Source organism: Quercus robur, chromosome 6 (genome assembly GCF_932294415.1).
Source record: "Quercus robur chromosome 6, dhQueRobu3.1, whole genome shotgun sequence".
NCBI classification, from domain to species: domain Eukaryota; kingdom Viridiplantae; phylum Streptophyta; class Magnoliopsida; order Fagales; family Fagaceae; genus Quercus; species Quercus robur.
The window spans coordinates 27,262,783-27,406,961 of record NC_065539.1 but is presented as its reverse complement, the minus strand read 5'-3'; the positions used below and the strand labels follow the sequence as shown (position 1 = coordinate 27,406,961).

Sequence of the window (144,179 nt, the reverse complement as noted above, 5' to 3'; positions counted from 1 at the left end):
CAGTAACTGCACACAGAAGAGGCTCATCCGCTTTGATTTGTTGAAAGAAAGAAATACAAGAGAGACCAAGAGGGATGAGAGCATCCTTGAAATTGAGATTAAGCTTGTTAATCCATATAGAGACCTCCAAATAAGTGAATTCTACCATTGGGAATCTCGTAAACTGGTTCCTAAGCTTAAAACATGTTTTATGAAGGTTTGGAAACCTCTCATGGTTGTTTTATAATGGAAAAAGTTAGCTAGAGTTTTTTGCTTGGCGGCATGCATGTGCATGGTCCTAGATGCATACACATTGTCAAAGCCCACGCACGCATACACTTGTAGGCATACTCATGTTCACTGGGGTTTTAGATTCCCTTTCCTATTTGGAATGTGATTTCCACACCAAAGCTTCTCTCATGATTCCTATGGCTTAAGGGATTGCTCAAGACAAAATTCAAACTCAGAATTTCATTCAAAGCAAAGAAAAAAAGCAAGATAATATAAAATGCATACACATCCCATGAGTTGTAAATAAGTACATATCCTAAATTAAAAGCAGAAAAATGTAAAGATGTTCTTAAATACAACCCAATGTCTCAAATAAAATGTAAGTGCAGAAGATATGCTAAAAAGGAAAAGGAAAAGGAAAAAGAAAAGAAACTAGCTATATGTTTATGTTTGTTTGTTTGTCTGTGTCTACTATAGGGATCACTGCTAGTAATGCCTCTTCCTTGGCCGAGAACTCGGGGTCGCCTCTTGATCATCATCATCAACTTGGGCATACCCACCAGGCCCGTAGATCTGCTTGGAATACTTAGTCACCTCCAGCTTGAGGTTCATAGCAAGCCAAACCAACTCCTCATGCTCCACTATAGTGGGCTGAATTTGAAAATGGACAGTGTTAATACTTAAAAAAACTAAATTAAAGAACACTCTTGACCCTTGAAATTTGAGATTGTTTCATTTTAAACTTTTATTTTTCATTCCATTTCATATATGGCAATTCCAATAGAGACATCTTGGATTCAAATCCTCAATTCTCTATTGTAACTATTTCATTTTTTTATTAAAAGAATTGAAACATGAAAAATATAAATATAAAATTTGAACATGAAAAAAATCAAAAGAAGTTAGGGGTATGTTTGGTAGACTGTAATAGGCATTGTAATTTAATAGTTATTCCTATGGTTTAATTATTTTTTAATTTGGTTATATTTTTATTACATAGAATAGTCATTCCTGATGAATAGTTATTCTTCAAAATGAGGAATTACTATTACTCTGTAAAAAATGTGTAATAGTTATGCCTTTGTAGGTGCAATAATTTATAAAATTAATATATTTCCAAATAAATAAACTTTTCATTCACACATAACAATTATAAAAATAAAAAAGTATAAAAAATAACCCATCTCTTTTGAATTTAAAAAATATTATTTTTAAGGAAAAATAATTATATTAGTAAGATATTTCTAAAAATAAATATTTAAGTTTTATTACCTAATATTACAACTCAAAACCAAACTTATGAGTTATGCATAGGTTTATTTATTTTATTATAACATATTTTATTCCCAATAATAAAGATTAAAATTCTTATATAGTGTACCAACGTAATATATACCCTTAGAGTATATATTAATTATTTATTTTAAGAAACTTTTTATAAAAAGTTTAAAAAAAAAATTACCAAATTTTTTTACAACTTTTTAAATTTTTCAGAAAAAGTTTCCATTAGTTATAAAGTAATCAAGGAAATCCCAAACCCTGGGACAGCGAGTGCGGTGCACTCCCGGAGGAGTTAGTTTAGGACAATCTCAAATAAAATCTCTTTATCGTCCGACAGACAGAGACTCTCGGTTAAACTTGCTGCCTTGAGTTTACTTGCTTGACTTTACTTTACTTTACTATTCCAACTAATCTTACTACTCTAAGCACCCACCTTATTCATCCAAAAAAAACAACAAACAATCATACATAGTTCACATACGTACATCATCGTGTAATCAAAGTTTTCCAATCTCTTTCTCTCCCAAGTCCCTATTTTGCCAACAGCTTCCAAATCCAAATCACTAAAGCTATAGGGCTTTCAAGGTAAGCACTTTTCTTCAATTTTTGCTAAGACCACTTTTTTTTCTTTTGGTTCCCGAACTATATAGTCTTCTTCTTCTTCTTCTACAATTGTAGTTGTTAAAAAATGGGAGTCAATATTGAATTTCAATTGGGTATTATATGCTGATAAATTGAATAATAGTAGTAAATAATGAAATGATGTGTCCAAATCCTAATCCTAATCCTCCGAGAAGAAAGAAATGGAGTGAGCCAGAAGAGAAAACCCTAATGGTAAAGTATGGAGAGATGGTGTGCGATGGGAGCCTGGGCAAGATGAAAACCCGTGAGAAGAAATTCAGACCCATTGCTTGTTATGTCAATTCGGTCCACCATGCCCGCGACCCTATTGCCTTCCCTTGGTTTTGGACTTGGAAGGATGTGTCCACCAAGGTCCAGAACATGAGGCACCAGTACTTGCTTGTTAAGCAAAAGATCAAGAAGCCCGACTCTGAAGATGATTTTGATTGGCTTGAGGGCCTTACCCATTGGTCCAATTTTTTGAGGTATAAGGAGGTTTTTGGGGATGTTCCCATTGCCAACGCCAATGGTAATGGTAATGGTACTACTAGTACTAGTAATGATTTGGTGACTGAGCCTGAGCTTGAGCCTGAGCCTGAGACTGGTTTCATTGGGAGGCGGATGAATATGATGGAGTTTGGCCAAATGGGTAATGAGGGGGATGGGGATTTTGCAGTCGCTGTGGCTGTGGCTGAGATTAATGGCGTTGATGAGAATGGGGTGATGGGTTTGGGCTTTGACTATGAGGGGGAGGAAGCCGAGGAGAATTACAATGGAAATGATCGGATGAGGAAGGGGAGGGATGATGGTTTTGTGTATGAAGAAGTGGAAATGAATGGGTCTAACTCTAAGAGGAAGAAGAAAACAAACAAGAAGAAGAAGCAGCAGCAGAAGAAGAAGAAGAGGAAATTGTTGATGGGGTTGGAGAATAACGCTTGGGGATTTCTTGGGAACCAATTGGGGAAGTTGAGGGAATTGGAGGCTCACTTTGAGCAGCGTGAGGTGGAGAGACAGTGTGAGAGACAGAGGAGGGAGAGTGCTCGTGTGGAGATCGAAAAAGAATGGGAACAGAAATGGGAAGAGAGGGAGACAGAGAGGGAAGAGCATGAGAAGGCTAGAGAGAAGTTGAGAAAGCAGATAGTTCGAGACTGGGAAGTTATGGGAAATGATATTGAGGAGAGGGAAAGAAGAAGAAGAGAAGAAGAGTTATTTCACGTGAGGGAACAGCAAGAGAGGATAAATAGGAGAAGATCAGAGTGGAAGACGAGGATTGATGAGATGCTGAGTCAGCATCGGGCAGAAATGGATCAGATTCAGACCCGAATTCTCCATGAGCAACAAAACCTTACTAGCCAGGTTCTTGGGATTGTCTCTCAATGGACTACTCATCCAACTGGGCTTTCTGATCATACTAGTGCTAGCAACCACTATCTTTCACAAATGATGCAGAATTTGCACCATGTGAATGGTATGGTTCATGGAGATGCTAGGGTTGAGGGAGACAATCAGGATGACCAATTCATTGTTGATGGGTAAGTTGTTTGAAAGAATATTTTCTGCTTGCTTTGCTGAAGTGAGAGTTTAAGAATGATAATGGAAATGGAAAAAAGTGTAAAGGTCAGAGCATTTTTGAATACATTCTAATGTGTACTTTCTTCAAATAGGTATTGTTATATACTGATCTGTGTAGTATGGATTCTAGTCAATAAGGTATAAATTTATCTGTTTAAATTTTTTTATGCAGTCATCTCTTCTATAAATAAAGAAATCCTTTTGATATATTCTCTGGCTAAAAAAGGATACAGGTATGATGAATGTTAAATAAACTATGTTTTTAACTGATTTTCAGTGTTTCTTTTACAGTCAATGAGTCAAAGCTATAACTCTCTTTTCAACTAAGCCTCGAAGCTTCAACTCTCAACTCAACTAAACTTTAATCTCAATTAAATTAATAAGGCTCATAATTGACCTAATCATTTATTTATATTTTTTCTCTTTTGCTGGGTGTATTTGACCTGAGAAGATGAAAAAATACTGAAAAGAAGGGCTGAGCTATGACCATTATTCCAGTTTGTCTACGCACAAGTAAAGCTATCCTAAGATGTGTTGCGGGGTTACTTCAACAGAGATCACTGTCAATTTAATATGTAGATACACTGTGGGACTGAATTAGCGGAAATTGAAAGGTAGTGGCGTATTTACTGTCATCTCTTGTTGTTATGAGGCTGTTCTCCATAGTGCATCGACTAACTCTTTCCCCTTGCGGAGTATTTGGGGTACTAAGGCCACTAAGGGGGTTTCGTTCTTTGTTTGGACAGCAGCCTGGGGAAAGATTCTAATTTTTGATTTATCAAGTGTGGATTTACCCTAGTTGGATGGTGTTGTATGTGTCGATTTAGTGGGGAGACAATAGACCATTTGTTGATCGATTGTGATGTTGCTTATGGCTTATGGATCTTGGTTTTTAGAATGTTTGGAATCCTGATACAGGAGCATCAAAGTAGTTGTTTCCATTAGCAGCCTTGAAACAAGGCATCCAATCCTTGATTTAGCAGTCAGTGCAAGTTACATCAGTTCAGTAGCTGAGTTCAGCCGTGCAGTAGCCTACCTTATTGTGATCTAACACTTCCAGCAGCGAACCAGGTTTAAGATTTGATGGTTAACTAAGTTCCTAAGGCAATTCCAAGTCAGTTGTAATTGGAGGGAGCATGGTAGGCTGGAGTTCTCTGCTGTGACAGTTGGAGAAGTCTAAGCAGTTAGACCTGTAACCAAACAGCTAGCAGTTATTGTATCAGCAGCCAGTTAGATCCACTTGTACTTAGTTAATAAATGTGTTAGCTGACTGGATAAGCTTTAACCAATCAGATTTAGTCTTGATTAGAACCAATCCAATGGCTTTTAGCATGGTGTAGATTGTATAAATAGCATATCAGGAGAATTTGTAATCTATTTTTGAGTTAGTGAATGAGATACGCTCTGAGAGCTTTCTTGGAACTGTGTTCTTGCAGAAGTGCTAATCCACCTATAGGATACTCTAATCAACTCAAATCCCAAGCCTTTTCATCAAACCTAAACAGGAGCTCATCTCATTTCCCTGCACCAAATCTATTGGGTGCTACCAAGGAGGGTGATTGACCTTTAATCTGGGTGATGGAATTGATTTGGGAAGCAATCTTCAGAGATTTGGAATTTTGCACCATTATGTATTGTGGAGGGAGAGAAATAATCTTCTTTTTTGATCAGAGGGAGAGATAATTTTACTTTTAAGGATACAGACAAATCAAGGAATCAGTTAGAAGCTTCAATAGATTTAATCCATTTTTGTGCATAAGTTCTATAATTCGTTGAGTTTACTGAGTGCTCATCATCATGAGCTTGCCTAACCTATTTTATTAATAAATCTCTTTACTTAAAAAAAATTATGGAATATGTTTTGCATCGTATGTGTGTGTGTATGTATGTGTGTGTGTGTGTGAGTGATATTGGATGACGCGACATCTCCAACTTATTTGATGAATGAGATGAAAGGTATGGACTAACCTCGTGAACTTCAAATTACTCTTACCAGGTTGTCTTTGTTTTTTCTTTCATGATTAGGCCTCAAGCCTTGGTACATCCATTAAGAATTCCTCACCTTTTTTTTTTAATTGATTAAAATTTGAAGGTCTGAGCCCATGATGTTTGGTCCATAATGTTTGCAAAGTGTTACCAGGCAAATAGAAAAACCAGTTATTACAGTGTGGACCTAGAGAAAAAGTAGCTGTGGAAGAATTTCATCGTTTGTAAGCATTCAACATCATTAATTCCAACTGGAAAACCTAAATGGAATGAGAAACATACACTTGTGTGCACATATAAAAGGAGTTTAATATATTTTAAGGGTGTGTTTGGATACCGTTTATTTGCTAAAAACTAAAATCTTATTACTGAAAACACTATAGTAAAATAATTTTTAAATGTATGAATAGTACTGTGGGACCCAAATTTATATTGAAATTTGTGTTTGGATGACTTTTGTGGGTCCGTGAACAGTGTCCTAAGATCCACATTTTTTCAACAAAACGCACAAACGCAGACACGGAACGCTTCCCAAATACACACTTAGGCTCTGGAAGCAAATATTTGAACAAGGAATAATTTCTAATTTTATATTTAAATCTACTGCAATATGTATATGCCTTTTGCAAATCTTTCTCGATTTGAGTGAAACTGTTTTATGTAGTTGTGGTTGTGGATTTTCGGGTTTTTTAAAAAATTAACCATAAAACACATACTATATCATAAGTTAGACCACGTTTGAAACATATTGCATTTCTAACAATTCGAGCTCAGTAGACTCGATTTACCCAGGAAGCTGACGTGGAGAAACTAGAAAATCGAGTTTATTGAACTCGATTTCTATACATAGAAATCGAGTTTAGTAAACTCAATTTCTGTGTACAGAAACCAAGTTTAACAAACTCGGTTTCTGTACATAGAAACCGAGTTTATCAAAATCGATTTCTATGTATAGAAAATCCAGGGAACGCTCATCTTCTGCTCAAAAAATCCAGAGAACGAAGAAGAAAGAAGCAACGGAGAGTTCAAAATGAAGAAGAAAGAAGCAACGAATGAAAACCCAGGCGCTGATTCTGACCAAACCCAGGCGCCGATTCTGACCAAACCCAGGCGCCTGAAGCTTCATCGTTCGCGGCGGCGATTCTGACCAAACCCAGGCGCCGATCTGACCAAACCCAGGCGCCTGAAGCTTCAGGCGATGCAAAACGCAGAGATCGGACGTGTTCTTGGCCGCGGCCGCGAGACACGTCCGATCTCTGCGTTTTGCACCGCCTGAAGCTTCAGGCGCCTGGGTTTGGTCAGATCGGCGCCTGGGTTTGGTCAGAATCGCCGCCGCGAACGATGAAGCTTCAGGCGCCTGGGTTTGGTCAGAATCGGCGCCTGGGTTTCATCGCCTGAAGCTTTCGTTCTCTGGATTTTTTGAGCAGAAGATGAGCGTTCCCTGGATTTTCTATACATAGAAATCGATTTTGATAAACTCGGTTTCTATGTACAGAAACCGAGTTTGTTAAACTTGGTTTCTGTACACAGAAATTGAGTTTACTAAACTCGATTTCTATGTATAGAAATCGAGTTCAATAAACTCGATTTTCTAGTTTCTCCACGTCAGCTTCCTGGGTAAATCGAGTCTACTGAGCTCGAATTGTTAGAAATGCAATATGTTTCAAACGTGGTCTAACTTATGATATAGTATGTGTTTCATGGTTAATTTTTTTAAAAACCCTGGATTTTCGCGTGTGCATTTGCGTGTAAATTTGTATTAGTTGATCAGAGCATTCCTATCCGGAAATGCCATCCTATATTATTTTACTGTCCCAATACACTATTTTATCAATTATATAATATCATTTTACAATATACCCAACATCAAACTTTTATTTTTACTTACAATATATTAAAATAATATAAATTACAGAATAAAATAATACAAAAAAAAAACTCTCTCTCTTCTCTCTTCTCTCTTCATTTTCACGGATGCATTTTGAATGTGGTTTGTTAGGTAAGCTACTTCAGTCACCCGATTAAATTTGAATTCTAGCCTATGTTTGTGAACATATTTCTTGCTTCCATACACCTGTTAAGCTATTCTCTTTTCTTTTTTGATTTGTTCTTTCAGTTTTTATTTATTTTGTTGTCCCGGGGAGTCGGACACAGCTGCAATTAAAAATATCGATTTTTAACTCATTCTGATCTTGAAGTTCGAGTATTGTAGCTGATCGAGATGAATTTTACATTTTGTAAACTCCACATATAATGAAGACATATAAGTCAGCTTGACGAGATTCCACACACGAATACTGATGTTTATTAACTTCTGGTACTAAGTATAGCAGTAGCTGTAGAAGAATCACTCATGGCCAGCAACCTTGTTCAACAAAGACGAAAGACAAATTTATGCTGGTTACATTTCCATGTTCAAATATGGGGGCATAGAAGTAGATGTAGAAGCACTTTCAATCTATTTAAAAAAGAAAATAAAATAAAAAAGGAAGCACGTTCAATCTTTACTAGCTACATATTCAACCAAGACAGAAACGGATGTGCGCACACTATATTATTACAGGGAGGAATCCCTTAGAGGTGGTCTCAAGATTAGTTACTCTACTTTTGGTTCTCAGTGAAAATAAATTGAATTGTTGCTTTGTTTGTTTCGATGTAAAATATTTTCAAATGTAAATATTTTCAAGTAAAAATTTTCAAGTTTTTGGTGTGATCTCAACACTTGAAAATGCACCACAAACACGCCACCACCAACCACCACAAACCCAACCACCAAAGTCACCACTAAGTTGGCACAAATTCGACCATCCACCAATCACCCACACTCAAACTTCTCAGCAAATTCTAAGAAAAAACACAACCATTAATCAATCCAAGCTCAAATTAGTTAATAAAAAAAAAAATACACAAAAAAAAAAACCAAACACAAACAAAACCTAAACCTAGATCATCAAATTAGCTTTGTTGAAAATGACATACAAAGAATAGCTATACCATGGAAGTTTAAGCCCACAACATTTTCTTTCCAACCATAGAGTATGAAAACCAAAGGAAAACAGGTAGTAGAAAAAGATTAGAAAATCACTCTTGAAGTATGTACATGCAAGTTAGATTTGTGAACTTATATGAAAAGTGGATGAGCTATCTAACAATACATTTTAATGAAAAAGCTCGAAAGTGATAAAAATGAAAGCTTTAACATCAAAAAGTTGAGATAAAAAGAAACATTGTAAGGAAAGTAAAGAAAGCAAAGAACGTACATGGAAAACCCTTAGGAAGGGATGAAAAACCATGGGTGAGCAAGGGGGAATGTCCCTTACTCTTAAGCTCTCTATCATGTGAAAAATGGAAGTTTTTCCTTGTATAATGATGGTGTTCTTCCCAAAAGAGAGGTATTTTCTCTACCTTACTTCCTTACAAACTTTCTAATGTTTTCTCTTGGTTATTGCCCTAATGGTCCAGCAACATGTTCCTTTTGTTAGGACATATGTGATTTAATGTTGGAACATATGTCAAATTAGAATTGGTTAATCCTTTGACAAAACGCATTTTACTTGTAATTGGGTAGATTTAGGATGTGTTTAATGCTTCAAGGAACAATGTTTCAAATTCATGTGTTAAAGCCATGCAAATTTGTCCAAGAAACAAATGAATAAGTGCTGGATTTTAAAACTCAATAGCTAGTATCTATCGAGGTTTAAAAGCTGCTGAGGCCTGATGCTTGACAGCTAGCTCGACATATATGTTATCTATTGAGGTTTATGAAAAACAGATTTTTAGCTCTGATTTTCATCCAATCCGTGTGTCTATGTTTGGGCTTTATTTTCTCACTACCCTAAACATATATAAGGATTATTTTCAGGGTCGTCAAAGGTTGCGCGAGTATGAAGCAAAGTTGTGTTCGTGTAAATTGTGACTAGAGACAGAATTTGCCCTAATTCATCTTTCTCTAGAAGAAGCTGCTGTGTTTATACACTATAGGGTTTTGTGACCAAGGAGCTTTGTGATCTTCATCGTGTGATGAACTGAAGAACTTTGCAGCCAACATTTTTCTCAAGTTGGTGAGTAAGCTGCGTACTGGGATCCACGCATCGAATTGGTTAGTCACATACTAGGAGCCGTGCATTAAAAATGAGAGATTGTCACTATAGAACAAGTCCAATTGGGTATTGGGGTAAGAGTTCAACTGTAAGTTGGTATAAGGTACTAGGATTTTTTTACTTGTAACCACTTGTTATGATAATAGTGAATTCTCGGGAGTGGTGACCTTAAAATCATTCGGTGGGGTTTTTGCTGTGTAGGTTTTCCATATTCGTAAACAAATTATCGTATCAATTTAATTTCTGCTGCATTTAGTTAATTGATGATTTTTTTGTGCTACCATGCGTATTGCATGCTAATTCAATTAATTAATTAACTTGGCTAATTAATTTGTTAATTCATCACAAGGGGTCAATACATTCTTGGCCTATCACCTTTTATAGTCCGAGGAATGTTGCTAGGTACAAAAGACAGGCGTCAAACCATGATTCCTCCATTTGAATCCTAATACAGCTACTATACTATGTAATGGCTGAAAGAGAGAGAGTGAGCACGCTAAAGTTAGGTAGTGGCATGGAGAGTGACCTTGCTACTACGTGGGAGCAATCCTTGGACAAGGAAAGGGACATCAGGGGCACTAAGAGTGATGCACATGTCTTTAATAGTGGTCCAACACAAGCCTATCTAATAAAGGGTATTTCATAACCTATGACCATAAGGGGTCGCTATCTCCCTTTTGTGAGTGCTAGGTATCCATGTCAAGTGCAAATCTCACTCTTCCCTAAAATGGTCACGTTGTTGGCATGGACCAAATATCCTTTACTTCAGCCAACGTTTCCTCTCCTTTGCTCACAGCCGTTCCACGTGTAGGGTCCAGATCCAACCATGTCAGTTCCCTCACATGCCTTGGATGCCTTGGCTGGTGTATAGTACATTAGCTCTCTGACTATCAATAGTGTTTGGTGGCTAAAGTCTTTGACAGTCACATTGTATCAGACTTCAATGCTCAAGCAATTATACCTTGTGATGTTTGAAACTGGACACGTGGTTTCTGCGGGTGGTTCTAGTTGTTTTAGCGTCGCTTTATTTTCCACACTTGGTAGACAGACATTACTTTTCCTAAATGTCATGTCTCTTCACTTGACTCTGGTTAGTGATAAAAAAGTGGAAGATCTTCCTTTATTCTTCATTCCTTTTGCATCTTCACATCTTCTTCTTCTCAAAGAGAAAATCCCTCATTGTCAACGAAATGGCCAGCCTTTCTTCTGCAGGTTCCAACTCTCCTAGGGGTAGTTCAAGTTCCTTTAGTGAGGACTCGAGTTCTTCAAGTATTAGCAATGCACCACTATCCAGCCCTGAATCCATTCCCCTTCCTCCTTCCCTCCCCTCCCTTTTCCAATCTTTCCCCTTCCCCCTCTAGTCTTCCTTTCTTAAGAAGTTCAACCATGGAAATGGAGTGAAAAAGAAGAGGAGGAGGACTCATAAGAGCTTCGGTTAAAGGCTGAAGAAGATGTTAAGGAGGAAGCCTACAACGCCTTCATGGGGGCTACTTCAAGATGCAGGAGAAGGTGAAGAGCTTTTCAAGCAGACTCTGACTCAAGCACAATAGCCTCCAGCAATTTTGATTTTGACTCAGAGGAGTCAGATTCCTTTGATGACTCTGACTTTAGAGATGATGAAGGTAAGGAGGAGGATGAAAAGGAGGAGGACAAGGGGAAGGAAGAGGGGGAGGACATGGCTCCGGACTACCCCCAAGAAGATTTTGATTCGGGGAGAGACTCGAATACCTACAAGCTTCGCTCCCCTTAAGCTGCTCGCCTTCAACCAGCAATCTTCTTCTTCTTTTATTTTTTATTTATAGGTAGGCCATATTATTGGCCTTAGGTTGCAAGGTTTTTTTTTTTTTTTTTGTAGTTGTAATTTTTTTTTGGTTAATATATAGAAAACAAATGATAGGCCAAAAGGGCCATACAATGTAAATCTCCTTTTCTTTTTGGAACATATTTATATTTAATATAAACAATATAGTTTGCTCTAAACATTTTTGTGTATTATATGTTTATTTTTATGTTCCTACTATATCCCTGTACAAAGGCATAACATGCAAACATGTCAGTTAAACAAAATGTGAGACAAAGTAGGATTAAACCTATTGATGGAGGGTTATGCCTTTTCACCCCTTTTGCAAAGGCAGTTTCCCTTGTTTTTCTTCTTTTTGCCATCTGCTTTTGTCAGAGAGTCTGGCTCTCCCCTCTGTTGACACATGTCAATCATTTTAAAAAGATGTCTCACTTTTGAACAACCCTTTTTAAAGGGAAAAGAGTAATTGCCTAGAGTATAAAAGGAAAAGGAATTGTCTCCTTCCCCCATTTTTCTCATTTTTCCTTATCTTCTTCTCTTTGAACCCAAAAATTAGAATTCTCTACAAGCACGAAAACCATGCATGTTAAATTACCTATTTGATAAAAGTTTCGATTGAGACTCTGTTCCCTACTTTTCGAATCCCCCCTACACAGCATGTGGAGAGCCTGATGATCTCCTGATTGTGGATCTGGATTTGAAGCACATTCCTCGGCTTGGCACTTGTAGAGGAGATTTTGCTTCCACCGCTAATGTGGTCTTCAAATCTCATACCTCTATTTCCAAAGGCTAGAGAAGTTAGCGTCGAAGGGTGTTGACACATCCTCCCTTCATGGATATCCTGCAAAAAGTACATCTTGTGCACACTGTGCTAGTGTTTTTTGGCCTGGATATCAGCAAGGATAATGAAAGCCTACTTTCTCTCTTATATCAGTGGAATTCCACTACTTACCTTCTTTATAGGGTGTCAAGAAGTTTCTCCCTCCCTTAAGGATGTTTATGAGATATTGAGACTTTCCCTATTTGGAGATGGTGAGGTGGCTAGCATTTCCTTATCTCTTGATGAAGCCAAAACTATGAAGTTCCTTGAAGATGCAGTAAAGAAAACCTTGAAGAAGTCAGTCTTAAAGGCAACAAGGAAATGAAAAACCCCCAGTGAAGAAGTGCTAGAAGACACTAGTATTGGCAATGACAAAGGTTTTAGGGCCAACTTTTGGGGATGGATTAGATATTTTTGGAAAGAGTATGCTGATGGCGTGGATTGAGAAGCCAATTCAGATTCTTTAAAGGAAGGCACAGACTTCGTTGTAGGAGAAGGTAACTCCAGCCCTTATGAACTTGAAGCATTTATTGCTCTCTTGCTATCTCGCCATTTATTTGAAGGATGTCAAGTTAGCCAAAGAATTCTTCTCCCTTGCCCTTTATTTCTTAGGAACTTTATATTCTCATTTAGATCGTTTCACCCTTGACCTACAACGTTATGGGGTATATTTCAAGTAGAGACATTCGTATCTGTGGCATTTTTACAAACCTGGCTGTGTGAGCACTTTAGGAACTATGCTCCTGTCCCCAAAGCTTTAAGTTCCTTTAAAACTGGTCTACCATCACCCCAACGATTACCACTATCATGGCATTGGAATAAGGCTATGGTATCTTTTGACAGCTTCCTTTGTAAGGTGCTGGATGATCCTAGTGACTGGACAACCAGACCTTATTCCCCTTTGGAGGGTGGACTCCCTCCTTTATTCTAGTCTTTGACAAATGAAACTGTTTCAAGCTATAGAGATGTTCCTTGGTCTAAGGAGGAACTTTATTTTATTGCTTACGCCTTTACTTCCCATCTTCAGTCTCACTTTCAAGATGATTTTGACACCTAAACTTATAATTCTTAGAGATTTGACAACGAATTTGGTTTTGACTAAGGTTTTCTGGGACATCTCCCTACCCCAGCCCTTCATGCTATAGTAGTGTCATTGGCTTTTAAGAGTGGCAATCTCATTAAGGTGTTGGTGTCTGGTTTCGAAATTCCTTTTGCCTCTCCCTCCAAAACTGGATTACCTTCACCCAGGTTTAAAGCATGGTAGTTTGGCATTAGGGAATGTGTTATGAACTTTGGGGAGAGTGGGTCTCAACGCGTGGATATCTCACCCATCTTCCAAGGTGATTTGACTTTGAAACTCTCTGCCAAAGTCAAAGCTTCAGCCATCAAGAGAAAAGGGAAGAATGTCAAGGTTTTTGCGATGAAGAAACCAAGAGTATGTACCTTTTTCTTTTACTTTGTTTCTTTTGTAATGTTTTCCTTGATCAATGGCGTATGTGGCTTTCCTTTCTCCTTTCTCTCTTTTGACCTTTGACAAGTTAAAGAAGCTGTTCCTCAAACTCAAACCCAAACCAAAGTGAAAGCCACTCTAATGGCACAAGATGCCTCTATACAAGAAGTGGTTTATGGGGAGGAAATAGAATCTGATGCTGAAAGGGGGGGATTTGAATCGGGTGTATATCAACAATCCCTAAGAGCAAGAAGATTTCACAAAAGTCACTTCCAAAGATCAAGAAAGTGAAAGCACTCAGGCAGACTCCAATCCACTAATCTCATTGCTTTCTCCCCCTTTGAAAGCAGTGTGTTCTAAGCTACTTTCAAAGTATCCTGAGATAGTAGGGGATACTAACAAGTGGACACTATCTCTTAGGAGCTTTATGTTGGGGCAAATTAGGTTTGTCGTATCCCAACTACAATCTAAAGGTAAAAAGGACAATTTGACTCTTTCCTTTGATGAACTCCTTTCCACACTAGGTGATGCTGAGGGCATAGGTTTCAATGTCAAGTGGCTGAAGAGCTGTGTCATCGCATTAGGAGACCTAATGAAGGCATGGCCCTCTATTCGTGCCTCTTTGTCCTCGCTTCACCAGTTAAGACCTAACAGAATCTCTTGTATCAGCAAAGCAAAGGAGACAAGGTCAGCCATAGGGGCGCACAACACTTCAATAACCCAGCTCTAGGAGTCCATTGTCAAGCTTCAAAAGGAATTGTCATCCAAGCTGGAAGCTAATTCTGCCCTTCAGACTTGGCTAGAAGGTGTTTCAGCAGAATAGAGTTCTTTGGACAAAGAAATTGAGAAATTGGAAGGCGAGCTAGGCGATTTGAGCCATCCATATTTTTTTCTTGATAATATCAATACTTTTACAGACATTATTTAATTTCAAGTTTGTAATACTTTTATGGTCATGGGAGACCCAATTATTGTATTATAAACTCTGTTATGTTCTTATTCAGTTAGGATATTGAACTTTGCATGCATATCATGACCAGTAAAATAGAAGCAAGCAAACATACACATGCATAGGAATCTTTTATGGTACTCGATGCACCCTAACATGATCCATACAACCGTCCTCATTTCCACGGTGCAGGAACTTTTTCCACACTTCCATGGTGTAGGAACTGCTCCATGCTTCCACGGTGTAGGAATCTTTTATGATACTTGATGCACCCTAACATGCTCAGTACAACCCTCCTCACTTCCACGCTGTAGGACATTTTCCACACTTCCACGGTGTAGGAACCTCTTTCTCAAAATATCAATGTTTCAAAATATCTCTTTCAGGATTCAATTCGACAGTGATCGATTAGTCCTGATTTTTTTTTTTTTAATCTCAAAATGTCAAATGTTTCAAAATATTTCTCTCAAGATTCAATTCGACAGCGATCGTTTAGTCCTGATTTTTATCTCAAATGTCATGTCTCAAAATGTCAAGTTTTTTCAAATTATCTCTCCTGGGATTCAATTTGATAGCGCTTGTTTAGTCCAACATTTTCAAAACTACTCTCCTTCTTTAAGGTTTCCCCTTCAAATCAAAGTTGCATCATCACCATGTTTTAAATCTCCCAAGATCTTCTATTTTATCATGCCCAGTTTCTCATGTCTACCTAGCATTTCTCCTAGTTTTTTGTTGTTTTTCTATTGTTTTAAGCATCCAGCATCTGCATGTTTGTCTTTGTTGCCCAAAAAAAAAAAAAAGATATATAAATGCTACAAATAATAATAAGATCTAGCATTATTTCCTAGTTGCATTGCCACTAACATATTTGCAAGAAGTAAAAAAAAAGGAGGAGAGTTTTCTCAGTGCCAAAGAATGTCAAATTAAGAAGAAAGGACCCAGAGATGATCAGATCCTCTTTAGAGGCTCAACCTTATCAGGGTAAGAAGGGGCAGCTGTAGATACTATATTTTGTTCAATAAAGAAGAGGTAGTGCCAGGCATCGAAAATTCCAAAAATATTAACTTTTCTCCATGGGGCCATGGAAACATCTAGATTGACGTGGCACAACCCGTTCGGGCATCGAAGCACTTAAAGCGCCATTTCAGGTCAAAATGACCAAAACACCCCTGGTCAACCCTAATTTGACCAAAAGTCAAAGTTGGTCAAAATCATTCGAAGACAACATTTTTCATGTTTCTATATCAAATCTGAGCCACTTGGACATATTTGTCAACTTTGACTAAGTTTGACTAAGTTTTACTTAAGATTGACTCCCAAGGGCCCCGAAAACCCTAATTTTGATCCGACCATCGGAACGGTTTGAGACTAGCGTTATTGCGAAGATTATTGAATTCCATCTCCATCTACTATTCATGGGTTGAAATCGGAGTTAAAACGGTTAAGATATCTTGAAAACCATGTGGAGCGCGTCATCACGCTTCCTGGGGCCATAACTTTTGATTCGGTCATTGAAATTTCAATTTATTTAGTGTTCTGGAAAGTAGACACCTAGACCTTTCCAGGAACACCGAGATCATCTCAATCCAAATTCCAGAAGGCCTTCAAATATGCAATCGAAGTTAGGTGGGAAAAAGACAAAATTGTTGATGTTAGCATACCCGACTCGGTGCACAAAAAGTGGCCGCCGAGCCTTAGGAAGCATGCTGAAAGTCTATTTAACCCATAGTTTTAAAAACCGGACCGGACCGGCCGGTCCGACCGGTTCAACCGGGAACCGGATTTCAATCCGGTCCGGTTATGGTAAAAAAACCGGAAATGAGTTTAAAACCGGTAAATAGTAAAAACCGGCCGATTCAACCGTAAAACCGGAAACCGGCGTGGTCGAACCGGTTTTGCAAAATACAGAGAAAATGACTTTGTTTTTCTTGATTTCTTCCCCATTCGGCCTCTCTCATTGGTGCAGCAGTTACTTTGTTGCTGTAAATGATGGGAATGAAACAATTTTTCTTCCTCATTTTGAGAATCTTAGATCTTGGCAGAAAGGGAGAGATAGATTAGAAAGAGAGAGACGAATGAGAGGTTATGGACTTTCAAATCTCATATTTGTTTAAGGAGTTGTGAGAAAATGATTAGGAAATACCTCAAATCTGTTTGGTTTGGGCAAGGAGTGAGGATGAACTGCCGAGCTTGAAGGAGAGAGCAATTTAAATTTTCCACTGGTACTTCTTTGGAGAGAGAGAGAGCTCTAAGTAATTTTCTAACTTCTTCTAGATCTACTTTTTAAAGAGAGGCAGAGGAGAAGACTTTATGTTTTTTTTAAAAGTTTAGCATCAACGTGGTTGGATGTTGATTGGCCACGTTGATGACTGATGGTTAGGTGGGAGACCACTTTGTGACTCCCATATTCTTATTTACACTTCGTATATAACAAAACAGTGGCTTGTTGCATTTTGCAAGACAAGCCTAAAATATTTACATAATAAATACTAATATTTTTGGGAGAAATATTTAGGTGTGAATTATGTTAACATTGGTAAATATTTTTCTAAATAAATAATGGTTTTGTTAAAACTTAGAAGTAAATAAAATTATATATGAATATAAAACCTTAAACCCGTTTTCATAAAACTTGAAAACCATAACCTTTTTTATTTGATAGTTTGTTTAGGTTAATTTCTTTTAATTTGAGTTAAATTTGACATAAAAATACTTCTAAAATGTTATATATATATATATATATATATATTTTAGTAAATATTGACAGCTATAAAATTATTATATATTTAAAATTATTTTTTATAATTATATATTTATTAATTAAATTATTTATTGTGTCACCGGTTCGACCATCGGTCCGACCCCGGTCGGACCTAAAAACCGGTAATCAGTCTCTTTTACGGTTCTTTAACCGGTTCGGTTTTTAAAACCATGATTTAACCCCCTAGACCCCCAAATTTCGAAAAAATGGATTTTGGGCATTTTGGAGCCCTTTTCTAGGTAGATCCTCTCTCTCTTTTCCTCTCCAATTTCTCTACCAAACACATCCAAAAACCTTTGATTTCTCTCTTTTCTTAACAATCAAGAGGTAGTGTTCTTGCACTTTTTTTACTCTTTTTTGTCTTAGGAACTTTAATTTGAGGTTTTAAGGGTGTAGATGTAGCTTTTTAGCCATTATCTACACCCTTCGCTTTATCTTGCTTTATAACAAGCTTTATTGCTTTACATAGTATATCTCTTGCTTTATCTTGCTTCCTAGCATGTTTTGTAGCTTTTCTAGCATGTCTTCTTGCTTTCTAACATGTTTTATTGCTTTGATGATGTTGGCCTAGCCTTCTTAGGTTAGGATATGTCTAAATACCTTGTTTGTGCTTAAATCTACATGTTTATATGCTCCTTGCCATGTTTATGCTTAAATCTACTTGTTTATGTGCTCCTTGCCATGTTTATGCTTAAATCTATATCTTGATGTGCTCCATGCCATGTTCATGTGTCTAGATCTACATGTTGGATACTATACCATGTGCTTCTATAGCCTTTATGTCTCTTGATATATCTCTTTCTTACGTTTTGACCCTTTAGGTAGGGTGTAGATCTAGATCTTGTGGTCTAGGCCTATATGCATACACCTAGGCCTATATCAAAGGGTTTGGATGATTTCCTTTATGCATGTGTATGCTTGCTTGCTTCTGTACTTTATATCTATGTTTGCCTGCCTAGATCTAGGTTTTTGCTATGCTTTGTTCCCCTTACAGGCTTGTGCTTATCGGTCTTTGGGGCCACTTGCTTATGTGGTTGCATTCGTCCCTCTTGTGGCTTGTTCGGATGTAATTGCTTGTGAGACACATCTCCGTGATGTTGGTGTGCTTGATACACACCCCTCTTTGCTCTCTGTGATATTATTATCCTTGCCTTGCTTGCTTGGTGCCATTCGTTTGACTTTCTTTGCTTCTTCGTATCTTTGCACGTTTGCCTACTTGTTCATGCACAAGTCCTTGCTTGCTTGTGTCATTAAGCCTAATTTCTACCATCTCGTGCAGGTTCACACCCATCTTTGATACACAAGACCCCGAGTCTCTTTTAGAAACTTTTCTTGATGGCATGTGTGTCGTCCATACTCCAATCCAATGGAACTATGGACACCCGATCCAAACCTACATTTGTCCTCCTAGGAAATCCCCATTTATTTGATAAGATGTTTATTTGCCCCTTCGTGTGCTTAACATGTTTGTTTTCCCCCATTTGGCTCTCTTTGCTAGTGTGTCTCTTTGCATGCTCTCTTTACTTATCTGTTATCTCCTTTGCTTGTCTGTTGGATGCTTTCTTTGTTTGTTGCATGTACACGCTTGGAGTTAGGGCACGACTTCCTAGGTGCAAGCAAAAAGGGCAAGGATGCAAGTAAGAAGTCGCAAGCCCAAAAATGGAAATGTTCAGTAGATTAGAAGGCCTAGCCTCCTCGAGAGGTTTTCTCTCACCTTCTCTTTTAGCGTTTTCCCTAGAATCATGTATTAGGGTTCCCTCTCTATGTATCCTTTATATTTCCTGCACTTTGCTTGGGCTGCGTTCCTTGGGTATGGCATATGTCTGTTTTACATTTCTTGTACCTTGCTGGACTATACCCTTGGAACGTTGGCAATGTCTGCTTTACTTTCCCGCTCAGTGCGATAGTTTTGTGCATGATGTATGTATATCTATATATGCTTGTATGTGGTTAATCATGCACTTTGTATGATGGACTCTTATGGCTACGTGAGCAATCCTCTCTAGTCATGAGTGCTCTTGACCTTGTAGTGTAAGTATGCGCTCAAGACACTTTTTGTAATTGCATATTCACACTATATTTTGTACATGATCATTGCAGTACGATTGTCTTGATCCATTTCACATAAGTGACATTGGTTTCCCCATATATGCGACACACATCAACGTGCTTGATGCTTTGAGGGGCTTCGGCTCGTCTTAGTACGAGCATGTTAGCACGCATCGTATACACAGGTGTGAAACTATGCCGATGCGCCATAGCACACCAAACGCGAAACTCTATTAGATTTTTGTTGTGAAAATAGGGCACCTTCATTGCCATATTCTCACAGCGAAAGCTTGGTGAGAATAGTGTTTTGTGTGATATGACGCACTTGAGGCGAAGCGTTGTCGGATTTTCGCTATGAAAATAAGGCAAAATGTTGCTAGATTTTCATCGTGGAAATTTGGCAACGATTCCAAACACACTAGGGAAGCATTGATCAAGACCACACCCTTTTTGAAACCAAACCTTAAATCCCAATTCTATTAAAGCCCTGAAAGCTAATGCCAATAGCTTGTTTTTATCGCCAATGTTCGAAAATTAAGATTTTACCAAAACAAAGGACTACCTTCACCATAGAATGTGGAATTTATTTTCACACCGTGATGCCATTTGGGATCAAGAATGTGGGTGCAACTTACTAAAGAATAGCTACAGCTTTGTTACATGACATGATGCACGACGAAGTAGAGGTGTATGTTGATGACATGATCATGAAGTCACAAGATAGAGAAGGTCACATAGCCAATTTGAGGAAATTCTTCGAGAGGATCAGGGAGTATAGATTGAGATTGAATCCACAGAAATGTACCTTTGGAGTAACTACTAGAAAATTGTTAGGCTTTTTGGTAAGTGATAGAGGGATAAAAGTTAACCCATCAAAGATCAAAGCCATATTGGATATGCCTCCACCCAAGAGTGAAAATGAGGTAAGTGAGAATGAGGTAAGGGGATTCTTAGGCCAATTACAATACATCAGCCGATTCATTGCCAAGCTCACCTCCACTTGTGAGCCCATTCTTTGATATAATTTGTGCTTTACTTTGGTTCTTCTTCTTTCTCTATAACTCTGCTTTCTTCTTTGTTTTTCTTTTTCTTTCTCCTTTGTTTCTCTAGATACGGAACTCAAGTCTTAGAGAGACTCGAGTTCCATGTGTATCAAAATCAAGTGTTTGAAACTCTAGATGCTACATAACTATAATGTTTGTTTTTCCTGCTACATAACGAAATTGTTAGCAAAATCATGCTCATTTGAAAAAAAGAAACCTAAAAATAGGAGTTCAAATAAGAGAAACCCTTTAAATAGTATTATAGATAGAAAAGAGAAAAAGAGTGATTAGTAAGGAATAGTACACATTTTACAATATAAGTTATAAATATTTAAGGGGTAGTGAGGTTTGTAAAAATGACATTCCACTCTAAACCTAAAGGGAAAAAACACTCTTTCTCCTTAAGATTTGAATAAATTAACAATCCCCCCTTTTTATTAATATTAATAATGAAATATTTTAAATTTTTATAAGAACCTCTTTATAAAAAATTAACCATTGTTACTAAAAAAAATAACTAATAAATTCAAAATAAAAATGAAAAATTTATCAAACACTAAAACACTTGCAACAAAAAATCTCTTTATAACCCATTGAAAAAAAGAAAAAGAAGAAGCAAATTTACACTTAATATTTTAAAATACACTTTAATTAAAAATTAAAAACAATGAATTTTAATTATGAAATAAGATAATTTTGGAAACTTGCCCTTAAGCAAAAGGCAAGTTAATACACAACATTTTTAATATTAATATAACAAAGTTTGGTCAATCGGATATAAGGGGAAAGTGTTTTTTCCTAAGTTTGGGGTAGGAATGTCAATTTTTATCTATATCCATAAACCCACCCATAACCCACCTAATTTGGATAATTCTTAACCCAACCCAATTAAACATTTGTGTTAAATGGGTAAAGACCCATTTGGGTAGTTTAGTTAATGAGTCTTAATGGTAAACCCATTAGTTACCTAATGGATAAACCCAACACAACCGTCACCTTTCCTCTCCAAAGAAAAAATTTAAACCCTAACTCGAAAATTTCTTATTGATTTTCTTGAGTTTTTTTCTCATTCTCAAAGTTACCAAACATCTACAAAGATTATCTAGTTCCTCTAATAATCTCTCTCTTAGAACAAGTGTCTTTGTTATGCTCTAAAATTCTAGAGCTCAACACCTGGCGTGATCAAAGAAGTCGCCAGAGTCCCTCTCTATCGCCACACTCAAGTGGCTTGTCTCTTGAGATCAAACCCACACTCACCGTAAAACCATCAGTCCAAATAGTGACTTCTCTTTTGAGATCAATTCCCCTAAATTAAACCGCATTGACGATCTAAAATTCAGTGAAGTAAGAATTTTGAGTTCGAATTGAAATTGAGAGATCAAAGAGGTTTGATTTTGTATCGCTTTGTTTGGTTAATTCGGTGAGGCTAGATTCTCCTTATGGCCTGTTTGGTTGTTGAGAAAATCTAGCAAATTATGTTTCCTCAAAAATTTAGAAAGTAAATGGCATTGATGAGAAATCTAGTAAACTCTCTCTCGATTGAGAAATCTAATAATGATTAACTAGATTTGATTTACGAATTTTTCTTGGCAACCAAATGCAAGATATGTGAAATGTATTGGATTTTTTTTTTTTTTTTTTTTAAATTTCCTTTTCAATCTTTTTGCTAATTCTTTAAGGCTAGATTTTCGTTTTGTCTTTGATCAGTACAATGGGTATTTCGAAATTCAATTTTCAAATTTTCTTGGCAACCAAAACACAAAATATGTGAATTTTATTGGATATTTTTTAATTTCCTTTTTAGTCCTCTTATTAATTCTTTGAGGCTATATTTTAATTTGATGCATTTGATCCATAGAGTTGGTATTTAAGTAAATTTCTTTTGAGTGTGGTAATTTTTTTTTTTTTTTGCTGAATGAGTTTGGTAATCTATATTATATATAAGAGGATTCTCCATTTTCAACTAGATTTTTATATGGTTCAAAAATACCCTTATTAATGAAGGTAGATTCATTTAAAAATAGAGTAAAAAATATCAAATAACAAATTTCATTTTAAATTAAAAAAAAAAGAGAATAACTAAAATTTATGATTTTTTTTCCTTCATGTTTAAAAAATAAATTATAATTACTATTTGTGGGGCCCGAAATCTGAGGTCCCAGCCCACTTTGTATTCAGGGCCCAAAGCCCAGGCCGAGGAGCCCTACTGCCGAGGACGTATGATGAAAGCCCCTCAAAGGCCCAAGGATGTGGTCGAGGACGATCTCACGCTTAACACTTCACAAAAAGCCTGAAGAAAAGGACAAACTCAGTACAAGAGCAGTACAAAGGAGAAAGCTGCCAACACCGTAATGTGGAGCCCTGCGTCTGACAAGCCCATACTCCAGACCATGTTATTTAACTTTTCCCAACCACCCCCAACCACTCTGACGTATGGATTGATAGGACGAGTCATTACCCCAAAAAGGAAAAACTGACACGTAGACGAAAAACGGGAAGTAAACACTGGTATAAAAGGGGAAGAGAGCCAGGGGGGGGGGGGGGGGAGGAAAAAAGATCCCACAAAAAGAAGAAGGGGAAGAATGTGATGCTCCTCGGATTAAGTCCGAGGACTCAAACCCTCTGAGCTACACCGATGTGAAGCCTAGCTATTCTAGCCAAGCCTACCTTCGTATGAGCTTCCATGAAAGTCACGACTAAACCGCCGTCCAACGACCAAGGTCTAGCATTTCTAGCCCACTCTCTATGAATTATATTGTTCGGGCCTTTTACATACGAGCCCAATGTCATTCTTGGGTCGTTAAAAATCGTGTCCCTACAATTGGCGCCGTCTGTGGGAAGGCTTGCGCGTTGGCACAAGTGGCAGTGGAGTCAAGCCTCTATCAAGCAGAGGTCTGCGAAGGTTCCTCCATTTCCAGCGATATGCAGTTGTTGCTCCGACATAAACTTCCGCTAGGGGCTACGCCTCGTAGTGCCGATGGCACGGGCAGCTCTAGGGGCTTCCAACCTCAAGCTAACTCTCCCCACCTTGGTCGAGGGGCTAACCTTTGAAAAATAAATAAATAAATACAAAGAAAAACTACAAGTTTTGGACAGAACCAAGACCTTGTATGGTCCTCGGACTCAAGCCTATGGGGAAACCAACTGCTTAAAAGAAAAATATAAGTTTTGGAGAGAACCAAGGCCTTGTATGGTCCTCAGACTCAAGCCTATGGGGAAACCAACTGCTTAAAAGAAAAATATAAGTTTTGGACAGAACTAAGGCCTTGTATGGTCCTCGGACTCAAGCCTATGGGGAAACCAACTACTACAAAGAAAAAATACAAGTTTTGGACAGAACCAAGGTCTTGTATGGTCCTCGAACTCAAGCCTATGGGGAAACCAACTACTACAAATAAAAAATATAAGTTTTGGACAGAACCAAGGCCTTGTATGGTCCTCGAACTCAAGCCTATGGGGAAACCAACTACTTAAAAGAAAAAATACAAGTTTTGGACAGAACCAAGGCCTTGTATGGTCCTCGGACTCAAGCCTATGGGGAAACCAACTGCTTAAGTAAAAAAAAAAATATAAATAATACAAGTTCTGGGCACAACCCGGTACAATCAAACCTCGGTCCTCGGATTAGAGGCCAGGTATTATCGAAAACACGGCCAAAGTTACACACTACTCGGCAACCCTCTCGGATGGATTATTTTGGGCTCCTCATTCTCAGGCACCTACCTTACGTGCGTTACGGTACACTCAACTGTTATCTCGGTTAGTCTCATAAGTTTAATTTGCTATTGATTGGTGTTATTATACTTGATAGTTTCAATAGGTTCAAATTGGTAGTTTTTTGTCACAAGGTTTCCTGTCCTAAGTATCATTAAAGGAAAATACACATATAGCATACCCATTCACAAAGTAATTGCCGCAGAAAAGAAAAGTATTTAGAGGGAAACAAATTCATCTTTTATTAGCACAAAGAAACAGTACAACGTACAATGAAAAAGCTTGAATAAGCTTATACTAAAAGCTAACTACATAAGCGGAAAGAAAAGATACAAGAGAGTGAAGAAAAAGCCGAAGAAGAGGTGCAGAGAAGAGGGATGCTGCCGTTCCAAAATGTTGTCTAAGGAGACCATTTCTCAATACTTTTACATGCCTATGACTCAAGCAGCAAAAGAACCCAACTTGGGGCTAGCATCGTTGAAGAAAAGGTGCAGGGAGCCCAACTTGAGGCTGGCACCGTTGAAGAAGAGGTGCAGGGAGCCGGAAGTTGATGAGCCTCCATGTTAGCCACGCCTGCGATAAAGCAGACAGCGCTGATGACGGAAAACCTTATTTCTGACGCACCAAGAACCTGATGCGACCAGTGCCTGCTTCGGATTTTGACTGAAAGAGGCAGAGATACCATCCCCACCTTATCAGAGCGAAAGATCATCTTGAGTCTATGTCTTTCCTCTCCAGACTGCAACACCTTAAGTCTTGGAAGGATTTGGTGCCTTTGAAGCGGATATAGATCCTTCATCCCCACCCATGCCTCAAACATATTGCTCTGAGGGTGGATGGCATTGGAGATGGAGATTATGAGTATGGCGGAAGAATTATGAATTGGGAGGGAGCCGAAGGGTTTATATGTAGGAGGAGTAACCCCCTATCCTACTTATATAGAGGGTAAACCGGTGGCATTTAATCTACGCATGTTCCCAAGAAATGCTACAGACGAGACAGTCTTTGCTTAGCTCCCAGCGTCGCTTGCAACCATAAAGTTTGGATAGCCTCGTGAAAGAGACATATTAATGGCACGCCTCGAACATTGAAACGTTAAAGGCGTCGCGTGAGAAAATCTAGAGGGATGTCTCACAATTTGGTGCGCCCCCCATGCAAAGGAAAAAACCCCGGCATTAAAGAAATGTTGAGCTGGGCCAGTCATGGTTTGGGCCTAACATTACCAAAACCCTCCTCCCCAACAATAAGGCCGGGCAGTAGGATTTTGAGGGGTTATTGTGGGGCCCGAAATCTGAGGTCCCAGCCCACTTTGTATTCAGGGCCCAAAGCCCAGGCCGAGGAGCCCTACTGCCGAGGACGTATGATGAAAGCCCATCAAAGGCCCAAGGATGTGGCCGAGGACGATCTCACGCTCAACACTTCACAAAACGCCTGAAGAAAAGGACAAACTCAGTACAAGAGCAATACAAAGGAGAAAGCTGCCAACACCGTAATGTGGAGCCCTGCATCTGACAAGCCCATACTCCAGACCATGCTATTTAACTTTTCCCAACCACCCCCAACCACTCTGACGTATGGATTGATAGGACGAGTCATTACCCCAAAAAGGAAAAACTGACACGTAGATGAAAAACGGGAAGTAAACATTGGTATAAAAGGGGAAGAGAGCCGGGGGGGGGGGGAGGAGGAAAAAAGATCCCACAAAAAGAAGAAGGGGAAGAATGTGATGCTCCTCGGACTTAGTCCGAGGACTCAAACCCTTCGAGCTACACCGATGTGAAGCCTAGCTATTCTGGCCAAACCTACCTTCGTATGAGCTTCCATGAAAATCACGACTAAACCGCTGTCCAACGACCAAGGTCTAGCCTTTCTAGCCCACTCTCTATGAATTATATTGTTTGGGCCTTTTACATACGAGCCCAATGTCATTCTTGGGTCGTTAAAAATCGTGTCCCTACACTATTTATCTCTAAAGTTTATCATTTTTTTTTGAAAAAAAAAATTCTAAATTATAATAAATGCATATTATTAATTTTTATAAAAAAATAGAAAAGCTTCTTGGCATACACTTGCACTCATAGGCTAGTTTTATGATAAGTTCTTGGTAATGGTATTTGTAATTATTAATATAAATCAAATAATAGGTTTAATTCGATAAAAAAAAAAGGGAATAATATTAATGAGCAGGTTGAGGTTGGGGTTGGGTGATTAAATGGGTTGGATAGGTAATGGTTTATTTAATATTTATTTAAATTGGGTTTAAAATTTTTTAATTGATAATGGCTAGTAATGTACCCAATCCAAAACCCGCCCAACTCGCCATTTTCCACCCGAGTTTGGGGTCTCAAACCTTACGGGAGGTGCACCAAAATTTAATTATGATATCCATTGAACCAATCTCATTCATGTTAGCAGTGTCTTTCTTCTAGTCGACGGTCTTGTGTGTGCTGCGAAAATGGGTGGGAGCAGGAGCAGGTGCAGAGGTTTGGTTGAGTGTGCATTAATATCTGTGTTGGTGATGGCGATTGAGATACCACAGACAAGCTCGGCCAACATGTTCAAGCCATTCAACGTGAGCTACGACCACAGGGCTATCATCATCGACGGCAAGCGCCGCATGCTCATCTCTGCCGGAATCCACTACCCCCGCGCCACTCCTCAGGTACACATATCCGATTTTGCATGAATATTGAGAATCAATGAATCATTACATTTACACCCCTAATCCCTACTTCTACTCTTAATTTCATCTCCAATTATTATTCCCTAAAATTGCCTTCTTTTCAATTCTAAATTCATTTGTTCCAATTTTATTTATTTGTAATCCAGGAATGTTTTATTCTGATTATAATGCTTCTATAACATGTGAGTTCCAATTTGCTCAACTAGTAAAGTATCTTGTCATAGAATAAGAAATTTGAGGTTCAAACCTAAAGAGTAATCATCAGGGAGAGGGCAACATAGGTTAAAATTCCATCTTTTAACTTGTATAAACTTTTTTTTTTCATTTATTTAAAAAAATGGGCAGCTTCTTAAGCCTTCCCTTATCATGGGTATCGTTGCTTGCTTGCTTTTCTTTCTAAGTGTCTTATGATATCTCTTTTCATGTGATGCCAGATGTGGCCTGATCTGATTGCAAAGAGCAAGGAAGGTGGAGCAGATGTGATCCAAACTTATGTGTTTTGGAATGGGCATGAGCCAGTCAGAGGACAGGTGCAATAAAATTTTTTTCACAGCTGCTCTGGGTTGGGTAGCTTTGTGATTTGATGTGTAGTTGTCCTAAACATGACACACACACACACACACACACACACACACATATATATTTGTTTGTCAAAATTTTAATTTTCTTATAGTTTGTTTGTTCAGTATAACTTCGCAGGGAGATATGATATTGTCAAGTTCGTGAAGCTGGTGGGATCCAGTGGACTATATCTCCATCTTCGCGTAGGACCTTATGTATGCGCCGAGTGGAATTTTGGGTCTAATCTTCTCTCCCCTTATATTTACTAGTTCCTTTTTCTACTTAATGAAAAAGTTGCCTTTCCACTTACAATTCAATTTAATGAAATAAAATTCCCTTCAATGCTGCATGATCCAGAAAGTTTTTATAAGTGGGCTGACTATCTATGTGCTCCTAATAAATGCATAATAATTCTTTCCAGCATCTTCTAGGTGCCTGTGTGGTGTTATTGGTGTATGTAATTAAAAGGCATGGTTGCATTTGGGCGTAGAACGCCATTTTGTCAATTGTCACCCCCTAATATATTTTTTTGATAAATAACGGAATTGTATTAATCAAAAGTCCAAGTACACCGGGGGTGTACATAGAAAGCAGTACATCAAATACATAAATTACAAAGATCAAGCATTTCTAAAAAATTAGAACAAGGGAAAAGATTAATGGAAGAACTCCACTCTAGCAAGGTGTGAAGAAGAAGAGATTTAAATTCTGAAATAGACCGTTCCTTCCCTTCGAAACATCTTGACTTCCGTTCTCACCAAATACACCAAAGGACACAATGTGGGACAGCCCTCCATAAATCAATGCTCCAATGCCCACCGAAGGAACCTTGCCAACTTGAAAATAAATCAGAGACACCATGTGGCATAACCCATTGAAGACTAAATAGAGCCCACACCATAGACCATAATTCATAAGCAATAGGACAATGAAGAAGAAGATGATTCACTGATTCCTCACTCGTTTTACACATATAGCACCAATCTACAATTGCGACACCCTTATACTATAAATTCTCAATAGTCAAAATCTTACCTAAAGTGGCAGTCCAAGAGACGAAAGCAACCCTAGGAGGGACCTTTGAATGCCACACAGGTTTCCAAGGGAAAGAAATGTTATGAGTAGAGGAAAGGAAGAGATAGTACTCACTCACTTTAAAATTCTTATTCCCTGCCAGTTTCCAACATAGTTTGTCTTAACCTTCACTATTAAGGGGCATAGAATTGATAAGATCCAGAAGAGTGTAAAAATGTTCTGTTTCCCAATCTTGGGGAGCTTTAGAAAAAAGAAGATCCCAGTGAAGCCTCTGGTTAGGAAAGTGCATAACATCTGCAATAGAAGACTCCTTATTACAACTAATGTTATAGTGTTCCGGAAAAGCCTCCCGGAGAGTACAGCTCCCACATCACACATGATGCCAAAATTTAATTCTGTCACCAACACCAACCTCAAACTGAATGGATTTTGAAAAGGCTGGCCAGCCTTGTCTTATGGTTCTCCAAAGACTAACACCATAAGGATTAGAGACTTCTTTTGTACACCAACCTCCCCAATCATTCCCATATTTAGTCTCAATAACCTGCCTTTAGAGATAGGTTGTCTCTCTTCCATATCTCCACAACCATTTCCCCAACAAATCTTGATCAAAGGTTCTCAAATTTCTAATACCCAAACCACCGGACTGCAAGGGAGAACAAACCTGGGCCCATTTTACTAGACGGAATTTGGGGGACTCATCCATCCCACCCCATAAAAAATACCTTTGAAGCCTCTCAATATGAATAACAATATCCACTAGACTAGGGAAGAGAGATAGGAAATAAGTTAGCAAACTTGAGAGAGTGCTTTTGATTAAGGTAATCTTACCACCTTTTGATAAATATAAATGCTTCCAACTTGTTAATCTTCGCTCCATTCTTTCTAGAATAGAGTTCCAAATCGCCCTATCCTTGAATTTAGCACCTAAAGGCAGTCCCAAGTAAGTCATTGGCAAAGATGACTGTCTACAACCCAGCAATGCCACAAGCTCCCCCATATTAGTCACCTCTCCAATTGGAACTAATTCTAACTTAGCCAGGTTAATGTGCAACCCTGACATTGCCTCAAAGAGGATAAAATCTCCCGCAAATATTCAATTTGACTTGTTGAAGCATCATAGAAAATTAAAGTGTCATCCACAAAGAGTAGATCAGCCACCATGAGGGGGTTATTAGACTTGGTACCAACAGTGAAACCCGGGATGCGTCCAGCCAGAACCGCATCATCCAACAAGCGGCTTAATGCCTCCATAACAATAGCAAATAAGAGCGGGGAGAGAGGATCTCCTTGGCACAGCCCCCTAGAGCTCCCAAAGAAATCCTTAGGGGAGCCATTTATCAAAATTGAAAATCTCACTGTGGAGATTCAAAACAAAATCCACCTTCTCCATTTCTTAGAGAATCCACAACGTTGCAACATATACATAAGAAAATCCCAACTGACATGATCAAAAGCTTTCTCCACATCTAACTTACGTAAACCCTCAAGTATCCCTGCCTTGATCCTACTATCCAAACACTCATTAGCAATTAAGGCAGAATCTAGGATTTGTCTATTTAGAACAAAAGCATTTTGAGACTCTGAGATAATCCCAGTAATCACCCTTCTTAGCCTATTAGCTAGCAACTTGGAAATGACTTTATAAATACTGCCCACTAGACTAATGGGTCTAAAGTCTCTCACATTAACATCATCTACTTTCTTTGGAATGAGAGCAATGAAAGTTGCATTAAGGCTTTTCTCAAAGACAACTTGTGAATGGAAGTTTGCAAGAACCTCCATAATTTCAAGTTTTAAAAAGTCCCAACAAGCCTTAAAGAAAGCCATTGATAAACCATCCAGTCCTGGAGATTTATCACCATTACAACCTTGGATGACACCATATTCCTCCTCTTCCTCAAATGGTCTATCTAACCAAGCAGCTTCCTCCTCAGAAATCATAGAGAATTCCACTTCATCTAGCACAGGTCTTTGGCCCTCATTTTTAGAGTAAAATTGTTTGTAGAAATGAGAGATGCAAGCTGATATTGAATTTGAATCCGATGTTAATTCACCTTCCACCAAAAGATTGTCTATAGTATTAAACCTTCAGTGGGAGTTTGCTGTTCTATGAAAGAACTTAGTGTTTCTATCCCCCTCTCGGATCCAAAGGGCCCTAGATTTCTGCCTCCAACATATTTCAACCATAAGAGTTACCTTTTCAAGATCAATGCGAAGCCGTTCTTTTTCCAAAGTCTCATCATATGATAGAGGACGACTATCTTCCAGCAAATCAAGTACTTCAAGGTTCTTCCATATCTTCTTCATCTTATCCTCCACATTGCCAAATTCTTCTACATTCCATTTCTTTAAATCTAGCTTCAAAGCTTTCAATTTGCTTGCAAACCGAAAGCTAGGGGAACCTTGAAAATGATAGGACTCCCACCAAGTTTTCACTTTCTCCACAAAACCCTCTACCTTTAACCACATATTCTCAAAGCGAAAAGGGCAGCTGCCTCTGTGAAAATTTCCCCCTTCTAAAAGAACTGGAAAGTGATCTGAAAGTAATCTATGCAATATTTTTTGACGAATGTTAGGAAAGTGCTCTTCCAAATCAGAAGAGAGAAGAAACCTGTCAAGCCTAGACCGCGAAGCCACTGCTCTAGAATTAGTCCAAGTGAAAGTACCACCTTCCAATGGTAAATCAATAAGATTGTGTTCAAAAATGAAATCTGAAAAATCAAGCATGGCTGATGAGAAAGAGTTTGCACCAAGTTGCTTTGAAGGAAATCGCACTACATTAAAATCACCACCAATGCACCAAGGCACATTCCACCAACTATGAATACTAGCCAGCTCTTCCCAAAGCAGTTGTCTGTCACGATCAGAGTTTGGTCCATATACACCAGTGAAAGCCCATACAAAATGATCTTCCACATTCTTAAATTTGCATGAGACAGAAAACCTTCTTATTGCTTCGTCAATTTTTTCCACCATCCTTCTATCCCACATCACCAAAACACCCCCCCGAAGCATCTATAGAGCCCAAATATAGCCAATCCAAATGTTGAGAACCCCACAAGCTCCGGATCTCTCTCCTTGTTATCAATTCCATTTTTGTTTCCTGAAGACAAATAATTTTTGCACCTCAACCTCTGATCATATTTCAAATTTGAAGTCTTTTTCCACAATCATTCAGCCCACTAACATTCCAGGAGATAATTTTCAAATTCATTGAGGCACCACAGAATTCCGTTCCCCACTAGCATTTCCTAACAAAACAGAATTATTCTCAAAATTCCAAGAATTTAGCAGACTTTTCAACTCCTGATGCCCTTTAGAACCTGTCTTAAGCTCTCTCTTCTGAGGGCATTCACCCTACATTTTAGCTTTCTTCTTAGCCTCCAAAGCTAAAAAAATCCCAGTAATTTCCGCTTCGAAGCCTTCCAAGGAAGTACCCACAGATTTTCTAAAAGCTTTAATTCGTTTCTCAACCCATGGTGATAATTGAGTGGAAGCATTTGCCACCTCTACAAGTGGAGCAACTGGGTTAGCCATGGCCAAAGGTTGCACAACCAGTGGTTCTTTAATCTTTTCCCAGTTTACAAGACCCCATCAGAGTCCCCTAACTCACAATCTGACCTTGATACAACAGAAACATTATCCAGAGCACCATTACATTCATCTGGCCAACTAACAATATGTCCTTCCTTGAAAGTGTTGTTACCCTATCCCACAGCTCCCTCGAGATCGGAAAAATCCGACATGCTCCTAGGTGAGTGGTATAGTGAGAGAGGAATAGCTATTTGCCTCCCTCCATGAAGCTCTAAGACCCATTTCTCTAAATTACCCCAGGTGTGCTCCAAATCTTCAACGAAATTCTTAATGGAGGGGTGAGGCTCAACATGACAAGCCTTAGTGGTAACTAGCACTGAAGCTACTAGCTAATCGGAGAGCGTAGCACTAGCCACTGCAGAAGTGCTCGATTGAGAAATGCCGTTGGTCAACGGTGGAGGATTGATGCCCGACATAGACCCAAATTCTAAAGAATCAGCCCGTGGTGGAGAAGAGCTGTTGCTGTTGGTGGTAGGGCTGTTCTTCACTGGTGGGGAGATATCGATGTCAGTCGTTAGTTGGGAAGTGGTGCCCTTAATGATGGTGGTTGTTAGTGGAGGAGTGGGACTGTTCTTCACTGGTGGGGAGATGACGATGTCGGACAACGGATGGGAAGTGTTGCCCTTGATGATGGTGGACGTTAGAGGCATATCAGTATTGTTACTAGTGGTGCTTCTCAGTGGTTTAAAAGTGCCGTTGATGGTGATGATAGTTGGAGGATGCATGGAGGGGGAGATGAGCTTCATCGGCATCGTATCAGTGATTTGATGAGAGTGGGTGACTTTTGGCTTAGATCTAATGGGTTGTTGAGAGATGGGTTGGGCTTTAGGCTTAGGTTTGGGGGCCTAGTTTTGGTTATACATGTTATGGCCCTTGAAAGTGTTGGGCCTCATTCCATGGCTAATTTGATTGGAGCCCACATCTTTAATAAAAGAAGAAACTACAGCCCACTGCCCCTCTTTTCCACGCTCCACACGTAAAAAGATGTCTAGAGTTAGCAAATCTCTTTTGGCAATCACGTTAATATTAGACAATATATTTGCCCCAAATTGTGCCGTATGCCCATATCTTTCCTAGAATAACTCCTGCCTTGATCACGGTATGAGTTATTGGGAATTGAAGATTTCAAATTTTGAAAGACCGGAACTTTCTCCTTGCCTTTATTTTTTGCACTGCTGTGATTATGAGGTTTGTCAACCACCACCGCCACCTCAGCCTTTGGTGCACTCTGTATTCTATGAAACGATCCCTGACTAGTAAGAGAAGTTGGTTTTAAAATTTTCCTCAGGTTTAGGCCAAAGCTGCGCTAGCCCCTCTCTAATCGTTCTTGCATAATGGCCACGTGATTGCTTTGAAATTATTTCCTCCAAGTGGAACAAAAATTGGTTTGCACTCTCCTTCTCCATAAAAACTGAGTGCATTGAGGTATGGCGCCTCAAAGATCCGTAATAAGAAATAAGAACCCCCTGCCTCAACGGAAAACTCAAACATTTTGGATTCTATGAAGAAAAATGTGGAACCACCTATTGGGAATTGAAATAAAGCAGCAGCTACCAGACTATGAAGAAAGCACGAAATCTAGAGCAGTAGCAACCAGACTATGAAGTAAGCACAAAATCTATGGCTAATTCAAGGTAGCCAGGCCTCATATGTGACTAATCCGAGGTAGCCAGGCCTCTCATTCTAAATTCCTCCTGGGAGTAAACATTATTTAACTAGGACAAAGTACTCTTGGTTCACCAAAACAAGTTTGGATCCTATCAAGTGATCCAGACACCCGTACAGAGAATGAGACACCCATACAACTTGTTTATGATTTTAGAGAATGAGACACCCATACAGAAATGAAACTAAAATGGATTGCTATCAAGGAACATTATCTAATTGAACTAGTCACAAATGGCATGTCAAATATACTACAATTGAAAACTGTCAACTTGGAAATAAATAAAAAAGAAAAGAAAGAAAACTTTAGACTACTCAATGAAGTTAGATTTTTGAAAAAAAAATCTTATTGGAACTATTAAAAGTTAAAACCCAAAACTTACTCCAGTTATATTGATGTGCCTTCAATTCTATCCTTAGTAAAATTAGTAGCATAAGGTTAGCATATAAGTGGAATTCTCATGCTAAAGCTATTCTAAATTAAAATTGAGTTAAATAGATAGTGGGATTGAGGATGAGGTAGAAGAAGCTCTTTCAATGAGTTGGTTTCTAGATGCACCTGGAAAAATTATATATTGATTTCTTGTTCTGTCATCAGCATCTTCAAAAAGTTTTTTTTTTGGTAGGTATATTAAAGAAAGAAAACTATACAAAAGTCTATTCTAAGCGCAATTATACATTAGTAGCTAGGTATTTTGAAAGTAGCTTGTAAATGCTTGAATTTCCATCATGACTGCACATTGCAGTGAGAAAAAGAAGCAATGTTTTCATGCGTAATGGTATATTCTTCCTAGAAGATTTTAGGCTAGTCGTGGAATATTAAGAAGAAATATTAGTATGTATTCTTTAGTTTTCTCAATCTAACTTATAGTTTGATCCTTTGATGCTCTTTTGATGAGACTATTATGGACATTCTTGTGAAATATTTTGTTTGTCAATTTTCATCTGATTTTTGCTGATAATCTTATAGGGGCTTTCCAGTGTGGCTGCGTGATGTCCCCGGCATAGAATTTCGTACAGAAAATGTACCTTTCAAGGTACAATGCACCTTTGAACCTCTATTCTTGCACATTTTTGTTGGTTGTTGATGCAGGTAGTGGGTCAATGCTAGTTTTATTTTGTTATATTTATTTTTAAGTGGTAATGGCAATTTTGTAATTTCATAATTTCTGGGATGGGCTGTGCTAATTGTCTATTGGGTCCTATTTTAGTTTTACTAGTCACTAACCTGTGTGATGCATTGGATAGTTAAATATCTTCACTACGTTCAATGCTACAATTAGTTAAAAATGAATGAAAATCAATATTTATAATACGAAACTAAGATATGCATATTTTGAAAAAATAACCATATTGTGTATTTTTTATAAGATGAAACAAAGATACACTATTAATGTTTCTACTATTTTTAAACTTTTATGAAATGTGGAACAACAAAATACAACATTCTATAGCACAAAATATTCATCCAACAAAACTAAGATGTCAAATATGAAAATTAAAAAATCAATACATTTTGGTGGCATCCATTACCTCTAGTTTTCTTTTAGCATTTACTCCATCTATAAAAACTCTGGATACAAACATGGTGTCTAGAAGTTTGGTTCTTAATAAAATATTACACAAACACAAGGGCAATGGAAGTAAAAATGCAAAAAAAGATATACAAACATAGAATATTAAAGGAAAAAAATATGAAAAACAAAAGTAGTTACAAAAGAGAAATTTATGTAAAAGATACCTTGAGGCTTGAGGACAAAAGGTTTGTAGAAACAAAAGAGCAAAAACGGCAAAGAGAGGGTAAACAACATGGAGGGTTTTGGTGTGGTGATGTTTTTTTTTTTTTTGATAAATAACATAATTGTATTTATCAAAAGTCCAACTACACCGGGGGTGTACATGGATAATAGTACATCAAACACATAAATCACAAAGATCAAGCATTTCTAAAAAATTAGAACAAGGAAAAAGATTAAAGGAAGAACTCCACTCCAGCAAGGTGTGAAGAAGAAGAGATTTAAATTCTGAAATAGACTGTTCCTTCCTTTCGAAACATCTTGAGTTTCGTTCTCGCCAAATACACTATAGGACAATGTGGGACAGCCCTCCATAAATCAATGCTCTGATGCCCACCGAAGGAACCTTGCCAACTCGAAAATAAATCAGAGACACCATGCAGTATAACCCATAGAAGACCAAATAGAGTCCACACTATAACCATAATTCATAAGCAATAGGACAATTAAGAAGAAGATGAATCACCAATTCCTCACTCTTTTTACACATATAGCACCAATCTACAACTGCGACACCCTTACACCATAAATTCTCAATTGTCAAAATCTTACCTAATGTGGCAGTCCAAGAGAAAGAAGCAACCCTAGGAGAGACCTTTGAACGCCACACAGGTTTCCAAGGGAAAGAAATGTCAGGAGTAGAGGAAAGGGAAAGATAGTATTCACTCACTTTAAAATTCTTATTCCCTGCTGGTTTCCAACATAGTTTGTCTTGACCTTCACTATTAAGGGGCATAGAATTGATAAGACCCAGAAAAATGTAAAAATGTTCCATTTCCCAATCTTGGGGAGCTCTAGAAAAAAGAAGATCCCAGTGAAGTTTCTGGTTAGGAAAGTGCATAACATCCGCAATAGAAGACTCCTTATTACAATTAATGTTATAGAGTTCTGGAAAAGTCTCGCGAAGAGTACAGCTCCGAGTGTGGTGATTTGTGTGTGTGTATATATATATAGTAGTATGTCGGTTTGGTTTAAAACTCTTCATGTTGTTGAGTAGTAGTTTGTTTAAAACTCTTCAGTTTGCTAAGTAGTAGTTGGTTTAAAACTCTCCTTTTAACATAATAAATAAGTAAATAAAAAAAAATGATGTGTAAAATTGTGGAACTACCAAAGCTTATGTGACAAAATATTAGAAGATCAATTAATAGCCAAATGTCTTCGGTTTGGTTTAAAACGCTGTTGTTGAGTAGTAGTTGGTCTAAAAATCTTCTGTTTGCTAAGTAATAGTTAGTTTAAAACTCTCCTCTTGACATAATAAATAAATAAGTGATGTGTAAAATTGTGAGACTTCCAAAACCTATTTGACAAAATATTAGAAGGTCAACTAACAGTCAAACGTGTTTGGCTATTATATATTACTAGTGTTTAACCCGCGCAATGCACGGGATCGTTTAACATATTAATGAACTTTATATTAATGAACTTTATTTAATAACGTAGTATATTTAAGCATATAGTGCCCAATACCTAAAACTATATACATTGGAGTACTTCTTCATGGGATATAACTTATACTAGCCGTTTCAATTAAGTGTCAGCCCAAGGAATCCCTTAAGTCCATCTTGTATTGCCCCGGAACTTCTCTCCAAAAGTAAAAGAAAGTATATATTATCATTCAAATAATTATTCATTAGTGACAAACAAATTGTGATAATAAGAACAATAATGGATAGTAACTTTGCTTTTTTCAAGTTTTAAAATATCTCTTTTTCTTGGCACATTATTTAATTGTACACCATAGTTGCTTATGCAAGAGACTTGTTAGGTAAGCAGGATTGTCATACTTTTATTGAGTTTGAGAATTTCTAGTTGGTTCATATGTGGAGGGGGAAGTGGGCTTACATTGTATATCTCCATTTTTTCTATACTTTGTTTAATAAGTATTATATTAGACACTTTCAAAATTAAGTGTGTCTAATATAAATTGCAGCTTCATGGTAAAGCAATAAACCAAACATAAGGATGATCAACACATACACATACACACATTTTTTCCAATTCTAATAATTGCAGTTAAATATTCAATTAGAATTGCTTACTATACCAGTCCCAATATCAATATTCACGTAAAAGAAAAAAGGAGTTCATAAGGCATGCCAAAACATTAGTATTTTACTGATCCAGTCAATTCTTCCACCAAAGGGAATATGGAATAGAATTCACCTAGGTTTATGATTTGCAGATTATGACGCCCGTGCTACATTGAAGCATAAATGCATTGCTCATTTTTCCCGCAACCAAACCATTAAAATTAGGAGAAATTTTTTTCCAATTATCGTTTGGTCACAACTTGAATTAAAACACATAAAAACAACACCCAGCCTATTAAAATTAGAATCTTGAAACTCATTCAGCCACAAAGTCTCCATAAAATTTTGGACTAATAATGGGAATTAGACAAACTTACCCCATGCTATGCAATATTGAAATAACACAAAACTTAATTAGTTTTGCTTATAAAAATCTAAGCTCTTTCTATGAGGAAAAAAAATGTTAGGAAAGTAAGATCAATGAGCCATATATGTGTTCTCTATGAACTGTTAATATAATAAAATGGATGCCCTCCCTCAAGCTCATTACTACCCAAATGCTACAATCCATTAAAAATCCAGCATTATTACATTCTAATTAAAATAAGAATAAAGATTTGTAAGTTCTTGGCACTAACTAACTAATAAAACATCTCCTTAATTTGCATGTGTCACACATTTGGCGCGTGTAACTCCAATATAAATTGCATGTCCATCTTAACAATTTTGCAAAGGCAGAAATTTTTGGACGGAGGTAGGGGAAATTTGGTTCAAGGATTTCTTCAAATACTATTAGAGGAATTGAGAAAGGAAAGAGAAAAACAGCCCAGCAAACCTCACTTTGTCACTGTTAGTAAAGAGTACTTTGGACACAACAATTGCATTGGCAGCTTCTGTATGGTCAAAGCAGACATTGAAACCAGTTTGGCTGCATGTGACATTGGAATTGTAATTGTACTGTAGCCCTCCATAGACACAACATTAAACCATTAATGAACATGAGAAAATGAAATTTGGAAGTCAAATGTATGGCATAATTAACTTAGCTATAACATTAGTGTTTGTGTGAAGTTGACTTGAACTTGCAAAAGTGAGTAAGACATTTTATCAAACACATAGTTTGCTTGTTCCAAATGGGAATGAGATGAATGTTTTGCAACATGAATCCACCCAAAAATTACACCCAAGACAAAATAAGCACAACTAAGTAAAAGCACCGTGGGATTGCAACCAACTACTTGAGTAGTTGAGCCTATTTAGAAAGGTATTATATAGAGCAAGTAATGAGCTTGCAGATGTACCAGCGCATGGAAATTTTTAAATGTAATGTGACATATGTTTTCATCGTTGTACCCGCATGATGCAAGACTAAGTTATAAATTATAGAAACGGTGTGAGTCAGTAAATATCTTAACCAATGAAGAAATCAAACCAAAACAAACAAACTACTCTGATTAGCAAAAAAACCATTACCAAACAACATAAAAAAATGAATAAACAAAGTTAGTTAGTACCTCTTTAGATAAAGAAGAAGGGTTTGGTAATGGTTTATAAAGCATATTTAATATTCAATTAAAAAAAAAAATTACCAGGGATGGTTCCAATAGAGTGGAAACTCTAGCTGGTAGTACCGCTTCTAATCAGACTTGCATTGCTTCCAAGGATTTGCCTTTCCACCTACAAACCTAGAAAAAGAAAAGTTTAAGAAAAACCCTTTAATTTTTTATTACATAGATTTGAAATTGAAATCAATCATTTACAAATGAAATCTACAATTGAATCCAAGAGAGAGTTAAATAAATCCAAAGCAACACATATACCCTACCCATAAACCAAATTTAATCTTATAACCTTGAACAAAACCAAATCTAACCCAAATGCCTAAATCGAAACACTCAAATATAAAATCATATTTATCATGTAATTTTAAAAAGAATAAAGAAAACCTTCACCGGTAACGGTTCCGATTGCATGACGGTGATGGCTGCCCTGAAATTTATCTCTTTGTCGATCTCTGTTCTTCATTTGTTTTTGATCTCTCTTTTGTAATGTTTTCGATCTCTCTTTCAATCTTTGTTCTTCTGCAGTTTACGAAATCTCTCTGTCTCTCTTTGTTCTTTTGTGTTTTTCCTCTTTCAGCAAACTGTCTCTGTAACTTTAAAACCTTTTCGGTGTGAGAAATGGATGGCTTTTGTTACGTTTGCTTTGGGCTGAACAGGTGTAACATGCGGGCCAATTAGTGGCTTTTATTATGATTGTTTCGGGTTGAACAGGTGTATAGGTGAGTCTTCCGGACGCAACGTGCGGTATTTTAAAGAAAAAATTGTAAACGTGGCAGCATTTAAATGGTCATTTTTCCTATTTGTCATTACCTCCTTAATTCTAGGAGCTCTCAGCTTCTGCTATTATATATATATAGATATATAGATTTGAGTGTCCAAGTCCAAATCTTATTAGGAGTTTAAATAAAGTGCTATTTCAACTAGGAATAGGTATTAGTCTTCTATTTTAAGAATAATAAAGTTTTCAGATTCTTAGAGAAGCTTTGAAGTTTTTTTAAGGTTTGTGTGATGCTAAGGAACCCTAGGTGTGATGCCTGGAAATTTATCTCTTTTTATTTTCTGTTCTTAAACCCCATCACTATTCACGGGTTACTGCTCACAGCCCTAGAACAGCAACCCAAATTTTGGGGTTTTCCCTTTGTTTCTTCCACAAATCCCACTATTCCTTCCCTCCATTGGAACCCTATAATCCTTATTATTTCCCAGAAACTTTATCCTAATTCCTAAAAACCTAAGTTGCCCACGTGCTACCAGATCTGCCCCAGGAGTTTTAAATCAGATTTTGCTTTGTTCCCTCTTGTCCTATATCAGTTTTTTCTCAAAATTCTAGAATATATTTATTTTCATTTTTGCCATATCTTAAATGGATTTTCATTAGATAACAATGTTCAAAGGCTAGAACCAAAGATCAAATTGTACCAATAAAATAGGAGTAACGGTGTAATGTCAACACACTTGAGACATCGCCTTATATGGCAATCAATTATGCAAACTTTTGCTATCTTTTTATTCTACAGCCCTCTTTTGTCAACTATTGTATCCTTTTCCTATATTTTTTTTATAACGAACAAGCTTTGGCTACAAACTAGGGTACAACCAACAATAGGAAGATAACGTGTCCTTGTCATGTGCAATGTGCATTGCACATGACTCACTTCAAATGATTGTATACAATCATTTAAGTTTGGTTTAGTACAAATGATTGTATACAATCACTTCAACTATTGCACATGTCATCTTCCTATTGTTGGTCAAGTTTATAGCCAAACTTTGTCATTTTATAACCCAGGTGTTGGCTCCCCTTGCACACCATTTTAAATGGCTGACACTGTTCTCACTCTATCTTCCTCTCTATCTCTCAAGCCTTGGCTTAAGGGGTATGAAAATGATTCCAAGGCAAAGAAATGAAATTTCATTATGTTTAGTTGGTATATTCTAGTCAAAATGGAAATCTTCTGGGACAAAAAGTTTGGAAATGCAATGATGAAAGTATTTATTTGGAGTTCATTGGGTTAGGTCGCAAAGAGTTTCGGATATGCTAGCTTCTTGGCAAGGTCTTAGCAGTTTGGAAACTTGTGCCTCATTGTTTAACGTGGTGCATTTGGGGGAGTGGAACGCTACAAGGTTTGAGGGTTGTGGACAAAATATTCTAGATCTTAAGTTATTTTTCCTTAAATCTTTATTTGATTGGTTGCTAACTTTGGGGTCCTTTTCCTTTACTTCTCTCTCAGATATGATTGACCATTGTACCTTAGGAGCTTGATTGTGTACCCATAGTATACTCCCTGTATATTTTTCCTTTACTTCTCTCTCAGATATGATTGACCATTGTACCTTAGGAGCTTGATTGTGTACCCATAGTATACTCCCTGTATATTTGGGTTACTATTTTCCATTAATAAAGTTATGTAATTTATCAAAAATATTTACCTCTTATTTGTGCAATATAATAAGCTACTAAATGATAATTGATTATGTTAGGAGGCATGTCATGTGCACACATATTAGCTTATTCGTTATAATTAACTTTGACTCACTTACTGTGTGACTTCTTTCCTAAGTTGAAAGTGACAGTACTTCCGTAATACCTCAATTTATTTATTAATTTTTTATTATTTACATGAAAGCATGGTAGTCTTGAAATATGTTAAAACACTTTTGTGCATCTTTGTTTTGACGGAGCTAATTGCATGGTGGAAGCCATAGATTTTATATTTACCATCAGATCTTTTTTTGAGTATGCAAAGAAAAAGAAAACGTGCAGGCTGTGTTTGAAGTGTTTTTACATCTTTGTAAAGTTCCATCTTTAGGGGTTCTCCCTTGGAACATTTATCATTTGTTCTTGGTTCTTTTAGCTAACAGGTATCTATGTGGACTAGAAGTGCAAAAGGAATATGCATTTGTATAAAATGCTAGCCAGCATATTTTGTTAAGCAGCAAATTCAGTTTCTTGGTTCACCTGTAGAAATATTTCCATTCCCATCCTGCCTAAGCTTGAAAGTAATTTTTATCATCAGTTTTGCATTTTTTCTCTTTGCTTTCTCTCCCAAGAAGTTATTCTTGTTTGATTGTTTCATTAGCTCCTCTGGAAGTGCTTTATATCAATGTGATTGCTGCTTGCTTCTTCCTTAGATGTTGGATGGGGTTCGTTTAGTACTATAATTAATTCATCTTAACGAGTGCCCCCACCTGGGGTGTCTCAGCGGTAAGGGAGTGTGTTGAGACTAACTGTAAATCCAGAAGTCTCTCCTTCTAGATGAGGTATTTTGTGATTACCTAATGCCTGCTTGGTGGAGGTGTGTAGGCATCCGGAGTTTGCCCCTCAGGGGTGGTCCCACTGGCCCATACCTTGATGGCGTTCCTCGTCATAAACAAAATAAAAATTTATTCATCTCAACAAAGGAACTTCTCATTATTGACTTAATCACTAGCTATAGATTTATGGTTTAATTTTATTGCAATATTTATTTGTTAACATCATAGTGACATTTCATCTTTTCCAGGAGGAGATGCAACGATTTGTTAAAAAAATTGTGGAATTGATGCGAGAGGAAATGCTATTTTCTTGGCAAGGTGGTCCAATCATTATGTTGCAGGTTGTTTTTGAAGTTTAATTTAATCGTAAGATAATTAGTGGTTAATTGACTTAAGTTATTTGGATTGTGAGAACTGAGAGTTGATATCAGGTATCACATAACCAATCTGCACAATTCCTGCAACAGGGACTCTTTTCCTTTTATTTATTATTTTTTAATTTTTGGTGGGTTACAATTGGGACTTTCTATTGAGAAAAGTAATCTCATTTTAGGAGGAATGATAACACAATTAGCTTGTTTTCATAATTAAAAAGTTTTTTATTGCAAAAAGAGTACTCTATGTACAATTGACATAAAGAATTCTAAAGAATTACTGAAAAATAATATTATGTATAGAGAGAAAACGACTCTATAAACTCTGGAATGGAAGAGTACTAGTAGTAAAGCCCCAAATGTGAGTCCAATCAAATAAAGAACTAGTAAACCTAGCTAACATTTAAGTCCCAGTGCTATACACATCCTCAAATGTAAGATGATTTCAGGTATCGATAATTAGCTTAATTATTTTATTTTATTTGGATTGTGAAAAATGGGAGTTGATTTCAGGTATCACATTAACAATCTGTGCAACTCCTGCAAAGGGGGTTACTTTTTTTTTTTTGTTGATATTCTGCAATTTGGACTTGCTATTCAGAAAAGTAATCTCATTTTAGGAAGACTGGGATTTCTCCATATTGTTGGTATTTCATTTCTCCTGTGTGTACTTTCATTCACTTTTCTGTTTGAATTACATATGAGTAAGAGATTTGGCCAAGCTCTCCAACCAGTTGGACTGTAGCAGTATCCAATAAATATCAGATTCTGGTGATTTTGTGGCAATCATTGTTGCAACCCCATGGAGGTCCATGCAAAACCAGCAAAACCACCCCATCTGGTTATCTATTTTGATTCCAAATTATGTTCCCTATTCCTCTACTGACATTCAAATGTGTTTTATGGTTTCATCTTCTTGGTGGTGTACAGGCAGATAGTATGTCTATATTAAATGAGCTTTACAGTGGTCACCTTTAATTTTGTTATTATGGGCTTACCATACTTTTATCTTTTCTCTAATGAGGCTTTCTTCCCTCTGTATTTTCTCACTGGATATGCCAAAACTGGAATGAATTTTTGTCAGATTGAGAATGAATATGGAGATGTAGAAAGCTCATATGGCCAGAGAGGGAAGGAATATGTTAAATGGGCTTCTCAGATGGCTCTTGATCTTGGCACTGGGGTTCCGTGGGTCATGTGCAAGCAACCAGATGCTCCAGATAATATTGTAAAGCTTTTAGCCTATGTGTTATGTGCTTAGCTTTCTTGGAACTAGTGTTTTTGTAAATTAGATTGGTGATTGGGTTTCATTATTAGAATGACTTGCATTTCATATAAAATGTTATGGTGCTCTGGAATTTATAATGGTTGATATTTATAGGTTCTTTTGTTCTGCTTCACAGATAAATGCCTGCAATGGATTCTATTGCGATGGTTTCAAGCCAAATTCCTATAACAAACCGGTACTTTGGACAGAGAACTGGGATGGATGGTATGGTGATGCCTTTTTGTTTCTTGGGGATTTTAGAGCCTAGAGAATTTTCTAGATCTTATTAGAAATTTAAATGATCTAAAATTTCAATAAGTGAGAATTTGCTACAAGAAGTCATATACATTCAAAACCATATAATTCAGATAAAATTGATCTTTGTAATTTAAGTGTTTGATTTATTGTTTTTCACGTACACCCTTGGCGTACCTAGTTTCTTTTTTAATACAATTCTGTTATTTATCAAAAAAAAAAAAAAAAAAAAGTGACTTGGACTTACCTCCCATACCTCCCCTAAAAAAATCCCATTGCATCTTCTCAATCTTGTTAGCCACGAGTAGGAATAGTGAAAGTGATAAATCTTGTTAGCCACATGAGTAGAAATAGTGAAAAGTGATAAATAATAAGTGGGAAGTCTCGATAAAGTACTCTTAAGCAATGTCAGTCTACCACTTTTTGACAAATAAAGCTTCTTCCACCTCTCCAATTTCTGCTCAATTTTTTCCAAAATAGGGTTCCAAAATGAGAAGCCCCCAAAGGCATGCCAAGGTAAGAAGTAGGCAAAGTCCCAACCCTACTCCCCAAAATATCTCCCAAAGCATGCGCATTTTCAACCTGCCTAATTGGAACCGTTCACTCTTACTTTCACTCTTACACGTTAACCTTCAAACCTGTTACAGCTTGAAAACAAAGTAGCAACATCCATATACGAAGGATTTGCTCCACATTTGCATCACAAAAAAGAATTGTATCGTTTGCAAACAAGAGATGTGAAACACATACTTGATGTAGGGAGCAACAAATTTATGATGTAGAACACAAATAGGAAAATAGGAAATAAAGTGGAGCAAAAAAAACAATAGAACAAATCCTAGGCTCCACCACCTAGAAATTGCTTGCAAACCCTAAGCTTCACTACCTAAGGGCGTTTGGCATCTCCACCAAAGAAAGAGAACAAAAGGAGGATACATTTTCTCGACTCATGATAATAAATAAGAATTATTATTAATAATTCTTATTCAAATTCAATTGTCATTTAACGATCACAAGACCACTATTTTAACAGGGTTTAGGGAGTACACCGATATGGAAATGCCTAATCAAATCCCTTCAAACCCTAAACATTAAAAACTAAATTTCAAAAATAATTTCAAATCTAGTAACAATATCTTAAATAAATTTGTTGCTCCCTGCATCAATGCCCCATCACCCCCGCCTACCATTAACCTTGAAACATCAAATTAAACCTACCCCCTCCACTCTCTTCAACATCCTACTAAAAACATCCATCATAAATAAATAAATAAAACATAGGATAAAGGATCTTGTTTCAATTCTCTCGAACTTCCAAAAAAATCAGCTAGAGATCTATTTACCAAAACTAAGAATTGAACTGTGGATATACAAGGACAAATCCATTTACACTTCCCCCCAAAGCCCATTCTCTTCAACAAATCTAGGAGTGCCTCCCAATTTACATGATTATGAGCTTTCTCAATATCTAGCTTGCATATAACCCCTGGAATCTTACTCTTGACCAGACTATCTACACCATATGATTTCAAAAAAGGCTGGTCTGATTGGTTCAAACGTGAACTAGTACCAGTCCGGTCTGGTAAAAATGCCCAAAATTGGCCAAAACCGGGAACCGGAGCAAAATCCGGTTTTGCCCTGGTCCGGTTTTTAAAACCATGATCTACACTTTCATTTGCAATAAGGACAGAATCAAGTATTTGTCTTCCACCCACAAATCCATTTTGAGACTTTGATATCAATCGATCAAAAACCCCTCTCAAACGGTTTGCCAATACCATAGCCAAGATTTTATACACACTCCTCACCAAACTAACCGGTTGAAAAAATCTCTAAGATTAGGGCATCATTTTTTTTAGGGATTAAGGCAATAAAAGTGGCATTAAGAGAATTTTCAAACTTACTATGTTGATGAAGCTCCTCGAAGACAGCTAAGAAATTTTTTCCACAACTCTCCAACAATGGTGAAAAAAGGCCATAGAGAAGCCATCCGGACCTGGAGCTCTATCTCTTTCAATATCTCATACAACTTGAGGGATCTCCTTCTCAAACTTCCTTTCAAGCCATACCCTTTCCATCCCCCCAATTTGATCAAACTCCAAACCTTCCATAAAAGGTCTCCACTCCTTTGTCTCTTGATATAAGTTTTTATAAAATTGTACTTCTTGGGCAGCCGTCTTTAACTCTTCCTTATAAAAATTTATATATTTGGGTTTGTCAATGAGCCCTGTTCAAATGGAATGGAGAGTGATATCTTGGGTTCAAAACCCATTTGGTGCTTGTGTAACTAAAAAAAAAAAAAAAAAAAAAAGGTCCTACCCAGTATACAAAACTTACTTTTGTGGGATTTGGGAGAGGTGAAGATAGGCAGCCTTTTGTTTTGTTTTGTTTGGTTTTGTTGTTTTTTTTTTGTTTTGTTTTGTTTTTGTTGTTGTGTGGAGAGGCCGATTCCTAGACTTGAACCCACAATTTATTACTTTTGGTGGAAGGCACTTTCCATCACACCATGGCTCGACTTCTCTTGTAAACTACCATGAACAAAAATTAGGATAACTTAAATTAACCTCTTTTGACGTTTCATGAAATGACACTCTATCCAAACTTTTCAAGAATTAACATTGCCCTATACGCTCTTATAAATGCTATAGATAAGCCCATGCCCTCTCACACCATTACTTCTTTAACAAAATATTCCATTTTTAAAAAAGCGAAAGAGAGAACAATAGGGTTATGTGGTTTGGCTTGATATCCTATGTATATTGAATAAAGCCCTTGACAACTACATCTTTGATATTAGCACTATTTTGGACAATGAACCCTAATAGGTTACATCTAGAAACTACATGTATTAGGGTTAGGTTTACATGGGCTTATTACATAATTGGGCCTCTTAGGCCTTTACACTTCATTAACTAAATAACCCAGGGGCCGTTTGGTAACGTTGTTTGTATTTTTTGGAAATACATGTGAGTGAAAAAGTGTATGAAAATACGTGTTATGTTGTTTAAAAACTGAAAACATGTATTTAAACACATGTACCAAATAGGCCCCCAATATCTTTAACACTCCATCTTAAACTCAATGTAGAGGTTTGATGAAACCTTAGTTTGGTTTGTGAAGATTTGGTCAACGGTTTGGGTAAGCAGTTCAAAAAATGACCTAGTTCGATTTGGGTTGAAGTGTCGGATTCGGGGTCGTGTTAACGGATCAAGTCAAGTTGAATTCAAGTCCAAAGAGATGTTGCAAATGTGGCAAAGGCTGTTAATGTGGCACCAGGTGCCATGCAAATGACATGGCATGATGATGTTATGTTGACATAAGAGGATACTGTGGTAGTGGCATGGATGATGTCACTGGAAATCGAGCAAGCACATGGACGCTTGAGAAGATCTTCAAATGACACTGGAAGAGTGTGAAGGGGTGATTTGGGCATTTTTTTTATATTATATTATATTATATTATATATATTTATATATAATATTGAAATCAAACAAAACTCAAAGTCTAGAGAATAGCCCACTTGGTGAAGTGCCCAGACCACCTGACGTGTCTTGAGATACCCTTAGACCTATTGTAGGCGTGAACTTATCTCATTAGTCGTGAGTGTTTTTACCTTTGTGCAATAAAGTGTTAACCTTCCATGTTGTCATCTCACATTAGAAACTAGAGGACCACATGTTAGCTCTAATGAAACGTGGGGCATTTCCTCCACATTTGCAAGATCTAGACAACTCATGAAGTGGTTGGTGTTGGTAGAGCCTTGTTTGAATCTGAGCTTGTGTGGGGTGTGGTGGTTTCGTCAAACAAGTGTAGGACCTTCACTTGTAGGTGGAGCAACATGCTTGGGCTTGAGGAAGATGGCTTTTCAGTGCTTGCTCAGTGCAAATCTAGTGGCTAAGGACACTGGGGAGGATTGAGATGGTTGTGGGACCATCGGTGACAGGTGTTGTTTGAGCTTGTTGATCACGCGGTTGCGGTGGAGGCAACTTGTATCGTTTGAGATTTGTAGTAGCACATCGCCATGCTCTTTGACAGGGCCACTTAGACGAGATGGAAGTGGCCTATTGTTGGTGGGACAAAAGGACAAAATTGTGAAAGAATAGAAGTAATTGAAGGTCACATGAAAGTGGCTTTAATACCATGTTAAAACTAATTGAAAACATTGTAGAGAAAGATGTAGAAGCGAAAGAAAAAGAACACAAGGGTTACAGGGTTTGGCTAGACAGTTGTTAATGGAATAAAGTGAGGGCTACATCTTTGACATTAGCACAATGTTGTACAACGAGCCTAACAGGGTTTATTTAGAGACTACATGTACTAGGTTTAGTTGTACATAGGCTTATTACATAATTGAATGCTTGGGCTATTACACATAATTAACTAAATAACCCAATATCTTTAACACTACTCATTTTTACAAATGGAATATTATCTAAGGGAAGTCATAATATAATAGGGCACAGACTTGTTTGTTACATTGTTATGATCGTACTGTCCCACACGGATTAAGTGTAAGTATAAGCTTAATCATATGTTTATAAGCTCTTGGGCACCCTCTCCTAGCAAGTCGGTTTTCAAGAGTAAGTTAACTCTCGTGGCCATTGAGGGGATTGTTAATTCTTGAAACGAGTGAAGTGTCATTTCATAAAAGTTCAAGGAAGTTTGGTTTAATTTTCCCAAAAATCTATATAGCAAGAGTTGTGAATGTTACGTCTATTCTATAATACGATCTCTTATGCGGGTGGACCCAACTTCAAAGGTTCTCGTGCTAGGTTGACACTAGCAGACCCTTAGTCTAACCTTTCTATGTTGAGATCTTGAAATTTGTGAGCTTGCTTAGCACTAAATGTGATGGTGTATTTTAACCTCAATAGTCTTGGTAGTATTATAGAAAAAATGTAGACTTTCTAGTTCGAAACGTTTATATTTGTCAATAGGTGGCAGACTTAATTCGTTAAAAACTACTCTTTTGAGCCTTCCTACCTTTTTTTATTTTTATTTTTTTTATCCTTGTTCACTATCCCTCAAGCTGTGGCGGCTAGACTAGAAAGGATTTAGAGGAATTTTCTTTGAGGGACCTGAGGAAGTTTTTAAATATCCTTTAGTCTCTTGGAATAAGGTTTGTTTGCTAGTGGAGGTAGGTGGTTTGGGGATTCAAAAGATTGAGTTGTTTAACCAAGCCTAGCTTGGAAAGTGGTTATGGTGCTTCGAGAAGAAAAGTGATAGGTTATGGCGTCAATTTATAACAACCATATATGGTGTGACTAGAGGGGGCTGGTGCACTAGAGGTGTAAGAGGGACTCATGGGTGTGGAATATGGAAGAGTATTAGGGTAGGTGCATAGAATTTCTTTGGATAGGTAGCATACTGCTGTGGGGGAGGTCACCGCATTCAGATCTTTTTCTAGATCTACTTGCTTGTTCTATGTCTAAAGAAGCTAGGATTTCTAACTTGGTTATTTCTGCATTAAAAGGGGGAATTGGGAGCTGAAATTTACAGTTCCATATAGCTTGTTATGATCGTACTGTCCCACACGGATTAAGTGTAAGTATAAGCTTAATCATATGTTTATAAGCTCTTGGGCACCCTCTCCTAGCAAGTCAGTTTTCAAGAGTAAGTTAACTCTCGTGGCCATTGAGGGGATTGTTAATTCTTGAAACGAGTGAAGTGTCATTTCATAAAAGTTCAAGGAAGTTTGGTTTAATTTTCCCAAAAATCTATATAGCAAGAGTTGTGAATGTTACATCTATTCTATAATACGATCTCTTATGCGGGTGGACCCAACTTCAAAGGTTCTCGTGCTAGGTTGACACTAGCAGACCCTTAGTCTAACCTTTCTATGTTGAGATCTTGAAATTTGTGAGCTTGCTTAGCACTAAATGTGATGGTGTATTTTAACCTCAATAGTCTTGGTAGTATTATAGAAAAAATGGAGACTTTCTAGTTCGAAACGTTTATATTTGTCAATAGGTGGCAGACTTAATTCGTTAAAAACTACTCTTTTGAGCCTTCCTACCTTTTTTTATTTTTATTTTTTTTATCCTTGTTCACTATCCCTCAAGCTGTGGCGGCTAGACTAGAAAGGATTTAGAGGAATTTTCTTTGAGGGACCTGAGGAAGTTTTTAAATATCCTTTAGTCTCTTGGAATAAGGTTTGTTTGCTAGTGGAGGTAGGTGGTTTGGGGATTCAAAAGATTGAGTTGTTTAACCAAGCCTAGCTTGGAAAGTGGTTATGGTGCTTCGAGAAGAAAAGTGATAGGTTATGGCGTCAATTTATAACAACCATAAATGGTGTGACTAGAGGGGGCTGGTGCACTAGAGGTGTAAGAGGGACTCATGGGTGTGGAATATGGAAGAGTATTAGGGTAGGTGCATAGAATTTCTTTGGATAGGTAGCATACTGCTGTGGGGGAGGTCACCGCATTCAGATCTTTTTCTAGATCTATTTGCTTGTTCTATGTCTAAAGAAGCTAGGATTTCTAACTTGGTTATTTCTGCATTAAAAGGGGGAATTGGGAGCTGAAATTTACAGTTCCATATAGCTTTTCATGGTAGGGAGTTGGAGGGTGTATGTTCTATTTTTGAACATCTTTATTCGAATATGGGGAGGGGTGAGGGGGATGATAACCTGACTTGAAAGTTGACTCGGACTAGTGTTGTTTGATGTGCACTCTTATTATAGTTTGTTGTCTGGTCCCCCTTTTACTGTTGTCTTTTTTGGAAGTTCTAGTGTGTAAAGGTGCCTAAAAGGGTGTCTTCCTTTTTATAGACAGCAGCTTGGGATAAGATACTTGCCATTGATAATGTTGTTAAGAGAGGACTGCCCTAGTTAATTGGTGTTGCATGTATCATTGCGATGGGAAATTGTGGACCATCTTTTGCTTCATTGTAAGTTTGCTCATACTTTATGGAGAGAAGTTTTTCTAGCTTTTGGGATTCAGTGGGTGATGTCTTCTATGCTGAGTTGCTTCTCTCTTTTTTCTTCTTTTTCTTTTTTTCTTGCATGGAGGAATTGGTTGGGGAAACACAAAACACCTGTCAAATATTTGGAATATGGTCCCAACATGCTTAATATGGTTAGTTTGGTACGCAATACCTATACCTTTAGATCTCTTAAAGACTTCTATTTGGTACTTTGTATCAGCGAGCCTGTATCTGGAGTTTTATGCAATGTATTGCTATTTCTGATTTTCTAAAATCTGTTAGATTTTCTTCTTGAGTTATTGTATTTGCTTCAACTTCAGAGTGGTCATCATCATGAACACAATGTACTTCTTTTCTAATAAATTTTCAATTACCTATATAAAAAAAAGTCTTGGTCCTCCTAGAACTAGAGTTGATGCAGTTGATAGATTATGGGCTGTCCCAAAAGCTCTTGCTGTTAGGAAATTATGAATATTATCATTTAGCCATAATTCTAACACTCCTTGTCGTGTGTGGAGCCTAAACTTAATATGGCCCAACACGTGGGACTTTTAAAATTTTTGAATGGGAGGTAGAGTGGAGATATAGATTGAACTCATGATCTCTTGCTTTAATACCATGTAAAAGTTTGTGATGTAAGGGAGAAAATGAAAGAGAGAAGACATGAGAGTTTACTTGGTTTGGCCGCGTGACCTACATACAAGAGCCCAAAGGGCTACATTTTCTCATACACTCTTCCTGATACTACATTTCAAAGGAATCCATATTTGTAACAGATATTACACCTAAAAGTCGATGATAATTTGAATTGGATATTCATTGCTTCAATCCCATAATTTTCTTTAGCAATCGATCCCTTGATTTGTTAACCAACCAATCTCGTGATTTTCTCTAGCAATCAATGTCTTCACTTGGTCTTTACATTTATGGAAAGTGAATTATACTTTCCAACACTCCTCCTCAAGTTGTGCACTTATCTTTGATGAAATGTACAACTTGCAGAAATTGAAACCATCCAAAGCTTGATATGTCTTCGAAAGTGTTGCTCTCTCTCTCTCTCTCTCTCTCTGTGTACAAGAAAATTAATCAACAAAAGTGAAATTTGGTATGACCAATATAGATGCTTTCATAGCACATGAAAATAACAACACCATTAACTTAGCAACTACCCCCTTGATGAAAAACTTGCAAGAACTCCTATAAAGATGTCACTATAGGAGTTCTTGCACACAAAAGCTCAAGGACTTTCTTCGGTAAAACCCACTACATCTCAAAGGATCTAAAAACGAACTCCACAACCCCAATGCCACACTATGGTGAATCAAAAGATAGTCTAGCATTTCCCCACTACAACGACACAAAAAACAACTCACAATGTAATATCCCCTTTTGATAAGATTCTCACAAGTGAGTATCTTCCCCCAAGCCACTGTCCAAACAGAAAAAGAGATCCATTGTGGAAAAGAATCTGAATATGAACCCCTTAGAACATTATAAAAAGATTGCACATCAAAATCCTCACTTCCTTTCAACTTCCATCTTAATTGATCTCCCCCCTCTTATAGGAATATGAGAGTCCATCAGGTGGAGAAATGAAGCCACTTCCTCTATTTCCCAATCATAAAAATCTGTCCGTTAGGACCTCACATCCCTACTCCTCCCCTCCCCCTACTCATGTCTCACTAACGACTCCACTGGAGCATCCCTATCATTGGCAATTTCAAACATGATAAGGAAAGTATCCTTAATGATTGATCCCCACACCTATAGTCATACCAAATTGGATCCGATTGTCAGAACCAACATCATAATGAGTGTACTTTAAAAAAGCATCCCCTCATTCTAATACCCTTCCACAGACCACAACCATGAGTGCCTAGTACAGATTTATGTACCATCCACCCCACTCCACCCCAGACTGCATAGCTACTACCCTCCTCCATAAATGAGTTACCTCAACCCCAAAATGCCACAACCACTTATTCAATTGAGGTTGATTGAAGGTAGTGAGTTTCCATATTAAATCGATTGATAATCTCAAAATCCGCTAAATCGGCTTGAGTCAGCTTACTAATTGGATGCCTTACTGTGTTACAAAATTTCGCTTTAGCCAATGATCCAATCAGAGGAATAATTGGAACTATTGTATTGAGTTTATTGGGCGCGTTATTTAGTAGAAATGAATAAAGTAACTCAAAAAATCAAGGGAATGCTTGGATAATTGGTTTATAAGGATACTTGCCACGTGAGACCACACATCAAAATGACATTGCCACCCTAATCCACCACTAGCAATAAGGGCACACACCTTGCCCCATCCAACTAAATGATATTTTAACTCATCCATCCCATCCCTAGGAAATTCCTCTGCAACCTCTCAATCTGATTAGCCACACTAGTAGGAATGGTAAATAAAGATAAATAATAAGTAGACAAACTTGATATCGTACTCTTCAATAACATTAATCTCCTCCCTTTTGACAAGTAAAGCCTCTTCCAACCAGCCAACCTATGATCTAATTTTTTTTTTTGATAAGTCATAATGATATATATTGAAGAACACTACCTTATGCAAAAACATAAGGCAGAGAGAAAATACAAGAAAGAACAAAGAAAAGAGAGATACTAGTGACACAGGAGAGAACTAAGAAAACTAGGAAGAGAATCACTAGAGGTGAGTCCCCAAGCCCTAGACCAGTCAAACAGAGAGCCACTAAAGGAAGCCAATAGTTGGTCATCTGAACTATCCAAATCCTCAAAAATCCTCTTGTTTCGCTCCCTCCAAAGACACCACATTAAGCATAAAGGAGCTAAATTCCAAATGCTAGACGAGTGTTTTCCAAGCCAATTCCACCAACCAAAAAGAGTACTTGCAACCAATCTAGGCAAGACCCAAGAAATCCCAAAAGATCTAAACACCAAACTCCACAACCGATTAGCCTTACCACAGTGAAGTAACAAATGATCCACCGTCTCCCCATGACACCGGCACATGATGCACCAGTCAATAAAATCTATCCTTCTACCCCTCAAATTGTCACTTGTAAGGATCCTATCCCATACAGCAGTCCACACAAAAAGGGAAACACGCCGAGGAACCTTAACTTTTCAAACGCCTTTCCAAGGAAAAATAATGGGCATTGGACTTCTCAACTTATTGTAAAAAGATTGGATATCAAAATCCCCATTCTTTGTCAACTTCCATCGCATACGATCTCCATTCACAGAGGGAGGAAGATTTGAGTCCAAGGTACGGAGAAAATCGTCCACCCCACCCATTTCCCAATCATTAGGTCTCCAAATAAAATGAACATCCCAACTTCTCCGATCCTCTATCCCCAATCGTTCAAGAGAAGAGGCCACCGATGCCTCTTTATTGGATGCAATCCCGTACACACTCGGGAAAGTTAATTGAAGTGGAGAATCCCCACATCAATGATCTGTCCAAAGCTTAACTCTATCTCCCACCCCCACCTCAAAGTGAATATTTTTGCTAAAGTCCTCCCAACCCATGCAAATACTTCTCCATAAGCCACATCCATGAACCCCTCTACCTAGCTTGGATGACCATCCCCCCCATTCCTCCCCAAACTTTAGAGCTACAACCCTTCTCCAAACCCTTGTCTCCTCAGTCCCAAACCGCCATAGCCACTTCCCTAATAAGGCTTTATTAAAGGTAGTTAATTTCCTTACTCCTAACCCACCATTTTCCAAAGGTGCACACACCTTGTCCCAACCCACCAAATGAGTCTTGGATTCCCCCCACAAGAAATCCCTTTGCACCCTCTCAATTTTATTGGCCACATGCGTAGGGATGGTAAAAAGAGATAAATAATAAGTGGGAAGACTAGATAGAGTGCTTTTAAGCAACGTTAGTCTTCCGCCTTTAGACAAATACATCTTCTTCCAACTGGCCAACTTACGCTCAAATTTCTCCAATATAGGATTCCAAATAGTGGGAGACTTATGGGATGCCCCCAAGGGCATACCAAGATAGATCATAGGCAAAGACCCAACCCGGCAACCCAATATCTCTGCTAAGGCAAAGACATTAGGGACCTCACCAATGGGAACCATCTCACTCTTCAGAGCATTAACCTTCAAACCTGTCATTGCCTGGAAACAAAGAAGAAGCATCTGAACATGGAGAATCTGCTCCTCATCTGCATCGCAAAACAGAATCGTATCATCCGCAAACAAAAGATGCGAGACCTCTACCCCTCCACCCTGTCTACCAGCAGCCCTGAACCCTCGAAGCAAACCAGCCCCTTCAGCTCTTTTCATCATCTTACTGAAAACCTCCATCATAACCAGAAACAACATGGGAGATAGTGGGTCCCCTTGTCTCAAGCCCCTCGAACTCCCAAAAAAATTAGCAGGAGACCCATTAAACAAGACAGAGAATTGTACTGTAGATATGCAAGTGTGGATCCACCTACACCACCTCACCCCAAAGCCCATTCTCTTCAACAAATCAAGGAGAGCCTCCCAGTTCACATGATCGTAGGCTTTCTCAATATCTAATTTACAAATAACCCCCGGATTCTTACTCTTCACCCTGCTGTCAACACACTCATTAGCAATAAGGACTGAATCAAGTATCTGTCTACCACCCACAAAACTGTTCTGAGACTCGGATATCAGTTGAGCCAAAACCTCTTTCAGGTGATTAGCCAACACCTTAGCCAGAATCTTGTAAACACTTCCCACCAAACTAATAGGTCTAAAATCTCGAATATTGGAGGCACCATTCTTCTTAGGGATTAAGGTTATGAAGGTTGCATTAAGGGATTTTTCAAACTTACTGTGTTGGTAAAACTCATCAAACACAGCTAAAACATCTCTTTCCACAACTCCCCAACAATGGTGATAGAAAGCCAAAGAGAAACCATCAGGACCTGGAGCTTTATCTCCTTCTGATTCCTTAAGCACTCGAAGAACCTCCTCCTGTTCAAATTAGGATTCCTAATTACCAATGATTTAAAGCTCTGAACTACATGCCAAGTTAATGTTATGTGATGATATCCTTTGCTATGATGCAAGGTACTAGGAGTAAGAAGTGCATAGGTAAAATGACCAATATGCATGAAGAAGCGACAATATCTCCTATGAAAATAGAAAGAAAAGGGGTGGATCATAAAAGATTATTTAGATGGTAAATATTGGAATACATCGACAAGAGATAAATCATATGAGCAAGGCCCAATCAACCTGCTGTGATACCATAATACATTACTAGTTGTCCCTAAAGTTTTAAGCTGTTGGGAAATGATGAATTTAATTATATAGTCATAATTATAATAATAGACATGGAAGATTGATTTGCTATTACTTTGAAAATTCACCTATTCAAGAATTATTTTATGGGGTTCACATGTGAAGTCCAATTGAAGTAAGTCGTGTGTTTTTAAAGGTCTAGGTATTAAAACAGTTTTTTATTTGAGATTTTATTTTATTAGTTATGGTCAATTTTATATTCAAGAGAAAATTTGTAATTTTTGCAATTCCTGTAAATTAAGGGTATGTTGTTAACTTAGTTGAGTTTAGAATCTTTTAGGAGATCCTAATTATCTTTGGTTTTATTTCCTTGGAGTTCAAGTTAGTCTTTTATTAGGTTTTTAGTTTCCTAGTCAAACTAGGAGTCCCAACACTACTAGGATAAAAAAGAGTCCTTTGATATATATATATATATATATAGAGAGAGAGAGAGAGAGAGAGAGAGAGAGAGAGAGAGAGAGAGAGAGAGAGAGAGAGAGAGAGAGAGAGAGAGAGAGAGAGAGAGAGAGAGAGTTGATTAGTAGTGTGGGGGGCTCGGGCCCAGATAGTCAATACCGGCCCACTTAACCAAGGCCCAAGATCGGCCTGAGTAGCCAAATCCATCCCATAAGATGGAGATACACCCAAACCCAGTTGAAGTGAGCCCAGCCTAATAACACATATGTTGAGACTAAGAAATTATCGTTTGGGAGAAGACCACAATGTTCGGTCCACTATCAACTGGTGAGGCGATGGGAAAGTGACGATGAAATAATTAGATTCGAGTCGGTTACTGAGAGTTGTTAGTGCCTTTGGGGAGTTCGTTGCTGAACACTATTTGATGTCTGGAACAAGTTTCAAGAGAATCCTCAGAAAGCATGATTGTTTCTTGGGATTCTAGGTAACAGTGAGATTGCATGGAAACTGGTGAAAAAGTAATGATTTAAACCCCACTAAGGAGAGAGACTATATAAAGGGAGTGAGGGCAGATGATTAGGGGCGGTTAAAAAAAAAAAATGCTTAGGAAAAGAAGGAAAGAGAGAAAACAGAGAGAGGGTGAGTAAGGGAGAAGAACAATCAAAGGGGAAGGGGGTGTTGTTCCAAAAACTCACAGAGATAACAGAAATAGGAATATCCAGCTTGTGTTTGAAGCCATTTTCTTGTAGGATTGTTAGGAAACCCGCCAATAAATAAATTGGGGGCCCAAATCCTGTGTCCAGGACTTCAGCTCTCACAGGTTTGGGGACTAGAAGTAGAATTATTGAGTGTTTTGAGCATAGAGGCATGTTGGCCTTTGTATGTTCTTTTTTCCCATTCTCTTCTATCTTTTCCTTTTCTTCTCTCTTTTGGTACCTGTTCATACAGCCCCTGAACATTATAAAAACCTCTTTTTTTCTTCTTCCTTACAATCCCAAATCAAGTGTTCTTTTACCTCTCAAAACCCTTAAACTCCACATATTATCTTCTATCAAATGCTCATCAAATAACTCATCAAAGCACTTTTTAATTCCTCACACAACCCCATAACATGTTCTTTAAAAATTCTAAACCCCTCACGACCACATGTAGAAAAAATCCCCCAATTTGTGCTATGTCATGTGTTTAATGAATGGTTAAAAATGGATTTGTTGAGCTAGCCGCAAGTAGTCAGACGACAAAGCTTGCTGAATTGCCCTAAAGTTTGAGATTTCTAAGAATAAGTGTCCCTGTTTAGTCTCTATAATGCAAAACAGCCTTGATATTTCACGAGGACTGCCTTGTGTGTCAATTTTTTTGCCTTTTTTTGGGTTTTGTGTGGGGGGGGGGGGGATTCTAGAGTGTCTGAGGTGGCAGGAAATGATTGACTAAGGTTATTGGGGCTGTTCTGATGTCTATCTCACTGACCATTGAAAACCACTGAAGGAAAAAGGAAAAGAGAAAGCAATAAAGAAAGACCCTGTTAAATCAGAATATAGAAATTGTTGCATACATAAAAGAAAGAAAAAGAAAAGAGGAAGAATCAGCCAACTAATTCTCTCTCATTGTTCCTATGACTCAATAGCTCTCATCTGAAAGATGTGAAATCAACAACCATCTGATTTTTCACAATCAATATGTTTTAAGTACCTTAGAAATGAATTAATCATATATGACTATCAAATATTTGACAATATGAAAAATGAAATGATTACAATAGTTATCTAGTGTCACATCTTTGACAGTTTCCTTGCTTTCTTAGAGAGTTTCTTCATATAATTCCTTAGGAAAGCTATGTATCAATGTTGTTGAATCTCATATATAAAAATTTGTTTCCACTTGTGAATATTTTGTAGTTTTAAGTTTGTGCGAATCATGATGCTTGACAAGTTCCATTTGTATTCTTTGATATATCATAATTTCACCAAAGAAGTTTTATTCTGTGTCTTGCAGCATGGGTATGCTTATGCCTTAAATTCTGATTACTAGAATAATGTTCTTTCCTTTTTGTTTTCTTTTTATTGTTAGGCTTACTACTAGAACACTTTTCACTTATCAAGAACGTGTGTTCAATTAATGAATGTTTTAGGTTTAATGATTAGTAGTATTAGGTGTCTTCACTTTAAAGGTTTGTTTATAATTTTTTATTTTCTAGTAAGTATTTGAATGTAAATGGCTACAAATTTCAGAGGAGTGGCTTTAGTTTTCTGAAGTTGATATTTTGAAGGTATACAACATGGGGTGGGAGATTGCCTCATAGACCTGCTGAAGACCTTGCTTTTGCTGTTGCACGCTTTTTTCAACGTGGAGGAAGCTTTCAAAATTATTATATGGTATGATGCATAATTTAAATGATGCTGGCTTTAATTAAAAAAGATGTGACAAAATTTACTTCTATTAAAAAGTGTTTCAGAGTTTTGAAATCTTAATTGGTTTTGTATGCTTCTTTTCTGGTGTCCAACAAAATGGTTCCAAATTCCTGCTGGCTTCCTTTGTTCCAATTGAAATGTTTCACTTCCTTTTTCGTTCACGTTTTAATCAAGTTTCAGTAAACCTTCTCATATTTCCTAGAGCTTTGGTGAAAGAAGTCTAAGTTTTTAGCTTCAATGGGCAACTATGTAGGAGGGCTAGTGCCATGGTTGAGTGATTATGAAAGATCTATAGGGATGGGATAGAGAATACTACAATTGGCCATTAAAGTAAAATCAAAACTGATGATCTCTCATGTTCTCTTTTATGTGGATAATATTTATGATGTATGTTATTTTCCACTTAGGTTATATCTGATTCAGTCATATTTAGATTCCGGATGATCAAATATATCTTGACAAGGTTGCTGCATGTTGCAGTATTTTGGTGGAACAAACTTCAACCGGACTTCTGGGGGCCCATTTGATATTACTAGCTATGATTATGATGCTCCAATTGATGAATATGGTAGGTGAGATGAATCTAATGAAGGAATATGTTACTCTGTTAAAAATTATTTTTGATTGAGGCACATGTAGCCCTAGGGGGAGTTCCAGGAATTTTGTAGATAAAAATCTCTGAAGCCATATCATCATGGTTTTTTATTTATTTATTTATTTTTTATTTTTATACTTCATTAGGTCTGCTAAGCGAGCCTAAATGGGGGCATCTGAAGGATCTGCATGCTGCTATAAAGCTTTGCGAACCTGCTTTAGTTGCTGCTGATTTACCTCAGTATATGAAGTTGGGACCAAAGCAGGAGGTTTGTTATAAGTCGCTACTGTAAAGTTATCCTGAGATTATTGCTCAAATATTGGTTAAATAGTTCCTTCAAAGGGTAGTTTTCCTGGATCCAATTTATTTAAAGAGATTTATTCATGTGAATGGATGGACCACTTTGGTATGCAACCTATGGTGTCTGTTGTAGCTTAAGGTTGAGTTCATTTTGACATGACCTGAGTATAGAAAGTTCTAGAAAGGAACTAAATTTGGGGTGGTTCACTATATCTTCACCTACCAAAATTTGGAAAGCAAATTTTCCTAAATTTATGCAACATGTAGCAACCATTCAGAATGTAATTCTCTTTTAAATATATTTTTTGACCTTTTACTTTGATTCTTCAGTCCCCATAAGTTATATCTGTAACATAGCAAAACCTTGTTTTTGAAACCAAAAAAAAAAAAAAAAAGGAGCAAAACCTTGTTAAAGCACTTTATCATCCTGCTGAATAAGTTATGAGGTGGACTCCAATTGTTTATCATTTATAATCACTTTGTTAATTTTCTTTCTTTTCTTTTGGGGGTGAGGAGTAGGAGCAAAATTTCTTATTTAGACTCATATAACTGAATTTTAAGAAAAGTACAATAATCTAAGTCTCCAATATGGATGTGATGGAATTTAAACGATTTAATGGTTTTAAGCTAGCAATAAAAAAAAAGGTTTGTCAAAATATGTAAAAAAAAGAAAAGAAAAAGAGAAGGGTTTGTAATGTAATCTGGGGATATTATCACATTCACCAAATAACATGGAAATCATTTGACTTTTTAAAATTACTGAAATGTAAGAAGCTATATCAAATACTATGTTAGATATAATCCATTCAGTCATTTTTTTTAATGAGATATCTTATAGTCCTTTAGTTTATTAACATTGTTAATGCTTGAAGTATGATAGATATAAATCAGTGTGACATTTGAAAGTTATCTCAATTGTTTGTTGCTCTAGACTCGGAGAGGTAACACAATTTTTTTGCATGTGATTATTGTCAGTAACACTATCTTCAACTCTAAATGAGTGTTTTTCTCCTGAACATTCTAGCATTTTGTTTTAGTTCTCTTATGAAGTTAACATTGCTTGTATAACTTTTTTCAGGCACATGTGTACCATGGAGATATTGACATTGAAGGCCTGAACTTAACTCAGTATAGAAGTGAAAGTAGGTGCTCTGCATTTCTTGCAAACATTGATGAACGTAAAGGAGCTGCTGTAACATTCCTTGGTCAAACATATTATTTACCTCCGTGGTCAGTCAGTATATTACCAGACTGCAGGAACACAGTGTTCAATACTGCCAAGGTTTGGATTTATTGTAGGACATTGTATCGAGCATTGGCTGAGGCATTAATACTTGTTGGCCTTACACTCATCTTCTTGTGACCTAAGAAGCACGGATGCTTCATTTGGGGTGTTGTTGTACCAGTGTCATAAAAACCGTATCATGTTATAATTTTTTTAAAATTGCTCATGTCACCATTTTGTACCCATGCCTATACTTGTGTCTGTGCTTCCTAACTTGTGACCCAACCCTTTAGACTCTCATAAACCATACATTTTTTCTCTCTTTCTTTTTTCCTCTTTGATCATGGAGTACGCTATGGAAGTAATCCTTTATTTGTTGTCTGATTATTTATGATCCATCTACAGATAATTAATTGTTTAAAATTATATGGTCAGTGTCTTTTGACTTCAGATGAGGATATAACCCTTCAAGGTTCTTCCATATGCTCTTGCATAATGCACTCATTATGAAACATGCTCTATAAAAGCAAAGTTGTTAACGTTCCATACAGCTGGTATTATTGTATTGGCTCTATGGTACAAACATCCTTTGAAATGTACCGGATAAAATGCTGCAATAGTGGGGTTTTTTCCAGGTGTTTAACCTAATATTGATATTTTGGCTGCTACAAGAAGATAAAAGGAAGGAAAGGAGAAACAATTAAAAGGGGTAGTAAAACATGTTATTTGGGCTTATAAAATATGTTGATTTTATGTTATATATATAGCGGTAACTCCAGAACGATAAACTAGTATTAATCAATACCAAATATTTAATTCCCCTAGCTAAAATGAAACAGTCTATGGTAGATTATTGACAACTTTGCATAAAACACATAAAGGATGACTTTATACAGCCTTTTTCTCTGTCTCCTCCTGGGAGCTGCAATGTCTGATAACTGTGGTAAAGTTGTTTATGCAGGACAAAGTGGTTGGGGAAATAGGAATAAGGGAAATGAAAAGAAAACAAGACAAATTCTAAGCTTCACCACCTAGAATTTGCCTGAAATACTAGGCTTCACCACCTAATGGTGTTTGGAATCACTGCCAATTTTAGAAAACCATCTCTAACCTGAAATTTTTTATTCAAATTGCAATACTTAAACAATTCCTGGAGCCTCTTTTTAATAGGCTTTAGGGATGCATTAAAACACACAATTACATCTGAAGGAATCCTCAATCATAAAAAAATTCAAATTCAAATTCAAAATTCAAAAATAAAATCTGATATATCAAAAAAGTTGGAAATACTTTTGGTTGTGCTCCTTGCATCAGTTCTTATTTTATTATAATGTATTATAATGGAATTGTGATACACTTAGTGGTACATATATGAGTCACGTTTTTTTACCATTACCTTTGCTAATTAGGTTGTAATAAATATATTAGTCTGCTTTTTTTAACATTGCCTTGCTTTCTGATGCTCTTTCTTCTGCTTGTTGGATATCATGAAAATGTATGAGATTTAGTCTTACAGTGGATGTCTAAGGTCAATTACATGTTCATGCAGGTAGGGGCACAAACTTCAGTTAAAACGGTAGATTTTGATTTGCCTCTTTTCGCACATTTTTCTGCACAAAAACAATCCATGATTCATAATGGAGTCTCCTATATCTCAAAATCCTGGATGACTGTAAAAGAGCCGATTGGTGTTTGGAGTGAGAACATTTTTACTGTCCAAGGTATATTGGAGCATTTGAATGTGACAAAGGACCATTCTGATTATCTATGGTATATAACCAGGTAATTACCTAGTCTTGAAGATGGCAATGGTGGGATCAGAAAGTGAGTAGGAGAGCTATTTATGTGGCATGACTATGTTTTAACTTGTACCCTGTATGCTATTATTTTGGCAAGATCCTTGTAGCTTTAATGCCATTGCTTGACCTTTTTTATGAAGAGAACCAATGTTTGAATACTCTACCCACTTTTTTTTATAATTGACTTATTAAAAATAATGACACAACCCAAGCCCAAAATTTGTATTTCAACCATGACCTACATGTTAATACCAAGCCTAAACCTGATATTAGCACGAATCAACTAACTCTATAGACAAAAAATTTCTATTTTACACTTGAAATTTAGAGATCTAACCCTTTTCTCCAAAGGAATAACAAATTCATCAAATTCTCCAATTACATAAAAGATTACAACGCTCGACAATAAATTCTTAAATACGATATCACTACAAAGTTAAATCGCAAAAAAGTATGAAAATTGAAAGCAACAACTAAAAATAAGTTCCTCAAAAACTGATGCAGGGGATGTGATGGGCTGTTTGTGTATGGTTTAGAAACAATGAAAGGGTTGAGTTACTTAGAACAAATTGATAGGTGGATGAGTATCTCTGCAAGAAAACTTAGTTTCAAATAGCACACAAAGGCTAACAATTTATTCATTTACGAAAAACTGATTTACAAAGGGCTTACATTCTCCTACTTATACTAGTTGTTTGGCATTGGCAGCCTCTAGATGGTTGACAATTGTCTAAATCCTATAGGCTAATGCTTTAGAAATCTTCTAACTAACTAACTAACTAATTAGTTACAAGTGGATTAGGATATAGGCATATAGTTGCTTGAAATGCCCTGCATTAGGACTCTCCCTCTTAAGAAGCACTTGACCTCAAGTGCTTTTGGTTGCCACAAGATTTGTATGAAGTTATAGGACGATACAGTTGCCTTGTATGATGAGTTTGCTGCTGTTGCAGCACACCAAAGGCTGCTGCTTTTGCACAGCCAAGTCCCACACAAATGAAACACCAATGTAGATGCATCTACATTAAGAGGACTCCCTTTCTTGAAAGCAAACTTGTCCTCAAGTTTGGTTGAATTTTCAATTGTAAAACATGTACACCAAATTGAACATTAAGTGTTTTGCCTCACTAATGATCAATCATGCATATTTTGACACTACTAGGCTTTATTCTTCACTGGTGAATCAACCTTCTTCACCTTGACCATTGGCTTGGGGCTTGCTTTCTCTTTCTTTGGTTGTAAGGAGTGTGGATGCACTAGCTTGTACATGTTGTGTGTGTTACACCTTCTACCCACGATAGCTTCATATGATTTTTCACATCTATGTAAAAGATGGAACCCATTCATGGCTACCTCCTCACAAAGAACATAACTTTTATGTTGTCTATCATCCTCCACTTCTTGTTTTAGAACTTGCATAACCTTTATTGCTAATGGAGAGTCATTTGCTTCCTTAACAACAGCATTTGCTCGTTCTTCCACATACTAACCATGCACAGATTCTACCATATTTATTATGCATTTAATCAATTCTTGTCCTCCCTCACTAATCTGTTCTTCAATGTAGCTATTAAAAACAAGATTTCCAATGTCTTGGTCTTCTAACTCTTTAACTAGAAAGTCTTGATCTTCTATCTCTTCAACAACCAAGGTTTCACCCTTTGACGAAACAGGTTGGTTCTTGGCTTGTACCTTAGAAGCCTTACTTGATTTAGAAACATTTGATCCATTTTCAACCTTCATGGTGAAGTTGGATGTTGCATCACCGCTTCGAGCACTGATTTTAGAACTGAAAGGAACTGATTGTGCCCCCTTGACTTGATGATTCTCAATCAGCACTGCCCTATTGGAGGAAACAGTCCAGCCATTTTGGAGGAAATGGACATCTTGGATTTGCACTTTGCTGTAAAGGGTGTGGCTGTAGTTGTAAGCCAAGAATTGCTCTCTAAGCTTCTGTTTCATCTTCTCCCAAGTATGAATCTTTGTTTTTCCTTTCCTCAATCTTTGAATCTTTAACTGCTCCCATCCAGATCTTGCCTTGCCTCTCAAATTAGTTGCTACCAATTTAACTTTCTTGGATTCTGGAATATCATAACAAGCAAAGATCTCTTCAACTTGACTAAGCCAATCCACAAACTCCTCATGATCCAAGCTGCTATTAAATTCAAGGAATTCAATCTCAAATCTTGATTCCCAATTCTGGTTTGGCATCTTTGGTTGAACCCTCACAGGATTGTGGCCATACCTCTCTTGTCTCCTCCTAGGAATATGAACAAAAGGTTGTTCATAATCCTCATATAAAGCTACACTTCTAGCAGTATCATGCTGGTAGTATTGCTTTTGTATCTTCCTATCTCTTCTCAATTGTTCAGTCAAGGCTTCTAGTTGCCTCCTCAATAATTCCACTTCAGCTTCTAAGCCATTTTGAACCCTTCTACACCTTGGTCCATTGGCTGCAATATCATCTTCCTCTACTGCAAGAACAGCTTGCTTCTTGCCTTTATCCTTCCTTGTCTTCTCAAAAACCATGGCTTCTTGCTACTCAAACTAATTGCTAGCACATATAAAGGCTTTGGTTTGGTAAGAGAGGTATTTTAGGCTAGGAAAAGCAATCAAGACTGAATCTTGATAGGTTCTTGGACAGAAAATTAAGAAACAAATTGCAAACGAACTTGAATCCTAAGGATCTCAAGCTCTGATATCAATTTGATGCAGGGGATGTGACGGGCTATTTGTGTATGGTTTAGAAACAATGAAAGGGTTGAGTTACTTAGAACAAATTGATAGGTGGATAAGTACCTCTGCAAGAACACTTAGTTCCAAATAGCACACAAAGGCTAACAATTTATTCAATTACGAAAAATTAATTTACAAAGAGCTTACATTCTCCTACTTATACTAGTTGTTTGGCATCGGCCTAGAGGTTGCCAAGTGTCTAAATCCTATAGGCTAATGCTTAAGAAATCTTCTAACTAACTAACTAATTAGTTACAAGTGGATTAGGATATAGGCATATAGTTGCTTGAAATGCCCTGCATCAAAAACTCATTAAGGTTCTCGCTTCCGCTGCTCTAGATGAAATAATCTATTGACATGAAGAAATAAGGGTGAGGTACATAGTAAAGTAAGGGTTAGGTTATACAAGAATTTAGTAAGAATGCATGTAAACCAAAACATTTCATCATATGAATATGTAGAAAGGAAAACATCTTTCATAAATAATCTTTATGCTGCTCTTAAATATAGCTCATGCAGTTTTCAGAAGGAAAATAAATCATTTTCTTTTCATGAAAGAACAACAAAACATTTCATTCTAAATTTCTTTCATGAGAATTTAATTGTTCCATTCAAAGTATAAATCCATATTTTAATGTAGCCATTTCTCTTATGGTCACAAAAACATAAATCTGATAAATTTGTCTCTTAAGTATAAAGTTCAAGGAGAGATCAATTTGGAATCCTATTCTTGAGAAGATGGAGAGGAGATTGGCATGCTGGAAGAGGATGTATTTGTCAACGGGAGGTAAACTTACTCTAATTAAGAGTACTCTCTCAAATTTGACAATATATTTTCTATCCCTCTTCCCTATCCCAGTGAAGGTGGCTAAACGCATTGAAAAGTTACAAAAATATTTTTTTAAAGGAGTGGTATTGGCGAGGAACACAAGCTTCATCTAGTGAAATGGTACAAGGTATGTCTCCCTTTGCAGCATGGGGGATTGTGGGTTAGAAATTTGAGAACCTTCAATCAAGCTTTACTAGGAAAATGGTTGTGGAGATATGGGAATGAGAGAGAGATGTATTGGAGGAGGATCATTGAGATTAAGTATGGAAGCAATTGGGGGGCTGGTGCTCAAAATCTGTCTCCTGCCCCTATGCTTTATGCCTGATTCACTCATTTTGAGGTGGGTGATGGCTATAAAGTAATTTGGTTGACTTGGGGTGTGGGGATTCCCCGCTAAAGGAGTTCCCAAAGTTATTTTTGATCAGTCGGGATAGAGATTCTTCCATTGCAAATATACTGCAATTCAACAATGGGGTGAAGCATTGGGATTTTTATTTTTCCAATACGGTACAAGACTGGGAGCTGGATTCCTTGGATAGGTTTATGGATTCATCTTCTATGTCTGGAAGGGAAGATGACAAGATGTGTTGGAAGCCTAATAGAAGTAGGGGTTTCGAGGTAGGAGGATATTACTGGCTTCTACGTCCCTCTAAATTAGTCCATTTTCCATGGAACTTTATTTGGAGATCTAAGATCCCTCCTAGGCTTGCATTCTTCTCTTGGAGTGCTGTGTTGGTGAGGATTTTGACCATGGATAATTTATGGAAGAGAGGTATCAGCGTGATCGATTAGTGCGTCATGTGTAAACAGAATGGGGAAAATGTGGATCATTTGCAAACATTGTCCTATAGCTTTTGAGATGAGGTCCTTGGTTGTTTGTTTGTTTGGGATCCATTGTGTTATGACACTGAGGGTTATGGATCTGCTATCCTCATGGCAAGGAAGTTTTGGTTGGCACCATAATGCTGCAATTTGGAAGATTGTGCCACATTGTCTAAATATGGTGCATTAGGCGGGAGAGGAATGCTAGAAGTTTTGATGGTTGTGAGCAGTCTATCATTGAGCTTAAATCTTTTTTCTTTTTACCTTTGCTGGATTGGGTTAAAGCTCTTCAAGCTCTCTCTTATAATTCTTTCTCAGATTTGTTAGAGCTATGTTTGTTGAGATGTTGATTTTGGTTTTTCTTTGTATACTCCCTGTATACCTGGAAGTTTTGCTGATTTTTTAAAAGAACACAAAAAGGTAAATCTTATAAATTTCCCTGATAAATTTGTCTCTTGGTGAATTGTTGAGCTAACTTTTTTTTTTTTTTTTTTTTTTTTTAGAAAACTGTTGTTGAGCTAACTGATTGTTAGTTAGGAAGTTACATTTGAGCAGCCTAGTTAAACAAGGCTAACTCTTGTTTCGCAAGAATACAAGTTATAAGAATTTTCTTAAGCTTCTAATTCCTTCTCGTCTCCTATCTCTTTCTCTCTCCTTCTACTTGGAGGATAGGTTCCCTCGAAGAAACCAGCTTACATTTCATTTCCAAATTTCTCTCCAACACCATTATTCTTCTATTACCGTTAAGGTCAAACAGGACCTTAACATTTCTCTTTACCGATTCCAGAAAAATAAAACTTAGTACATAGATCAGCATTTAGGACAAGAATACCATTAGTATGACCAAAATTAGAATGAAGAGCATAGATAAAATGATGCATGCCATAGTTAGTTATTAGAGTTAATAGGTATGAGATACCACTACCTATCCAAAAAAAAAAAAAAAAAGGTATGAGATACCACCAAAAAAAAAAAAGAAGAAAGTATTGATCCAATCTCTTTCAATTCAATCTGGTCAACGTTAAAAAAACCAAATTTATGATGAATAATTAAATGCCTCATGTCTTTCATCTTTTATATTATAAAAGAATTGTAAAATGAGAGTTTATGTTATAATATGCGTCTACCTGTGATCCAGTCACTGTTTGAAAGTGAAGAAGAGGATATATTAGTATCAAATTGTGGACTTTCATTATTTTATATATTTTTCTTCAATTTCAAGCATCCCAATGAATATTTCTTTGTTTAATTATTGAATGTACTTTTACCAATCAAATTACTTACTCTTTGCTGAGAAATTAGATATTTTGATTAGTTATTTTCTAATTTTTATTCATTCATTCTTAAATGTAGAATATACGTTTCTGATGATGACATTGCATTCTGGGAGGAAAAGGAAGTTAGACCAACACTGACAATTGATAGCATGCGTGATGTGTTGCGTGTTTTCATTAATGGCAAGCTTATAGGTAATTAGGCATTGTCTCACAATATTACTTCCTCTTATCTCAGTCTCCTTTTCTCTGTTGAATTCTTCCTCACCATTCATTTGCACATTGGATTATATTTTTGTGCTACTTTTTTGTAGATATCTCCGACTTAATTGAGTATTGAGAAATGATGAAATTAATATGTTTGTTGAATGTTGACAATGTCATAATTAGCCAAATGCAGAATTAGTACCCAAGAAGAAAAAAAGACTCAAACTGCTTAGGTTATATATCAAAACTACTCTCTCTCTCTCTCTCTTACTTGTCACCTATTTCTAATCTTCCACACTTTACAACTCAACTCCAACTTGGTATCAAAGACTTCCAATCCAACCCTAGAAGCCGTTAAAGAAACCTGGCAGTCATTTGAGTCGAGGTGTGTAGTAGGAGGGAGATAGACAAGAAAATAGGGTTGGGCTTAAGTTATTGAAAAATGCTAGCACCACAAAAACTTACACAACTTTTGCCTCAACTCACCATGTGGCGAGTTGTGAGTGGTGAGGAAAAAGTGGTGGGTCCTTGTGGGTCAACACCTCCATCACTCACAAATCGCCACATGGCGAGTTGTGACAGAAGTTGTTTAAGTTTTGTGGTCCTAGCATTGGTTTAACTCATTTCCAGTCTGAATAGAAATCTTATCAATTACTATTAACTGATTCTGGACTTTATATGTTTTGTATGTGTCACTTCAATAGGCTCTGCTAACTTATACAGTATTTGGTCTTTTGAAAGTGAAGGCAGTGTGATTGGTCATTGGGTCAAGGTGGTCCAGCCTGTTCAGTTTATCAAAGGATACAATGATTTGTTGTTGTTATCTCAGACAGTGGGTTTGCAGGTAAAATTTTAGTTTATTTCAAGCCAATGATTGGATAGACTTCTTATAACTTTTCATTTCCAGAGTTATACTTATCTGCCCTGCCTTCTAGATATAATGGTTAACAGAGGAAAAGGGAGGGGCCAAACAGGTGAGAGATATTCACCATGTGGGCTTCTGATTGAAAAAAAAAAAAAAAAAAAAAAAATCTTAAGATTCTATCATCTTTATATTTTATTATTTCTTGGGTCAGTTTGATTCTTTCTCTGTCTCTTTGGATTGTCCTGCCATTTTTATTTTTTGGTGTACACATTCCATTTTTATAAAATATTTTTGAAGGACTGGTTAGTTTTTGGCCTTCCTTGAACCCCTTTCATATAAACTTAAGAAGAAACTTGAATCTGTTAATACAGTTGTGTAGAGTTTCTAAAGCATAAGTGCATGACTGTTGTGATAATTAAGAGTTTTTTAATACACTGTATGACTGTAATATTCAGTTCAAGCAAAACGTACTTTGAGTCATCTATTTCTCTTCCTGCATTCTTTCTTTCAAATTGCATACATCTCTCAACCCTTCCAATCATTAAGATTCTGAAATCTTAATAATCTTATACTTAGTATTGTGACAGGAAGTCTACCATAGTGCTATTCTAGCCTTTTTTTTTAGTTTTTTTTTTTTTTTTTTTTTTTAAAAAGGCCTCTCATTGGGCCTGTTTTGTTTGTCTAGCTTGATATTGTTGTCTTGTTGACTACCCTTCCTTTATGATTACTGATTGTACATAGATGATATAAATTCTTCCTGCATTCTTTAATCTTTCTTCCAAATTTGATAGAACACATCTCTTGACACTTCTACAATTTATCTGTAAGATTCTGAAATAAATTTGAAATAATGATACAGAACTACGGCGCCTTCTTTGAGAAAGATGGGGCAGGGTTTAGAGGCCAAATAAAGCTTACTGGATTCAGGAATGGAGATATTGACCTCTCAAAGTCATCATGGACCTACCAGGTATCTATTAAAAAATTTCAGCTCTGCATTCTCAGCTGAAATTTGGTAGTAACTTAGATTTGAAATGCAGCTTCAGCAAAATATGGGTACCAAATTATTTGATACTTCAGAAAATGCATCTGCTGGCTAGAATTTGACACTACAATCAATTCTTTGTCGTGGCCTTTCATATCAGAATGAATTGAGACTTATACATATTACATGGTACACTTAACTAATATTACGTGGTAATGAAACCATCATTCTGAGTTTAACCCTCGGCTGTCATGACCTGAGTAAAGGTCTAGTCACATACGTGCTTATACCCCAAAAGGATTAGTCAACTTACAATTAGGGCTTCTCATAGTTTGCCCATTCAACCTAATAAAGACCCGATATGGGGCTCAACTCACACCCATACAACACACGCTTATCCAATCTAACCACATGATATGGGGCAATCTCCCCACTAAAATTTCTGACATCCTCATTAAGGGACGTGCTGCAGTGCCCCCAAGCCACATTACGGTTACCAGGTTGGTTTTGATACCATTTGTCATGACCCTAGGAAAGTGCTAGTAGCCACATCTATGAATAAACCCAAAAGGGCTAGTTAAGTTGCAATGGGGACTACTTATAATCACTTTTATTACCCATTCCAACTTGGTAAACACTTGATGTGAGACTTAACTCACACCCACACGATACACATTTATCGAATCCAATCCACATAATATGGTGTATCACATGGGCTCTTACTTGTTAGATTGATTCTTTCCTTTTAAAGTACTGATTTTATCAGATTTAACCCTTGTACTGACCTGTCCTAAAGGTAGAAAATTGCATGGTCGATAATGAATTGCTTTTATTTTGATTCTAGGTTGGGCTTAAGGGTGAATTCTTGAATATATACACCATGGAGGAAAATGAAAAGGCAGGATGGAGTGATCTGACACTTGATGCAATTCCGACCACATTTTCCTGGTACAAGGTAAATTTATTATTTGACTTATCAAAAACTAAAAAGATCAATTTTTTCTTTGAAGATAAAAATTTGTAGAGATCATTTTGTGGGTTTTGCATTGCTAATTAGATATATCTTTGAGCACAAGTATTATGTCATTACTAGTCGCGGACCCACGCGATACGTGGAAATATATGATTATTTTAAGATGTGGTCTAATATATAATTTACTCTTTAACTTAATTGTATATAATTTGTTCTTCCAAAATATTAAACAATTTCTAAAAATAATTTCTAGCTATCTCTCTATTTTTACAAATATATAAATTTATCATTTTTGGTGTTTTTGTTTGATATTATCCTTTTGATTGAAGTGGTCCATTTTCTTCTAAATATTTTTATTATGAATTATATATTTCTTAATTTCTTTTAGTAAAACTAAAATTTTTAAATTTGCAATTTTCATTCTCTCGAAGATATTATCATGATAATAAAAAATTATCACATAACTACAATTGATATTATTCAAATAATTGACAGGCACATTTAAATTCATGATAGTCATGTAGATTGTGTTTTGATATAAACTCAAATTCTCATTTCCAAACTAACTAAGGATTAACTCAAATAAATATCAACCCAAAACTATAAGAGGGAGTAAAAAGACTTGTGATGCGAACTCAAAAAACACAACACCAAAACATATCAAGAGTTGCAAGAAAGAATTATATATATATATATAGAGAGAGAGAGAGAGAGAGAGAGAGAGAGAGAGAGAGAGAGAATCACATTTTTTTGGGGAGAGAATAACAAATATAGAATAAAAGATAATAAGAAGAATATTCAAAATAAAAGATATAGTTGTAGACACCAAATTATCAAAACCATGCTATGTAATAGAATAACATAATATTATTATATAATATATTTATAATAAAATAGGACCACATCTAACAGTCAGAAAAAAAAAAGATAATAGCTTAAAAACACAACCAAATTAGATCAACTTAAAGTAGAGATGTAAGATTGAATTCAAAATACACCAAAAGAATATACACACACGCACATAGATACATAATAGAGAGAGAGAGAGAGAGAGAGAGAGTAAAATTCATTACCCTACAATGGAGACGCAAGAAAGAGACCCACCAAAAGGAAACAAAAAAAAACTATGAGAGAGAGAGAGAGTTATCATATTCTGGTGTGGGAAATATGGATTGAATGAGAGATAATAGTTTATTTATAGTAAAGAAGATGGGATAAGAAGAGTCAAAATAAGAGGAAAATGAATGGATAGAGAAAAAGTAACGGTAGGGTAGAGAGGAGTGGGAAGATTAACAGGTAAAATTAGAAGGAAATGTTGGAGAAAGTAAGAAATTAATAAAGGGAAGAAGAGTTAAAAATGAGAGAGTAAGAGCTAAAAATAGGTGGATGATGTGGCACAATAAGAGAGTAGTAACATTAAATTCTACATTTCAACTTTTAGATATATATAGATTAGTTGACTCAATATATTTTTAAAATCCAGATGCCTCTCTTAACACTTAATGATTTTTTTTTTTTATTGTTTTTTATTTGTCTTGTTTTCTTACTTCTAGGTTTTTATTTAGTTTTTATTTTTACTTATTTTTTTCCCTATAGAAATATATTGGATTTTATGGGAGCTAATACGCAGACCAAGTTTCCCTTGATAAAATTACCTTGTGTATATGGTCCTAAAACTGAAGAAATTCCGAATAATTGTTGATCATTACAACTAAAAATGTCAATAATTTTAATACAATAATTTTGAGTGGGGTGGTTAAAGTTGAAGTTCAGGATGGTAATACCACCAGTGCAAGTGCTACTTAGGACAGGGATTAGAAACTCAGTTCTACTTATTCTTGTAGATTTATAGTACATGATCTTTGAATTTTGTAGTGACGCCAATGCCTGCTCTCTTATCGCACTTAGCTAATTATATCATCTATTGTTCATTGCTTAGATTGATCTTTGATTCTATACTCACAAATACCTTTTCCTTAATTCAATCAGACTTACTTTAATTCCCCTGATGGCACGGAGCCTGTTGCTCTTGATTTGGGAAGCATGGGAAAGGGGCAAGCATGGGTCAATGGTCACCATATAGGAAGATATTGGACTCTGGTTGCCCCAAAAGATGGATGTCAAAGAATATGTGATTATCGTGGGCCATACAACTCGGATAAGTGTACAACAAACTGTGGGAAGCCTACCCAAAGCTGGTATACTTCTCTCTCGCAATATATGAAATTATAAAGACATGGCTAAAGTTAGTCTTTCCAAATTGCAAAAACTTCAGCACATCATAAATTTCTCTCAAATTTTAAGGCTCTTTCACATTAAACCCTAAATTTCTAGTTCCATTAATATCCATCTGTAGTTTCAAAAACATATAATGTGGTCCCTCAACAAGGCTCCATTAACTAAATGTAAGGAAACCTAAAGTGAAGTGCACTTGGAGACCTACATGTGAAAACTAAGTAGCATATTTGTACCCCCCCAAAAAAAAAACCCTACAAAACTGTAGCATTTTTTTGGGACATGTAATTATGTGTTAAGAAAGAAAAATATACTTAGGCACAAAGGCAATGTCCCATGGAACAAAAAATAACACCGGCAGAAGCTCTAAAGTTGTATGGGAGATTAAATGAAAGATTAGAGTCTTAGCACCAACTACAGGAAGAAGAAAAAATTCTAGGCAAGTGTTGAATATATTGGGTTTATGTTATTTTAGTGTAAAAGGGCCCAAGAGTCCGAAAGCCCATGTAGGGCTTACCCTAGCTCTTATATATACTCTACTAGGGTTCATTTTAATCAATACTTGAGAATAAAGTAAAAATGTAGCCGCTAGGGCTTTATCCGGTAAATGTAGGCCGTTTGTTGAACCACGTAATCGCTTGTATTCTTCTCTTTTTCTTGCTTCCGCTTCTCTATATTATTTTATTCTTGTCTTTAATAGCAAGATTAAAAATTATCCTGAGATTAATCTCTAAAGCCATCTATTTTCTTGGGATGGCTTGAAATCTTCAACGAACGGTTTCTTGCAATCTGTTACCAACCACAGAAGATGTGTTTATCACAAAGAGCCTTCCAAATCCTCTCGAGAAAGTGAAAATAAAGAAGAGATTGTCAAGATTTTCAATATCATCCCACATAAAGAAAACTTGTGATTAAAATAATGCAAATCCAAGTGTAGATTTTTCACAAGTAATAATATCTCGGTGAGTCCGAGGTCGATCCACAGGGAATGATTGACACTAATGTAAAAACCTCTATTATTAAGTAGTAATTAAAAAGAGTTGTTTGTTTGTTTTTCCACCCAATCATGGAGCAAGATAATATTGAAACTACAATTGAAAATAGAAAAATAAATCTAAGAGAAATTAATGGAGAGAAAACACTAGGGATTCAAGTATCCACCTAATATTTTATCATATGAATTTGGATTGTTTTTAACTCAATTAGGGTAGAGAGCCAACTCGTCTAATCGGAAGATAAAACAATAAAGTACTCAAACAAGGTATAAAGTAGATTGAATATGAGTGATTGAACAAATCATTCAATTGGCATGTTACAGGGGAGATTAAGCATTCAATATATTCTCAAATCATAACCTTGTTACATTGCTTCAAGTCATCTTTAAGAGACTTCAACTTACAAGCTAGAATATAACTAGGATTCCCCACATAGTGGTACCCATTCCACCATTGACGAACTCTATCCACAAAACCCTCCACTTTGAGCCACATATTTTCAAACTTAAAAGCACTTTTCCCCCTTAACATACCTCTAGCCTCCACAAGAAAAGGACGATGATCTGACACCACACAAGGAAGCAGCCTCTAGCTCTCATCCAAGAAATGGTCCTCCCAATCTGCCAATACCAGAACTCTTATCGTTTCTAGACATCGAAGGATTGTCAGAGTCATGAAACAACGTATTATTCCCCCCCCACCAAAGGAAGATCAACCAAATAGTTTTTCTCAATAAAATCCAAGAATTCAAACATGGTTGGACTAAAGGAAGTACATCCAAGCCTCTCTTTTGGATATTTGATAATATAGAAATCGCTAAACAAACACCAAGCCAAACTACATCACAATCACACATTATCAAGCTTCGCCCACATAGCATCCCTAAAACTATCATCTGTCGAACCATACTTCCCCAAAGAAAACCATTCTTTTTTTTTATTAATAAGTAAAAAAATATTTATTAAACAAGGCTACTTCATGCAAGGAGAATGAAGCAGCAAATGAAAACCATTCAAAACCATCTATCGCTCCCTTCAACAAAATAGAAATTGAAAATCTACCTACGTCACAATCAACTTTCTCAAACACCCTTCTATTCCATGCCAAAAATACTCCCCCAGCAGTGTGAATGGCATCAAAAACTAAGTCTACAAAACGGCTGCCCCACAAACTCTTCACAATGGTAGAGTCAGTATTATCCAGTTTGGTTTTTTGAAGACAAACAATATCACACTTACACTCCTTAAGTAAATTCTTCATATTATTCCTCTTATGAGGATTGTATAGTCCCCTCACATTCCAAGATAAAAGTTTTAAAGTCATGGGCAATGGTTTAAGCCCATCCCAATGGATCTCAAACTACCTCTGGTGCTTCTACTAGAATGCTCATCATAATTAACATTGGAAATCAAATTTCTTAACTCCCACATACCTTCTTGGCTTGAAATGCTTAGCTGACAAGCACTTACAACAGTAGCTTGTTCTACCCAAACTCTCAAGTTGTTGGAAAGAAGCAATGCGCTAACTCTCACAAGATGCAATAGGAAAACACACAAATTTAGCAAAATAACATCCTCAAATGCACCCTCCTTTGTAAAAAAAAGCTGGTCTCCATTAGGATCCCACTGTGCCAAAGGTACACAATCCAAAGATTAACAATGCTCCTCACCCTTACCAAACAAGTCAAAGTATCTTAATTCAACATTAGAACCTCATCTTCAGTCGGATTGGAAACCAGCTCAGAAAGAGGAGAAAAACAATAAGGGCCCAAAAGTTGATGTCTTCGAAGCATTTCAGAGAACTCAAACCTCGATATTGGTGTAGGAGAACCCATAATTGGAGGAACAACCTTTGTAATGGCATCGGAAAGCCAATCAGGTCTAGGAGTAGCAACGGTACTCGCTTCGCTACCGGTGCTCTGACTCTCCTTCAGAGGCTTCACCTTAGACGCTTGAGATCTCGACCCTTCCCACACCATCAATCCATTTTGCAAAAGGCTTTTGACTTTTGTAACTGAGCATTCGGGTTGGGCTTGTTTGGCTACAAGAAGCCCATCCTCATAGGTCACACCCAAGTTATTGCTTGGGCTAGTCACTTGCAACATGAAATTGGGTTGGGTTTTGTTTGCCCAACAAATTTTTCACTTGTCTTCACCATCTAATACAACCAAGGTTTTTAAGGAGAGATTGGGCCTGCCAAAATTTAAATGAGTAGGGAAATTTGACTTTTTGTTAAAATTAGGGAGTGATACTCATTGTTGGAGTCTTAAAGGAAATGGTAAGTTTGACAACCGGTCTTTCTACCATGAGATTCAGGATGCTTAGAATTCTTTGTTAAATTGGAAGGGTGTTTGGAAAACAAAGGTTCCTAAGCAAGTGGCTTTCTTTTTGTTTACAGCTGCTCACGGTTGGATTCTTACTTTGGATAATCTCATGCTTAGGGATCGCTCTTTGGCAAATCAGTGTTGTATGTGTCGTTGTGATGGGGAGTCGGTGGACCACTTACTTCTTTATTGTCCTGTTACACATACTTTATGGATTTTTATGCTTTAGGCTTTCAGCATTCATTGGGTCATGTCAGGCTCAGTGGCGGGATTGTTATTTTGCTAGCATCAATGGCTTGGGAATCATACTTTGAATATATGGAATTTGATTCCAGGTTGTTTGAAGTAGATTGTATGGTTGGAACGAAATCGCCCCTCCTTTGAGGACACTGAGAGGAAGTTGGAGGAGTTAATTGTTCTTTGCCAGTGCAGTCTTTTTGATTGGTCTCGTGCTGGGGTTTTACTGATTCTGAGTTTATGTTTTCTCTTAGATTAGCTTCTTGATTTCTTTCTTTTTGTTTGTTTTTTCCTTTTCCTGTTGTTCATCATCATGAACAACTTGTATTTTTTCCATACTATTTTCATTAATGATATTACTCTGATTATCTATCAAAAAAAAAAGTTGTAGAAATTTCTTCTTCAAATGTAAATCTCTCCTTGATTTCATGTGCCCATCAATAGATTGCCAAACTTGATTCCTCTGATTGTTGGTGGATTTTTCAAACCCACTACTACCCACCACCACCTCTTTCCCTGGCCTAGAAGCAATTTATCCCAAGAAAAACTCAAGTAATTTCACTTCAAGAAGAGCCCAACGACCCTTATTAACAACCTCTTGAGCACGTAGGAAACTACATCTTTCCCCATTGTGATACACAGAAATTTCCACAAACATACCACCCTTATTCAATCTACTGGTAAACTCCAAGATTTTAGAATTCTCATGAAGCCGTTTGAAAAAATGTTGCTTACTAAAATCCCACCAACCCGACCTTCCCACCTGAATAGACCCATGAAAATTACCCTGCCGTTCATTAAATGCCAAAGAGAATACCTTTGAATTAATACGACAAGAAACTGAGTTCCCCTCTATCACCCCTGATTTAGGAAGAAGCTTGAGTTGTGGAATAGAGGATAGGATAGTATTTTGCTCCTGAAGCTATGTAGAGGAGGGTTTAGGGCTCTTTTCAAAAGTGGTTAGGGAGGGTGGGGCTGGTGTAGGATGTGGTATGTACTGACCAAATTGGTTAATTCACTAAAAAGAAAATTGGTTAATCCGCTGTGCCTAATGTGGTGTATTTGGAGGGAGCGAAATTGGCGTACTTTTGAGGACAGGGACAAATCCGATGACCAGTTGCTTGCTTATTTTAGTGGCACTCTCTTTGATTGGTCTAGGGCTTGGGGACTTACCTCTAGTGATTCTCTCCATTTGTTTCTTTGTTCTCTCCTTTGTAATTAGCTCTTTGCTGGTTTCTGTTTGTTTTTGTATTTCGTTTCTTTTTTCTGTTTGTTTCTTCCTCTGTAATCTTTGCTCTGCCTTGTGTTTTCATGAGGTAGTTCTTGAATATACTTCTTTCTTATTTATCAAAAAAAAAAAAAAAAAAAAAAGAAAGTGGGAAAAGATAAGAAAAAACTGGGGAGGGGCTGGTGGAAAAACTTGTGGGTGTGATGCTGACAAACCACACCCCAAAAAAAAAAAAAAAAAAAAAAAAAAAAACTCTCAACACCGACCATGACTTTAAGACCAAATATTATCAATTTTAAAATTAATCAATATTGATGCAATTGAAACTTTGGGTTTAGTTTGAGAGTAATATCATACTTTGGAGTTTATTAACTACCCAAAAAACTAGCTCCTGATTAGAGGTTGATTACAGACAAGTTAACCTATGAAAAGTTTTTTTTTTTTTTTTTTTCATCTTACATAAACTACAAGACTCTAGGAGTGATATTGGGTCGGGTCAAGTCGAGTTCAATGTGACCCACAACCCGACCCGATAGAAATCAGGTTTGCCCAGCTGAAACCCGACCCAGCCTGAAAAGTTGGGTCTTTTATCAGGTCGGTTTATCGGGTCTCAGGTCGGACAAGTTTTTTTTAAATTTATATATTAAAAAAAAAAAAAAAACACAGCAGCTACATGCCCGGCTTGATCAGCTTCACTCTGAGGCAGCAAGTACCAGAGCCAAAGGTGTAATAATACATGTACCTATTTTGATAACAATTAACTTTTTTCCATTCTACGATCAATTTGACTCACATCAATACCTAGACTAGTACAATTTTATGACATCCAAGTCACCATGACCAATCTGTTGAGTACCAAAATAGCACACACTCAACATCCTTCAAACTTCAACAAATCTAAATCAAATAAATTAAACAGAACCATCATTCCCATCTTCAAAGAAAACCCAAATCATCCAATATTTTCAAAAAATCAATAATAAAACAACTTGAATTCATCAATTAGATAGGAAGAAATATATAGTACATAGCATCTCAAAAGAAAGAACACAATAATAAAACAACCTGAATTCATATTACTTAAATGAAAAATAGATGGTACTTAAATCATCTTAACATTCACCATAAGTGGGAATTTGTTAGTTCACATTGATCAAAGCCTGTTTAGACAGAACTCCTAGTTTGTCAATCTTGTTCCCTGGCACTAGCAATGGGATACCACTAAGAGAGGGTTTGCTCAGCAAATCATAATGCTCACTACTTGAGATCTTCATGTTGTTAGGATCAGCAACATCAACAACATAACTGCAGAAAGGATCAGGTCATTACAACTTCTCAAGTCATCCTAAAACTAAGAATTGAAGCTACTGAATTATTAATTAATAACAATACCATTTCCTAATGATCTTATGCTTCCTTCCACAAATTTGTCCATACAATTGACTACTTAAAGGGGTTTTTTCTTTTTTTCCTTTTTTTTAGAAACAAGACAGTGCATTTCATTAAACTAGGCTGTGAAAATCAGCCTATAATACAGAGATAACATTTGGTGGTATATCTTCCATCCAAACCTGATTATGTGAAATAGAACTTGCTCGTTTTGCTAAAGCATGAGCTACAGTGTTACAATGCTTACGGACATGGGAATAATGTATTTCTGAAAAACAAGAGGCAAGGTACTATATGTCTCTGACTATGTGGCCAAAATGAGATTGTGTAAGAATTGTTTTGGAGAGCTGTGATGAGGACCTACGAATCCCCTTCGAGAATCACCCGATCAAAACCTGTCTCCAAAGCCAAACTTAAAGCTCTCCTAGCTGTCATAGCTTCAACCTCAATGGCTGAAAAAGGGTGCATAGTTCTTTTGGTGAGAGAGACCATAACTTGTCCCTCATGGTTTCAAAGAACCACGCCCAATCCAGACACACTTTTCTAAGTCAAACAATGCGCCGTCAAAATTCACTTTATATAGAGGTCTGTTCGGAGGGTGCCAGCATGTGGGTGGACGTCCCACAGGTACGATGGTCGATGTATTGTGGAGAGCAAATTCACGCAACCGTTCCTTGGCTTGATGCAGCAACTGGTCAAGGGAGACAACAGTTTTCCCGAGCCTATGATTGATTCTTCGGTTCCATAACGCCCAAATAACCATGGAGAAATGAGCCAGATCCCTATTTTCTGCAAAAACACAACCAGTTAGATCAATAAAGGATGTTGCCTGTCGTAGGTTATCATGATTCCACAGGGTGACTTTTCTCCACAGCTCCGTTAGCTTCGGACAGTGGTAGAGAGCATGGCATACATCTTCCTGGTTTTATTGGCAGAGCTCACAAATGTTTCTGCCTTGCTGGTGATAATCTTCCTTTTGACCAAGTTCGTCTTTGTAGGTAGAGAATTTCTTGTTGCTCTCCAAACCAAATTTCTTACCTTACTCGGAACTGGTAAACTCCAAATTGCTTGCCACAGGTTTTAGTTGTTCAACGTTTGACCGTCCAGGTTGCGGGTTCTGGGCTTCTTGCTGCTAGAAACTTATATCTAGCTTTCATTGAATATTCGCCAGTGGGATTGAAAGGCCAAGTGAGTTGGTCAGGCTGGGCCATGTGACTGAGGGTGATTTTTTTAACCATATCAGCTTCGAAACTCAGCAGTGTGGAATCAATAACCTCTTCCTTCTAGCTTGTGTTCTTGATCAATAAATGAGTTGACCTTAGCATCGGCCAGGCCTGCTACACAAGGTGATAGAATTTTTGGGGAATGTTTTTTTGGAAGCCAATGCTCCCCCCCCAAATTGATGCAAATTTTCCATCTCCAATCCGCCAGATTGCTCCTCGCTTTATTACTTCTCTACCCTTTAGTACACTCTTCCAAGCATAAGACTTTGAACTCGGGTTTGTAGCCTCCATAACTGAACTATTTGGGAAATGCTTTGCTTTAAACACATGATAAAAGAGCAAATTTTATCATGCAGCAACCACCAAGTTTGTTTCGCCAACAGTGCATCATTGAATTTTGATAGGTCCTTGAACCCCATTCCACCTTGAGTCTTTGGCTTGCATAGTTCTTCCCACTTAACCCAATGTATCTTTCGGCCTTCCCCTCTTTGTCCCCAAAAGAATTTTCTGATTAGAGCTTCTATATCATGGCATAAACCAGTAGGTTGCTTGATACATGACATTGTATAGGTCGGTAAGGCTTGAGCCACTGCCTTAATTAGAAGCTCGCAGCTTGCTTGGGATAATAGTTTCCCCTCCCAGCCTTGGAATTTTTTCCACACCCTTTATTTGATGTTATCAAAGCTCTCATTTTTTCAACCAATGAAAGATGGTAGCCCTAAATATTTTTCATATTGTTGGACCACCTGCACCCCAAGAGCTACTTTAATGGAATTTTGCAAAGCTTGTGATGTGGACTTGCTAAAGAAGAGCGTGGTTTTTGCTCTATTGATTTGTTGGCCTGATGCTCGCTCATATTTGGCTAAGACCTCCAATATCTTTTGGCATTCATTTTCTTTTGGCCTGCAAAAAATAAGACTGTCATCTGCAAAGAGGAGATGTGTCAGTCGAGGTCCATTCTTGCAAATGAATACACCCCTTATGTCTCCCATGGTCTCGGCTCTCTTCAACAACCCATGAAAACCCTCTGTACACAAGGAATAAATATGGTGATAGAGGGTTGCCTTGGCGAAGACCCCTAGTAGGTGTAATATGCCCATGTGGTTCCCTATTGATCAACACCAACTATGTTGTTGTGGTAATACACTCCATCATTAATTTTGTCCAGGAATCCGCAAATCCCATTTTTTTCATCAATTTTTTCATGTATTCCCATTCCATCCTATCGTAAGTCTTGCTCATATCCAATTTCAATGCCATATAACCTGTGTTACCATCCAAGCCTGGTGATTTTAGGGGTGCCATTTGTTTTAGTGCATCTTCCACTTCCTGTGCCATAAATTTTTCTATCAACTCTTTGTTCATATCTTCTGTTTCTGTTGTGGGGATTTGTTCAAGGATTTCATCAAAGCTATTATGTTCTCCAAATCTTTCCTTTCAAATGAGCAACATTTCATCAACAAGAATTCTCCAACATAAAAAACTCATTGGTTCTGGCAGGGCTGGGAGCCAACCTCCACCAATATCAGTTGTTGTGCTTTGTCCACCTAAGAAACCAATCTTCTCAATTTTAGTAACTCAGGTTGACTCACCTCGTCTCTAGTAACTCTCTTGTCTCCCACCTCTTCCATAATTGTATCGGTTCCCATCTTAGTGCTATTTGATATGTCAGATAGAGGCAACAAAGGCCCACGGGTTGGTGACTTCGAATGAACAGCACGTGTGTAGACTTTTGCTTAAGGAGGTCTCTCATTAATTGTGACAGATTCCAAGATATTTTCTTTGTTGGTGGCCTTAGCTGATTCCAAAACTACTCCCCTAATCAACTCAAACTTGCACAAATTCACGGTCTATCTCTTGGATTATTGTTTCAAACAGCTCGTTTGACATCTTTCCTTCCACATGAATCGGGTTAGTAAAATTCAAAGTATTGAGAATTGGTTGACCCGTGATACTTGGATTGGAAAGTCCCATATTTTCCTCGTGGAAATCTGGAATAATAATTGCAGGTTGTAATGATTTCTCTGTTTCCTTTTCAAGCTGAATTATCCTTTGGGGAAGGACCCCTTGTGCGAACCACCACCACTAGCGGCCATTTCGTGGGCTTTGGAGGAGTTGTCGAGGAAGAAGAAGCTCCAAATTTTTTTGAATAAAGCCAGGGACTACGTCCACATTTTTCCTTGCTGTTATGAAAAGTGCTGCTCTCATCCATGGGCCAAACTATTGTGAATTTGTCTGCAATGTCCCTCCGCTCTCTAACCATAACTCGCAATCTCTGTCAGCATGTGTAAGGCAACCACACCAATAGCAGAGATTTGGGAGATGTTCATATTTGAAAGAGACCCACAGTTCCCTGCCGTTTGACAATGATATCACACACCCTGACACAGAGGTTGGGAGATGTCCACAGTAACGCGAACTCTTATAAAACCATGCCCTTCCACGTCTGTGCCTACTGGTATTTCACACACAGTACCAATGGCTGTACAATTTTTTTCAGCCACCTTTCTAGTTCTAAATCTTGCCGGTATTTCGTGTACCTGAACCCAAAAAGTAACCAAGTTAAATTCCATATCACATAAATCAATATCCTTATTGTATCGTTGTAAAATCATAATGTGTTTATCAAAACTCCAAGGCTCTGTCGATAGGATTTTTCCCATCTCAATTTTGTTATCAAAGGTAAACAAAACGATATGATCTTCCTCCTTTTTGACTTTAAAACCATTTCTCGATCTCCATATCGGATTAAAGGTTTGTGCAATTGCATCAATATTAAGTGCATGCTTTGTGAAGAATTTTGCAGCAATGGTGAATTCTGGTGCCACCTCTTCCTCCTCCAGACGGAGATCAGAACCCTCACGATCTGAGAGAGTTAGGCAACTCCACGCTTTGCTGAGGTTGTCCATTTGATGAGCAGATTGAGTCTGGAAAGGAATAAAATTCTGTTTCCCAAACCCCAGAAAAATAAAAACCACAAAGCCTAAGGTAACGTTGTTACCAGAGGTACGAAAAAACACCTTCAAAGAAGGGACGGTGACTTCTACGACCTAGGAGAAAAAGGAGAGCCTTTTTTCACTAGCAAAGAGAAACTTAAATATGCGTAAGTAGGAAGGAATTTTTTCTTTTGATAGCAACATTTGAGGAATACAACAATAATAATGCAACTCTTTTAAATTTCAGTCACATGAAGATTGAGAAAATCCAATTAATTTTTGTGATTATGGAGACTTTAAGTTGTAGCACTCCACAACCATGGCAGAGATGTAACACCCCAAACCCATACCAAGGATTTAGGTGTACAACCCTTCTTATAAATAATTAACATTTGCTATAATGGAACAGAGCATAATTTAATATCCACAAATAAGAACCAAACTATCAAGTCTTTCTTATAAAATCTATCAAACTAAAACGTTAACAATAAAGTCTTCAAATACAATCTCAAATAGTTTCAAGAATACTAAACTCACTATCCTAAGAAAATATAATAAAACAGTCAATCGACTAACATAGCTTCAAAAGAAGTCTTCAATCTATGGCTCCAATGATCTGCCACCAAAAAATATTCCACTTCTCTAATCTGAAAGGATGGAGAAATGGGAGGTGAGTTAGAAGCTCAATAAGAGACTACATAACAAAACAATAGTATCATTGACAAAATATAATCTTTACAAAACATTTAGAAATAGTTTTAACAGTAATATAATATATTCTATAAAATTGTCAAAAAGAAAACATTAAACTATAACATTGTAATTAGTAAATAAAATAGTAATCACTTTAATTAGCCAAAATACACTAAATAAGTAGAAACAATATATTATAGTAATAAACAACTTTTCCATTTATGAAGGTCAATAACAATAAAATAATAATTTGATATGGAAAACATTAAATATTAGTCAGACAAAGACATAAACTGCTAAACACTCGGTGGGTGATTCCCATAGTAAACAATTACAATAACCTCAAAGAGGCAACATTGGCTCCAAAGAGCAAACGATAATACTGCACCACACCACAATAACACTACATCGGCCGAAGACCAACACTTAACCCTGTGTTGGCAAATGTTGCAAATTGTCTAGTTGACCATTTGAAAACATTCTTACTTTATTCCAATATTGTCAATGCATATATATCATATAATGAATACTTTGCTGACCGTTTGAAAACATTCTTACTTTATTACAATATTGTCAATACCAATTATATATCATATAATGAATACTTTCTCAAAATTTAGTTTTGAGTCATTCTTAACATATACAGTTTCAAAATAACCCACAAGAAATAAATAAATTCAGGTATGTATAAAGCGTTGATAATGGTATAAGTTTTTGAAAATTCACTTTTGCAAATATATATATATACACACACGTCTTGAGAGACGTCATGTTCTGAAGTCCACTTACCTCTAGTTGCTAAACCAAGCTTCACATCAATTGTCTAGAACTATGTCAACTAGAACCTAATTAAGGATCAAATAACTCAATAAGGGTAGGTTTTGAATAACCAAAAAGTCCTCTTATAAAACTTTTCCTTAGCCACTGTGAAGAGTTCTATTAAATCTAACATAGCTTTCTAATATACATCATGTCTACACTATATTTTATATAATTGTAGTGTAATCCCTAATACATCATGTCTATACTATATTTTATACCTATGGATGTCTATATAGGCTTAACTTATAAAGAATGGTGATGCTACTCCACATATATATTAGGATCTCTTTCAAAATCAATAAACTAATGTACGTTTATATAGATACTTCCATGATAGCCTATTTTCCCTTGAATATATCAATCTAATTTCTAAGACTTCCATGTGACTGAGATGATGAATCCTAAGTCAAAGATGTGTTTAATGATTCCAATAGAGCATGTATAGTTAGATGTTTACCTCAGTACAATATGAACTTGTTGGCCGCTCTAGTACTACCACGTTATTCTAGTACTACAATGTAGAGAAACTCTAATTCTCTGCCCCTAAACCTTTACATGCTAAGCAGTGACATCTTCTCTTCTTTTTTTCTTTTTTTTTTTTTGGAATCTTGCAGTCTCTCTCTACCTTTCACTTGTCTGACTTAAAACTCAAATTAAAGATGTTTAGATAGGCTAGAACTCTAAAGGATTCCAATAACACTTAACTCCTAATCCAAATAGATTTTAATCTCTTATCCTTTTTCTTAAGTGATAAGGAGACTAAAAGTTAAATATGAATAATCCACAAAATAACTCTCCACGTTACATCTTCTTTTATTTATTTTCTTTGTAGATATCATAATATAAAATAATACCTTCAAAATAAATTAAATAATTCATCAATTTCACTCTAAAAGCAGTTAAATTAAATTTAAGTAAGGTGGGTGTTACAAGAGACCTATAAAACATTCTGAATTTTACACAAGCATAAAAACAAGGTCTCAATTCCAAATTTTCATATGGACCAGGGCAGTTTGTTAGACATGCATTCTAAAAGCAAAGGCAGTCAAATTTGTGCATTTAACTGACTTGCGAAAAGCTTATTACTAATAACTATAACAAAAATGAATTAATATGCTCAAACCCCCGCCCAATTCATTATAGGTAGAATAGTATCTGGCAAGAGAACAACAATACCCCAAAAGGAAGATGAAGATTTATTTCTTCCTAAGTAGGATATTAATGCAATATTTGTAAACCAACAGTCAGTTCAGCGACATTGCTAGTGCCATACCACCGGCAAGGAACTAATGAAAATCCAATCAAATAAAGAAAATTTCATAATTGACAATTTAAAAAGTACTACTAGTTACCTAACAGCCACTAGTCCATCATTGACAATTCAAAAAGTACTATTAGTTACCTAACAGCCACTAGTTACAGTAAGGACTCATTCACTGTAAGCCCAACTAAAAATAAACAAATTACTTCAACCTCTTTCATAGCCATCTCACATTCAAGAGATAGCATTAGTCATGATATATTAACAAATCACATAATTCACCAAAAATAAGAGTAACAAATAACATTTATTGATGTATATGCATAAATAATTAGCCTGCTCAAAGAATTATAATCATGTTGTTTGCAAATCAAGTCGTTTTTTACTTCATTAGAGAACTTAGCTAGATTCTCTCCTTTTTGGTTTAGCCCCTTAAGCCTATTCATTGACTTATCAAATGAAAAACATTTTTATTTGAAAGACTTTACACATTTCTTTGTAACCTTTTTATTTGAAATACTTTACACATGATATCTATAAGAACTTAAACGCGAACCCAGATCAACAAATACCTAAAAAATTCATCTGGATATTTCGTAATTTCCTTGTAGATCATTTAACCAGTGTTACATTAAGCAACCCCATTTGAGTAAGATTCATGCCAAACCAGATCACAAAATGCAAGAAAATTAAACCCAAACAGGATATTCACATAAAAATAAAATAAAAAATCAAACCCAAAACAGAATCAGAAGCAACTCCATTTGAGTAAGATTCACACCAAAGCCAAATCACAAGATGCAAGAAAATAAAACCCAAACAAGATATTCACATTAAAAAAAAAAAAAAAAAAAATCAAACCCAGGACAGAATCAGAAGCAACCTTGAGTAAAAACAATTATACCTTAGAATCCAATCTGTTAAAGATCTTGTTGAAACCAAATTGCTTTCCTCTCTGAGATAAATAAACCAATGAGATAAGTTTGTGTTGAAAAAAAAAAACCCAAAATCAAAGACTAAGAGAAGGTAATTAGGAAAAAAAAAAAAAAAAAACCCAACAAAGAGAAGGATGACTTACACACGTAGAGAGAGAACTCAGTGAGAGAGGCGGAGGAGCACCGCCAAATTGTGATGGTGATTCGAGGCTAGAGAGCTGAGAGAGGTGGAGAGACTAAGGGAGAGCTTAGGGTTTTTTTCTAAAAAAATTTCGGGTCCAAAAGAGGTATATTTATATGAACCCGAACCCAACCTGACACTGACTCCAAACTGAAAACAATCCGATCTTCAGACCCGAAATCCGACCGGAATATTCCTAGACCCTCCCAAACCCCATCGGGTTGGGTTGGGTTGGGTTGGTCGGGTGGGTGGGTGGGTGGGTCCCTCCTCAGCCCTACAAGACTCTACTTTGCATAAATGGTATAATCTAAGATTAAAATAACAGCCTGACAACTATTTTTTTGCCAATCTCCAGGTACCATATACCACGGTCATGGCTACAGGCATCAGATAATTTGCTTGTCATCTTTGAAGAAACTGGAGGGAATCCATTTGATGTATCAATCAAGTTACGATCTGCCCACATCATTTGTGGTCAAGTATCAGAGTCTCACTATCCACCTCTCTGGAAGTGGTCCCAATCAGATTTTAATGCAAGTATACTAATTAATGATACAACACCAGAACTTCATTTGCGGTGTGATGATGAGCATGTAATTGCCTCAATAAAATTTGCTAGCTATGGAACTCCTCAAGGTAGCTGCCAAAAGTTTTCTAAAGGAAATTGCCATGCTTCCAGTTCATTCTCTGTAGTCTCTGAGGTATTTTTTAATTTTATGCTTGACAAGGAGTTCTTTGGTTATTACGGTTGAAATGCATGTCTTATAGTTTGAATTTATCCTGCTCTATTCTCACTTATGAGGGATAGTTCACTAAAATCAGTCTCTGAAATCCTTTAGTTTCATGTTTAAGCATGGGAGTTTGGGAACAGTTGTTCTTACTTTCAATAAGTGATTGACTAGTGTAAAATACATGCTTGCTTAAAGAGCTTTATTCAATGTGTCTATTATTTTCATTTGGTGATCAACAAACATGCTCACAAGCACACAAAAAGGCTGGTAATAGATCTTAACCCATTGTTCATAGAATTTTTTCTTGGAGCCTTTTTGATATTGTTAGTTGCTAGAATTGATTGGTCAAGAAGAGGCTGATTGTCCCTTGTGAAAGAATCTTTGGGCTTGGAGATTATTGGCATTTATATTCTAAAATCATTGTGATTGCCAAGATTAATCATGGCCCACATCACTGTGCTGCCTAAATGGCATTTCACTATGTGCTGGGTAAAGTAATGGCTGTTCGCCTTGCTCTGATGTGGCTTGTGATTGGTGATGAGTGGCTATTGCAGTGATTGCAATGTACTGTAGCTTAGGTGAAGAGGTGGTCTGCTGTTGGACAGCACAAAGGGTGAATAGACGGATTTAGATTGCTGGGATTTACCCAGTAGCAGCTTTGTTGGATTTGGAATGACTAAGCGTCACTTCTTAAACCCCAAATGCATGTGTGAATAATCTGACAACAGCTGCCCAGATGGGAAAAAATAAAAGCTATAGTTGTTCTATCACACACCACAGCCAATAATAGTCCTATAAGTTTGCTATTCTTTAAGATCGGTAAAAGAAATGAAAAGCTTGGGCTCAATGAGTAATCCCTGGCCTTGACTAGCTGGATCAAGTTGTTGGAGATTTAAGGACCCTTGGCATATTTAGTATGTGCCAAATTAATGCTTGGGTATTAAAAGTAGCTTTGGGATGCCTTTTATGTCTTTAATGGTTATTGCTGCCATGGCCCTCCGCCATCTCTCCTCAGCTTGAGAGGGACATGACCTATGAGTTAAAAAGCATGGAATCTTTCATAAAAATCATGATCAAGCTTTTTTGTGTTCTCATCTGTTATCCACATGCAATTTGAAGTTAAAAATTTTAGGACCACAACTTGTTCCACACACTTTGCCACTCTTCTATGTGACTTGTTGAGTGGTGAAGAAAAAATAGTAAGTCCATGTGAAAATGATAGGTAGCCAGTCATAGTCTGCCACATAGGATAGTTGTCGCAAGGTGTGTAAAATATTTTATGGTCCTAGAATTATTCATTTGAAAGTGTATATCACTTCCATTTTAAAAGATAGTATTATACATGTACCAAATGAATGCATGGGTCAAGAGCTTTATACCTTAATAGTATAGCATCCTTTATTAGAACCATGGTTCGAATTCTTCCTCTCTTCTCCCCTATTGTTGTAAGTATTGAATTATTACAAAATATGTATTAGAATTAGTTTTGGAACACCTTTTGTATGTCTTTAATAATTGCTGCCTTGGTCCTCCAACATATTGATCTACGTATCTAGCCTAGCTGTGGGTTGCACTAGTGTACTTGTTAACTATGTAATGTTCTTGCGCCTTTTGATCCTGTCGGTTGTTATTGCTGTTATTATTATTGTTACTATTATCATTTAAAAGCTCCCGTTTAACAGTTTCTTCTATTTATAGGCTTGCTTGGGAAGAAATAGCTGTTACATTGGAATTTCAAACACGGCATTTGGGAGTGATCCATGCCGGGGCATCGTTAAGACTTTGGCTGTTGAGGCAAGATGCATGTCATCATCAAACAATGTTGGTGCCTTGCAGCTTTGAAGTAACTAGAAGCGGCAACAATGAATGAGTTATTAAGAATCTCAAAAGGCATAACCATATGCATGTCCATTAATCTGACTCTCTTGTTTTGGGGCTCCTATATATGTTGAGAACAAGCCTTATCCAATGTGACCTGTGTGTACAGAAAATAAGAAGCATTTCTTTTTATCTTTCTATCTTTACCAATATATAATTCTATTCTTTGGGTGTATTTAATTGATATTATTTCTTTTTGAGATGGTCCATATTCTTTGAAATTATGATATAGTGCCCCTATGTTTTTCTTTTCTTTTTTCTTTTTTCTTTTTTGTACAACTAAAAATTTAGTTTAAAATAATTTATTCAAATTCCTCATTCTCTTAAAAGAAATTATCATGATAATCAAAATTCATAACCAAATTACATTTTAATCAAATAATTGATAGGCACATTCAAATGCATAACCAAGAATGTGTTTTGATAAATATTCAAATTCTCTCTCTCAAAATAATTAAGTATTAACTCAAACAAAAATCAAACCAAAGCTATAAGAGAGATAGAGATGACTTCTGATGGGGAATTTAAATGCACAACACCAAAATGTATTAACTCAAAATAGAGTTATTAAACACAATGATTCATCAATTTAAAGTAAAGTTGCACGGGAGGGGATCGACAGGTCTCTAAAGATTGGCAACCATTAGGCCATAAGAGGATCTTCGGGTCTTTGAAGATTGGTCACCATTAGGCCACGAGAGGATCTGCCAATCTTGACTGGCAATCTAGGCCACAAGAGGATTGTGTTCCTTTAAGATTGGCACCCATTAGGTCACGAGATGCCAATTTTCAAAGATAAAATACAGTTATATGTTCCATATAGTTTTGCTATATTATGCAATAGAATTAGTACGCTTTTCTTCAGAATAGTTCAAGGAACATGTTGTGTTTATATATAATGGAATCAAGCTATATGTTCAAAATTCATTAGTAAATAATATAGTTTACTAGAATTATGTTCACAAGTACAGTATTATATGTTCCAAAAGCTCATGAAATCCTTTTAGCGTGAACTGTTTATAAGCAAGTCATGCCTCCCTCATTTAAGCAATTTAAGTACTCAGTTTTGTAGGATGTTCTTTAATGCAGCCAAGAGTCTTAGCATGGAGAAGCAGTAATTTATATATGGAGCTAGTCGTAGATAGTTTGATGTATGTAAGATTGAAGGATTGTAAATATATAGATAATCATAAATTTGAACGAAGATGGGCTTGATGAAGAAATAATTTTAATAAATACCAAAAATTTACTTACTTGCAATGAGTGACAATGGCTGCAAGCCATTAGTGTTAAACAAGTCATAACTGAAGAGCAAGAGAGCCTAGAAAGAACCAGATTTTGGACTTTTATCAAATAGCTAGAGGGCTCATTGCTTCCATATTTATAAACTAGATAAAGAGAAAAAGTCCATAAAAATTTCATTCTTTTCCTACTTTCTTATCTTGGACTTTTATCAAATAGGTAGAAGGCATCATATCTATATATACTAGATAGAGACAAAACAGAGCAAGAAAAAGATACATTAAATAGTGAAATAAGTCTTTCTTACATACCTTGATCAGTCATGATTAGTTGCAATGGTGGTGTTTGGATTCCAACAACCACTTTAGCAATAGTATACAGACAAACATTTTCAGCAAGTCTGGCAAGCAAGAGCGATGAGAATGGTGTCATTGGTGTGTATTGCGTGAAGGGAAGATAAGAGAAACTAAGCTGATTTAAAAAAAAAAAAAAAAAAAAAAAAAAAAAAAGGTTTTTGAAAATTAGGTGAGAAGCGGGAGAATGAATTTGGAATTTAGAATTAAAATGTATTTGAATTACACATACCCAGTTTGGTTTTGTGGAAATTGAGTTAGAGAGATTGAAAGAAAGAGGCAGATAATGGGTTTTATTGAATTTCAAATTTAGGAAGCAGGTGTTGATTTAGCCGATTAGTGTAGAGTTAGGTTTCTTTGCAAGTGTGGTTAGTGCCTTGGTAGAAATCTGACTCACTTTTTTTTAACAGGTGTCACCAAGTCAGCTGTCTTCCCGTAGGTTCTAATAATTTTTCAATCGGACAGAAGTACAAAAACTCAATCAAGCAACAAATAAATGATACCAATTAAATGTCAATAAATAGTTAAATGGACTACCAAGCTAAAAAAAAAAAGTGTTAAATGGACTTTACCTTTGGTTTTTAAGCTCACTTGATAGGAGGAAATAAGTAAAACGGTAATTGTTGAGAGAGTTGATTTTTTAAGCTCACTTGACAGGAGGAAATGAGTAAAACGGTAATTGTTGAAAGAGTTCACAGAAAAAATGGAGAAGAGGAAACTGTGTTTTGAAATGGTTAGCAAGAGATTCTGAATTGAGTGGGAGATAGGTGCAATTTAACAAATTTTCACATATTTTAAACTTTCAAATTTACATTGAACATAAAAACTATGTTTTGAAGGAGTTTAGCAGGAGTCATTGATTTTGGTGGGGGTAGGCGCAATTTAATAAATATTAGACATATTGCAAAATTTACATTAAAAATTTGGTTTAAAAAAACACTACTCTAGTTGAAAAACTTCCAAAGAAGTGTTCTACTTTGATATTATATTTTGAAACAATATTTTAAGGGAACATGTGATCTATGAAAATAAATATTGTGTTTTGAAAGAGTTCAAGAGTTACTGATTTGGGTGGAAGTGTACGTCAGAGTAGGTACAGACGTACAGTTTGTTAAATTTTGAACAAATCCCAAAATTATAAAATTTACACAAATTGTCTTTTGGAACACGAGCTCAATGCAAAAGTGTAATAAACTAAAATTGTGTATTGGAAACATGATCTCTAAGCAAAATTATGAAGAAAAGAAACGAGTTTTGAAGGATGTGCACATTAAAGGTGCAAAGTTTTGCACAAATTTGAAGTTATTTTATACTGAAATTGTGTTTCCAAAACACAATTTCAAAGCAAATATGTTTATATCAAAATAATATTTTCAGAACATAATTTTAGCGTAAAATAACTGAAACTACAATCATGGTTTTCAAAAACGATTTTAAGTTGACTATAAAATTGTGTTTTCAAAGCCCCATCAGCTCTTGACAGGTCAGCAATATTTTTTTGTTAAATTTTGTATTCTCTCAAATAATTCTAGGGACACCCAATTGTACATTCAATTTCACAACTTGCTAACTTGTTTGACTAAGTGGTAAACATTTTCAACCCACTATTGATTATATGGACACACCAAGTTTCATTGACCATTCACAATCGCACAAGTCTACTATGAAACAACTAATAGTTAAGCAGTAAACCACCTAATACCAATCACAAAAATATCGGTCACAGCAAATCCCGGTCAAAACTTATAACTGAATTCCCAAAAAGTTTTCCTTCTGGACCAGTGACGTTTTACATATATTTCAACTCAGAAAGAATCTCTAGAAGCTTTCACTTGAGATATCTGACCTTCTTTGTACCATCTAAAATTCTTTGGCTCATCTCTGGATGTTTGAACTTCAACAGTTTCCCAAGCTTTAAAGCAGCTTCAGGGAAGCAACCTTCCCCAATACAGGACTCTGAACGAAGAGCAAAAAGAACTTCATTGACTTCTTCCTCAAGCTGAAGGCAAAAGAGATGGCTAAAGACCTAACAATAAACATTACAAGTAACAAATTAGAATTAATGCCATATTTCAGAGGCCAGTCTACACAAATACCACCAGGCATCATATAACATGGATAATCTAATACGGCAACAATAGACAAAGTCTAATAAATAACTTTGCCATAAAAATTCCAGAATGCATTCTAGCCAATTTAAAAGTTCAAGCAAGCAAGCATGAACATATAGAATGTATGTACACATGGAAATATAGTTATCAAGACGACAGTTCAAAAGAGCAAATTCATTATAAATAACCCTTCATTATCTTACACAAAAAATTCCACAGGCCATTGTGCAAACATTCCATTCTAAACTGATTGTTATGAAAGCAAGGATCCCATTGTAGTCATAAGATTATCAACCATGGGCCCCAATATAATATATATCTCATGCTACAGCCCCCCATCCCATCATATCTCAAAGTAGGGCTGTAAAACCAGTCGAGCTGCTCATAAACAGCTCAATTTCAGCTTATCAAAATGCTCATTTGGGCACATTCATTTACTAAATTAACCATGCTTGAGCTCAAGTATGAAGTTTGACTGAATGAACCAAACAAGCTCAGCCTTGAGATATTCATTAACACAAATATAACACTTTCTATGATTAATATATTGAAACTTTAAAAATAAATGTCAAAAAATGCTTTTTTGTTTCACATTTTATAAAAAATACCACTCTAAATGAATCAATTAGTAACTTTTACAACAGTTTTGCAACTAATATGCATTTACAAGAGATATTAATATCAGTTCCTTAAGTAAAAATATATTAAGTGAATTTATGTGACCGACTCAACAAAATTCATGAACAAGCTTGAGCTCAATGGGAGATTAATGAGCCCGGCTTGAACATAAAAATCAAACTCATTCTACAGCTCAAGATCAACTTGAACATGTTAACAAGTAATAAAACTAAGTTTCAACACCTTAGTACTTGTCTAGTTTACAGCCCTAATCCATAGCCCTGAAATCCTGGGTCTACCCCTAGTGAAAATCTTTCTTAAATGAGTAATAAGACATATTCTCCAATCTCACCGCTTTCATCCTTGAAACAACCATGTCTTTAACGGCCGAGGAACGCGAGACCAAATTAATGACAAAGAGACCTTGCTCAGAAAGGGAATCTTTCACAATCTGAAGGAAAGACTCTTCCACAAAATCTGCAGCAGGGCAGGTCAGTCCAGAGCTGTACGAACAAACAATAATCAATAGATATAATTAATTAATTAATTAATTAAATTACTAAACCTCACATCATAAAATAAAATAAAAAATGCAATTTCTCAACAATGATACGTTCAGTTACAACATGTATTTAGTACATGTACCTAGAGTCTGATGAGTCCACATCAATAATCACTATGTCAACCTTCGTAGTCCCTCTGCCTTCTACATGATATTCCATACAATTTTCATTTGGAACGTAATTTGAAGTGCAGGAAGTATCCCCATTTCCATGAAAAGCAGATACTTCATTAGCTTCTACAGAATTTGCAATCTCTCTAACATACTGGATCCCATCAGCAATATGCACCTGAAATGTCAAACAAAAATTTAAAGAGACAAATAAAGTATAAACACAAAAGAATATAAGATAGAAAGGATGCCAAAAGTAGAGATACACAATCACTTTTTACTACATACTTATTAAAACTCTACATGAGTTAGCTAGACCTCTATCTAGTCTCTCCCAAATCGAATGCCTATCCCTGAAATGATTTTGCCACGTAAATTGAGAACCTAAATAGCCCAAGTCCATGAATCCACATGTATCAATAGCAACCCTAAAGATTTGCATTTGAGCATGATCTCTGTTACTACCTCCTTTCTTCTTCGTACTTCTAGCAATTTCATTAAAGTCACCAGCACACAACTAAGGCAGATTGAAACGGCTTCTAAGTTGGCAAAGAATATCCCAAGATTTGTGTCTTTTCTGCGCATTAGGCTCCCCATAAAAACCAGTGAATCTCCATGCACTCTCAGTCCCCTTCCCAATAATTGAGTCTCTGATTTTTGGAGGAAGTTTCAATCGATATGTTGACTGAATTTTTCCAATACATCACATGAGCCCCTCCTTTGTGAATTCTTGGAACTAAGAACATGCCATCAAAGAGAAGATTTCGTTTTATTTCCTTTAGCCTTGCTTCATCTACCCATGTTTCGGCTATAAACACAATGGAGTTATTTTTTTGCTCAGACTAAATCACCAAGATCCTTCCCTGTAGGTTCTCAAGCCCACAACAGTTCCAAACTAAAAAACTCATTGATCATGGCGGGGCTGTTTAACAGCCTCCACCATTGCGTTGGATGTCTCTTCGTCACCTTTTGAAACCTGCAATTTCTTGCAAGGTAAATCCAAGTGTTCTTCCTCCCTCGACCTACTGCTTCTTTTACCCGAGCTATGAACCTGCATGATTAATTCTTCCCCATGTTTTCCCCTCACTAAGCCCTTGTTTGGGAGGGAATAGAACGGAATGAAAAAAATAATTTTAGAATATTCTTCTTTTCCTTTGTTTAGGAGTTTTAATCTTCCCTTATTTGGGAGTTTTAATGGAGGGAATGGAAAGTTCATTCTCTTATTTGGGAGTTTAAGTGAAAGGGAACAGAATGGGTAGGAGGGAACACTCATTCCTCTATATTCCCTTAAAACCTCAAATTTTCATTCCCTCTGAAATTGGAAGGAAAGGGAGAGAATGGAATTAGATTTAATGAATTTTTTACTAAAACTTCCAAAATACCCCTATATACTTAATCCTTTATTTTAAAACAGTGGTCTAATAGTAATATTGTCATAAAATAATTTCATTCCATTCCCTCTATGTTACTCCCAAACAAGATTACTTACATTCCATTCATTTTATTATTTTCCATTTATTTATTTTAAAACTTCTAATCAAGGTTACTTAATTCCATTTCATTCCATTCTTTTCCATTCCTTTCCCTTGCTTAAATACATTTCATTCCATTCCATTCCTCTCCATTCCCTTATGATCATTCCATTCAATTCTCTTATGAACTCCCAAACGAAACCTAAGCGTTTCCTTGATCTCAGATTAGACGGGTTATCCAAATTGCTTGATTTCACCGATTCAGCCGAGATTTCAGCTTTAGATATAGCTGGAATATTAGAGTAATCCTCTCCTATAATAATGGCATTATTTTCAGGAAGAGAGCAAATAGAAGAATTCAAGGTTGACCCACCTTTATTGGAAATATCCTCCTCGTCAAATTTAGTCAAACTTTCTTCTATCTCTTGAAGTACATTTTCAAAAGATTTCTGAGAATTATGGGAAGCTAAAATTTCAGAATCTGGGGTTACCATAATATTGGGATTAAAATTATTTGAAACGGGGGGATTTACAGAGATATGCTCCACCAGATCTGAAATTTCCTTAACCGTCAAATTATTTGAAATTCCTCGATCAACTGTAGTAACTCCTCCAAAAACGGTGGTTCCAGAGGTGGTTGATGGAGGAAACTCTTTAGCCACGGACACCGTGAAAACTTCTTCTTCCTCCTCTTCAAAACCCTAGACTGAAACCAGTCTTCTTGACTGGTTTAAACAATGGAGCATGAAGCCATCTTCCATACTCGAGTATCTATGGCCAGCGTGCCTTTACCAGTAATCCGTTTTCCAGTCTTTATCATCATGAGAAATTAATCCACACCAATAACAAAATTCTAGAATTTTCTCATACTTAAAAAGACACTAAGCCCTCATTATCTTCTCCCAAAAGAACTCAACGACTTCTGCAGAGTTGTCTTGATATATCAATGTTGACTCTAATCCTCATGAAATCATAGCCCATTAAATCCTCCTTAAACTGGGAATGTATAGCAGTGCCCACAATATTCCCAAGATTTTCAGCTGTCTCTTCATTCAGTTTGTTCACTGGTAAGTCATGTATTTGTAACCAGAAAGGAACATGAGTAAACTGCAGACCACTGATAGCTCTTCCACTTTCATACCTCTGAAACAAAACTAGGTGCTTGTCAAATCTCCATGGTCCATCCATTAGAACTCGTTTTGCATCATTATTTGTCTCAAAAACAAAAATGATCACATGGTTCCCGACATCTTGAGCTTGAAAACTCCTACGAGTCTTCCATAAAGGCTTAAAAGTTTGGCCAGTGGCCTCGATGTTGAGCACTTGTTTAGTCAGGAATTTTGCTGCAAAGGCAAACTTTGACCTATTATTGTCTTTGGTGAGGTTGACGTAAGGAACCTCTTTTTCTGTGAGAGAGACGATTCCAATCATTGAGAAAAGAATCCATAGAAGACGAAGAATAAACAGAAAAGGTTTCCCCACCCCAAAAAGAAAGCCCCACAAGAAGCACATACTCATACCAAATATACAACTATGCTTTTTCAGTTATGAAAAAATGTTATTAGAAACATGGACCCAAACACAACTTTGCATTATGAGTACTTTAAAAACACATGTTTTCACAACACTTTTTAAAATTTAAACCACAGTTTTTGCATCATTTTGGAAAATTTTGTTTGAAATCGCATACCAAACAGGCCCTAATTTTGTGATGTCTCATTTTACTCTATGGTCTTTGGTTTACTCACCTACCCCTAGATTGGCAAACTCCTTTACCCATAATCTTGCTGCTTGTGCAGTTTGTAACTCAGCCCTAGGGTCCATCTCCATCTCTTCCAGCTTGGATTTTCACCCAGCAAGTTTGAGATAGTTAGGTCATTGGAGCTTTTTGTGTACTATTGTTGTTTGTCTTCTTTAAAAGGTCATTATTCAGCCAAAAAACACTAGGTAGATGTAACTATATAATGCAAACAAGAAACAAGGTGCATCTAACTATATAATGCAAACAAGAAACAAGGTACATGGTCCCTAAGGTCCAAATGAAAATTGTAATGCTAACTAGTTTCTTTGAAAGAAAAGGAAAAACTTAGGTATAGTTTCTTGAGTGCAGTATATTAGGTTCCCCAATAAAATTCAAACACAATTATATTGACCAATGAAGAACAAACAATATTATCTTTTCCATTAACAATTAAATTCAAAAACAAATACGAACCTTAAGGAACTATACCTAAGTTTTCCCCTTAAGAAAAGGAGCCAATAAGAAATAACACACTCATATCACAACGTACAGATCCATAGACCCAACACAAAATATATCAACATAACTGGGCATTAAAAATCTCTTGAGCTTCACACTACTTGACATTGAGAGCTTCCCCCACCAAACCATTCAGCTTGATAAAACACAGTGTTGGTATTTACAGCAACTGCCATTTTTGAAACCCAAAGAATTACGAAGTGTATCTTTTGAAGCATGATAATCCCCTATTATGTATTCAAGAGAACATGAGAGAAATTCTGGAAAGCATGGACACAGCAGTTGGGCTGCTGTGCCCGTGTCCGACATGGCGGAGACACAAGACACGCGTTGGACACAGCTGCATGCATGTCCCAGCCATTTTTTTTTTTATATAAAAAAAAAAATGAAGGACACGGCCATGTGAGAGGGAAAAAAAGGCAGAAGAAGGAGAGTACAGAAAACGAGTATAGGTGAGAAAGAATAATGAATGTTTAGGAGAGAAGTGAGATGAGAAATTTAGATATGAAATACAATGAGTAGGTGAGAACTAAATTGCTCTCACGTGGGTGGGTTTGGGGAATGGGAAAGTAGTTAAGGAAACTTCATGGAAATTTACTTATTTACAATTACCCAAAAAGGTTGGTTTTATTTTTAAAATAAAACATAAATGATTGTTTTTTAATAACCATCTACTCACTTTATTTGATATTTATTTTAAAACAATTATATAATAGTACTTATGATATTAGTAATTTTTAAAAATAAATAATATTTTTGTTATAAAACAAATTTTGTAGGCTTTGAAAATATATATGTATATAATTATTTAATTAATTAATATATGTATCCTTGCCATACCAGTGTCTTAATTTTTCAAAAATTGCCATGTCGCCATACCGTATCCGAACTCATACCCACACCCATATCCATGCAGGTGGTTCCTAGGAGAAATTCTACCCCAAAAAAATAAAATAAAATTTAACCGTGGTCTTAACATTACACCAACTGCTTCCTTATGTATCTAAGCCACTGGTAAACCCATAAATAGACACTGGTCTGCTCAAGAATCATACGTTTTACACTAGGAGCTCTAAATACCACACAAAACACTGGAATCGCCTTCCTAATATCAATTCCCTAATGTTTACTGAACCTTACTTTCCAACACTCCAAGAGACCGATTGCAGCATGCAGCAGCACCCAACTATTCCCAAACATACAGAACACCAAGCTCTATAGTTCATGAGCAAAGATACAATGCAGAAGTAAATGATCCACTGATTGCCCATCCACCTTACACATACGACATCAGTCCACAATCTTTATACCCCTTCTATGCAAAAAAAGCCACCCTTGCTGGAACTTTTACCCTCCCAATGCTTTGCCAAGTGCTTTGGTGCCTCCATTTCAAAGCTTTATAATAAGTTTAACTTGGAAACCCTGACTTATTGATGAAAACCAAATCATCTTGTCATCTTTCAAGGGATCAATGCACACAGCAAAAAGGTACTCTAAGCATGTAGTCATAAAGCTCTAATTCCCAACTAGAATAGGGTTCCAATGAAAGTGGTCAGCCCATTGTAATAATCTACCTTCACAATTCGCATCTCTGTCCCCTGTTATGGTGTAGAATTCAGGATTCACATCCTTAAGTAAGTTGTCCCCACACCAACGATCCTAAACATAACAAGGATATTTACTTGACTAATTCTCACATCCCACCCCAACATGACTCAGGTACACTGAATGTTTACTTGACTAATTCTCGATTCATACCCTATTTTGAATTGAGTAAATCTCAAGAACTTGGTCCACCCATTCCTGATATGCATCCACAAACTCACTCAATATACTGTGATCTATAGATATCAGAACACCATCCACCACAAGACACCCTATATTTGTAATCATTTCTCTTCCTCCAAAGAACACCATCCACCCCAAGACACCCTATATACCATCACAACCACTTCCCAGGTAGTACTTAATTGAAAACCAACTTCTTCCTAATCCCAAACCTCCTGAAGAAAAAGGATTACAGATCACATTCCAATTTACAAGATGGGATTCTTGCTCCTCACTCGTACCACAATATTTGCCACACCAACTGGCAAAGGAAACAGGGATAGGTAATAAGTTGGAAGCAAGACTGCAAACTTTTAACAAGAGTTTATATTCCTCCCATTGAAAACATGAGAAATTGGTTACTGGCTGAAAACTGGGTAAGAACCCTCTGCTTTGAAGGAGGGGATTATTATATCAAGGATTAAAAGGATTCAGAGTCCAAGAAAGCAATAAAGGTATCAAATATGGCAAATAAAGGGAAAAAAAAAAACTTGAGAGGAGAATGTATATACTTGTGAATCATGATATACAATCAAAGAATGAAAGATGGAAGAACTTCTTCCAGTTAGTCATCATCTTAGACATGTTTCTTAACCATCAAGCTGAAATTGTATGACTTTCTTTTTTGATAAAAAGTGATGTATGTAGGGACAAACATCAGGACTTTTTTTATGAACAATAAAAACAGAAGGAAATATTTTGCATCTAAAAAAATAAACAAAATAAAAAAGATGAAAAGAAGATAACAAGAGTATAATAAACTACCTTTAAACCTTTATCTTCAGTAAAACCAAAGTAGTCCCTTGCAAGATTGAGAATCACAGGATCTAACTCCACCATCTGTAAATATGATAGTCTTCAATTAGTCCAACTAAGTGACAACTAAATCATATCCCTTCTATTTTTGGAGGAGGAGGAGGATATTTGCAAGCTAAAATTACCTCAATATGTAAAAAGTGTATACATTCATGAAGGAACATAGGAAGCAAGCCAGCTCCAAGACCTATAATAAGTGTTTTGACCTGAGAAAGATGACTTTGTAAATTACAGAAACAAAACAAAGCAATCTCAATATCTAGAAAAGGGAAAAAGAGAAAAAGAACAATATACATATGAAATGGGTTTAAGTTACACCTGGTGTAAATTTATTACACTGTAGATTTCTAAAAGATCTAACAGTTTTAAAATACTACCACCCATATATCATTAAACATTTATTACTTTCCAACTCACCTAATTAATAACACCATTTTTTCTCTCTTATTTATTACATTCACAACAATCTTAACATTTAGAATTTACAGGGAATAAAAAAACTACAAAATCTAAAAGCATGGGTCAATAAGGAAATCTTTTTGATAACCAAACGCTTCGTTCCTATGAATATTGCTTTGATAAGTTGATTTGATTACCAAGTGATAATAAAAGGAAAGAAAATAACGTAAAATCTTGTTCTTACCGTATAGAAAACCATAAGACAAGACATGCCTAAGTTAAAGATGAGAAAGGAAAAATATTTCATAGATAAGACCATTAAGAACATTTGATCAAACTAATACCATCTAAAATGTAAAACCTATAATCAATTTTCCATGTTTAACCTTTGTTTAAAAAAAAAAAAAAAAAAACCATGTTTGTATAGATACAAAGAGAGAGAGAGAGAGGAGAAGCAAATCAAGTGGCTTACTCTTTCTTTTTAAAACCTATAATCGATTTTCATTTTATGTTTTGAATTTCTGTTTTTATTGAAATAAATAAAATCATAGTGATGATTCTGGTGAAGGTGGAAGTGAGGATTATTTCCCCAGTTGATTGGCATTGAGCATCTTTGATGCTGTTTGTACCCAAAGGTCCCAAATTGGTGACCAATCACCACTATGATGTTATTGGATAACATCCTTGATAGTTGATAGTATTGGGTAATATCAAGGTCCCAAACTGGTGAAAATATATTTCCACAGAGACCCTTGATAGTAATGGATAATATCCTGCCACTGTTTGATTCTCAGGAAAAAAAAAAAAAAAAAATCTTACCACTGTCCCGAGTTTTTTAAGAATTTAGATTCTATGTGGGAGCTCGCCAAGCCATTCAAAGATACAAACCAAGGAGAGAGCTTAGGATTTGGGAGTGCTATACCAGTATATATGTTTTTGACTAATATTGGTGTTTACCAATTCCTTACCAATTGCTATGGAGATCGGGTGAGGTGGGAGACATACGATTCTTTTGTGCATAATGAATTATAGGAAAATGAAAATATTGTGGTGTGAAAATTTAGAGTAAAGAAAATAAAATTCAACCGTAATAAATTTTTTACAAGGGTACAAAACATTTAATAACATAGTTGGAGATAATTAAAGCAATTAGATCACTTATTTATATAAGGTTGATAGCATGGCCATCAAAGTGTTTCTACCATTAGATTTATTATGGCTTATAAAAGGATGAACTTTTACATCAGTTGTAACTTTAACCCAACTCTATACATATATATAAACAATGTCAAACTAATTTCTAAATCATATAGATCAATACAGACAATATGTAGGATTGATGTTTATACTTAAAAATTTCCAAGGTGGACTTAAATGGGTCCCTTTTTTACGTAAATAAAAACTCTACTTCAAAAAAGGAACGGTCAAGTAAACATTCTGTGTACCTAAGGGTCACTAAAGAATTAAAGTTTAAAATGTAGTCAATAAAATCAAGAAAAGAAAAGGAAAAAATTGGACCACTGTCAGGGGCCCCAATCATACAGAATTCTTAAGTACATTTAAGCCTGCAGAGTGTTCAATCTCATTAAATGGGTTCATATCTTATACACGGGAGCATTGCCAATTACCAAGCAAAGCTGCCTTCCTCGTGTGTAAAATAGTAGTAGACCTACAAATTTTACTAGGTCAAACAATAATCAGAAGAACAGTTTTCCTTATTGAATTAAAACCAAAAAAGAAACAAATTTCAAGAGTACAAACATGACAAGCTGGTTTTTCTTCCGCTTCTTAATAAGTAAAGCATATTTCGGAAATGACTAACATCAAAAAATGAGCAGTGCTTACAGTTTCTCCTGTTGACACCACACTTTCCATATAAGAAGAAATCAACACAAACCCAGAAATAATTCCTGTATGATAAGCACTAGCCAAATAGCTATGATAGACCTTCAGCTGGTTGCTCAGTTCTGTCAGATTAAGAATATATTAAATTAACACAACAGGAAACAAGCAGCAAAATAGGATGCACTTTTCTGAGAATGGCACTTGCAAGTCTTTCCACAACAAGTTTTTTCCTCAAGTTGAGATGGCATCCAACAAGACACATCAAATGTCATACAGCCTCACCACCCATGCATTTTGCTTGCAAAAATGTGCAACTAGTGGCTGCCACATCCTTGTTCACAAAACTAATGCAAAAAGAAAAAACTTGAATTTTATTAGTAAGGATGAAATGCTGTAAAACTATGCATTGGAACACACTGAACTACAAACTCAAAAGTTTTTAAAAAATTGGTGTAGAAAACCAAAATTAACATGAAAATATTAAAATTTAGTTATGTTCAGAAATTCACTTTTCAATTTTATTTTTTTCTCATAAATAACATGGTTAATAAGACCATCATGTAGCCAAACAAAGCCATTCCTGATAACATTGAAATTATGTCAATGTCAATTAGCAATGTTTTGGCACAAACAGTAACAACTGGCTTATGCCAGGAATCATAATGGTTCTAACAAAACCATAACAATTTTATGCTAGTCACGACCTGCTAACTTGTGCAACACATGGAAAAGTTCAATGAAAGTATTTATTTATTTAATGGCATGGAACCTCACCAAGGCAGGCCCTTTGGACCCATCCCTGGGAAGTAAACCACAAATACACGACCCCGTCCACTAGAGCAGTGTATCAAGTAATCTATGGGAACTCTTACTAGGGATTGAACCCAGGATGTCTAGGTCTACAGCTCATCCCAAGTCTCCAACCATTAGGCTGCACCCTGACAGGTCAATGAAAATATTTATATATGATAGATTTAATTAACAAGTTTTTTTTTTTTTTTTTTTTTGGGATAAGTAACATAAAAGACTTAATTAATAAGTTTTAATAAATATATAAAACAAACAAAAAAAAACTATAGAAAATATCAGAAGTACTTTAATTAGGATTTGCTTACAGAAATTAAACATAATAAAATTATAATTTTTTGTGTTGGGTTGCTTTAGTCCAATAGAACCATTAGTTCCAATTGATTTCAACTCATAAAAGTATAACAATTCAGCACTCTGTATAAGTTATTACACTGAAAATTAAAAAAACCATATATATACAAACTACATGCTAATGTGGGAAAATATGAGCTTTTCAGAAGCTTATGGCAGAATCGCGAGTTAAAAAAAAAAAAAGACGAACAATTTCATTATTATATAGATAAATCAAGAGTTTCAGTATGGGAAAAAATTACAAATAAATCATGAAAAATACTATGATATCTTTCCCTCTTTTTTTTTTTTTTTGATAAGTAATAAAAATATATGAATCAGAAAAAAAGAAAAGAAAAGAAAAAAAAGAGTCATTCAAGTATACAGGAAGTATATTGCGGCAAACAATCAGTTACAACAATTGCATAAATCTAATAAATCAACAATAGAAAATAAGGAAAGGTTCCCCAAGGCTGACAGCCAATCCAACAAAGTTCTATAAAAGAGCTACTTGAGATTAGACATAGAACTTTCGGTATCTTCAAAACTCTTGCTATTCCTTTCCCTCCAAATGCACCACATCAAGCAATGGGAGATAACCATCCAAATGTGACCATTCCAATGACAACCACACCGACCTTGCCAGCAAACTAAAAGCTCAACAACATATTTTGGCATCACCCAATAAACTCCAAAAAAACCCAATATCATGGACCATAAGTCTGAAGCAATAGGGCAATGTAGCAAAAGGTGATCAACAAATTCACCATTACATTTGCACATATAACACCAATCTGTAATCCTTATCTTTCTCTTCCTTAAATTGTCAATTGAAAGAATTTTACCCAAAACTGCAATCCATACAAAGAAGGCTACTCTCGGAGGAGCCTCTGAACTCCAAATTATTTTCCAAGGGAAAGGATGATCACTGGTACTGCATCTGCACCTACAAAGAAGGCTATCATTCTCTCTTATTTTCTTCATTTCTTTCTTCTCCATCCATAGTCCCTATTCATTGTACATGTAATAACCTATCTCTCATATTCCCCCCGTGTTTGTGTGCGCATGCATGTGAGAGACACAGAGAGAGGGAGAGAGAACCAAAAAAAAAAAACATCTATGCACACCAGTTGTAGTAGCTTAACACAGGAGTAACATTTCTCAAATTATATTGAAAATGGAAAAATAAATCTGAAAGAAATTCATGTACCACACAATGTCAAGTAAAAAACAAATAATATATATATGGAAAAATGTACGATTCAAGCAAAACCATGCTGCAAAAGAGTGACTAGATTAATAAGAATCACATCAAAGGCATCAATACCAATTATTTTTTTAGGTCCCCTTCTCTTGGATTTGGAAGATGAGCTAGTTTTCTTCCTCTCAATCTGATTAATTTTCTCAGATCCTTCCTTTGCTAGCAAAGCTTCTGACTGCACCAGACTTCCAGTTCTTTCAAAAATAAGGCGACGAAATATCAAATCTCCAGATGGCAAAAGGCGAACATCAACATCAACATTTTCATAAATCACATCTTCAACAATTACTGGTCCACTCAATGGAGATGTGACCTAGAAGGACAGATAATTAAGGATACTGTGAAAATTGTTTTCTTTTTCTGAAATTTTGTAGACAATAAATAGCTCCAGTGAGATTCACTTAACAGTCAAAGTTCATAATGGTAAAAAGGACAATTGACAGAATAGGAAGCCAAATTGCTGAGAGGAGGCTAAGAAACCCCTATAGTTCTTTTCAACAACAAACATTTCAATTTTTTTTTTTATAAGTTAAAAAAGTTTTATTGAAAAGGTGAAGAGGGCAAAGCCTGGTACACAAAGAAGTCGAGCAAAATAAAGAACCTAGGTTTAAAGATAGATAGATTTAAAAATTCAAAAAGAGTAGAAGCAAAACCGCCAATAACCCTCAATCAATCAAATAGTGACATTTAAGAATAAAAATCTCAATTAGAGCAATGAGGCATCAACTCCATCAAAACATGATATTTCCTTTATTTATTCCAATTTCAACACTTCCTTCAAGAAATTTTTTATAAGTTCCAATGAGATTTTTTATAGGAGGACTTAAGATTCTAGTCAGTGTATGATGAGGGCTACCAGCAATATAACAATGCCTTTTTACAAAAATCCGACACTAAAGATGCATTCCAGCATCCAAAGAAACTTTGCTCTTAAAATCTTCTAAATTAGACCCAAGAATGATAGAAAACATGAACAATCAAATACATTCTAGGATCTCTACCACTCCTTTTTCCTTTTTTTTTTTCCTTTTTAGGAACTTACACTCTTCAAAAAAATTTCTCAATTTTTATTTGATGATATGGAAACCAACCAAGGCAGGGCCCTTTGGACCCATCCCTAGGGAATAAACCCTAGATACATGGGCCACCAATCAAAACCGTGTATCAAGTAATCCGAGGTAATTTTCAGAATAGCAGGAGTTTGCCATACAATATAGTTAGTTAGCAAGAACCGTAAATAAATGAGGAAAATAACATCTCAAGCCTTAGAGGCTTGAGTTCGGTGGAAAAATCGAGTCGCAAAGACTCGAGTTCCAAAGAAGAGAACGAATGAAGATGGCGATGAAGATGAAGAACCAAAAATGGGAAGAAGATGCAGAACAAGGGAAGAAGAAGCAGAAGTACTGATCAGCCCGTGATTCAAATTTACAATAACTTTCCCGAATCCTAGACTAAGTGGCACTGAATACTCTTGCCGTCCATTGACTTCAGTTGAATAAACTTCAATTTCAGGTGGGTATCGATGACACTCGCAGGGTACAAAAGCAAGGCACAAAAGAATTCCCATCCACTCATCGCACCCATTAAAAGGCACCTGTATGTTCACTTTTTTTATTTTGAAAATTCGATTCATATTTGGGTTGTGGGGTGAATATCTTCGGAAACTCTGAGAAGAAACAAAGGAGCTACAAGGCAGGAAAGTAAATGGAAAAACTCGAGTTCCATGTGGATCTTTAGAGTTCTAGCCTATCTAAACAACCTTAATTTGAGTTTAATTGGGAATTAAAGTCTTGGAAGCTTATTTAAGTTTTAGTGGGTCTTAAACTCTAGCCCAAGTAGGAGTGTTATTTTAGAGTACTAACTGGAGTGGGATTGATCTTCCTAGACTGAATTGGAGTGTTATTTTAAAGGTATATATACTGGTTCTTTTAAGTCAGTTACGTGAAAGGTAGGGAGACACTGCAAGATTTGGAAAAAAAAAAAAAATCAGTGTTTAGTGTATAAAAGATTAAGAGTAGAGAATTAGGGTTTCTCAAAATTGAAAGGATAGAAGAACGTGGCATTGCTAGAGGCAGCCAGCAAATTCATTTTATTGAGGTAAACATCCATATATGCATGCCTTATTGATATCTTTGAACACATATTTGATTATGGAACCTTCGTCTCTAGGCTGCTTGAAAATATTAGAATTATACTAACAGTTGCATAAGAATAGAAGTTATCATGGAAGTGTTATTATAGACATGCATTATTTTATTTGATTTTGAAACAGATCCTCGTATATGTACGTGGAGTAGCATCACATCCTACATAGGTTAAGCACTTGTAGATGTCCTAGGGTGGTGTTCAGATGGTCTACGTGTACTTATATATAGGTATAACAGATTTTAGTTTTAGGGAATGCATTACAATTATATAAAATCTAGAATAGGTATGATGTATATTAGAAAGATATGTTAAATTTTATATTGCGAAATCTTCTTAGTGGCTAAGGAAAAGTTTTATAAGAGGACTTTTTGGTTATTCGAAACCTGCCCTTATTGAGTTATTTAATCCTTAATTAGGTTCTAGTTGACATCGTTTCAGACAATTGAAGTGAAGCTTGGTTTAGTAACTAAAGGTAAGTGGACTTCAGAATATGACGTCTCTCAAGACGTGTATATTTATATATATATTTTTGGTAAAAATATATTTATATATACATAATTGCAAAAGTGAAGTTTCAAAAACTTATACCATTGTCAATACTTTATACATACCTGAATTTTAACATTTCTTGTATGTTACTTTGAAATTGTATATGTTAAGAATGACACAAAAACTATATTTTTGAGAAAGTATTCATTATATGATATATGATTTGTATTGACAATATTGTAATAAAGTAAGAATGTTTTCAAACAGTCAGTTAGACAGTTTGCAACTTTTGCCAACATAAGGTTAAGTGTTGGTCTTCGATCGATGCAGTGTTATTGTGGTGTGGTGCAGTGTTATCGTTTGCTCTTCGGAGCCAGTGCTATTGTTTGCTCTTTGGAGCTAGTGTTGCCTCTTTGAGGTTAGTGTTATTGTTCCCTATAGGAATCACCCACCAAGTTTTTAGCAGTTTATGTTTTTGTCTAGCTAATGTTTAATGTTTTCCATATTAAACTACTATTTTATTGTTATTGACCTTTGTAAGTAGAAAAATTGTTTATTACTATAATATATTGTTTCTATCTATTTAGTGTATTTTGGCTAACTAAAATAATTACTATTTTATTTACTAATTACAGTGTTATAGTAAATGTTTTCTTTCTAATAGTTTTATAGAATATATTATAAAACTGTTAAAACTATTTGTAAATGTTTTACAAAGATTATATTTTGTCAATGATACTATTGTTTTGTTTTGAAAGACATCCTTATGTTATGTAGTCTCTTATTGGGCTTCTATCTCACCCCCCTTTTTCCACCCTTTCAGATTAGAGCAATGGAATATCTTTTGGTGGTAGATCATTGGAGACATAGATTTGAAGACTTCTTTTGGAGCTATGTTAGTGAGGGGCTGTTTTATTATATTTTCTTAGGATAGTGAGTTTAATATTCTTGAAAATATTTCAGATTGTATTTGGAGACACTATTGTTAAAGTTTTAGTTTGATGGATTTTATAAGAAAGACTTGATGGTTTGATTCTTATTTGTGGATATTTAATTACGCTCTGTTCCATTATAATAAATGTTGATTATTTATAAGACAGGTCGTGCATCTAAATCCTTGGTATGGGTTTGGGGTGTTACAAGCAGAGTTTGCCTACAACTCATCTACCAATAAAACAACTCAACACTCTCCCTTTGAGATTGTTTGTGGGATGCAACCAACCAGTGTTCTTGATTTGTCAAGCTTACCATTACCCAAGAAGGAGCATCTAAAAGCCACTGAGTTAGCTGATTTCATACAACAGCTACATGTAGATATTAAGAAGAAGATAGAGGCCAGCAATGCTAAGTACAAGGCACAAGCTGACAAGAAGAAAAGGCAAGTGATTTTTAAGGAAGGTGACCTAATATGGGTGATCCTGACCAAGGAGAGGAACCCTGCTGGACCTAATACAAAGTTGCAGCAAAAGAAGATTGGTCCATGTCTTATACTACATAAGATCAATGACAATGCCTACCAAGTCAAGCTACTTGATCATCTACATATTTCTAACAGTTTCAATGTACATCACTTGCTGCCCTATCATGACCCAGATCAGCTTACAACAAGCCACACTTGAGGACAAGTGTGTTCCAAAAAGGGACAATCCTGATGTAGTTCAATTTTAAATCTATCTGTTACTAGCTTTTGTTGTATAATAAGTAATTTCTTGTTTTACTTTTAATAGCCTTTATCACTTGTAACAAAAAGTTAGTTATCTGATAGGTTGTTAGCGATAAGTGCAATAGCCTATTAGTTACTTAGAGAAGTTAGTTAGGCTTTGGCCAAATCACATGGCAACCACATGGTGGGTTCTTGTAACTAACTCAGCAACTTGCTTATGTAACTATAAATAAGCAAGGCTACCTTCATTGTAACTAGTTGAATTTGAATCCAAGAAATCTACCTATGAGGTATTATTCCAAGAGCTAGTTCATTCTTTCTTTTCTCTAGGCAACTTAGCTTTCTAAAACATCTTTCATTTTCACCAATTTTTTTCTTCCATCAATTTCCCCAGTCATGTGAATGGCATCCAAAACTATCCAGTCTACATAAGGGCTGCCCCAAAGACTTTTGACAATGGTAGAACTAGTATTGTGAAGTTTGGTTTCTTGAAGACAGACAACATCACATTTCCACCCCTTAAGTAAATTCCTCACAACAAGCAACTTCTTGTTTTTCCCAAGCACACTCAAGTTTTTGGAAGAAAGCAATGCACTGACTCTCACAACAAGCAATAGGAAACCCCCCACATATGAACCAAAACCTTTGATCATTGCTCTCATCCATTCTGAAGCGCCTTCAAATCATCCTCCGAAGAAAATCCATCAATAACACTCACCTCAGTACCAAAATCTAAACCTCCATTAGGATCCCACAAAGCCAAAGGTGCAACAACCAAAGAACAAGTACCTGACCTCTTCTCTATCAACAAAGGATCTTCCCAAAACTGCCTAGGTGCAACAGCACCGTTTGAGTCAAAACCCAACTCAAATAGAGGACAAAAGCAATTAGAACCCAATAGTTGTTGCCTCTAGATATTTCAAATAACTCCAAGACTGGAAAAGATGATGAAAGACCCACACCTAGTGGAGTGACCAAGGAACCACCATTAGAGACATCGTCGGCAAGCAGATTAGCCTCAAAAGTTAGACCCACGCTAGCATCGGGTCTCAGAATCACTTCCGCTGCTTCTCTGCTTCGTGGATGCCCGAGTCACATAAACCAACAGAAATAGCCTTGAAAATAAGACCTACACCATCGCCAAAGCTCGAAAGAACTACCTCCAACCTCGCTTCAGCTTCGTGCAACAGTTTGGCCGAGCCATCGAACCCACACACCCTTCACGCAAGAGACACACCGTTTCCTATGTTTGGCTTTTATGTTTCCGAGGACCTAAACTCACAAAGGATATTGAGAAGGCTTTAAGAAGCCCAATCACGATATTTAAGGGAGGAACAACTATAGTGGGTTGTTTAATATTAGCCCACGCGATAGTCCGCTTGCCTTCACCCGATAAAGAAGTTGAAATTTTAAACCTAAAGTGGGCCTTGGTCCATTTCACACTGGTTTGACGTAAAGGTCTACCAAATTTTAAATGAGTAATAAAATTTGAGTAAACTAATCAAATCCCCAGATCTCTCATGCTGATTAACATGGCCAGAAATTTTAGGGAACTAATCAAATCCTAAATTCTCATGATCTTTTAAAACTTTCCAAACTTAAGAATTTTGATTGCTAACGGATTTTTCAAATCCACCACCACCGGCCACCACCTCTTTCCCCGGCCTAGAAGCTTTTTTCCCCAAGAAGAACTCAAGTAGTCTCATTTGAAGTGAAGCCCAACCACCCTTCTTTGACTCCCGATGGAGCCCGAAGACAACCACATCTTGCACCATTGTGATACTCAGAGATTTCCACACAAAAAACCACCCAAATTTGATCAACTAGTTATCTCCAAGATTTTTGAATTCTCACACATTCTTTTGAATGCTAAAATTCCAACAAGATAATTCTGCTAAACAAGCAATGATTCAATCCAAACCTAACCTTCCCACCAAATAAAGCCATGGTACTCACCTTGACATTCATTAATAGCATAGGAATTTATTCTACCACCAACAAAAACTAAAGAAAAAACCTTAGAATCGATACAAAAGAAAATAGAGTTCCTCTCTATCTCCCTAGTTTGCGGGTTAGGCTTGGGTTGAGAGGAAGGAGGAGAGGGAATTAGGTTAATTTGTGGGGGAGACATGTTTGGTGGAGCTTTGTGTGGGGGAGGCTTGCTTTGTGGAGGAAGGGATAGCAGTATTGAAAGCGGAGTAGGATGGGATCGTTGGAGAACCTGACCAAGATGATTAGGCAAGTAAAAAGGCTTTGGTAAAAATACATTATGTGGAAAGAAAGGTGGTTGTGTTGGGTAGGGTAGAAAGCGGGAGGGACCAAAGGGTAAAGGGGGTGGAATGGAATGGATAGGTGGAGGTAGTGGGGGTTGTGTATATGGAGGAGAGTGTGAAGGTGGTGGTGGATAAGGTTGTGTATGCGGTGGTGTTGGTATTGAAGATTAACTTAGGTAAGTCAAAGTTGGTACTAGTGGTTGTTTTGAGCAGCATAGGGGAATTGGTGGCTATGTTGGGATGTCAACGGCCAATGCTTGTAGAATTGGGTTTATGTTGATGTAATGGCCTAAGAGGCCCAATTATGTTGTAAGCCCTTATTGGGCTAACCCTAGTTTCTAGGCTCCATATATACCCTGTTAAGGGTTCACTATAATTGCTGTCTTGAGTATACAATAAAGATGTAACTGCTAAGCCTTTATTTTATGGATGTAGGCCATTTGGCTGAACCATGTACTCCCTTGTTTTTCTCTCTTTCTTGCTTCTGCTTTTCTATATTAATTTATTCTCGTCTTTAACCCTTCCAATGAAATATTTGGGTCTCCCCTTGGGTGCTAAATTCAAGGAGAGGGTAATTTGGAATCCTATTCTTGAGAAATTGGAGCAGAGATTGGCGGGGTGGAAGCTTTCGTATTTATCAAAGGGGGTAAGGTAACATTGATTAAAAGTACTCTTTCAAAACATAATCCACTTACCCACACAGCCGAAGCATAAAAATCAGGAAATCCCAACTAACATGATCATAAACTTTCTCCACATCTAACTTACACAACACCCCTGGAAACCCTACCTTTACTCTACTATCTAAACAATTCATTAGCAATTAAGATGAAATCCAAAAATCTGCCTACCTTTCACAAAAGAATTATGAGACTTGGAAATAATTCCAAAGCATCATCCTCAACCTATTAGTCAACGCCTTAGAAATAATTTTGTGAACACCTTAGAAATAATTGTTATATATTTCAACCAACTCTTGAGGATATATAAAAGTAACATCATCAACTTTATCTTCAGAGCTTGCTGAAGAGTGAAGACAGTAAATAAAACAAAATCATAAGAAGAGTTTTCACCTGGTGAATAATATTCCGTTGCTTGATCCCATCACTAGCCATCATGAACCTGTAGAAAACAAGACAATGACAGCATCTATGAAAAAAGCTGCAAATAATAGAGCAACTGCTTTTTTTTATATATAAGTTAATGGAGCAACTGAATAAATCATATCCAAACCAGAAATAGAACCATGAATGCCCTTGGAGAAAACAGATGATTGCTTACAGCATTGCAATGTAATGCATAACAGTGCAGTGAAAGTATACATGATGTCATGTGATAAGAGAATCATTCTAGGGTTAGGTATTTGCACAATCCCAAGGTATTAACTTCTTTTTGGATAACATTGATGTCGTAAAGCCTTTTCAAGCTCTCTCCCTCACAATCTATATATCAGAACAAGTCTAACTGTTACCAAATAGGTTGTACCCAATGCACAAAGCATATTTAACGAAGATCATTACCATAATTTTCTTGGTCATAGCAAGCATATATATCACAAAAATAACAAAAGGAGTTGGAATTCCAAAGAACTTCCATAACAAGCTTCGAAGTACTATAGTTGCAGTACTACCATGAGTAAGTTGCATCAACAAATGGTCTGTAAGCTATTTCATTGATTGGCACATCAAAACCAATTAGAATTTTAGAATCAACTTTAAACAATTAGTATCACTATGATTAAACAAGTGTCAAGATGATATAATGGCAAAGATTAAAACCAAATGATGTAAGAAACCTACGGAATTTGAGCTCCATTATCTTCTTTTCCAGGTGCCAATTGTTCCACCAGTGGAGATAAATCCTTCTGGAGAGATGCCAAAACTTAGATTTTAGAAAATAAATGCAGCCAATGGATGTTGCAAATATAATCCATGTCCTTTTTGGATTTTTCGATAAGTATGAAAATAGCACATTAATTTTCATTTTGCAATCACGTCTTTTTTACAAATTGAAAGAACATATTACCTGAATATCATCCATGCTAGCATTATTGTGGCAGGTGTCTAATAAAACCTTCATTTCGCACATAAAGTTTCATTTAGGCATTGTAATTATAACGATCTTTATTTTTTATTTTTTTTCTTTTAAAATAAAAAAATAAAAAATAAAATAAAAAAAGGATCTCCAAAATACAATTGCTAAGCAGAAGGTACCATTATGAGACGAGCAGCCTTTGAGCTTTCAACTACCATCCATTGTCCTTCTTCTGAAGAGAATAGCCATTCACGAGCCCGGGTCTGAAATCTAACATTCCGTTACACTTCAAGCAGAAGAACAAAATGATAATGAGTGCAAAAAAACCCAAGAGGGTACGCGGGTAGTCTACTAAAATCAAAAGGTCAAGACAATGATGCATGGTAAGTACAACCAATAAAGAAGCATAAGTATAAAAAACCCAAAGCATTTATCCACTCAAACAAAGTATGGAGGAATGAAGTCTTCAATTCATGAATCTATCTCTCACTCCCTTAAAAAGTCTAAGCATTCCTCTCCCACCAAATACCACATGAGACAGTGGGATATCATGCTCCAAATAACCACAATTTCTGTTTTTGCTTAACTTACCCAACTAGCTAGATAGGAAGTACACAACACTTCTTGGCATAACCCACTAAACCCCAAAAAGTGAAAATATTATATTTCACACGGGCAATGTAAAAACAGACGATCAATAGTCTCCCCATCCCTCTTACACATGCAACACCAGTGAAGCACAACTATCAGATGCCTCCACAAATTGTCAGTAGTTAAAATCAGGTAAATAAGAGCTCATATTAGGTTCTACTGAATATTGTCACTTTTTACTAAAAATATTAGGTAAAACAAATTTGGTTCAACTTAACAATGAACATAACCAATTCTGATGTGCCATCTTATGACATGATGCATAAACGGAACTAACAAATATTAAATTTTTTATAACCTGTAATTCTTTTTTTTTTTATAAGAATGATATATATACGAAAGTCTACTCTATGCATGAATAACATAGAGTTTTAAAGGACGAGAGGGAGGTTGGGGGGGGGGGGGGGGGTGGCGTGGCACAACAGGCATAAGAATGACCCCAGCCAATTTCCTTGAGCTTGATAACTTATAAGAAATGCTTCTTTTTACTTAGATAAATGAGGATGCAAGCTTCCAATCAAACCATAATTGGACAAACAGATTCTATCCAATTTCTGTAGCATGACAAAAGCAAAAACATAGTAATAAAATAAAATTATGTGTTGTACTATCCCACAAGTGTTTGGATCTAATAGATATGCTAACACAGACCTTAGGCACGATAAAAACCCCACAATGGTACATGAATGAACCAGAATGCTGCCGAGCATCAAGAAGTATGGCTCTATAACTGAAAAGAGAGCCCCCTTGTCCACCCAAAGTAAGCTGGAACCGACGACCTTGGCAAAGCTTTGTGAGATCCCCTTTCGCTCCAAGTTGCAGGTCTTCAAGTGAGTACAATATATGAGAACCATTGAAGTATCCTCTTCGAATTTGGTTCTCATTTTCAAGAGCTTCATTGATTCCACAAGCCTAAAAAAAAAAATCAATCAGATTCAATTAAAGCTTTAAAAAAATTAGAATTCCCAATTTTGATTAACTAAGTTTACGCTAAAAGAGGAAATTTATTCAAAAATATCTACTCCCTACTAACTTGATGTTTAAAAAAGTCTTAACACAAACCTAAACATGTTGGACTGCTCTTATGTTTCATTGTGTAAAATAATTTTGAGCATATGTCATACATTGCTAATGAAAAAGTTTTATTATCGTCCAGAAAAGAATGCAAGCCAGTTATTGTACCTGAACTCCATTACAATCAAGAGAATCATTATTGAACAATGCTGTTATCTCGTACAACGTACTAGACATCTCTTTCTCAGCAACTACCATAAATGTTTGAAGGCTAGGCTTACTGGATGGTTTCTGAGTCTGAGGTATGGCCTCAATAGTCATTTTCCACCCGAATCTCAACTTAGAGAAGAGCAAACCTGAAAAGAATGGAATAAGTAAAGCAAGCACCATCTAATATTATTTTAGGCAATAGGTAGGAAGGAAGAAGCAAGTGATACATTGGAAAATGGAATAGATGTGAACTAAAATGAGAAAGCAAAGAGTACCTAAAACATGAGACTCAGCCAAGGTAAGGCAAATAAATTTTCCCCCAGATTTCAGAATTCTCATAACCTCAGATAAATATTGAATCCCGAGCTTAGGGCCAAGTTGTGGCTCCATCAAAGCATCGAGTCCACCTTTATCAACAACAGCATCAAAAGTCTCATCCATGAACTGTAAGTAAGTAAATTATATTTTAAAAAAAAAACATCAATTTTTAGATCAAAATTCTTATTATTATTAGAGAGACCTGCATTGTCGTGATGTCCATAACGCGCCACCGCATTTCAGGGCGTTGACGGACGTTGCGGCGCAACATGTCGGAAATGACAACCTTGGAGAAGTCGATGTTGGTGATGGCCTTAAAGGCGGCATCATCGTACAGGTGCTCGGAGAGACGAGAGTTTCCACAAGCAGGAACCAGTATCTGTATATTCGGCTGATGTTGTTGTTGTTGTTGTTGGAGGTGGGACAATAGTGGGCCTCTGAGCTCGGCCCACTCCGCGTACCACTCGAAGGAGTCATCGCTGCCTCGGATACTGAAGAACCTGTCCCAGTTCTCCTTGCTCGTGAAGTCCCCTAGAGTTTGCAAAAGCTCCTCCCCTTGCTTTTTTTTTTCCATCTTGCCCTTTTCACTCTCCCAACTTCACCTACTTCTTCTTCCGGGTTTTCTCTCTAGGGCTTTCGATTTGTTATGTGAGTACGTATTTCGCAACTAATTTTTTTCCTTTAATAATTGTCGAAGATCTGTCTGTTCAAATCCGTCTACTGGGGATATTTGCAGGCTAGAGTGATGGGATAAAATATAGGGCGAAAATGGCCAACTGGCCTTAAAAACGAAACTATCTAGTTAGTAGGCTCTCTTTATAAACATATTTCATTTATAGCATCTCGAGTCTTAAAGACTCGATTTTGGGCTTCAAAATCGAGTCTTTAAGGCTCGGTTTGTATGCTTGACCACGTCTGATATGGCAGAGTTACCATTTGGCATTGACATGGAAATCGAGTCTCTTAGACTCGATTTCTAACCCCTATATATAACGCTCACACCAAACACCAGAGCATCAGAGGAGGAAAAACCTAGAAAAAAAAAAAGAAAAAAGAAAAGAAAACTAGAAACAAAGAGGAAGAGAAGATCGAGATCGGAGACCCAGGCGCGCGCGGCATGACCAGAAATTGACCAACGACCCAGGCGGCCAAGGGCTCGCGCCGGCCAGCGTCGAGCGCGGCTAGGGGCTCGCGCGGCCAGGGGCTCGCGCGGCCAGGGGCTCGCGCGGCCTGGGGCTCGCGCGGCCTAAGGCTCTAGCGAGCTTGGGTCGCGCGCAGCCTGAGGCTCGCGCACGGCCTGGGGCTCGCGCGAGCCTGGGTCGCGCATGGCCTGAGTCTCGCGCGAGCCCCAGGCAGGCTCGCGCGAGTTAGGCCGCGCGCGACCTGGGGCTCGCGCGAGCCTGGGTCGCGCAGGGCCTGAGTTTCGCGCGAGCCCCAGGCAGGCTTGCGCACGGCCTGAGTCTCGCGCGAGCCCCAGGCCGGCGCGAGCCCCTGGCCGCGCTGGTGAGGTTTGGCAGTGAGGTTCTCTGTTTCTCTCCCTCTGATCTGATCTGAGTAGCTGTGTGTTTCTCTTTCTCTCCCTCTGATCTGATCTGCGTTTGGGTATTTTGGCATGTAGAGACTTACAATTTTTTTAAAAAAATTTTGGGATTGAAATCGAGTCTCTAAGACTCGATTTCCGGTTGGAATACACGTGGAAATCGAGTCTAAGAGACTTGATTTCCATGTCAATGCCAGATGACAACTCTGCCACATCAGACGTGGTCAAGCATACAAACCGAGCCTTAAAGACTCGATTTTGAAGCCCAAAATCGAGTCTTTAAGACTCGAGATGCTATAAATGAAATATGTTTCTAAAGAGAGCCTACTAACTAGATAGTTTCGTTTTTAAGGCCAGTTGGCCATTTTCGCCAAAATATAGTAAGTTAGAGCGGGTATGAAACGAATTTGCAAACTAGCATCACGAGTGGGATTTTTTTTCAAAATAACAACTATTCTCAAACAATTTTGTTAATTAGCAATGTTTTTAAATTATTTAGGAAACTAACCATTCGAGTTTAATAAACTCAAGGTTTTTTTTTTTTTTTTTGGGTGTAAAAAGAATTCATTAATAAAACTAAGAAGAGCACAAAGACTAAGGACAAAGCTTGAAAATTAAAATCTAAAAGCTTGACTAAGTCCATAGGCGCACAAGCAAGAAAAACAAAATCAGTGGCTTGACTTCCTCCCATACGAGCAAGGGCATCAGCACACCTATTAGCTTCGCGATAACAATGCCTAAAATGAACTTGAGGGATCCGGGACGCCAAGAGCTTGCAATCCTTCATGAGAGCAGAAACAAACACATTAGTGTAATATGGGTTGGCAATGGATTCATTAGACGCATGGCAAAGAGGGCATTGACTATCAGCTAACATGCCCCTTTGATTGAGGCACTCCTTCACCCTAATGCTCTCTTGACAGCAAAGCCACACAAAGGATTGGATTCTAGGCAAAGTCCTAACCTTCCAAATCCATTTACCCCTAAAATAATCTGTGTTACCCTGTGATGTTGCTATCTTGTAAGCTGATCCAAGGTTAAAGATACCATGCTCCGATTCCTTCCAAGTTAACTTATCCTCTCCACGAGATGTCAAGACAAAAGGCATAGCTTGACGCTCCTGCTTGACAAATTCAGGAAATTCAAAGGATGTGGTGGACCAATTCCACCCCGTAGCAGACACCACATCTTTAACCCTCAAATTCGCAATCTCCATGGTCATGGGACCATATATTCTTTGCCTTAGAGCTCCAAAACTTGACCATGTAGGATTATATCTCCTTAAAGAGAATCTTATGTGGCCCACATTTGAGTGAAGATGAAACTCATGTCTTAAGTTTCTTATTTCATGTCTTAAGTTTCCTATTTGTGAAAGTTACATGTTAGATGTAACATCCTTTAGTAACTCTCAAATGGTGTAACCCATTTGGTTAATAAACACCATGAAGTTACAACTTTTAAGCTCCTTGATGGAAGGAGAGTTATGAAAATCTTCATCTAAAAGGGTCCCTAGTCTAGCCTATATATATAGCCTGTGTTTCCATCAAAAGGATATGTGTGAGGAAAAGGCCATAGATTAGAAGATCCTTTTATATACACTATCATCATATAGTGAGTCTTCTTTTCTTCAAAAACTTAAACAACTATGGCTGGAGGTATGCGTATTTTATTCCGCAACTTTAAATTTATCTTACATTTGGTATCAGAGCCTTCTTCATGCTATGTTGTTTAGTAATTTTTCATTCATAGATTTTTCTATGATTTGGCTAAATTTCCGATGCACATATGGATTTAAGGATATAAAGTATTTGCATTGCATATTCTTTTATTCTGGGACCCTTCAACTCAATTAAAAGTATTTACAGTTTCTTACACTTGTCTTTAAATATCATTTTATGGTTTATTTTAATTGACAAATATGACATTTAGTTTATCTTTGTGATGTCATTTGGAGGGGTGAATATCAAAATGACTTGAGAATAGCCATAGCATCTTAAGCCATAATGATAATCACATCAAGTTAATTTTTATAATACTTCATTAAGAATAAAGACATCTAAATTGTAATTAATTCGTGAAAAGCAATAACTTGGCCCCATAGGGAGGTTATTATTTTTATGATTTAATTGGAATAAGATGATGAATTAGGCATTAAGAATATAATTTTCCTAGGCCCAAAGGTATGGAAAATTTTAATCTTATTGTTTATATTTACTAGTCTTATTAATAAAGTGTTTTAGTAAATTCATGTGTGATGCACCTCTACCCATAGGAAGGTTGGAATTTATTACTAAATTGACATTGGTTGATTTAGAATTAAGGTCTATATTTCATAGCATTAAATTTTTTTTTTCTTGGTTATTGCAGCAATTCCTACTACTTATATAACTGATTCTTCACGTGTTCCAATGCTAATTGGTGACAACTATAATGACTGGAAAGAAAGTATCATATTTTCATTAGGATGCATGGATCTTGATTTGGCGCTCCGTGTGGATGAACCACCCGTCCCCACGGAATCAAGTGCACCAAATGATAAACTTGACTATGAACGGTGGTAGAGATCTAATCGCTTAAGTTTAATGTTCATAAAATCCCATATAAATAAGAACATTAGGGGTTCTATCCCTGAATGTAATAAGGTTAAGGATTTTATGAAAGCCATTGAAGAACAGTTCATAAGATCCGATAAAGCTTTGGCAAGCATCTTGATGAAAAGGTTTTCAAGTAAAACTTTTGACTATTCTAAGAATGTGCATGAGCACATTATGGAAATGAGGGACATGGTTGCTCAACTTAAGTCCTTAGAAGTTGAGATTTCTGAGTCATTCCTAGTTCATTTCATATTGAATTCTCTCCCCTCTGAATTTGGTCCTTTCAAAATATCTTATAACACACATAAAAATAAATGGTCAGTAAATGAACTTTTGACCATGTGTGTTCAAGAGGAAGAGAGATTAAAACATGAGAAAGTTGAAAGTGCTCATTTGGCCACTCATGTTAAAGAAAGTGCTAGGAAGGGCAAGAATGCCTTGCAAGTGAAGAAAAAACACATAAAGCATAATGACAATAAAAACAAAACTAAGTGTTTTTTCTACAAGAAAGAAGGGCATATGAAGAAAGATTGCCTAAAGTACAAGAAATGGCTCGAAAAGAAAGGTAATCTCATTTCATTAGTGTGTCATGAATCTTTTTTTGTTGAAGCTCCAACTAATACATGGTGGGTTGACTCTAGTTCCACAATTCACATTGTCAACTCCATGCAGGGTTTTCTGAATCTAAGGAAGCCGAAAGGAAATGAACAATGCATCTATTCAGGAAATCGGATGTGTTCAAAAGTTGAGGGAGTTGGGACTTTTCGTCTGATTTTAAAAACTGGATATGTATTAGATTTAAATAATGTTTTCTATGTACCTTCATTTTCTAGAAACTTAATTTCCATTTCCAAACTTGTTGCTGTTGGTTATGGATTTTTATTTGAAAACTCAATTTTAAGCATTTTTAAAAATAAAGTTCATATTGGAGGTGGAACCTTAGTTGATAGTTTATTTAAAATTGATATTGACCCCAGCTTTGAATGCAATTATCTAAATATGCATGTTAATGTTGGTATAAAGCGAAGATTGATTAATGAGAATTCCTCTATGCTATGGCATAGGACATTAGGACATATCTCCATAGAAAGAATTAAAAGATTGGTGAAAGATGGAGTTATAAAAACTCTTGATTTTACTGATTTTGGTACTTGTGTGGACTGCATTAAGGGTAAGCAGACCAATAAGACCACTAAGGGTGCCAAGAGGAGCTCTGAAATTCTTGAAATCATACACACTGATATATGTGGACCATTTGCTACTCCTTGCCTAAATGGTCAGAGATATTTTATCTCATTCATTGATGACCATACAAGATATATGTATCTCTATCTTTTATATGATAAGGCTGAGGCACTAGATGCTTTCAAAACCTATAAGGCAGAAGTAGAGAAACAAAGAGAAAATAAAATTAAAATAATTAGATCAGATAGAGGTGGGGAGTATTATGGTAGGTACACAGAAAAGGGACAAATGCCAGGTCCATTTGCTAAGTTCCTTCAGGAAGAGGGCATCATTGCTCAATATACAATGCCAGGTACACCACAACAAAATGGTGTTTCTGAAAGGAGGAATCGTACACTTATGGATATGGTAAGGAGTATGATGAGTAACTCCGATATTCCTTTATCCTTATGGAGTGAAGCTTTAAAAACCGCTGTGTATATTTTAAACAGGGTTCCATCTAAGGTTGTTTCCAAAACACCTTTTGAATTATGGCATGGATGGAAGCCAAGTTTAAATCATTTGCACATATGGGGTTGTTCTGTTGAAGTAAGGATTTATAATCCACATATAAAGAAACTAGACCCAAGGACAACTAGCGGATATTTTATTGGCTATGTAGTAAACTCCAAAGGGTTTAGGTTTTATTGTCCTTCTCACAGTCCAAGAATAGTTGAGGCTAGAAATGCTAAATTTCTTAAGGACTTCGAGCTTCGTGGGAGTGCTTTTCTTAGAAGGATAGAGTTTGAGGTTGAACTACCTTCAAATGATATCCTTGAGGAGCAACAAACCCATCAAGAACAAGCTCATATTAAACCAATTGCTGAAATTTCTGAAAATACAAGAGAAGCAGAAGGTGTAAGAAGATCCTCAAGAATGAGGAAACCAGCAATTACTGATGATTATATTGTATATCTCCAAGAGTTTGATTTTGATATCGGGCCTAAAGATGATCCAACTTCGTTTTCTCAAGCCATGAGTGATAGTAATTCCACACTTTGGTATGATGCCATGAAGGAAGAGATGGAGTCTATGGCTAAAAATCAAGTTTGGGATCTCGTTGAGTTGCCAAAGGAAGTAGTAGCTATTGGCTGCAAATGGGTTTATAAAACCAAAAGAAATGCTTCTGGTAACATTGAACGATATAAAGCTAGACTTGTAGCCAAGGGTTTTACTCAAAAAGAAGGCATTGATTACCATGAAACCTTCTCTCCGGTTTCTAAGAAGGATTCGTTTAGAATAATCATGGCCTTAGTAGCTCATTTTGATTTAGAGTTACATCAAATGGATGTCAAAACGGCATTCTTGAATGGGGATCTAGAAGAGGCGGTATACATGGTCCAACCTCAAGGATTTTATGATGATAAAGACAGTCATGTGGTTTGCAAGTTAAAGAAATCTATATATGGGCTAAAGCAGGCCTCACAACAATGGTATATAAAGTTTCACAATGTTATCGCTTCATATTGATTTGTTGAGAACATTGTTGATCAATGTATATACCTTAAGGTCAGTGGGAGCAAATACATTTTCCTAGTCCTATATGTGGATGACATTCTACTTGCAAGTAGTGATTTGGGCTTGTTATATGAGACAAAACAATTTCTCTCCCAAAACTTTGAGATGAAGGATTTAGGTGAAGCCTCATATGTCATTGGCATTGAGATTCATAGAGACAGATCACAAAGAGTGTTAGGACTGTCTCAAAAGTCCTATATTGAAAAAGTATTGAAGAGATTTGGAATGAAAGATTGTACACCTACAGTAGCACCCATTATGAAAGGAGACAAATTTAGTAAGAATCAATGTCCTCAAAATGAATTAGAGTGAGAGCAAATGAAGAACATACCGTATGCATCTGCGGTAGGTAGCCTGATGTATGCACAGGTCTGCACAAGGCCTGATATTGGGCTTATAGTGGGGTTATTAGGTCGATATCAAAGTAACCCTGGTTTGGATCATTGGAAAGCTGCGAAAAAGGTTATGAGGTACTTGCAAGGTACCAAGGATTACAAGTTGACTTACAGACATACTAATCAATTGAAGTTGATTGGTTATTCAGATTCGGATTTTGCCGGGTGTGTAGACACAAGAAAGTCTACTTCAGGATATATTTTCCTTCTTTTTGGAGGAGCTATATCTTGGAGAAGTACTAAGCAAACACTTGTTGCTTCGTCTACCATGGAGGCAGAATTTGTTGCATGCTATGAAGCAACAACACAGGCATTATGGTTAAGAAATTTTATCATAGGTCTCAAGATTGTTGATTCTATATCGAGACCTCTAAAGATTTTTTGTGACAATTTGGCTGCAGTTTTCTTCTCTAAGAATAATAAAAGTGGAAGCCGAAGTAAGCATATCGAAATAAAGTACCTCAAGATTAGAGAGAATGTTAAGAAACAAAAGGTGTCTATCGAGCATATTAGTACTAAGCTAATGATTGCTGATCCCATGACTAAAGGTTTGCCGACCAAACCATATAAGGACCACGTGGAACATATGGGACTTAATAACTTATTTCATGTTTAATTTTTCTCTAGTTGTTTTGTATTTGGGACACATATTTGCTTATTCTTAGAGAATAAAAGACAATATATATTTTGTGCACATAAAGTATATATATATAAAGTTTATTTAATCCATGGGGATAAATAAAGGACAATATATCCGTGGGGATGCGTAGAGGAGGACCCGAATGGCTAATAGGTAGTCCATTCATAAAGAATTAATGGCCCATAAAGTGCTCATGTAAGGATTACCATACATTGTAATACATGGAAGGAAGTACTCATTATAATTAAGGGTATTACCGCCATGATTCATGTATTGGATTCTTTATTTGAGTGGGAGCATTTCACAACTAGTGACATGGATAATATCATGGCTATAGCATAATGATAATCACTTATTGAGTTATTTAAATTTCACGTGGGCCAAGTGGGAGAATGTAGGATTATATCTCCTTAAAGAGAATTTTATGTGGCCCACATTTGAGTGAAGATGAAACTCATGTCTTAAGTTTCTTATTTCATGTCTTAAGTTTCCTATTTGTGAAAGTTACATGTTAGATGTAACATCTTTTAGTAACTCTCAAATGGTGTAACCCATTTGGTTAAAAAACACCACGAAGTTACAACTTTTAAGCTCCTTGATGGAAGGAGAGTTATGAAAATCTTCATCTAAAAGGGTCCCTAGTCTAGCCTATATATATAGCCTGTGTTTCCATCAAAAGGATATGTGTGAGGAAAAGGCCATAGACTAGAAGACCCTTTTATATACACTATCATCATATAGTGAGTCTTCTTTTCTTCAAAAACTTAAACAACTATGGCTAGAGGTATGTGTATTTTATTCCGCAACTTTAAATTTATCTTACAGACCAATCATCAAGCCAAAAATTGAGGTTACTGTCTCTACCACAAGTCCACCTCACTCCTTTTTGAAAGATTTCAGAACCCTTTTTCATTGATGTCCAAACCCTCGAGCACGGAAGCTTATCTTTGTTTCTAGAGCTCAATCTTCGAGTGTTACAGTATTTTCCTTTTAGAACTTTTGCCCATAAAGACTCCCCTTTTGTATGGAATCGCCAATTAAGCTTAGATAGGAGAGCCAAATTCCTGCCCTTAGCTAATTGGATTCCCAAACCCCTTCATCCTTTGGCTTGGTGACTTTTTCCCAACCAACCCAATGCATTTTCTTCACCGAATCTGTTGAACCCCATAGGAAGTTCCTATTAACTTGATCAATGCCTTCAGTAATTTTATTAGGTAGATGGGCACATTGCATCACGTAGTTTGGAATGGTAGAAGAGACATGCCTCACAAGGACAAATCGGCCCGCCAAAGACAACAGATTGGCCTTCCAACCAACCAATTTTTGCTTAACTCGCTCTAGCACAAAATTGAAATCTTGTGAAGAGGACCCTGGATGCTTGATAGGAATACCAAGGTATTTACCAAGATTAGGAGTGGATTGGAAACCCAGAATAGTACAAAAATCCTCCCTACTATCCTTGTCAACATTCAAAGAAATAGACCCTAGACTTCGCTCCACTAACAAATTGACCCGATTTGCTATAGAATAGATCTAACACCTCCCTTATGGCAGCACAGTTCTCCAGATCAGCTTTAGCAAACAAAACTAAATCATCCACAAAGAAAAGATGCGAGAAAGCTACACCACTCCTGTTTGCTCTAACCAGTTTCCATTTGTTAGTACTATACTTCTCTTGGATGAGTTGGCCAAGGAAGTCCATACAAAGGATGAAAATATATGGGGAAAGTGGATCCCCTTGTCTAAGGCTCCTTGAAGGCAGAATCTGATCTAAAGCTCCCCTATTCACCACAATGGAAGTGGACACCGTTGACACACAACTCATTATCAACTTTGTGATGTTATGAGGAAGGTTTATTCTGATCAACATTTCTCTAATAAAACCCCATACAAGCTTATCATATGCTTTTTCCTGGTCAATTTCAATCGTCATAAAGCCATGCCTTCCCTTCTTTCTACTAATAAGTTCCTGCACAATGATGGCATTATCCGTTCCCCTTCTACCAGGAATAAATGCAGATTAAAGTGGTGAAATGAGCTTACCAAGCAAAGGCCTTAGCCGAACAACTAAGATCTTAGAGACAATCTTATACACTGTATTGCACAAGCTGATAGGCTGGTAATTATTAAGTGTTTTCAGCCCAGGAATTTTTGGAATGAGAGTAATGTGAGTCCTATTTAACTTCTCAGGTATTTCCATAGCAGCAAAGATCTTTCTAACTTCTTCCACCATTGATTTGCCCACAACAAGCCAAAACCGTTGGAAGAACCTGGCATGAAGACCATCAAGACCTAGGGCTTTGAAGGCCTTGAAAGACCACAACCCCGCCTTAATCTCATCATCTAAAACCCCTCCCTCAATACTATCTCGTTCCTCATCGGAGAGACGAGCTTGCCAAGAAGAGCCAGCCGGGACATTAAGAGCAATATAGCTATGGGATGTAGTGTAAAGCTCAGAAAACCCAGACCGGATCGCCTCCTTTACTTCCCTTTCAAAATGCAACCACTCCCCAGAGCTGAACATAATAGTTGTCATGGAGTTTCTCTTCCTTCTGACCAGCGTAGAAATATGGTAGAAAGAAGTATTTCTATCTCCAAGCAACATCCAATTAACTCTGGACATAAGCGCCCATAACTCTTCCTCTTGGCTGAGAACACAACAAAGATCTGCCTAAAGCTTCCTTTCCAAATCCACAAGAGACACTGAAGGCCAATTAGCTAGAGCCTTTTGAATCCCTCCCAATCTAGCCATAATTCTTCTTTTTTTCTCAAAGATATTCCCAAACTACCCCTTATTCCAATCCGATGCATCTCTGGAGAAATTACTGATGGCTTTCTAGAGGCAAGCAGCCCTTGCCTAAGCTTTTTGGACCACTTGGGGAAAAGAAGGGTCTGATAGCCAGAAGCTTTGAAATTTGAAGAGCCTATTCTGCCTTGCCCAACTAGTAGGATTTGTTTCCAACAAAACCGGATTGTGATCAAAGTGGCATCTAGTCAAATGAGTCACTCTGGCTTCAGGATAAAGCAAACACCAGTCAGTGTTGACGAAAAACTTGTCAATTATTTCTTGGATAAGAACATGAGCGTCTTTCCGGTTAGTCCACGTGAATCGAGAACCCGAATAACCCAGATCAACCATGTTACATTTATCTAGGCACTCTTTCAATAAAAGAGATCTACTAATGCTCACCTCTCTGCCTCCCAACTTATCAGCACTACTGAAAGGCTCATTAAAATCCCCTACAATCACCCAGGGCATACCATGCAATTCCGCAGAGTGCATCAGATTATTCCAAAGAATTGTCCTCTCAACAAGTCTAGGACTAGCATAAATTGTTGAAAATAGCTAGACAAGATTAGAAGCACGTACCTTAATAGTGACGTGAATTTCTTGCTTAGTCTTGGCCAGATGTGTAACTTCCACCTTATCAGCATTCCACATTAGCTATAAACCCCCAACATAGCCAATCGTATCCACATGAATCGCTCCATCAAAAGTCAGCCAATCCATAATATTCTTAGCTCTCTCCCATCCCAAACGAGTTTCCATTACCACAAAAATAGCTGGATCGTGTACACGCACCAGCTCCCTTACGTGTTTCTGAAAATTGGGCTTTAGAGCGCCCCTACTGTTCCAAATTATTATCTTCATTACACAAAAATGATCAAGAAGAAACAACACATCACAGAGATATCGCATATCGCCTCTTCCTTCAAACTCCATTCTATCTGCCTCTGCCTTACTATTAACTGACCTCTCCTTGGCATTAAAAATCACCAGACCACAGGTATTCCCAACACCACCTTGGTGCTCAAACAGAGAAGGATGATCTCCATTGAGACCTGGACCATCTGCCTGTTGCTTCTGACACCTGTAGCTGATAGCTCCATCTCCATTAGCCTCCTCTCCGCTAGACTCTCCACTTGGAGCACTTTGCTTGGAATCAGCCTTGTCAAGATCATAGCCTAACTCATTGCTAGCTGAAGCCGTGAATGAGAAGTTTGGATCACTTGGTGCGCTAATCCCATTGCTAAGCTTGGTGGTAGAGACAAAAGGTGAAAGCTTTGAGGAGCTTCTGGGACCTTCTGTAGTCCTATCTAAAGTAATAAGTGCTCTGTTACGTGTAAGATCTTTCTTGCTTTTGACCAACACACTTTGGGCTTGAGCTATGGCAATTCCAACGTTAAATGAACCCACTTGGTTAGCTTCCATGAAATCAGGCCCTATAGCAAAGCCCAAGTGATGCTCTCCACGGTTCGCAAACAAAGCCTTATGGGATTGGACCGGGTTTCTTGGATGGGCCTTATCAAGCTTCCTTTTTTCTGCTCTCATGTCATTGCTTCTTAGCCCCACATGTAGGTAAGCATTCCCACCACTTACTCTGAGATATCTCGTTCCACTACCTTCTATCTTATATTTGGCACCTCTGTTACCTTATTGTTTTCTAGTGACCACCAACCACAGACCATAGTTGTCCTCTTGCTCAGTTAACCGAGTTGCATCCCCTTGCTTGGGGTCCACCACATCACACTCAACGTGTGAGTTGCTGACCTGGACGTCCTCCCTCACTTCAGCATCCTTGTTTGCCTTGGCCGGACTCCGAATAACGTAGCGGCAAGCATTCCTCCAATGGCCAATCCGGCCACATGAAAAACAGAGCCTATGGACTCCTTCGTAATTGACAAACTGATGGAGACCCCCAATAAGTATGTTAGTCACCAAAGGTTTGTCAATATCCACCTGTACGCAGAGCCTAGCAAACCGACCCCTTGCTTCAGTCGTGGTGTGAGTATTGATCCTGAGGATCTTACCTATGGTATTCCCTATCTGTTTTAAAACTTCCACTTCATAATATTCAATGGGCAACTCATTTAATCTAATCCATACCGCGATGGAAGAGACATTCCTCGTGGAGGGCTTAAAATTTGGCTCCCATGGCCGTATGATAGAAAATGCTCCCCTATGAACCACGGTCCATTCCTGAGCACCTTATTGTGGTCTTCTTTGCAGCAAAAGTGTGTTAGGAAAAACTCCTTCCCTAGATCAATAATATCCAAACTACCTGTAGGCTTCCAAAGAGCATTGAGTTTGGCTTGGATATAGTTGAACCCCACGAACCTCCCATACACTTTGACAATGAGAGATGATGCCCAAACCGCTCTAATACGATGTTTCACGTCTTTAGAGAGTTTCACCGCTGCAAACCCTTTCCTTCGCTCTTCCACCTCCTCATCAGAATCAATATCAGCTTCCCTTTTTCATCAAAAGTAAAAGCTTGATTGTAGGCCTCTGGTATTTCACCCAGTAGTTTATCTTTAAATGACGAGCTCTCTTTGATGTATGGAGCCTCGCTGCACCCCTGAGAGTGAGAGCGGCTCTCATGGTTACTGTGAAATCAGCATGTCGTACGTTCTTAACCTTCTTATTGTTGTGTTCAAGCGCCTCTTCCTCTTCTCTAGAGAGAGCACGGTTTTTGTACAGAACATAACTCTCGTCTAGCTTTTATAATTATAAGCTCGAGTTTACTATAACAAATCGATTCTCTAATACTCGATTTTGGAATAAAATCTTTGTGGAACTCGACTTTTTTAAACTCGAGTTCCAGTTGGTCCCTTTCTTCCTTCTTTTTTCCTTCTCCAGACCAAATCATACCCAAACCTTTGCCATGGAAGTTTAGAGAGAAGAGTTTGAGATCAAACCACAACCATTGTTGGAGCCTGTGCCACCGCTTCGCCACCGCTGCCTGGGTTTGTTTAGAGAGTGGTTAAGATCGGACCACTGCTGCGCTGCCTGGGTTTATTCGTTCTTTTTCTTGCATCGCCATTTTCTCCAAAGGTTTGTTGTTGCTTGCTGCTGTCTTTCTGATGTCGTCTTTTGTTTCATTCTGGTTTGGGTTGTGGGTTATGGAACTTAAGTGTTTTACTCTTGAGTATGAAACTCGAGTGTAGAACACTTGACTTCCAACTGAAAATCATTGAAAATCGACTCCCGCTCGCTCGATTTCAAAGAGCAAAATCGAGTTCCTTGGACTCGATTTGTTAGATTCCTAAATAGTTTCAAAACCTTGCTAACTAATGAAATTGTTTAAGGAATTTGGTTATTTAGAAGAAAAAAAAATCCATCTCGAGTTTTAGAAACTCGAGTTCCATATAAAACTCAAGTTTTAAAAACTCGCTTGCTACTTATCGAGTTTGACACGTTTATGCCACATAAATCTCGAGTCTTTTACACTCGATTTCAAAATACACAAAACAAAGAACTACAAACCCAAAAGAAAGAAGGAAACCCAACAGAAAGAAAGAAAGAAGAAGAAGATCCACAACAAAGAAGACCCACAGCACACACAAACCTAGTCTCCATCAAGCACATCCCAAACATCGATCTACAGTACAGTTCACTATCTCCATCACCGAGCAAACGATTTGAACAAATTACACACAACTCATAAAGATGTGAATGATTTGAAAGAAAAAGCTATGGAAGAGAGATGAAATTGAATGAGATTTGAAAGGTTACAGATAGTTTTGTTTAGGTCTTCTTCTTCTTCTTCTTCTCCTTCTCCATGGATCTCTTCCTCTTCTTGCACGGTTAGTACCCACTGGAACTCAAGTCTTAGAGACTCGAGTTCCACGTGGAATTTTTATCCACGTCATTGAGTCAGAAGTCTGGAACTCGAGTTTTTAAAACTCAATTTGCTATTGAACTCAAGTTTTAAAAACTCGAGATGCTAGTTTTCCACTTTCTTTCACAGCTTGTCAACTAACAAAATTCTTCTAATAATAAAGTTAAATGGAAAAAAATTTCTCCTTCTACTCATTGCAATTTTTAGCTTTACACGTGTCATTTTTATTTTATAAAACATTATAGCCGTAAGAAATTTCTAGTAATGTTGTTAAGTGTTGTGGAAATACATGTGGGTTAAAAAGTATTGTGGAAATACATGTTGTGGTGTTTAAACACTGAAAACTGTTGTTTAAACAACAATACCAAACGAGCCCTATGCAGGTTATATCATGTGGGAGAGACTTGACAGAGTCGTGGCTACTAATGATTTGTTTTCAATTTTTTCAGGAACAAAAATCCATCACTTGTATGTCACAACATTAGATCATAAAGCTTTGTGGATAGTGCCCGAAGGTATGAAGTGTAGTTTTCAAAAACCTTTTCGGTTTGAGCAAATGCGGATGACAAATAAAGGCTATAGCGACAAAGTAGAAGCTATTTGGAGGAAAGATGTCGATGAGTCTTGGGATACAAAAATCATTACTAAGATTGATGACTGCGGTAGAGAGCTTACACATTGGAGTAGGCAGGTTTTTGGTAATGTGAAGTGTGAACTTGAGAAGAAAAGAAAACAACAGATCCAAGCAGAAAAAATAGCAATCAGTGGGGGGGATTCAAGCCTCATGAAATGGTTGGAAGGTGAAATAAACTTGCTGCTAGATAAGGAAGCTATTATGTGGTAGTAAAGATCAAAAGTTATGTGGTTAAAAGATGGAGATAAAAACACCAAGTTTTTTCACAGTAATGCTTCTCAGAGACGACTAAGAAACTATATTACTAGACTTTATGATGCTTTCGGCAACTGGTGTACTCATCAACAATAGATAAATAATACCATTGTGAACTTTTATACAGACCTGTTCACCACTAGCAAACCCAAAAATTTTAAGGAAGTAATTGACATTATTCCTAAAGTGGTAATAGCTGAGATGAATGCAAACCTCACTTGTGATTTTACAACTATGGAAGTGGAGATAGCTTTGAAAAAAATGGCCCCGTTAAAGGCTCTTGGACCCAATGGTATGCCTCCCTTATTCTATCAAAATTATTGGTCTTTACTTGGAAATGATGTACACAATTTGTTTTGCACTATTTAAATTTAGGTTCTTTACCTGCTGCCCTTGGTCATTCTTTTGTTACTTTAATTCCTAAAGTGAAAACCCCATAATTTGTGTCATAGCTTAGACCGATCAGCTTGAGTAACGTTTTGTACAAAGTTTTTTCTAAAGTCTTGGCTAATGGACTGAATGCCTAATTATCCTAAAAGCCTAATTATCTACAATCTTTAAATATTATCAGCTTATTTATTTTAATCCCATGCAACAAATCTCACTTTAAGAAAAATACTCCACCAATGACATAAATTCATTAAATTAATTTTAATAATTAACCAATCAAAATTAATTTCAATTAATCACACGTGATCGGCTTCACCCCATACAATGCATGCAAACCGTGAAAACTTGATCTCATGATATCTTTCAATCCGATGGTCTGATTTGGGAATCGGACATATCATCGTGACCATTAGAATCTCAAGATCATTTTATGACATGCAATGAATAAATTAATGCATGAAATACAACTATGATTTTTCGGGTATATGAATGGTCACTTTTGCCATCTTCCAAGATTAAATTATGGGTGCAAAATCAAGTGTCTATAGAATGCCCCTCATTGACAGAGCTTGCAAAGTGAATGTCAATGTAAAACAAAGACATTGATTTTAGCAACCATGATTTAATCAAGGTTGATCTTTCAAAGATTACCTAGCCCCAAAACCTAAAACCTTAGGACATAGAACTAGTGTTTTGCTGTTTTGAAAATGAAAACTATGAATACTTGACCTACTTGACAACTAATAAACCTAAGGTGAATCTTGAAATCTGGGGTGATTGAGAGACTTCTCTATCTCGGTCTGAATTTGTGGTGGATTGAGAGGCTTCTCTATCTCAATCTGCATGTGAAGGACGACCAAGGGGCTTCTCTACCTCGATCTAAATGGAAGGTAACCAAGGGGCTTCTCTACCTCGAGACCTAGGGCGATTGAGAGGCTTCTCTATCTCAATCTTGAATTGTGGCGACCAAGGGGCTTCTCTACCTCGATCTAGATGGAGGGTAATTAAGGGGCTTCTCTACCTTAGAACCAGGGGAAATTAAGAGGCTTTTTTTATCTCAATCTTGAATTGTGATGACCAAGGGGCTTCTCTACTTTGATCTGAATGGAGGGTAACAATAGGGCTTCTCTACCTTGGAAACTGGGGCGATTGAGAGGCTTCTATATCTCAGTCTTGAATTGTGATGACCAAGGGGCTTCTCTACCTCGATCTGAATGAAAGGTAACCCAAGGGGCTTCTCTACCTTGGAACCTAGGGTGATTGAGAGGCTTCTCTATCTAAATCTTGAATTGTGACAACCAAGGGGCTTCTCTATCTTGATCTGGATGAAGGGTAACCAAGGGGCTTCTTTACCTTGGAAATTGGGGCGATTGAGAAGCTTCTCTATCTCAATCTTGAATGGTGGCGACTAAGGGACTTCTCTACCTCGATTTGGATGGAGGGTAATCAAGGGGCTTCTCCACCTTGGAACCTGGGGCGATTGAGAGGCTCCTCTATCTCAATCTTGAATTATGGCGACCAAGGGGCTTCAATACCTTGATATGAACGGAGGGTAACCAAGGGGCTTCTCTATTTTGGAGACTAGGGTGATTGAGAGGCTTCTTTATCTCAATATTGAATTATGACGACCAAGGGGTTTCTCTACCTTGATCTAAATGGATGATAACCAAGGGGCTTCTTTACATTGGAACCTGGGGCGATTGAGAGGCTTTTCTATCTCAATCTTGAATTGTGATGACCAAGGAGCTTCTCTACGTCGATCTGAATGGAAGGTAACCAAGGGGCTTCTCTACCTTGGAACTTGGCGCGATTGAAAGGCTTCTCTATCTCAATCTTGAATTGTGACAACCAAGGGGCTTCTCTACCTCGATCTGAATGGAAGGAAACTAAGGGGTTTCTTTACCTTGGAACCTGGGGCAATTGAGAGGCTTTTCTACCTCGATTTGTGTCTGAGATGATTGAGATACTTCTCTATCTCAATCTATGTCTGGAGTGATTGAGAGCTCTATTTGCCCATTCCAACTTAGAATGATTAAGAACCCTATTCGCCAAATCTGTGTTTTGAAGTCTAAAATTTTCCTACCATAGATGAGAAAATTTATATTAGAATTATGAGGATTGAAAACTCAGATTATTCAAATTTGGAATTTATCAATCAAGGGATCGGGAGAATTAAGGTTGATTTTTTCAAAGGTCTGGGAGTACTAAAGTCAATTTATTAAAGGTAGGAGAACTAATGTTGATCCTAGGGAGAGTAGGAGAACTACTATCAATCCTATTGATTTTGGAAAAACTAAAGTCAATCTTTTGAAGGTAGGAGAGCTAGTGGCGATCCCAAAAAAATAGTAAAGAAATTCAAAAAATTAAAAAACATAATTTTGGCTTCATTTCTAGCCAAATCAAGTTGGGATAGGTTGAAAAAGAGAGAAAAAAAAAAGTTCCAGGTAACGTTTATGTGCGACCCGAGCTAGAGCATTCCCAAAAAAATTCAAAAAAATAAAAAACGTAATTCTGGCTTCATCTCTAGCCAAATTGAGACAGGATAAAAGGAAAAAGAGAAAAAAAAAATTCCGTTCTTGGTACGGTTTCTTCTTGACCTGGGCTAGAGAATTTCCAAAAAATTGATAACATGTACTATGTAAATTTCAGAATATAAGAACTAAAGAGTGTACCTTGGTGCGGTGAAATTCAAAACCAAATATTAGAAGTTCTTGGGAATACTTTTAATCTTCACTCTAATTCCACTTGTGCCTAAGAAGTGTTGTCTCTCAATCAGTTTATATGTATGTGTTCAAGGGTAAATAATAGAGTGTCTTACACTCACATACAAACCATATCAATCTATTACAAAATTTTGTATGTTTCTCTCCTTATAACTAATTATCTAATTGGATTAGCTTTTTGGGCCATTCCAATTGGGCTTTAGTATGTGGCTTGGAGTGGGACTAAAAGGGAACAAATAAGACACTAGCTCCAATGGGTTTTGGGCTTTGTTGTCAACTCTTGACAAGTCCAAAATTACCATTAATTATATTTAATATCACTATATAAATATAATTGCATTTTAGGCCTTATTAATAAATTATATATGAAGACTTTATTATGCATGCAACCCCTTTATAAGATATTTATAGTAATACAAAGTCATGAATATAGACTGCCACTTTAAAGGTTACTACATCTTAATTCTTGAGTACCAAGTTTAATCCGTTAAGTTATTTATCATACATTTATGAAATCCAATTTCATAAATATATACTTTAGTAACTTCTTATTAAAGTGGTTAGGTCTAACACTCTAAATATCCAAATCCATTAAACTTATCTCAAGGGAATATTTTATATCTCCGTTAAGAGATTATGACTTTCATCTTGAGAATATATGTTCCATCAACACTAAATATGGCTATCCAACATACTGAGATTTTGATTGTAACTTTAGATCTCACTCCTGATATATCAAAGCAATCTAAACTTCATGATTATGTTCATTATTCTCTCAGGATTAAGAGTTGATAAAAGTTGTGAGATTTACTATTTATTTGACAGTTGTTAGGAGAATAATAACTCTTACAGTGGTCCAGTTCAATATGTCTTAACTCTTAAAACATATCAACATATCAACTAGAAGTCTCTACTTCCATGATTAAGACAAATCATCTTAATTGATATGTTATAGGCTTCGCAGATGAAATACCCAAATTCATCACCGACTACGAACTAAAATTCTGAATTTACAAAGAACTTATGATTTATATCTTCTGTGACTAAATTAAATAAATCACATACCATGCATCTTGTGGGCTATATGTTAATGTCCAAATATTCATGTTACCATTATTTTAGATAATAATAAAACAATTTTATTAATTACAACATTAAGTCTTACATAATGTCATACATAGCATCATACAATAGGATTTAAGAGCATTAATCCTAACAATCTCACACTTGCCCTAAAGACTATTGTGCACTAATCTAACTCCCATTCCCTCCAAATGTGACTCAAAAGTCCTTTGGGGCAAGGCTTTGGTAAATGGATCTGCTAGATTATTTGCACTATCTATCTTTGCTACTACTACATCTCCTTAAGCAACAATGTCTCGAATGATGTGGTACTTTCTCTCAATGTGCTTTCCTTTCTTGTGATTCCTTGGATTTTTGGATTGTACAACCGCTCTGCTATTTTCGTAAAACAATGTGATAGGAACTTGCTCCATTCTCACAACACCAAAATCAGAAAGGAATTTCTTGAGCCAAGCAACATCCTTTGCCGCTTCACAAGCAGCAACATATTCAGCTTCCATGGTGGAGTCAGTAATACAAAATTGCTTAACACTCCTCCAACTTATGGCTCCACCTCCAAGGTGAATACATAACCTAAAGTGGACTTTTTGAAATCAAGATCTGATTGAAAATCTAAATTTGTATAGCCAATAGGTATCAAATCCTCACACTGGTAAACAAGCATATAATTTCTCATTCTTCGTAGATACTTGAGGATATGCTTTACAGCTTGCCAATGTTTTGGTCCTAGATTTGATTGAGAAAAAGAGAAAAAAAAATTTCATTCATGGTATTGATTCTACCCGACCCGGGCTGAGCATTCCCAAAATAATTCAAAAAAATACTAAAAAATTCAAAAAAAAAAAAAAAAAATCATTCTGGCTTCATTTCACCTGACCCAGGATGTAGCATTCCCAAAAAAATTCAAAAAAAAAATAGTAAAGAAATTCCAAAAAAACAATAAAATCATTCTGGCTTCATTTCTAGCCAAATTAAGTCGGGAAAGTCTGAAAAAGAGGAAAAAAAAAAATTTCTTCCCAAGTACCATTTCTGCACGACCCAGGCTGGAGCATTACCAAAATAATTCAAAAAAAAAAAAAAAAAAAAAATTCAGAAAACTATAAAATGTCATTCTGGCTTCATATCTAGCCAAACTGGCCTGGGATAGGCCAAAAAGAAAGAAAAAAAAAAATCATTCCGAGTATCGTTTCTGCCCAACCCGAGTAGGAGCATTCCCAAAAAAGTTCAAAAAAATACTAAAAAAATTTGAAAAATTAAAAAACATGATTCTAGCTTCATTTTTAACCAAACCGACCCAAGTTAGGCTGAAAAGAAAAAAATATTTCGAACCGGGTACCATTTCTGCACAACTCGGGATGGAGTATTCCCAAAAAAATTTGAAAAAAAAAATAGTAAAAATTAATAAACATCACTTTGGCTTCATTTCTAGCGAAATTAGGCTGGGATAGGCCAAAAAAGAGGAAAAAAAATTTTGTTCCGGGTACCATATTTGCCTAACTCGGGCTAGAGCATTCCCAAAAAAATTTTAAAAAATAGTAAAAATAATTCGTAAAATTAAACAACATCATTCTAACTTCATTTCTAGCCAAATCGAGTCGGGTACCGTTTCTACGCTACCCGGGCTAGAGCATTCTCAAAAAAATTTAAAAAAAATTCAAAAAGTCATTTCGACTTCATTTTTAGCCAAACTGGCCTGGGACAGGCCGGAAAAAAACAAAGAAAAAGAAAACTATTTTTCGTTCTAGGTATCGTTTCTGCCCAACCTAGGTTGGAGAATTGCCGAAAAAATACAAAAAAAAAATTAAAAAGTTCAAAAAATTAAAAAACATAATTTTGGCTTCATTTCTAGCCCAAACCGACTCGAGACAGGCCGAAAAAAAAAAAAAAAAAAAAATTTGTTCTAGGTACTGTTTCTACCCAACCCAGGCTGGAGCATTGCCGAAAAAATTCAAAAAAATAGTTAAAAAGTTCAAAAACTAAAAAATGTCATTCCGGCTTCATTTCTAGCCAAATCGGGCTGGGACAACCTGAAAAAGAAATAAAAAAATTTAATTTTGGGTATCATTGCTACCCAATAAGGTCTGACCTTTCCCAAAAAAATTCAAAACAAAATTGTAAAAAACTTCAAAAAATTAATAAACGTCATTATAGCTTCATTTCTTGCCAAATCGGGCTGGGACAGTCTGAAAATGAGGAAAAAAAAAATTGTTCTGAGTACCGTTTCTGCCCAACTTGGGTTGGAGCATTCCCAAAAAAATTATAAAAAAATAAAAAAAAATTCATTCAGGCATCATTTCTATCCAAACTGGGATGGGACAGGCCGAGAAAGAGAAAAAAAAAATTATTTCCAAGTATGTTTCTACCCAATCCGGGCTAGAGCACTCCCAAAAAAATAAAAAATAATAAAAAAAAATTCAAAAACAACATTCTGTCTTCATTTCTAGCCAAACCATCCCGAGATAGGCTGAAAAAGACAAAAAAAAAAAAAAAATATATATATATATATATATTTTCGTTCCGAGTAACATTTTCGCTAGCTCAAGCTGGAGCTTCCCCAAAAAAATTTAAAAAAAATAGTAAAAGAATTAAAATTAAATTAAAAAACTTCGTTCTGGCTTCATTTCTAGTAATACCGGGATGTGAAAGGATGAAATGTAGGGAAAAAAATTGTTTTGGGTATCGTTTCTACCTGACCCAGGCTAGAGCATTACCAAAAAAATTCAACAAATAAAGCAAAAAATTCAAAAATTCAAAAAAAAAAAAAAACATCATTCTGGATTTATTACTCGCCATACTATGTCGGGACAGGCCGAAAAAAAGAAAAAAAAAATTTCTAGAGTTTCTGCCTAACATGGACTAGAGTTTTCCCAAAAAAAAAAAAGGTAAAAAAATTCAAAAAATTAAAAAACATCTATCTGGCATCATTTCTATCCAAACTGGGCCAGGACAGGCCGAAAAAGAGATAATTTTTTTTCCAAGTACTGTTTCTACTTGACCCAAGCTAAAGCATTCCTAAGAAAATTTTATAAAAAATTTTAAAAATCCAAAAACATCATTTTGTCTTCATTTCTAGCCAAAATAGCCTGGGACAAGCTGAAAACGAGAGAAATTTTTTTTTTTTTTCGTTTCGATTATTGTTTTTGTGTTACTTAAGCTGGAGCATTCCCAAAACAATCTAAAAAATAGTAAAAAAAATAAAAATAAAATTAAAAAAACTTCATTCTGGCTTCATTTCTAGCCAAATCAGGACTGGACAGGCCAAAAAGTAAAGAAAATTCATTTCGGGTACCTTTACTTCTTGACTTGGTATGGAGCATTCCTAACAAAAATAGTAAAAAAATTCAAAAAATTAAAAAACATTGTTCTAGCTACATTTCAAGCCAAATTGTGTCGAGAAGGACCAAAAAGAGAAAATAAAAATTGTTCCCGATACTGTTTTTGTCCTACCCAGGCTAGAGAATTCCCAAAAAAGTTATAAAAAACAGTAAGAAAATTCAAAAAATATAAAATGTCATTCTGGCTTCATTCATTACTAGCCAAACTATGCCAGGACAGGCCAAAAAAGACCAAAAAAAAAAAATTTCGTTATGCGTACAGTTTTTGCCTGACCCGGGCTGGAGCATTCCCAAAAAAATCTAAAAAAAAAAAGCAAAAAATGTACTAAAAAAAAGTCATTCCGACTCCATTTCTAACCAGATCGGGTCGAGATAGGCAGAAAAAGTGAAAAAAAAATTCGTTCTGGTACCGTTTCTACTTGACCCAGGCTAGAGCATTCCTAAAAAAATTCAAAAAAGATAATAAAAAAACTCGTAAAATTCAAAAACGTCATTCTGTTTCTACTTGACTCGGGGTGGAGCATTTCCAAAAAAATCCAAAAAAATAGTAAAAAATTTCAAAAATTAAAAAATGTCATTCTAGCTTCATTTCTAGCCAAACCGGACCGGGATAGGATGAAAGAGAGAAAAACAAATTCGTTTTGGATACCGTTTCTACCCGACCCGAGCTGGAGCATTTCCAAAAAAATACAAAAAATAATAATAATAAATAAAAAAAACTAAAAAAAAAGCCATTCTACCTTTATTTCGAAACAAACTAGGTCGGGACTTGCCGAAAAAGAGAAAAAACAATTTCATTCCGCGTACCATTTATACCTGACCCTGATCGGAACATCCACAAAAAAATTCCAAAAAATAGTAAAAAAGTTCAAAAACTTAAAAAACGTTATTTTGGATACATTTCTAGCCAAACCGAAGCAGGAAAGGACGAAAAAGTGGAAAAAAAAATCGTTACGGGTACCAGTTGACCTGGGCTAGAGCATTCCCAAAAAAATTCAAAAAGAATAGTAAAAAAATTCAAAAAAATAAAAATGTCATTCTGGATTGATCACTAGCCAAATTGTGCCAAGACTAGCCGAAAAAGAGAAGAAAAACAATTTTTCGTTCCATGTACAGTTTTTGCCTGACCCAAGCTGGAGTAGTCCCAAAAAAATTCTAAAAATTTTCAAAAAATTAAAAACATCATTCTGGCTTCTTTTCTAGTGAAACTGGGCCAGGACAAGCCAAAAACAAGAAATTTTTTTTTTTTTTTTGTTCCAGGCACCGTTTCTGCTTGACCCGGGATGAAGCATTCCCAACAAAATTCAATAAAAATAGTAAAAAAAATTCAAAAAAATCAAAAATTTCATTTAGGCTTCATTTCTAGCATAACCGGGTTGGGACAGGATGAAAAGGAAAAAAAAAAAAAAAATCATTTTGGGTATGGTTTCTACCCAAGATGGCCTGGAGCTTTCCCAAAAAAATTCAAAAAAAAAAAAAAAAAAATCATATTTCATTCCCGGGTACTGTTTTTGCCTGACCCAGGCTAGAGCTTTCCCAAAAAAATTAAAAAAAAAAGTAAAACTGTGTCGAGACAGGCAGAAAAAGAAAAGAAAATTGTTCCAAGTACCGTTTTTAAACAACACGGCTTGAAGCCTTCCCAAAAAAATTTCAAAAAATCTCAAAAAAAAAAAAGGTCATTTTGGCTTCTTTTCTAGCTAAAACGGGCTGGAACAGGCCGAAAATGAGAAAAAAAAATTCGTTCCCAATATCGTTTCTGCCCAACCCGGGCTAGAGCATTCCCAGCAAAATTCAAAACAAATTGTAAAAAAATTCAAAAAATTAAACAATGTCATTCTGGCATCATTTCTATCCAAACCGGGCCGGGATAGGTTGAAAAATAGAAAAAAAAATTCGTTCCAAGTACCGTTTCTACCCAACCCAAGCTAGAGCATTCCTTTAAATATTTAAAAAAAATAAAAAATAAAAAACGTCATTCTGCCTTCATTTTTAACCAAACTAGCCCAGGACAAACCGAAAAAGAGAAAAAAAATTTCGTTCCGGGTACCGTTTCTACTTGACCTGGGCAGGGGCATTCCCAAAAAAATTCAAAAAAAAGTTAATTTAAAAAAAAAAAAAAATCACTTTGGCCTCATTTCTAGCCAAACCAAGCTAGGACAGGCAAAAAAAGGGAAAAAAAATTTCATTCGGGGTATCGTTTCTGTCCGACTTGAGATGTAGCTCTCCCAAAAAAATTCAAAAAAATAGTAAGGAAGTTCAAAAAATTATAAAACATCATTCTGGCTTCATTTCTATCCAAACTCACCGTCTTCTGTGAGGGGTGAAGAGTAGTGAACTTGCAAAAAATAAAGACACCTTTGAAGAGCACCGGTATGGTGCCGGCCTAAGACCCTTCGAAGGTCAAGTCAGAAACTGATAATGAACTTTCTTGGAGAGGAGTTTTTTAGAAGTATTTTTTGCGTACCTTGGGATTGAAGTGTCTCAATGTTTATATAGGAGCTTTTGGATAATCACATTAGCTGAATTGTAGAGATATGGGGTTATCCCCTAGCTAATGTGTAGGAGTTGGGAACTATCCTGTAGATGATCCATAAGGAGTGAGGAGCTATCCTCAGCTGTTTTGTAGGAGATAAATTTTAACCTATTACCCGCAGCTGTGTGCATGTGGGAGAGTCTTAAGCAATGTAGGCATTGCAACATGAGTTGGGTGTTTGGTTGTACTCGTCAGCTTTTAGCAATGCCATGTATACATGTTGGTTGTGTTTGGTCTTCCATTTTTTGGTGAGTAGGTGCTCTTTGGAAGACAACCTTATTTGGGAAGAGTAGCACCTTCCGGAAGGGTTGCTATGGGGTTAGTCAAAATATTCCTCATCAAACATCAAGGAAGTACAAAGCTTGAATGGAAAAGTAGCGCCCTCAACAAGTTTGTGTCAAGAGCAACATATAATTGCCTACTATTTTTTAAGACGTTGAAGAAAGCCTTTGAATGGACTGACGACTGTTAAAGGGCTTTTGAGGAGCTGAAGGCTTACTTGTCGTCTCCCCCTTTACTCAGCCCGTCAAAACCAAATGTGGAGCTTTTTTCCTCTATTTAGCAGTATCATTTACTATCGTCAGCTCAGCCTTGATTAGAGAAGAAGAAAGGGTACAGATGCCTGTGTACTACACCAGTAAATCATTGAGGGGAGCTGAAGAGAGATATCCCCCTATTGAGAAAATGGCTCTCACCCTAGTTACGGATGCTTGCAAGCTCAGGCCGTACTTTCAAGCTCATACCATAATCGTCCTG

General features: G+C 36.6%; 3 protein-coding genes and 1 long non-coding RNA gene across 5 annotated transcripts; 1 reads left to right on the top strand and 3 right to left on the bottom strand.

The window, feature by feature from the left end:
* The first annotated feature begins 26,651 nt into the window (after positions 1 to 26,651).
* Positions 26,652 to 91,368, top strand: LOC126688392 (beta-galactosidase 9). The gene is made up of 19 exons (XM_050383063.1): positions 26,652 to 27,019; positions 27,475 to 27,570; positions 27,727 to 27,839; positions 34,869 to 34,935; positions 42,790 to 42,882; positions 44,000 to 44,143; positions 44,319 to 44,407; positions 59,301 to 59,406; positions 59,923 to 60,010; positions 60,184 to 60,305; positions 61,416 to 61,619; positions 63,112 to 63,344; positions 69,102 to 69,217; positions 69,976 to 70,073; positions 70,954 to 71,064; positions 71,924 to 72,034; positions 74,042 to 74,250; positions 88,866 to 89,211; positions 90,940 to 91,368. The coding sequence occupies exons 1-19, from the start codon at positions 26,813 to 26,815 to the stop codon at positions 91,081 to 91,083; spliced, it is 2,697 nt and encodes an 898-aa protein (XP_050239020.1). The 5' UTR covers positions 26,652 to 26,812; the 3' UTR covers positions 91,084 to 91,368.
* Positions 38,208 to 39,989, bottom strand: LOC126688393 (uncharacterized). Of its 2 annotated transcripts, none has more exons than XR_007644249.1 (2): positions 39,671 to 39,989; positions 38,208 to 39,409 (listed from the first exon to the last, which is right to left on the bottom strand). It is a non-coding gene; the product is annotated as an uncharacterized LOC126688393 (long non-coding RNA). The 2 variants fall into 2 exon arrangements; XR_007644250.1 differs by having other exon boundaries at positions 39,677 to 39,989.
* A 2,939-nt stretch (positions 91,369 to 94,307) lies between the features above and the next one.
* Positions 94,308 to 118,684, bottom strand: LOC126688391 (uncharacterized). Its single transcript, XM_050383062.1, has 15 exons — positions 118,139 to 118,684; positions 117,894 to 118,062; positions 117,577 to 117,764; positions 117,046 to 117,306; positions 115,923 to 116,006; positions 115,735 to 115,782; positions 115,509 to 115,573; positions 114,783 to 114,831; positions 107,203 to 107,449; positions 104,736 to 104,857; positions 102,617 to 102,697; positions 102,441 to 102,515; positions 96,089 to 96,294; positions 95,796 to 95,946; positions 94,308 to 94,740 (listed from the first exon to the last, which is right to left on the bottom strand). The coding sequence occupies exons 1-15, from the start codon at positions 118,508 to 118,510 to the stop codon at positions 94,543 to 94,545; spliced, it is 2,316 nt and encodes a 771-aa protein (XP_050239019.1). The 5' UTR covers positions 118,511 to 118,684; the 3' UTR covers positions 94,308 to 94,542.
* Positions 118,685 to 130,282: 11,598 nt separating this feature from the next.
* On the bottom strand, positions 130,283 to 138,055 carry LOC126690066 (uncharacterized). Its single transcript, XM_050385200.1, has 3 exons — positions 137,868 to 138,055; positions 130,837 to 131,101; positions 130,283 to 130,675 (listed from the first exon to the last, which is right to left on the bottom strand). The coding sequence occupies exons 1-3, from the start codon at positions 138,053 to 138,055 to the stop codon at positions 130,283 to 130,285; spliced, it is 846 nt and encodes a 281-aa protein (XP_050241157.1).
* Positions 138,056 to 144,179: the final 6,124 nt, after the last annotated feature.

Bases quoted from the DNA above. Each gene is read 5' to 3' on its own strand.
- LOC126688391 (XM_050383062.1), bottom strand. From the start codon at position 118,510: ATGGAAAAAAAAAAGCAAGGGGAGGAGCTTTTGCAAACTCTAGGGGAC. The intron at 115,783-115,922 runs GTACCTTCTGCT...TGCGAAATGAAG, and splicing joins AGGCTGCTCGTCTCATAATG to GTTTTATTAGACACCTGCCA. The intron at 94,741-95,795 runs GTGAGATTGGAG...GTTTATTGTTAG, and splicing joins TTGTTTCAAGGATGAAAGCG to GTCTTTAGCCATCTCTTTTG.
- LOC126688392 (XM_050383063.1), top strand. From the start codon at position 26,813: ATGGGTGGGAGCAGGAGCAGGTGCAGAGGTTTGGTTGAGTGTGCATTA. The intron at 44,144-44,318 runs GTAAAGCTTTTA...TCTGCTTCACAG, and splicing joins CAGATGCTCCAGATAATATT to ATAAATGCCTGCAATGGATT. The intron at 60,011-60,183 runs GTAGGTGAGATG...ATACTTCATTAG, and splicing joins TGCTCCAATTGATGAATATG to GTCTGCTAAGCGAGCCTAAA.
- LOC126690066 (XM_050385200.1), bottom strand. From the start codon at position 138,055: ATGGAAGCTGAATATGTTGCTGCTTGTGAAGCGGCAAAGGATGTTGCT. The intron at 131,102-137,867 runs GTACCACATCAT...TTGATGAAAAAG, and splicing joins GGAAAGCACATTGAGAGAAA to GGAAGCTGATATTGATTCTG. The intron at 130,676-130,836 runs GTGCTCAGGAAT...GTTTTAAAACAG, and splicing joins GCAAAGAAGACCACAATAAG to ATAGGGAATACCATAGGTAA.